Consider the following 127,862-nt stretch of genomic DNA (forward strand, 5'->3'; position numbering starts at 1 on the left):
GGTTTCACACATGAGAGAAAGCAAGCACTATTTGTCTCAATTATTTTAATTAACATAATGACTTTCAGTTTCTTCTATTTTTCTACAAATGCCATCATTTTTTTAGTGTGGCTGCATATAACTATACTGTATATATGTGCCATATTTTCTTTATCCATTCATTTCTTGTTAGACATTGAGGATTCTCATATCTTCAGTTTTGTTTGTTGTTTGTTTGTTTTTGTTTTTGTTTTTCTGAGACAGGGTTTCTCTGTGTATCCCTGACTGTCCTTGAACTCATCTTTAGACCAGGCTGGCCTCGAAACCAGAGATCTGCCTACCTCTGCTTCCCAAGTGCAGTGATTAAAGGCATGTGCCACCACTGCCCAGCTACATGTCTTCAGTTTTACAAGGCACTTCCACACTGATTTCCATGTTTACCTACCTAGCTGCAGTGAATGAGGGCCCCCTTTCCCCTCGCTCTCTCTTTTCTTTTTAAAGAATTATTTATTATATGTAAGTACACTGTAGCTGTATTCAGACATACCAGAAGAGGGCGTCAGATCTCATTTAGGATAGTTGTGAGCCACCATGTGGTTGTTGGGATTTGAACTCAGAACCTTCGAAAGAGCAGTCAGTGCTCTTAAGCGGTGAGCCATTTCTCCAGCCCTCCTCTCCCATCCTCATTAGAGCTTCTTTTCATTTTAAATTATGTTATGTGTATATGCACTTTCTTGCAGCTGTGTTTGTGCACCACGTGTGTGCCCGATGGTCATAAAGGCCAGGAGAGGGTGTTACAGATGGTTGTGAGCCACCATGCAGGTGCTGGAAATCAAACCATGGTCCTTGGAAAAAGAAGACTTAGCTACTCAGACATCCCACTGGGCCCCTTATTTCTTCTTGTTTGTTTGCGTTATGGGGGTATGATTATAGCTACTTTGACCTGAGGAGAGATGGCATTAATAGGCATTGTCTTTATATTTTATTTATTTAGTTAGTTATTTTTTATTAGATTTTTTAAATTTACATTTCAAATGCTATCCTGAAAGTTCCCTATACCCTCCCCCTGCCCTGCTTCCCTACCCACCCACTCCCACCTCTTGGCCCTGGCATTCTCCTATACTGGGGCATATACAGTTTACAAGACCAAGGGGCCTCTCTTCCCAATGATGGCCGGCTAGGTCATCTTCTGCTACATATGCAGCTAGAGACATGAGCTCTGGAGGGTACTGGTTAGTTCACATTGTTGTTCCACCTATAGGGTTGCAGACCCCCTTCCCTTGGGTGCTTTCTCTAGCTCCTCCATTGGGGGCCCTGTGTTCCATCTTATAGATGATGGTGAGCATCCACTTCTGTATTTACCAGGGACTGGCATAGCCTCATACGAGACAGCTATAACAGGGTTCCTTCAGCAAAATCTTTCTGGCATATGCAATAGTGTCTGGGTTTGGTGGCTGATTATGGGATGGATCCCTGGGTGGGGTAATCTCTGGATAGTCCATTCTTTTGTCTTAGCTTCAAACTTTGTCTCTGTAACTCCTTTCATGGGTATTTTATTCCCTATTCTAAGGAGGAATGAAGTATCCACATTTTGGTCTTCCTTCTTCTTGATTTTCTTGTGTTTTGCAAATTGTATCTTGGGTATTCTAAATTTGTGGGCTAATACCCACCTATCAGTGAGTGCATATCAAGTGACTTCTTGTGTGATTGGGTTACCTCACTAAGGATGATATCCTCCAGATACATCCATTTGCCCAAGAATTTCATAAACCCATTGTTTTTAATTGCTGAGTAGTACTCCATTGTGTAAATGTACCACATTTTCTGTATCCATTCCTCTGTTGAAGGACATCTGGGTTCTTTCCACCTTCTGGCTATTATAAATAAGGCTGCTATGAACGTAGAGGAGCATGTGTTCTTATTACCAGTTGGAACTTCTTCTGGGTATATGCCCAGGAAAGGTATGGATCCTCCGGTAGTACTATGTCCAATTTTCTGAGGAACCACCAGACTGACTTCCAGAGTGGTTGTACAAGCTTGCAATCCCACCAGCAGTGGAGGAGTGTTCCTCTTTCTCCACATCTTCACCAGCATCTGCTGTCACCTGACTCCAGAAAATCAAATAACCCCATTAAAAAATGGGGCTCAGAGCTAAACAAAGAATTCTCACCTGAGGAATACCAAATGGCAGAGAAGCACCTGAAAAAATGTTCAACATCCTTAATCATCAGGGAAATGCAAATCAAAACAACCCTGAGATTCTACCTCACACCAGTCAGAATGGCTAAGATAAAAAATTCAGGTGACAGCAGATGCTGGCGAGGATGTGGAGAAAGAGGAACACTCCTCCATTGTTGGTGGGATTGCAAGCTTGTACAACCACTCTGGAAATCAGTCTGGCGGTTCCTCAGAAAATTGGACATAGTACTACCGGAGGATCCAGCAATACCTCTCCTGGGCATATATCCAGAAGATGTCCCAACCGGTAAAAAGGACACATGCTCCACTATGTTCATAGCAGCCTTATTTATAATAGCCAGAAGCTGGAAAGAACCAAGATGCCCCTTAGCTGCATATGAATCAGAAGATGGCCTAGTCGGCCATCAGTGGAAAGAGAGGCCCAGTGGTCATGCAAACTTTATATGCCTCAGTACAGGGGAACGCCAGGGCCAAGAAGTGGGAGTGGGTGGGTAGGGGAGTGGGTGGGGGAGCGGGTGGGAGACTTTTGGGATAGTATTGGAAATGTAAATGAAATAAATACCCAATAAAAAATATGGAAAAAAGATTTAATCTTCCTGACATTTAAATGTCTATTTACTAAAACTACAAATTTCCATATTTTATTCTGTATCCAATCACTTCAATATGATGCCTTCAACAATAGGTTTTTGTGTTGATGAACAACTAACAAACAATGGGGTGGATGTTGTCTGCATATTTAATTCTCATGTCAGTTCTGTATAGTCGATGTCATCATGTCAGATCTATGGGTGAAGAAACTTGGGTCCATAGCAAAACTTCTTAATTGCTTTAGGAAATTAGCCTTTTTAACTAAAATTTTAAAAATTTCTGTTTATCCATATTTATACTGGTGTTCTCAGTTTTAATTTTTGACTAAAATTTAGAAAGCAATGTTGAGTAATAGAAAAATAAATGCATTCTCCGAGTTTCTGATTTTAATAGAAATGTGATTTTTTTTTTCCTAAATCTTCAGGGCCTGTCTTTCTAGGAATGGACAAGTACAAAGATAACCAGTCTCAAGAAGAGACCTGGAAGCAGGAGAGTTAGATTTGGATGTTCCATTCAGGAGTGACAGGGGAGGCAGCCAAGAAGAATGTCTGAAGTAATAGAGGCTTCATAGATCCAAGTAAGAAGCAGGTACTCACTGGGGCTGATGGAGTCTAAAGACAACAGTAATCAAAATATCTGATTAAGAGTGTGTGAGAGGGAGGTAGAGTGAACCTTTGAGATTAATGCATTTGTTGGGGTTGTTGTCTTGGATGTGATACTAGGGTATTTCTTTTAAGTGAGTACTATGTATGTTCTGTAAACTAAGAAAAATGCTCAAATCAACATCCTTCAGAGCAATAGCTCATAGGTGTCTAGGAGACTTTCCTTGTTTCTCTGGTGGAAATTTAGTTTGAAATACGTCCTATTATCTGATGAGCATTTCCTGGCCTATGAGACAAAACAGAAACTTATTTAAGGACTTATATGTTGGAATTTGCAAAGGAATTCTAAAGGAGAACTTTATATCTTTTAATTAAACCAAATATCTGGGACTTTCTGAAATACAATTTTTATTAACTACCTTTCCTGAGGTTCTGGTATTGTATATTTTAAGAAGTAAAATGCATGTCTTGGTTACTACTAAGAATATTTGAATGGAATAAGGCATGCCCTAGCAAGACCATACACTTAGGCCTTTATATACATGTAGAGTCATTCTTGATTTCTATCTTGGGTAGCCAGCCACATGGTAGGATCATCCCAGTGTTTTCACCTTTAAGAGAGTTCTTGTCAAATAATGGCCCAGTAGTCTCTAACAATATGACAGGGAGAGCGTTGATGACCAAGACATGTAGCACTGAGGTGACTGACATTAAGCACATATGCTATTTTTTTCTCTTTGTTCTTTATTAGGGACATTCTGGCTAAAAAGTTAAAAATTAGCAGTAGCTCAGTAAGCTTTCTTGCTTAAGATAGTTATCAGTGCCTTCTTGTAGTCATGAATTTCTATTTTTCTGAACTCAGCAACTCCCAAATAGTCAAGAGGCTCACAAGAAGGTAATTCCCACTACATCATACCACTTCTCCAGGGAATTCATCTTTCTTTGTGGGTAGAATATTCTAAAGGGCCATGTTTGGTTAAATACTATTTGGGGGATACTGTAGGAGCCCTGAGCATCACTGGACAGAGACATTAGAGTGTGTGGTGGAATTGCTTCCAACACTGGAGGCAAAGTCATCTCTAATAGTGAGATCACAGATTGAGTCAGTATCCTTTTTGAAAAATATTTTTTATTAGATATTTTCTTTATTTACATTTCAAATATTATCCCCTTTATTAGTTTCCCCTCTGAAAGCCCCCTACCTCCTTCTCACCAACCCATCCACTCCTGCTTCCTGGCCCTGGCATTCCCCTATACTGGGGCATAGAACCTTCACAGAACCAAGGGCCTCTCCTCCTATTGATGACCGACTAGGCCATCCTCTGCTACATATGCAGTTAAGGCCATGAGTCCCACCATGTTTTCTTTGGTTGCTGGTTTAATCCCAGGGAGCTCTGGAGATACTGGTTAGTTCATATTGTAGTTCCTCCTATGGGGCTGCCAAACCCCTTCAGCTCCTTGGGTACTTTCTCTAGCTCCTTCATTGGGGATCTTGTGCTCCATCCAATGGATGGCTGAGAGCATCCACCTCTGCATTTGTCAGGCACTGGCATAGCCTCTCAGGAGACAGCTATATCAGGCTCTGAGTCAGTATTCTTTGAGGCAATGGTTTTACAAGCAGTGAAATTTGAGTTCAGCTCAATGTTATTTCCAACAACCAAAGCACAATGGGAAACCAAGTATGGAGGGTCACTAGCTCAGATATTTGTCAGTCCTTATTTCTATGAAGCCTAGGAAGTGGTCTACTACTTGTTCTTTTGGATGGCAATGAGCAAGAGGATGTGAATTTTCTTGTACCAGAATCCAGAAGGTTGCTAATAACCAACATTAAGACTGCAGAAAGCACAGGAAATGGTTGTCAAAGATTTTATCAAATAAAAAGTCTTCAATTGTCTTAATTTTTAAGGTACTGACAAGCAGTATACTGTGTGCCTTCAGAGACAGAGGCAAACCATACTGGAGAAGCTGCTGAGATAGGCTTTTGAACAGTGTGTTAGCCAAATCTATGAGAAGAAAACATGGGCCAGCTGTTTGATAGAATCATTACCCTCGCTAGTACCCCCATCAGTACCTCCCCACCTCACCCCTTGGTATGGAGGTTTTAACACAGGCCTTTACACACCCCTGGCAAGTGCTGTCACCAAACTAGGGGTTTTTGTTTTGTTTTGTTTGTTTGTTTTTGCTTTTTTGTTTTGTTTTGTCTTGTTTACTTTTTATTTTGAGATAGCATGTCACTAAAGTTGCCCAACCTGACTTCAAACTTGAGATTCTCTCACCTCAGCCTCCAAAGTGGTCAAGATTACAGGCTTGCCTCACAAGGCCTGTTAATACTATTTGGTATAGCACTCTCAATGGGTGGATACAGGGTAAGGCCCATAGTCATCTATGGTGACACACTATTTCCCAGAACTAGTAACATCAAACTGGGCTGTTAAATGGAAAGAAAGTGTGGATAGTAACCTTTTATTGATTAGGCTTTCTATAATAGGTTTTCGTCTCTAAAGGTTCCATTATAACTTATTAGACTTTTTTAACTACTTTCACTGAGAGTTCATAGGGTCCCATTGTATCAAGCCAGCGTGTAAGGGTTTCAAAGAGTCCCTTCATGTTAACCTACTCATTATCCCGCCAGAGTATTTGTACCCAGGATAAAATCTCTGACAGCAATGGGCATGATGAAGGGATGTTATAGGCAAGGTTATGGTGAACGTGAGGCTTCCTAGTTTCTTTAGCTCACAGTGACTTGCCTCTTCAAGATCATAGGGATATAGGATTCAGATTTATTTGGGTCATGCTGTAACTATAGTTTGAGCCCAAATCCTGATATGGTTATGGATTCCACAATAGTGTATTTTAGCAAATGTTACACTGAAGTTAGAGTCCATGCTACAAAGACACAAAGGCTCATCAGTGCCCTTTAAAACAACTTTTTATTACATAACCTCTTTAGAACAAAGTCATGACCACACCAACTCATACAAGAAAGCATTTAATTGGGGCTGACTTATAGTTTCAGATATTTAGTTTATTGTCATCATGGTGGAGAGCATGGTTTAGAGTTCTACATCCAGACATGAAGGCAGCAGAAATAAAAAGAGACTCTAGGCTTGGTGTGGGCTTCTGAAACTCAAAGGCCATCCCCAGTGACACACTTCCTCCAACAAGGACACTCCTTCTAATCCTTTCCAATAACGCTACTCCTTGGTGATGAAATATTCAAGTCCATGAGCCTATGACAGCCATTCTCATTTAACCCACCAGAGTACTTAAAGTTCAAAGTTACCTCCTGCACCTCTGACTTGGCACCTAAGACAGCGACTTCTCTTTTTCTTGTCTTTCTTATTTAAGGGGGAGGGGAAGGAGGAAGCCTCTCTCACTAAGCAATACCTTCTTCCTGTGATTGCCTTGACTAAGAGACAGCCACCTCTTTATTTCCTTCCCCTCACCTTTTGGGGTCAAATCTTTAGAATAGCTTGCATTTCTTAATGGTTAAAAATGTCCTGTCCTATCCCTTTGTCTATTTACCAGACAACCTCCTAGAGTTATAGAGTGGCCCCTGTTTTCAGCAGGGACCTCATACTGTGGTTCTTGGTAACGCTCTTTGTAGGCAGTCACCTTGTTCTCTATCACTTTCTAATAGACCTCATAGGTAGAAACATAGGCAAACGAAGAGTAGAACAGCAGATCCCACAGCACAGGTGCCCTCTGAGTACCAGTCAGAAAGGTAGCAGCCTCCAGGGATTATGCCTTAGCCATTCAGCCATAGCTAGAGGACAAAGGCTTCCTTTCAACCTACTGAGACTCTTCTAGAGCATTGTTTGCTCCAGCTTCAGTGGCACCACTTGACAGCCTCTGAAACTGCTTATCTTTCTGCCTCTTCCTAACAAGCCAGCATGCCTAGGGATGTATCTGCCCTTTGGAATATAGCACATGGAAGCAAGCTCCTTTCTAATCTCAAATGGTCTTACTATAGATAGCAATGTGACATTTATGTAGCAGTTTATATTTTGAAATTATATCCATTGATGTTATCTCCTTAGATAATAATAATGATCTCTGAAGGTCGATATTCTTCCCCTTGAAAGCTTAGAAAGCACAGATCCCTAAATGACAATGTGATTTACTTAAGGGTCATATGCCTAGGGAGGTGTTGAGACAAAAGACTATGGCTCTGATTTCTACCTCCAGGCTGTCTTCTTCAGTATAATATTTTTAGGTAGCATTTTGTGGTTTCTAATACTCTTTGTTTGTTGAGATTCAAAACAAAAATAATGACCCCAAAAGATGTGCCACCATCCCACAAGGACTCACGCTCCACTATGTTCATAGCAGTTTTATTCATAATAGTCAGAAACTGGAAACGATCTAGGTGTCCCTCAAGACACCTAGATTGGATAAATTGAAGAATGGATAAAGAAAATGTGGTTCACTTACACAATGGAATACTACTCAGCTATTAAAAGCAAGCACATCATGAATTTTGCAGGCAAATGAATGAAGCTAGAAAATATCATCCTGAGTGAGGTAACCCAGACCCAAAAGGACATGAAGGTATGTACTCACCTCATAAATGGATATTAGCCATAAAGTACAGGAGGATAACCATACTACAATCCATAGACCCAAAGAAGCCCAAAACCAAGGAGGGGCCAAAGGAGGATGGTTAAATCTTTATTAGAAGGGGAAATAAAATAGATATTGGAGGTGGCTGGAGGGAGGGACTTCAGTGGGAGAGGTCAGGATGAGGAGGGGAACAGGAAGGGAGGGATCAGGTGTAGCGAGAGCAGGGGGAGAAAGATTGGGAATCGGTAGGGGGCAGGCATTTCTATGTTGGGATGGGGGCATGTAGGGTGTCTATAGGGGTGATTTTAGCTGAGACTTCTAGTAGTGGGTGGAATGGATCCTCAGGTGATCACTTTATGTAGCCAGGCAGGAGTCCCAGAGGAGGGATAAAGATAGCAACCCGTGCACAAAACCTTTGACCCAAAATGTGTCCTGCCTACAAGATGTGCAGAGGTAAAGACAGAGCAGAGAGGGAGGAAATGGCCAACCAATGACTGGCCCAAATTGAGACCTATCCCATGAGCAAAAACCAAGCCATGACACTACTAATGATATTGTGTTATGTTTGCAGATAGGAGCCTAGCATAACTGTTCTCTGAGAGGCTCCACCCACCAGCTGACTGAAACAGATGCAGAAGCCCACAGTTAAATAATAGATGGAACTCAAGGAGTCTTATGGAAGAGTTGGGGGAGGACTGAGGGACCAGAAAAGAATAAGGGACTACACAGAAAGACCAACAAAGTCAACTAACCTGAACCCCTGTGGGCTCCTAGAAACTGAATCACCAGCCAAAGAGTGATCATGGGTTGGACCTAGGCACCTCTTATGCATATATATAGCAGATATGCAGCCTGGTCTTCATGCAGGTCCCCCAAACAACTGCAGCAGGGGCTGTCCCTACATCTGTTATCTGCCTGTAGACCCCATTCCTCTATCTGGGCTGTACTGTCTGGCCTCAGTGGAGAGAATGTCTCCAGTCCTACAGGAACTTGATGCGTATGTCTGTGGGGGGGGAGGGTAATACCTGGAGGACATCCCTCTTTTCTGAGAAGGGGTAGGGGAATAATGAAGGGGAAAGCTGGATTGGGGGAGAACTGGGAGGAGAAGGGGTGCAAATATTGGGATATAAAGTAAATAAATGAATAAATAAATAAATAAATAACTACAATACAATACAATAGAAAAATAAAGAGAAAACATCCCATAGGCAGACAGTTTTACTGCAGAGTGGGATGGTCTACTTCATATTTTCAGGAGTAAAAAAGTTGTCTTGATGATGGGCAATGAGCTAGGGATAAATAAAGCTCTAAAGAAGTTTAAGTAACAAGGAGCAATTGTATGTGGACTTCTCCCCACACCACAGCTTGTAGATTCCACTCAAAGGCTCTGCATTGCGGAGGCAATAGATGACCTGAACGACAGACACAGGAGCTGTGATATGGATGTATCTATTGGGCCTGGGTTCCCTATGATCTGTTGATCTTTGGAATTTGTCTAGTGGAGGTTTGTTGTTGTTGTTGTTATTGTTGTTGTTGTGTTGTCGTGTGTGTGTGTGTGTGTGTGTGTGTGTGAGTGTATGTGTGACTCTCAGAATACCAGAAAAATCTCTCCTAAACATGGCTACAAAGGCAAGTCTAGGACAATGGCAATATCAATGGATGTGTTAATGTGGAAGGGAAAATGTTCAAGGGTCCCTCCCCCAAAGAAAGAACTTCTGGGAGAAGGTGGATTAGTCTCTCCCAGGGTTGGACACCTTTATGCATTGTCCAATGCTAAGTGGTCAGCTTTGAAACCAAATATGCATACATGCATACATGAATACATACATACATACATTTGTGCATACATACATACATACATACACACATATGTACAATCAAAAAGGGGGCTATTGCTTTAAGAATTGGAGGGCATGGGAAGGGCTCAAGGGAGGGTAGTTGGGAAAAGCTGGGGGGAGGAAACAGAGGTAAAAGTGAAGTTAATTCTATTTCAGTTAAAAACAAAAGATGATGATGGTGATGGCGATGATGATAATGATGATAGTAAAAATGATGAATCAACAGCAGCAGATAAAAAATTAGTAAAGCAGAGAGGAGTGGTGTTTGGTATGCTGATGCACCCCAATAGTGGAGGGAGCAAACACAGCATCACCTAGCATGATCTCACACCCATTCACATGGACATCTCCCTTGGATGAGAAGTAAGAAGGCTACCATAAAATCCATCTCATATGTGAATGGGCCTCAGGGTTTGTAATTTGTTTATCCATCTGTCTATCCATCCATCCATCCACTCATTAATTATAGAATTGTTTATGGGTTTGTGGGTGCTGGGATATATCAGCAAACACAAAAAAGTCTTTTCCCTTGCAGTGTGGAGTACAGTAAACAAGTGAGCTGAGGTTTATGTCCACGATCTTAAGGTGAAGATAGCTGCTGTGAAGGGAACTAAGGCCAAGTGAGGCTTCAGGGAGCAACCATAGTGACAGATATAATCTTGTAGGCAATTTAGACAGAGATCCTTAAGGGATGCAATTTGGAGAAGGAGGTAATTAGGTTTGGTCAAGTGTGTGAAATAGGGGTTCTGTGATGGCACTAGTGTTAGAAGGAAAGGAATGGAACAAGCTATTTCTCTCCTCCTCCTAGGAAGACACAGCAAGGTGGTGGGCACAGCTCTGTAAACCAGGTGGCACCTAACAGAAAGGACATACACCAGGACTTTCATCTTTGGACTTTTCAGTCTTTGAAACTGCCATTTAGGCCACCACAGTCTCTGACACTTTTGTCACATCATCCGGAACTGACTAGTCTATTTGGTTTCTGTCAGAAGCTCTTCTTCCTGTCTTTTATAGGTCTCTAAAGAGGAGACATTTGTGTGGTGGCTTGAATGAAATCAACCCATGTGGGTTAGGAGGCAGAGAAATGGCTGTATCCATGTCACAGGAATGAAAGGCAGCTGCCACTGTTAGGGATGAGGTGGAGAGAGAGAAGAGAGGAAACCCAGCTCTGACTACTGGGAAAGGCATACAGCCTACATTCTTGTATCTTTTCTATGTATGATTTCTCCTTCCTGTTTGATCAGTCCTCTTCCTAATGAAAGGCAGGAAAAGGGGTCCTCTGTCTACTGCATTTGCCTAGAGTTTCAAGGAAATAACACAGTTGTATCAAAGTGTCTAATAGAATCAAATGCGCACTTCTGGTTTCCATCTGCACCTGGAGCTGACCCTATGCCACAGCTCTCCATACCCAGGTACCTCCAACAGTGAGCAGGTCTCCCAAGAGTGCTGACATACCTGAGAGCACAGGTGAGACCATCACTTCTGCTCAAAAACCTGGCCTAAGAGGGACCACCCAGAGCCCCCAGGACATAGGAACTGAGGAGCAGCCTAGAACAGGATTCTTCCGGTTTCCATCTGTGCATGAAGTGGACTCTGTGCCACAGCTCTCTATTGCCAAACTCCTCCCAGAGAGAACTGGTCTCCTAGGAGTGCTGACACACAGGCTTACAGGAGGAACAAGCCACAGTCAGAGACAGCAAGAGCAGCTAACACCAGAGATAACCAGATGGCAAGAGGCAAGAGCAAGAACATAAGCAACACAAACCAAGGCTACTTTGCATCATTAGAACCCAGTTCTCCCATCACAGTGAGCCCTGGATAACCCAAGAAACCAGAAAAGCAACACTCTGATTTAAAATCATATCTCATGAAGTTAATAGAGAACTTTAAGAAGGACATAAATAACTCCCTTAAGGAAATACAGGAGAACACAAGTAAACAGGTAGAAGCCCATAAAGAGGAAACACAAAAGTCCCTTAAAGAATTACAGGAAAACACATCTAAACAGGCGAAGGAATTTTAAAAACCCACCGAGGTTCTAAAAATGGAAATAAAAACAATAAAGAAATCACAGAGACAACCCTGGAGTTATAAAATCTAGGAAAGAGATCAGGAGTTATAGATGCAAGCATCACCAACAGAATACAAGAGATAGAAGAGAGAATCTCAGGGGCAGAAGATACCATAGAAAACATTGACACAACAGTCAAAGAAAATGCAAAATGCAAAAAGCTCCTAACCCAAAACATCCAGGAAATCCAGGACACAATGGAGAAGAACAAACCTAAGGATATAGTTATAGAAGACAGCGAAGATCCCCAACTTAAAGGGCCAGTAAATATTTTATTCTATAATTTCAACAAAATTATAGAAGAAAACTTCCCTAACCTAAAAAAAGAGATGCCCATGGACAAACAAGAAGCCTTCAGAGGGCTGGCGAGATGGCTCAGTGGGTAAGAGCACCCGACTGCTCTTCCGAAGGTCCAGAGTTCAAATCCCAGCAACCACATGGTGGCTCACAACCATCCGTAACGAGATCTGGCGCCCTCTTCTGTAGTGTCTGAAGACAGCTACAGTGTACTTACATATAATTAATAAATACATAAATAAATAAATAAATAAATAAATAAATATTCTCTTAAAAAAAAAAAAAGAAGCCTACAGAACTCCAAATAGACTGGACCAGAAAAGAAATTCCTCCTGTCACCTAACAGTCAAAATATCAAGGGCACTAAACAAGGAAAGAATATTAAAAGCAGCAAGGGGAAAAGGTCAAATAACATATAAAGGCAGACCTATCAGAATTACACCAGACTCCTCACCAGAGACTAGGAAACTAGGAGATCCTGGGCAGATGTCATTCAGACCCTAAGAGAACACAAATGCCAGCCCAGCCTACTATACCCAGCAAAACTCTCAATTACCATAGATGATAGAAACCAAGATATTCCATGAAAAATCAAATTTACACAATATCTTTCCACAAATTCAGCCCTACAAGGGACAATGAAAGGAAAACTCCAACACAAGGAGGGAAACTATACCCTAGAAAAAGCAAGAAATTAATCTTCTTTCAACAAAATCAAAAGAAGATAGCCATACAAACATAAGTTCACCTCTAACCACAAAAATAACAGGAAGCAACAATCTCTATGCCTTAATATTTCCTATGGCCAAGAAGCACCTAAAGAAATGTTCAATATCCTTAGTCATCAGGGAACTGCAAATCAAAACAACCCTGTCATTCTACCTCACACCAGTCAGAATGGCTAAAATCAAAAACTCAAGTAACAGCAGATGCTGGCAAGGATGTGGAGAAAGAGGAATACTCCTCCATTGCTGGTGGGATTGCAAGCTGGTACAGCCTACTCTGGAAATCAGTCTGTCAGTTCCTCAGAAAATTGGACATAGTACTATCTGAGAACCCAGCTATAATACTCCTGGGCATTCACCCAGAAGATACTCCAACATGTAATAAGGACACAAGTTCCACTGTGTTCATAGCAGCCATATTTATAATAGCCAGAAGCTAGAAACAACCCAGATGTCCCTCAACAGAGGAATGGATACAGAAAATGTGGTACATTTACACAATGGAATACTATTCAGCTATTCAAAACAATGACTTCATGAAATTCACAGGCAAATGAGTAGTTCTAGAAAATATCTTCCTGAGTAAGGTAACTCAGTCACAAAAGAACACACCTGGTGTGTACTCACTGATAAGTGGATATTAGGCAAAGAGCATGGAATACCCATGGTACAACTCACGGACCACATGAAGCTCAAGAGGAAGGAAGACCATAGAGTGGATTCTTCAGTCCTACTTAGAAGGGGAAACAAAATAATCAAGGGAAGTAGAGGGTGGGAGCGACTTAGGAGGAAGAGAAGAGGGGGAGGGGAAAAGAGAGGAAGAATCAGGTATGGGAGGAGATGGGGGAGATGTACAGAGGGTCAACAAACTGAACAGAGGTGTGTAGCAATGGGGGATGGGGAACTGGGGGTAGCAACCCGAAAGTCCCAGATGCCAGAAAAGCCTCCCAGGACCCCATGGGGATGGCATTGGCCGATATACCCCACAAAGGGGTTGGGAGAGCCTGTGGAGACCATATCCAGAGGTCAGGCATGGCCCCCTCAATGAGGAATGAGGGCACCCATCCATCTCCAAAATTTTAACTCAGAATTGCTCCTGTCTAAAGGAAATACAGGGACAAAGAGTGGAGCAGAGACTGAAGGAAAGGCTATTCAGAGACTGCCCCACCTGGAGATCCATCCTACAAGCAGATGCCAAACCCAGACACTACTGCAGATGCCAAGAAGTGCTTGCTGACAGGAGCCTGATACAGTTGTCTCCTGAGGGGTTCTGCCAGAGCCTGACCAATATAGATCTAGATGCTTGCAGACAACCATCAGACTGAGCACGGGAATCCCAATGGAGGAGTAAGGGGAAGGGCTGAAGGAGCTGAAGGGGTCTTATCTGGCATCAATGGGGGGCGGGGAGGCTATTGGTCCTGTGAAGGCTTGATGCCCAAGTGTAGAGGAATGCTAGTGAGGTGAGGCAGGAGTAGGTGGGTGGGTGAAGAAGCACCCTCACAGAAGCAAGGTAAGGGATAATAGGATAGGGTTTGCAGAGGGGAAACCAGGAAAGGGGATATCATATGAAATGTAAATAAATAAAATTCCAATTTAAAAAAGTAAAAATAAAGATAAACTTTAAAAAATATCACATGAACATAGTTTTTGAGGTACTCTTGAGCACTCTTCTGACACTTCCCAAGCCAGGTCTCTTCATTCTTATCTTCCATTCTCCTTCGGAATAGCTCACTGAGCTCTTAGGCCTCAATCACTCAATTTTGAACCATACACATGGTTAGTTCTGTTGTAACGATGCCCAGTGATCTATTAACAATCTCTCCCTTAGTTGTGGATTCTATTGTGATTTTAAAAAACTACGACAAAAGCATCTTGGGAAAGAAATGGTTTATTTTAAAACTTCCAGGTCACACTTCATCACTGAGGGAAGTTGAGCAAAAACTGAAGGTGTAGCCTTGCTTATTGGTCCTTTTTGGCTTGCTTAGCTTGTCTATATTACCCAGAATTGACTGCACATGTATGGTGCATCCCACCCTATTGGCTGTTTCATCAATCATTAATCAAGAAAAGGCACAATTGTTGGTAGTGAATGTTTTGCTTGTATATATGTATGTGCATTACATGCACACAACACCCACAGAGGGCAGAAGAAGGCATCTTGTCCCATGGGCCTGTAGTTACAGAGAGTTGTGAGCCATGATGTGAGTGCTGGGAATTGAACCAAACCCAGGTCCTCTGGGAAAATAACCAAAGCTTTTAACCACTGTGTCATCTCCCTAGTGCCACAGAATAGATTTTCAAAGCTTTTTGTGGGTTGTGAATTCCTTGCACCAGTTCCTGCACTTTCTTATCTCTCCAATGTGTACACTTCCTTTCTACTGGTCCAGATATGGTGCGAATCCTTTCAGTACTTGAGGAGTTGTATTAATATTCCATAGCCTGAACACTGTAGTGGTGAATGGTTCCTTGAACTTCAATGTAATGCAGACTGAACATCCATAGTAAGTAAAAATTTAGAACTCTACATAATAAGAGTGTGTGGCTTGCTTTATTCTATCTTAGGATGTCAAAGAGACAACCAAAAAAATCCTTGGGCCTAACCTGAATTTCACACATGCCATTTACCTGGAGAATATTTGATATTATCAGTTGTCTCCTTTGTTGTGTGATCAAGGAATGTGTTGTGGGTCTATACTGAGAAAAGTGGTAAGGTATGTTGGGGCTCAGTGGCAGGATACTAGCAGCTATGATATACACTAGTATATCATACCAGAATAAGAGCCTGACTTACAGCACAAATACCCTGGCTCACAGAATTGCCCTCTATAAAGTGGACGGCTCCCGCCTTCACTACTCCCTGCTCTTCTCTGATCATGTGTTGCTGGCTTTCAACCACATATGCAATAGCAATGCTTGTTGTTGTTACACACTCCTCTGCAAGTACAGTTCCTAGCATTGCACAACCTAAAGACAACTGTAGAGGCTAGTGTGTGAATTCAGCACCTAAAACACCCCAGCATTGTGGTAGCTTCTGGCATCAATTTTGGTGGCGTATATTCCATCTCAGAATGATGGGTGTAACCACTGGGTATTTGGGGAAAAAATAAACCTAAGAGTTTCCCCATTGTCATATAGCAAAGTTCAATACAACTACTGACATTCCAGCTATCTATGGTATGAAGGTTTCTTGCAGCGGGCATAATGCTATTGTGTACTGTGTAATTCAAATGCTGATTTCTGTGACCCCCATAACTGGTTGCAATCCATATTCTGAGAATCTCATACCTCAGTCTCCGTGTTTTGTAAACATTGCTCCCCTATTCTTCCCCAATTGGTCAAAAAAGAAACCCCTCAGTCAGTGACTGAGCAGGAGAGATCAGGGCTAGACTTCTTCCCAGCCAGAGAAGTCAGGAAAGGAGACAGAGGAAGTGAGGATTAGCCATGGGGAGAGTCCAGGAGACACCATGTGAAAACAGCTCAAGCAGAGAAAGCCATCAAATGCAAGGGTCTCAGGGATTTTGGCTGGGAGGCAGGCAGATTAGTTTAGAAGATTTAGATAGTGTAACACTGCTCAGTTCCTGTATACTTAAAGCTTGTTAAATAAATATAGTAATCTAGTCTCAATTATTTGGGAGATAGCAAGGTTAAGAGAAAAACAAACACAAAAAAGGCATTAAACTGCTTTCCTCGCACATCCATATATTTTAGAAATCTCTCTCTCTCTCTTTCTCTCTCTCTCTCTCTCTCTCTCTCTCTCTCTCTCTCTCTCTCTCTCTCTCTCTCTCTCTCTCTCTCTCTCTCTCTCTCTGGCTTTTAGAGACAGGGTTTCTCTGTTTAGCCCTGGATGTCCTGGAACTCACTCTGTAGACCAGGCTGGCCTCGAACTCAGAAATCCACCTGCCTCTGCCTCCCAAGTGCTGGGATTAAAGGCATGTGCCACCACTGCCCAGCTAGAAATGTCTTTTTGATTCTTATTTTACATTAGCAATAAAATAGATGATGATCTAATACAATTGAGAACAGACCATGACAATGGTAAGAATAGCATAGACTAAGGCAGCCCAAAGTTGATATAGAAGCTTCTAGAAAACTATAAAAATGAACCTCACAAATATGTACTTTCTTTTCTTGAAAAAATCTGAGAGGCAGATTTTCCCTGTAGAAATCTAAAGAATGTGACAAAACATTTGGGCACAGTAGAGTAGAAAGCAGGGCACTCACTCGGCTTGGGTAAGACCCTGGGTTCTTGGCTATGCTGCTTAGCACCATAAACCAGGAAGAGAAAAAAATTTTCAATCAAAACAAACTTAAAAAGTGGTAAATTATATGGCATTAAGAGGCTAGAGAGATGACACAGCAGTTAAGAGCGCTTGCTGCTCTTGCAGAGACCCTGAGTCTGGTCTCCAGCACACAAGCTGGGCGATCCACAACTACCTATAACTCCAGCTCTCTCGGATCCAACTCTGGCCTCCACAAGAAACTGAACTCACAGTTCTACACAGAGAATTAATGAGAGAGGGGAAATGAGAAAGATAGACAATATGAAATAATTATAAGAAATTTAAATATAGAAACACAATGCTAATTCCCCATGATTTTATTTCAAGATGAAATGCTCAGATTTGTGAATGATAACATGACTGATGGGAGACAATGGAGAGTTTCTTGTGGTCAATGACATGGATTTTGTCCATTGTGTGGCTCCAATTAGTTTAGGATGAAGTCAATTAACTTTTATGCTTAGCGTCGTTGGGGCACTTCTGGACGTAATACTGCTTTTGCAAGTGCACCAAAAATAATCAAAGCCACGATAAGAAAAATGCGAGCACCTAAAATAATTAATAGCTTGTTGATACTCACATGGATTTTGGCTCGATATCTCCTCAGAGGGTTAGTTATAGGGCCACTGTTTATACTACCACCTTTTCCTCTTTGTAAACAATTTGGTGGTTGCCAACCTTGAACACAGTGACAGTTGCCTTTGTTGTTGCACACCCCTCTGAAGTTACAGGAACTAACGTTGCAATTAAACTTCAAAGTTTGATGAAAAACACATCTTTGAGATTTACAGTATTTTCCAGGGCCACAAGTTGCACCATCCATTACAAGCCCTATTTCTGGACGTTCTAAACCATGGTGTATATCATACCCAAAGCACTGTACTTCTTTAACATCTTGAACCTTTAGGTGATAAAAGGTCATGTGCTCACCTCCACCAGGAATACGCTTGACACCATCACAGTGGATCATTCCACAAAAAACATCCTCCTTTTGACATGGGACAGTTTGGCTTCCTCCTCGTATGATTCTTACACCACAGTTTCCAAATCGGTCACCTTTGACATTTAATTCATTATAGCATGCTGGTGAACTATCTTTTACTTGGTATCCAAAAAGAGCTTGACACTGCAATTGACGGTCACTACAGTTTCCTGCTATGCAGACTGCCAGTGGAGAACAAGGAGTTCCATCCATGATGTAAAAATTTCCTGGGCAATGCTCTGAGACTCCACTACAGTACTCTGGAAGATCACAAATACCATTTTTGTCTCTGCATATTGTTCCAGTGGGTGCATACTTACAAGATAGACAGCAATCTCCTGTATTACAATAGCTGCCCGGAGTCAACTCACAATCGACTCCACAACACTCATCAGCGGTACAGTCTTTCAAAGAACCACAGTCACATGTCTCACTGGCCTCCACTATCTTATTTCCACAACGAGGAACGCGATAATGTTGTTGTCTATATGTACGGCGCACTTCACTCATGCAAGGGTCCCAACCATGGATCCTCAAATGTAGCATATCATGGGTACAATTGCTAATCATATCCTGAAGAGTAGGAAATTCATTCATGAGACAACTGCTCCTTCTGAAACAAACACAGCCCGATGAATCATGCCTTACATTCAGAAGGTGACCCACTGCATGTGCCAGGAAAGATCCAGCCAGAAATAAATGGTTTGTTCCTACATATGTATATAATACTCCCCAGTTGGGGTTACATATTCCATCCTGAAAGCCTGCATAATCTGTATTTCCAAGCTTTTTTCCAAGGAGAAGAGCTGTAGTGGCATGCTCAAATTCCCAAAAGTAACCAGCTTTCCAATAGCCAAATAATTCCATCATTCTCCAAACATTGTTATAATGTGAGGAAATTGAGTAGTGGTCCCTGTCATTCCAAATACACACAGTACGCACGTACACAAACATTCCACTCATTTTATAAATGCTATGTGAAATGCTGGTCATAACCAATATTAACTCAAGTGAGGCAGTTGAATTGCTCCCAGTTTGTTTGTATAATTCATGAGTCACCGTGAATTGTATTCCTACATTTTTCAAATGGTAACGCCACAGATATACAGGGGCTGCTCTGGGACTTCCAGCGAGCTTAGTCTCTTGAGGGAGGTCACCTGCCTTTGCCATAATCTCATCATTTCTACACTTTTTCGACTCACGTGACCTTTCGTCCACCACAAGCAGAGAAATTACATGCTCAAATTTGGAAGACGATGCCAACGGTTTGATTTCATAAGTGAAGTCATCCACCTGTATCATGCCTTTCAGACCTCCAGTGCAGGTATCTAGTGTAGCTTGGGACCCAGGGACTCCTTCCAGGTAGCTGTAGAAGTAACAATCCCGAGGAACAAATGGGTAATCCTTCTGCTGGGCTCCTTGGTCATTAGAGGTATATACAGGAAAATTTTGAGGAATCATGTTTTTCTTGAGTTTCATGTGGACCACATGTCTTTGTCCCCTAAAGCGCATGCTATAGGTGATGTGCCCTGACATATCACTTTTGCCCATTCTCTGGGGAACCTTCCTGGGGATGACAATTTCAGAGGTAGAGAAGCGCCATTTGGGTGGGCTACGGGAACAGCAGGCAGGAGACAACAGTGCCCAGAGCACAGAGAGCCAGAGAGCACCTCTCAGGAGGGCCAAAGTCCAGGTAGATGGTCTGAGGAAGGGAGCCATGGACCAAACCAAATCTGGTCCACTGGGTGACAGACAAGACTAAGACATCAGAGCATGAGGAGAGCAGAGTGAGGCAAGAGGCTTACCACCTCTGCTAAGTAAAGGGAGAGAGGCTGTTACATAACAATGCTCTGCTCATCCAAGCATTGTGTGCTCAGTGATCTGGAGACCCTATGGCAGAAGCCCCAGGGAAGAGCAAAAAGTGGGAGGCACTTGGAGAAACAAGTATATATTTGAGTTAATACAGCTCATATCTGACTGTGAAAATATAAGTGGGGAAAAGAAATTTGGTGTTTTAGGACAATTATATTTTATATTCATAGATACACACACATATAAACAATATCATAAAACATAATGTAGCATATAATAGATAACATGTACATAATATATGGTATATATAGTATAGTATATACTTTATGAGGAAAGAATTGACCATTTAACTATATCCAAAAACAAATATTAGTAAAACATTGGATGCTTCTCTATCAGAGATCATGTGGGAAGAAATATTGTATATAGAAATAATTTGAGCATTTTTCATCTTCATTTTTAATTTTAAGACAATATATGTGTGTTTACATATATCATACACCATAATATATAATATAAAATGTATATCTTATAACCTATATATCACATGTAGAATATATATCATATGATATATGAATATATATCATATAACATATATGATATATATATATATCAGTATAAATCATATATTATAAAAGAAAGGATTAGCCATTTAATTATGTCCAGAAACAAACATTAGTGAGACAGTAGATGCTCCTCTATCAGGGATCTTGTGGAGAGAATTATTGTTTATAGAAATATATTTGGGCATTTTTTTTTAATCTTACTGGTCTTTTGCTAATATATTTTTCTGAATTTGTGGTTTATTCTGCATGTGTACACATGTTTCCTTGTGGATTTTCCTTTGTGATTTTAAATTCTGGTTTATTTGTTTGCCTATTTGTTTTTCTTTTTTTCTTTTTCTTTTTTTTCAAGTTAGAAAGGGCACGGAGCTAGGTGTGTGGGGAAGTATGGAGGATCAGTGCTGAGGTCCAGCTTAGCATTCAGGTACTGAGGAAGACAGCAAGGCCAGCATCAGCAGGAGCCAACTGCTTTTGACTTCTGGCAAATTAATTCTCTCCTGCTATTCTGAAGCCAGAAGATGATGACTTCTAGCGATTTAAATGTCTCTTGCCATTCTGGGGCCAAAAGACGATGGCTTCTAGAAATTAACTCCTGGTGATAACAGCAGGGGAATTAAGAAAACTTAGTTTCTTAGATTCTTTTCTAAGAAAAGAATCGTTTGATTCAAGGGCCTCTCCCTAGCCCAGTGAGAAATTCAGAGTTCATTAATTCATGAGCCAGAAAGAATAGAACAGAAAGTCAGGTTCATACACACAGAGACATATGCACACTGGATGAAGCAGAAAAGGTCTACACTACCACTTTCTTAGGTTTCATACCTTTTCCAGAAATAGATCACATGGTTTTCTAAGCACTTACATTCCATAAGTTTATAGTAAGTTTAAATAGTTCATGGCATAGACTATTAAAAGTTTAAAGAGCTACAGAAAAATTGTTTACATGTCTGTCCATTAAGACTAATACCTAACTAAAGATCCACGATCCATTTTCTGGCTTCACAAGTTCATTAGAAGCTTAAAGCAATAGCTTTTATATCACAAGTTAGACCAGTTTTGTCAAGAGATGAATCTGCTGCCTCGTGTCTTTTTTTGTTTTGTTTTGTTTTATTTTATATAGATGAACTAATTCATCATTTACTTTCTATTCTTGTACCTACAATAAATTGTCCATTCCCAGTTTATGACTTTTGGTTACCAGATAGTGGCCTCATTATTAACCTAGAAGAAATGTTTTCCTAGATTATAAATTTATTCCAAGCATTTTTCCCCCTAGTGAAATTAGCTCATGACACATGAAGGCTTACAGAACTCTATTTGTAGCTTTTATTCTGGGGGGGGGGGGGGTTGCAATAAGATTACTTGTATCAATTTAGGGAGTTCTAAAAAATCATGGTCAGGGATTATGAAAACATGAATTCATCTATACAGCACTACTACATGAAACTACATCCTTATACTGAATCTATAGTAGATATGCCCAAGAGAATAGATAAATATGCAGAAAAAATGCATTAATCTCTGTAATAGGGGCAGAAAAGCTTTTCTGCAGTGAGAAGCAATGAATTCTCTGAAAACCTGGCATCTCAGAGCACACCCATCACTGCCATGAAAAACAGTGGGTGATCTGTACAAAATGCGCTTGCTTGTCATAGCCCTTTCTAGATGGCTTCTGAAGATGTTAAAGGAAATGGAGAATAATAAATCATGAAAGAAATAGGTTGTATGGAATTTTTTCAGTAAAAATACAAAGTAAACCAACTAGAGGTCATTGACAGAATCTTAAAATTACATAGGTGTCACGAAAAGAAAATCAACAGGTTATAAAACATAGTTTCTTATTAAAATAAGTGAGTGATAACCAGTCCTTAAAACCCCATAAACATAGTCTTACCTATGACGATTCATAGCATTATTATTTCTAAGTTTATTCCAAATACTTAAAATAAAATGCCACTCCTAAGTCATAACACCTAAAGTTTAGAGACAGATAAACTGATTTTAATTGAATGATCCTCTACATTAACATCAGTGAATTTCTGACATTCAAAGTGGCATGAGTGAATACCCAAGAGGTAGTGACTAGGAGAAGGAACTAGACCAAAGGTTATTCTCTGTACATGCTTTCACTGAAGGGAGCCGTAGAACATTGCAGACTGATGAATGGGATTACTGAGACAATCAGCAAATGCCTGATATATGGAGTGATGAGGCATAGAAGAACATTTCTGGAGTGATGGAAAATGAGAATCAAGTCTTCTCACATGATGGTGTCCAAGTAAAACTCGCCTGCTGCATTTTAAGTGTTTGTATCTTATTGTATGCTAGGTACACTTCAAAGGAGCATGTCTAACAAAGTGTCTAGGTTTAGCTTGTTTTACACCTCTTTCATCATTCATCCATCATTAACATCTAAGAGCACACCTGCCTACCCATTAAAATACCGTTTTAACACTGTATTACATGTATATAATTTCAATTCACTATGGAAATTGACTGACTTAGCTTATCACCTACCTTCATTTGACTTTTACTCTATTTGGTTGGTATCAGTCTTAGTTAGGTTTCCTATTGCTGTGATTAAACATCATAAAGGACATCAAGTTAGAGAGAAATTGGTTTGTTTCCACTTACAACTCTCAAGTTACACTCTGTGGTGGAGGGAAGTTGGAGCAGAAACTCAAAGCAGAACAGGAAACTGGAGGCAGGAACTTAGGCAGAGACCATGGAAGAGTACTGCTTACTGGCTTGCACTCTACTGGCTCAGCCTTCTTTCTTACAGTACCCAGAACCAATCTCCCAGGAGTAGTATCACCCATTGAGCTTGGGTGCTCCATTCCAGGATTGCTTGATAATGATGCCTTCTTATGTTTTTCATTTCTATATTCCTCATGTATCTGGTATGGTATGATTGGTCATGGGAAGTCCCTCACTGCCTATAGCCTGGTGTGATTACTTCCTGTGTCATAGCCTACTCTATTGGGAAATTTTCCTGCAGATCAACATGAAGATGAGCTTTCATCAAACAATATAGTTTAGGTGAATCAATGATTTTATGGAATTCCCGATTTGATTTAAATAGTTTTAGGGGATTATAGTAGTTGATAGAAAGTTTAAGGAGATGGTTTAAAATGTTTGCCAGAAAGATATAATCAAGTTAGACTTAAGAGCAGAAGTATGCCTCTTTCCTTATAGAAGAATAGCAAGGACTGGATGGGTTAGAAAAGGAGCAAAGTGAGTTTTAATGCATGGCAAACACATATTTGTACTTGGAATAGAAAATACTTTAATTTTCCAGGGAGTGCTGGGTCCAAAATTATCAAGCTTTATTCCCTCAGAAAAAAATCTTCTAAGTGATCAGTCTAGTCACTGGCTGCCATCAGCAACCTCCTCCATCATTGGGTGCTCTCAGAACAGACCCTCTTCAGCACTACTTGTGTTGGGCCCAGAGGGCCTTGACAGATGTTTTACAAACTCTAAGAGAACACATATGCTAGCTCAGACCCCCAATTTCCAGAAAATTTATCAATCACAATAGACAGAGAAAGTAAAATATTCCACAGTAAAATGAAATTTAAGAAGTATTTATTTAAAAAGCAAGCTCTACAGAAAGGAGTTGAAGGAAAATTTCAATCTGAAGGGGTTAACCACACTCAACAACAACAATAATACTAGGCAAAGGAATAAATGATGTCATACCAGTAAATCAAAGGAGGAGGAAAACCCACATCATCACAACAAAATAACAGGAATCAGTAAACATTGCACAATGATAATTCTTGTACTAATGGGCTCAATTCCTCAATAAAAAAACCCCACAGATTAATAGATTGGATTAAAAGAGAGGATCCATCTTTCTGGTGCATCCAAGAAACACACTTTACCTAATCAAAGCTAGACATCACCTCAAAATAAATGAATGGGAAGATATTCCAAGCAAAGGTACCAAAGAAGAAAGCCATGTGGCCATCTTAACATTTGACAAAATAGAACTCAAAGCAAAACTAATCAGAAGAGATAGGGAAGGATACCAAATCAAAGAAAAAATCCACCAAGAAGATACTGAAATTCTAAACATGTATGCAGGAAACATAGGGCACCCAAGTTCATAAAAGAAATACTTCTAGAGCTAAAACCAATTAACCTCCATACACTGTGAGTGGGTTACTTTAATACTCCACTTTCAACAGACAGGTCACACAGACCAAAAGTAAACTGAAAAATACTGGACTTACATGACATCATAAATCAGATGGATCTAGGAAAACAAAATAAAACAAAACAACAAAACAACATTGGCAGGCCATTTCATCCAAACACAAAAGATTATACCTTCTTCTCAGCACCTCCTGTAACTTTCTCCAAAATTGGCCACATACTCATACACAAAGTTAGTCTCAACAGATAAAAGAAAACTGAAATGACATCTTACATTTTACCTGACCTCAATGGATGAAGGATGGATATCCACACCAGCAGAAAGTACATAAACTCGTGAAAACTGATCCAACCATTTGAGAGAGTCAAACCCTGAGACTCTCTATGATACTCTGCTATGCCTGCAGATAGGAACCTAGCATAAATGTCTCCTGTGAAGTTTCATCCAACAGTAGATGGAGGCAGTTGCAGAGACTCACAGCCAAACACATCAGGCAGAGCTTAGAGAGTCTTGTAGAAGACTGGGAGATAGAAGTGACCAAGCCAGAGGGGACAAGAACAACACAACAAGACTTATAGAATCAAGTAACCTGGGACCATGGGAACTCATAGAGCCTGGGCTGCCAACCAGGGAGCATGCAGAGGCTAGACCTAGACCCCCCTACACATTTGTAGCAAATGTAGCTTGATCTTCATGTGAGTTCCCTAACAAGGTAAGTGGGGGTATGGAAAGTAGAGAGATGGGCTGTCTCAGTCTCTGTTCCCTGCCATTGGGCCTCCTTAACTCCTACCTGTACCACCTGGTTGGGCTTCAGTGGGAGAGGAGGTGCCTAGTCCTGCTGGGACCAGATATCATCCCAGGATGTAGTGGTACCCAAGGGTGGCTCCTCTTCTCTTCAGAGAAGGGGAGTGGGCAATGGGGAGAGGGACTTGTAAGGGTGGGACTGGGAGAAGAGGGGGAATGGAGTAAAATCTGGATGTAAAGTGAATTTAAAAGTTAATTATTGGAAAAAATGGGACAAGAGAGAAATCAAGAATGCATTTTAAAACATTTATTATTTAATGAAAATGAAAATATAGCATACCTAAACTGTGGGACACAATAAAGGCAGTTCCAAAAGGCAAGTTCATAGTCAGAAGTGCCTACATTAAGAAAAAAAAAACAAAAAACAAAAGGAGAAGTCTCATATTAGTCACTTCATGGCACACCTGAAAACTCTAGAACTAAAAAACTAAAAGAACTAACACCCCAAAGGATGAAAAAATTAATCTGAGAACTGAAATCAATAAAATAGAAACCAAAAAAACCAACAATACAAAGAATCAATTAAAAAAAAGAGTTGGTTCTTTGAGAAAAATCAGTAAGATTAATAAGCCCTTAGTCAAATAAACAAAAAATAAATGGAAAGGAAAGATCCATATTAATAAAATTAGAGACAAAAGGGAAACATCACAACAGACAGTGAGGAAGTGCAGAGAATCATATGGGCACACTTCAAAAATCTGCACCATATAGTCATGTTATAATGTTGTTGAATTGTCTTTTTCTTTTCAATCCTCACTCCCTCACTTGAGACCCTGTTGTCTGACTGAGCTGGACTGGTCATCAAGCAAACTGATAAGCATAATAAACCACATAAACAAACTGAGAGACAAAAGCCACATGATGATCTCATTAGATGCAGAAAAGGCCTTTGACAAAATCCAGCATCCCTTCATGATCAGAGTCATGACATATTAGACAGATTAGGCATACACGTAACATACCTCAGCATAATAAAGGTAGCATCCAGCAAGCTCATAGCCAATACCAACCTAAACAGAGAAAAACACAAAAGAGAGTGCAAAAATGTGCATTTTCTCCATACTATTCACAACAGTACTTGAAGTATTAGCTAGAGTAGTAAGACATGAGAAGAGGATCAAATAGGAAAAAAACAAATCAAAGTATTCTTATTTGCAGATGATAGGATTGTATCCACAAGAGATCCTAAATACGCTACTGGGAAATTTTACACTTGAAAGGTGTTTTTAGGAAAGAAGAGTGATACAGAATTAACACCTAAAAATCAGTAGCCCTTGTGTACACAAGTTACAAAGGCCTTGAGAGAAAAATATCAGAGAAACAGCACTCTTCACAATAACCACAAAACCAAGGACAACAAGAAACAGAATATCTTGGGATAGCTCTAGCCCAGAAAGTGAAAGACTTCGAAGAAGATATCAAACAATGTAAAGATTTTCTAGGCTCATGGATTGTTAGGATTATATAGTGAAAATGGCCATCAAAGCAAAAGCAATCAAAAGTTTTATGCAATCTACATCAAAACTGCAACACAATCCTTCACAGAAATTGAAAGACCAATTTTCACCTTCATATGTAAATACAAACACACACACACACACACACACACACACACACACACACACACACAAATAGCTAAAACAAGCCTGAATGATAGGAGAACAGCTGGAGGCATTGCCATGTTCTATCTCAAGTTGTACTACACAGAGTTATAGCAAAAAATTTTAAAAAGCATGGTATTGACTCAAAACCAAATATGTTGATCAATAGAACTGAACTAAGAACTCAGACTTAAGTCCACTAACTACAGATACCTAATTTCTGATGAAAATTCAAAAACAAAACAATATTACACACTGTGGGGGAGCTTCTGTTTCCAGTCCCTTTATTGAAAACAGATTTTTTTTTATCACCACAAAATGTGTCCTGATTATGGTTTCCCTTCTTTCTACTCCTCTCAGTTCCTCCCCAAGTTCCCTCCCAGCCAGATCCACTATCCCTTTTCTGTCTCTCATTACAAAATTCCAGGCATTGTGTTTCAGGAATACATGTACAATGCTAAATAGAGCTGCTTTGCATGTACATCACTAAGTATTCCATGGTGTTATTACTCCATAATGTTAATTTTCCAGTTATTTTACTGTAGAGGCATTTTAGCTTTGTACTGTTTAAAATAAAGCTCATTAAAAAGCCAAACATTTTGATGTGTCCTAATGCATGACTACATCAATTGTCATATCTCCAATTCTTGAAGGGTTTCAGCTCTCTGTACTAATTTTCAATTAAAAAAAAAAAAAAAAAAAAAAAAACCTTTGTCCTATAAAGAAGAAAAAGAAAAGACTGGGTAGTGGTTGCACCTGCCCTTAATCCCAGCACTTGGGAGGCAGAGGCAGGCAGATTTCTGAGTTCGAGGCCAGCCTGGTCTACAGAGCGAGTTCCAGGACAGCCAGGGCTACACAGAGAAACCCTGTCTCAAAAATAGAAAGAAAGAAAGGAAGAAAGGAAGAAAGGAAGAAAGAGAGAGAGAGAGAGAGAGAGAGAGAGAGAGAGAGAGAGAGAGAGAGAGAGGAAGAAAGGAAGGAAGGAAGGAAGGAAGGAAGGAAGGAAGGAAGGAAGGAAGGAAGGAAGAGGATGAGAGAAAGAGAGAAAGAAAGGGAGGAAGGAAGGAGGGAAGGAAGGAAAGACGGGAAGGAAGGAAAGAAGAGAAGAGAGAAAAGAAAAGGAAACAAAAGAACAGAACAGAAAAGAAAAGAACAAAAAAGAAAAGAAAGGAAAGGAAAAGAAAAGAACAGGCTTCTAAATGATAATAATAATATATAACAAAATAAAATATACTAAGACAAAACAAAAACTATCACATTGGATTTGAACAAGACATACAAGGAAAAGAGCCAAAAGGAAGGCATAAAGAATCAGAAGCACACTCATTCATATACATTCAGAAAATCCTACACAAACACTAAACTTGAAGTTATAATAGATATAAAAAGGCCTGATGCAGAACTGTGCAGGCCCTGTTCAAGCTGCCTCAGTCTCTGAGAGGTCATATGGACTTTCATCTTGTTGACTTAGAGGACTTATTTCCTCCACGCCTTCTGGCTCATACACCCTCTCTTCCTCCTCCTCTTTGGGGTTCTCTGAGTCCTGGGGGGAAGGATTTGATGAAGACTCCAATTTAGGGCCAAATGTTTCAAGGTCTCTTACTTTATGCATGTCTGGCTGGAGGCCTCAGTATTTGTTCCCATCTGCCATAGAAGGAAGCTTCTGTAATGATGATCTATGAGTATAGCAAACTGCCACTAGAAGCCATTTTATCATTACAAGTTCAGTTTGGGTCAGTTTGATTTGGTGTTGTCTGTTTGTTGATTTTTTTTAGACCAGTATTATTTGGTTTTACCTTGGGTCCTAGACTATCGAATGTCTGGTTCTTGTTCCACCTTGTGGAATGGGCCTTAAATCAAGGCAGATATTAGTTGGATATGTCCACAAGGTTTGTGCTACCATTGTGGCAACAATTTGTGCTCGAAAACTACCTATAGAAGAATGAAATTAAGATTCATAGCTTTCACCTTGTATAAAACTCATTCATAATGGATCAACGAGGATAATTTAGAATGCAAATCACTAGAACTTGTAGATGACAACATCAAGAATACTCCTTAGGACTTTTTGGCAGACAAGATAGTTCTATATAGAACAGCATTAACATAGGAACTAGCCCCAGGTATCAGCAAGATGAGACTCCTGAGAATGAAAAGGGGTTGCACACTAATAAAATAAAGTTTCAAGAGATAAGACAGAACATTAGAAAGTCTTCACCAGCTGTACTTTAGACAAGGGGCCAATATCTGTAATTTACAAAGAACTGCAAATTGAAAATACTAAGACAAGGAAACTACTAATCAACAATTTGGTCAACTAATTCAATGAACAGTTAAAAAAAACAAAAAGGAAGGAAAACCACAAACAACCAATGACTGTTTTTGGAAACATTTAATACCCCTGGCCATTAGAGAAATGAAAATCAAAGTATTTTTGATGAGATACCACCTCCTCCCAGTCAAAATGTCTATCATGAATAAGACGGACAATGCGAGAGAATGGGAGAGTGAAAGCAAGAGAGAGCTAGAATGAGAGGAAGTGAGAGAGAGAGAGAGATACAAAGAAGGGGGGGGAAGAAGAGAGGAGGCATTGAGGGAGAAAGGGACAGACTTTTGTTCACTAGTTGAAGTACAAATTAATACAACCAATATGAAAATAAGTGGGGTGATTTCTCAAAATTTATAGCTAGAACTACTGCATGGCCCCACTATTTCACTCCTAGGCACATACCCAGGGAATTTGATAATCTGACACAGGGATATTTGCACCTCTCATGTCTACTGATGCTTATTCACTATAACAAGGAAATGAAACAAACCTTGTCGTCTATCAACTGATGAATGGAAAATGAAAAAATCTGGCATGTATATAAAATGGACCATTATTTAGCTCTAAAGAAAAATAAAATCATATTTGAAGGAAAATGAATACACTGAGCATATACATTATCACACACAGTCATTTAATCTCAGAAAGAAAACAACACATGTTCTTCCGCATACACAAACTCTAGCTTAACATGTATGTATAAGTGTGTGTAGGTGTGTGTGTGTGTGTTTCTTCTAGTACATACTAGAAATTGCCTTTGGGTAAAATATAGCATGCAGAAAAGAGAAAAGGAGTAGAGACTGGGTGATGAAGGACTGAATACAGGTAATAAACACTTGAGTCATGAAAGAGGTTATAGAACTAAGAATGCTTTCCGTTTCAATTCTGTTTGGGGTTTTCCAGGTTTTTGTGGTGGATAAATTCCTAAATGTGTACTAGATAATGAAAGGGTAAAATCTAATGTGAAGCTCCAAATCTTCAAAGTGGGTGTTCCAACTGTTTAGAAGTTCACTGAAATGTATAGACTTTGGGTCTGGCTAATTTCATTGTGTGATGTTTTTTATTTGTAAGTTCCCTTTAATAAATTTTGAATTATTTAAAAACAAATAGTTGGGTCACAAGTCCCTTCTGGTCCACGCCAACACCAGGGTACCTTCGGTGAGGAGTCTGCAGACACCCGCAAGGTCCTCACAGGACCCTCAAAGGGATCTTAAGGCCTCTGATGAGTGGAACACAGCCTCTGCTCCAATCCAATCGCACGGGACCTGAGACTGCATTAATTAGGGAAGCAGAAAACCCGGCCTGATCAGGGTCACAAGTCCCTTCCAGAACACGCCAGCACCAGGGTACCTTGGGCGTGGAGTCTGAGGACACCCTCAAGGTCCTCACAGGACCCATCCACGGGATCTTAAGACCTCTGGTGAGTGGAACACAACTTCTGCCAGGAGGCAGGTTCGAACGCCAGATATCTGGGCACCTTCCCTGCAAGAGGAGAGCTTGCCTGCAGAGAGTACTCTGACCACTGAAACTCAGGAGAGAGCTTGTCTCCCAGGTCTGCTGATAGAGGCTAACATAATCACCCGAGGAACAAGCTCTAACCAGAGACAACTATAACAACTAACTCCAGAGATTACCAGATGGAGAAAGGCAAACGTAAGAATCTTACTAACAGAAACCAAGACCACTCACCATCATCAGAACGCAGCACTCCCACCCCACCCAGTCCTGGGCACCCCAACACACCCGAAAAGCTAGACCCGGATTTAAAAGCATATCTGATGATGATGGTAGAGGACATCAAGAAGGACTTTAATAACTCACTTAAAGAAATACAGGAGAACACTGCTAAACAGGTAGAAGACCTTAAAGAGGAAGCACAACAATCCCTTAAAGAATTGCAGGAAAACATGACCAAACAGGTGATGGAATTGAATAAAACCATCCAAGACCTAAAAAGGGAAGTAGACACAATAAAGAAAACCCATAGTGAGGCAACGCTGGAGATAGAAACACTAGGAAAGAAATCTGGAATCATAGATCGAGCATCAGCAACAGAATACAAGAGATGGAAGAGAGAATCTCAGGTGCAGAAGATTCCATAGAGAACATCGGCACAACAATCAAAGAAAATGCAAAATGCAAAAAGATCCTAACTCAAAACATCCAGGAAATCCAGGACACAATGAGAAGACCAAACCTACGGATAATAGGAGTAGATGAAGCCGGGCGTGGTGGCGCACGCCTTTAATCCCAGCACTCGGGAGGCAGAGGCAGGTGGATTTCTGAGTTCGAGGCCAGCCTGGTCTACAGAGTGAGTTCCAGGACAGCCAGGGCTACACAGAGAAACCCTGTCTCGAAAAACCAAAAAAAAAAAAAAAAAAAAAGAAGTACTCTCTGAGCCGGGCGTGGTGGCGCACGCCTTTAATCCCAGCACTCGGGAGGCAGAGGCAGGCGGATTTCTGAGTTCGAGGCCAGCCTGGGCTACAGAGTGAGTTCCAGGACAGCCACGACTACACAGAGAAACCCTGTCTCAAAAAACCAAAAGAAAAAAAAAATAGGAGTAGATGAGAATGAAGATTTTCAACTTAAAGAGCCAGCAAATATCTTCAACAAAATTATTAAAGAATACTTCCCAAACCTAAAGAAAGACATGCCCATGAACATACAAGAAGCCTACAGAACTCCAAATAGACTGGACCAGAAAAGAAATTCCTCCCGACACATAATAATCAGAACAACAAATGCAGTAAATAAAGATAGAATATTAAAAGCAGTAAGGGAAAAAGGTCAAGTAATGTGGGACGCCTGACTCGCCAGCAAGAAAGACGCCACAGCAGGATCCTTCTGCAACACGTTTATTGGGAGAGCATTGACTGTGTAAGCGAAAGACCCCGACCCCAAAATGGGGCTGCTTATATAGGCCTAGGAGTGACGTGTCCATACAAGATTGGTTATGCTACCAATACCTCATTAATATGCTTCGGGCCAGGCAGTGACTCGGCAAAAAACTCTACTGCACATGCGCACATTGGTTGTTTACCCATAATCATGGGTGGTGGCCAGTGGTAGCCAGCGCCATCTTGTAATGGCGTTTGCAGCTTTCCACATCTCCCCCTTTTTATTTTAATAAAATGATGCTGGACTAGGCCTGTGCAATTATGTCCATCAGCCATGGCTCCTGTTTTAGTTCTTTCCTCTGTGTCACAGCCTTACCCGTTATAGGGTAACCCTATCGCCACCAGGCCCCGTGTCTTAGGTTGATCTGTGCATGAGGAAAGTTGCCCGTCTTTGGATACCATGATGCTGTGTGACAGTAATTGCTAAACGACCTAGGGCAAACTCTACAAAAGAGGCCAGCCAAGTTTTTAAGGAATGAATTAGTCGAGAATCATGATCACCCTCTCGCGTGCAATTAAGAAACGTCAGCGATGTGCAAGGGCTGATCAATGATCATCGAGTCTCTCTCATCCCAGTGCAATGGATCCATAAAATCATGGGGTGCAAGAGCAGAGGACTCAGATGCCGACTAATTCTTGAGCATAGATAACCAAACTTCAGGGGAGGCACCGTTTTCAATGGCTAAAAGTGCCTGAGTTATAATCACCTTGTCACGTTTTTGTTGGGTTCTGAATTTGCAAACCAACCAAAGCATGAACACCAGTCTACAGCATATGGCAGCACCAAACAAAATCCCTCCCACTCATTCCTTAAAGTAAGAAAATGCATAGGTAAGCCAAGAGGTGAAGTCTCCAAGGGTCACTGGTTCCACTCTGGTTCCATTAAGGTTCAGGGACTGTATCTGCAGCTTCGTCTGCAACCTTTCCAGCTCCTGTGACCAGTTCTCCTTCATATAATTCGATAAATCTGTACTTTTAATGAAAGAATTGTTAATACACCTAACGGGAGTAATGCACACATGCGGAGTTGATGCCACACAACTCATTTGTATGACATCCATCATCTGTTCCATGTTATGTTGTAAAATATCTACGCTTTGATTCACTAGCATTAATCCTGAGGTGATACGAGAATCCACCCTTTGCAGGGTAAGCAATGCCTCAGACGTTTTTTCTGCTATCTGACTTATGGTGTCAGCAGTATTGACTTGATAGGCCATAGCAATTCCTGCGGTAACCGCTGACGCAGCGGACACCACAATGGCAGTAGCAATGGTGGCTGTGATTCCAAAATCTCTCTTCTGCCGAACAAGACTCATGATTGGGAACTTTACTGGATCTGCCTCAATAGGCACAGGGACAAAGGTTGGTAAATGTACCACTAAGAAATTAGTTTTATTCTAGCACTGTGTCAAAAAACAAGTGACATTTGTACAATCTAACCATTCTGTATTATTTTGAAATTCAGCCAATATAAAGAAAAATGGAGGATTGACACAGACTTCTACTGGAGAAGTAGTCATATTTCTGATAACTCTATTAGATGTCACATTATCTAAATGAGCAGAGATATTGGAAAGTGTGGCAGAAACATTCAATATCTCATGAAAGGTTCCAGTCAGCAATGCAAAGGCTGATAAGCTGGTACTAGCACCTGCCTCATTACTTAAGATCCATTGATAATATGGCCAAATATTGTCTTTTTCTGTAGCATCTCCTTTATCATTCATTACAGCAAAATCCAATGGTGGTGACAAAACAAAACCCTTTGCTATTTCTTTCCGAGGAAAAACATTTGATTGACAAGGTGAAAAAACTATAGGAAATGCAAGGTCCGGATGGCACCAAGGCATGCTGCCTATAGCAGTAGCATTGCCAACAGGCCATCGTGATCTTTTGGGAATAGTCACATTTCCCGTTATCATAATAGTGGTGATATTTATAGGTGAAATTACATTATTTCCAACATCACTTGAGCCTGATTGCGCTCCTTGAACAACTTGCGTTAAAGCATTAAATAACACTCCAGAGCTCACTTTATTTTGGCTAATGGGATCTGCCCAATTAGAGATAATCTTTTTCTTTAAAAATATACAAGGTGTAAAAGGTTTATCCACATTATGCACAAAGCATAGTGTATAATTTAAATGAAAACTCGTACTATTATACACTCGTGGCTCTTGAGGAGTTTGTTGTGCACAAGGTGCATCCAAAAAACATTCCATTGCAAAAAACAAAGGCAAGGTAGAAGAATTGGAATGTACCGGTAAAGGTACTGGCCATGATCTTACTATGGCCCACAAAGGTATACTTATCCCTGGCTCAATCCTCAGGAGTAAGAATAACAGGATCATTTTGGGATTCATCTCGATCTTTCACAGTCCTTGTCAGTCGCTTCGGAACCCAAAGTGGATTTTCTTCACCCTGCAGAAAAACACAAATAGCTCTCCTGGAGCTGATTAATATGGGATCTGGGCCATACCATTTATTATCAAGGACATTTTGCCATTTGACCATTTCATTGGGCGATTGAGGCCATTGTCCATGCCTTTAAGCTGGTGATCTTCCAGCATCATCCAATTTTTAAAAATTAAGAGTAAATATTGCAAGGGATAGAGCCATCTTTGGCATCATAGCCTCTATTCCCACTCTTTGTTTTTGCAAGTATTGTTTCAAAGTATAATGGGTTCTTTCAATAATGCCTTGGCCCTGTGGATTATAGGGCAATCCAGTAATATGTTTCACTTGCATTTGTTTGCAAAATTGACTAAATTTAGAAGAAGTATATGCAGGACCATTGTCTGTCTTCAGCACTAGGGGCTTGCCCCATGCAGCCCAAGCCTCTAAGCAGTGAGATATGACATGAACTGCTTTTTCCCCTGTCAATGGAGAGGCATGTAGGACACCAGAACTGGTATCTATGGACACATGTACATATTGTAATTTACCAAAAGTTGGGAAATGTGTGACGCCCATTTGCCAAACATCTAGGGGTCGCAATCTGCGAGGATTAACGCCCACGGAAGGTGCATTAATAACTTCTACACATTTACCACACTGTAGGACAGTATCTCGAGCTTCTGTTTGTGTGAGCTTAAACTTCTGTCGCAGTGTAGAAGCAGGGACATGATAAAGTTGATGAAAATTCTTAGCACCTTCTATAGAACTTTGTGATAGGAAAACCATATCTCTGGTGGCTGAATCAGCAATTGCATTTCCCTTAACCATAGGTACAGGTAATCAACTCAGAACGAAAAGCCAGTAGTTATCAACAAGGTAGAGGTGCCACTGCTAACCCTGTGGCCACAGCACCCTTACCGCGCAGCTCTCAAGTGAGATTGAACGCCTCATGAGTCAGGGCTATTCCTACCAGGACATCCAGAAAGCTTTGGTCATTGCCCACAACAACATTGAGATGGCTAAAAACATCCTCCGGGAATTTGTTTCTATTTCTTCTCCTGCCCACGTAGCCACCTAGCACATCTCTCCCTGCCATGGCTTCAGAGGACCCATGAGCCAGGCTCTTACTCAAGGACCACTTAGGAAAGCAGTGGCTTCTTTTGGACTGAAACCAAGCAGCTTATAGGATGGTCTTTCTAATGTGTGATGGTGTTGGTTTGTTTGGTAGACTAAGTGGGAAGGAAAGTACTGTTCTATGGTTAATTGATGCTAGCACCTAACACTGGTCACTCCAAAGTCCTTTTCTATAGGAATGTTGAATTTGTTTTTGTTTTTTAAAGAAGTTTTAACTCTCCTAGTTACCTAATGACCAGTTTGAGATAGAGGCCTTCATATACATTCTGTGTCCTCCCCAGGACATAGCCTGTGGGAGTCAGTTGCCTTGATGCCAGGTGTAGGTCATGAATGTCCAGGGTGGCTTTCCAGCCCAAAACCATAGAGCTCTTAGGAAGGGTCAGTCATATATACTATTTAGATTTACAAAATAAACAGCTAGGACTTATCTGTTTAGTCTTTCTTGCCAGTGGCTAACTTCAGTTTAGGAATTTCTCCCTTGAATAGGAGCCAGGTAATGATGTATGTGCTCTAATATGCTGAATATAAAAGGGATGCTCACACATCAAAATACAATCTTGTATTTTCATCAAAATTTTAGATACTGGACGGTTAGTCAGTTTTAATATAACATGGACAGTGACTAATTACACTTTCAATTGTTTCTCTTGAAGAGAGATTGTGACTAAAATGCTTGAAAAGATATTATAGTCACATGTGTATAATTTATTTATTTATTAATCAGAAATAAGAGAAAGTCTTTAAGTTGTCTCTGTAAGTAAAAACAGCTTGAGTAGTAAGTCTAAAGCCCAAATAAATATAAGGATCCTGAGTTTTAGGATCCTTTTAGGAGCTATCTGTAATCTTTATCAGTTAAAGCTTTATGTAAACCTCTATAACACAAAAGCAAATCCTGGGGGTCTTTAACAGGCAACCCGGGACAATTTCTTAACTGCCCAAAAACAATCTTCTTAAAGGAACAGTATTTTTTCTTATAAGTTGCATAAGCAATTGCAAGCATTGAGATATAATATTGACTATTAATATACCACTTAAAGTTTGATCGTTCAACATTTTTAAACACCATTGTCAGCACACAATTTAATTATCTGTGTTGAAACAGGAGGAAACTCAAAAGAATAAGCATGTGATTCAATTCACATATACTTTTCTCCCATATAAAGGCTATTTTTTAAACCCAGTAAATGGGATGCATGCATGCATGAATTTACAAGCATGCATAAAAATAATTTTTTAACTATCTTAGGTTAATGATTATCAATTTTACTTAATACGATGGTATGCAATAGATCAAACATCAATATTCTGCAATAACCAAACTAATGGCTGTATGGAACAAGCAAAAGACACTTATATATATAAGCAAGCTCTGTACACTATAACTTTATATAAAGTAGACATCGCAATGTCTTGATAAATTTCACAGCCTGATTGACCTTTTATAAACGTTGAATTTAAATTTTATTTAGAACAACATCTGGCTAGGTCTGTAACAAGGCTCATTCAGCTAAAAGAAAGGGAGGGAGAGATGATGAAGTTCCAGATTTCCCTAGTCCCGGTTTGCAAAACAAAAGAAGTGCCACACAAGCCGCCCTGAGGCTGCTCCCCTCTGAGCTCAGTCTCAACCCAAATGCAAATTTTTCTCAATCTGAACATTCTGCCAGAGTCCTGGCCCAAAGTTATCCCTATTTTGAAGTATCCTTAAAGACCTGTTTTCTTGTGTTTGTTCATGATGTTTAGAATGACTTCAACCCTGAGTTCCCAATATTAAGCTAACTTTCTGTTACAAGCAAAAGGCTGCCTGCCCCCTTAAGAGATGAACAGCCAGCAGATAAAGTTTTAACCAATTATATTTTTCAACATGAAACACAGAACAATCATTCAAACAACAAAACAAAAACAAACATGAATTGACAGACATATGGACAATTTGGTGCACCAAAACCAGATAATAGACAGGCAGGGAATAGAACTTGGTGTCTCAAAGGGACCCAGATATCCTAACCAGAGCTAAGAATATCTCCATAGGAGCCAGAGAGGAAGCAGGACGTCTCCCGTTTTCCTTCTGTCCCTAGGAGAGCTCTGAAATAGCTTATTTTCATTTTTTCTCTTTTTATATTTCTTATGTTACTTTTTTTTTCTGCACACGCCTTCTTTTTCATTTCTCTCTGTTTCTGATATGCTTCCCTGGTGCTCCTGCAAAAGTCACTACCCTTCCTTAACAGCTGGCTCACATATCTTGTCCTGGATAGACTGGCCTTAATCAGCTTCCATACTTGTTCCTGCTTTCACTTTTCCTTCTGCCTCCTCTCTCGCTATATCTCTCCCCAATTTTTCCCAACTCGGTAGCGTCAGCGACCCAGTGGGGGCAAACCAAGGAGTGAGGCTGTCTATTTCTTTTAAGAACCCTCTCACTGTGCTTTCAGAAATCTTTAAACCTCGTTCTTTGAGCAAGGCTTGCACCGGCCCCACTAATGGCATAGACTGGCCAGTACCCATACTCATCCTGGACTGAAGCGTCCTTGAGATACTCACTTATCTACGTGAGGTTCTTAGCCCCAAGGTCGATCCACGAGTTTATCTACACTCGCTTTATGATCTATGTGACTGCCAAGCTACTCCCAGCAGATACACTCGTGTCCAGGGCGATGAAAATTAAGGCAATAGCATAATATCAAGGCAAGAAAGAGAGCATGCAACACAACCCCAGCGACAATTACCGGACCTACTGTGTAGGAAAGCCTACCTCTCAGAGACTTACATTAATTTCTTTTTACTTACCGGTACCCCTGTTCCCCAGCTGAAGAGTTCTGAATCCACGCAGTTGAATCCTTCTCAACAGACTGCTTTATGGGAACACTTCATTAACCGCTCAATCCCCATGATGCAGTTCTGAATCCTCCCTGTAACAGGGGGTCTTCGCTTGTGCCTGAAGATGTTTCTTTTCCCGGGTCTCTGCACCATTTGTGGGACACCTGACTCGCCAGCAAGAAAGACGCCATAGCAGAATCCTTCTGCAACACATTTATTGGGAGAGCATTGACTGCGTAGGCGAAAGACCCTGAGTCCCAGAAATGGCGCTGCTTCTATAGGCCTAGGAGTGACGTGTCCATACTTAATTGGTTATGCCACCAATACCTCATTAATATGCCTCGGGCCAAGCAGTGACTCGGTAAAAGACTCTACTGCACATGCGCACATTGGTTGTTTACCCATAATCATGGGTTGTGGCCAGTGGTAGCCAGCGCCATCTTGTAATGGTGTTTGCAGCTTCCCACAAAGTAACATATAAAGGCAGGCCTATCAGAATTACACCAGACTTTTCACCAGAGACTATGAAAGCCAGAAGATCCTGGACAGATGTCATACAGACACTAAGAGAACACAAATGCCAGCCCAGGCTACTATACCCAGCCAAACTCTCAATTACCATAGATGGAGAAACCAAAGTATTTCACGACAAAACCAAATTCCCACATTATCTTTCCACGAATCCAGCCCTTCAAAGTATAATAACAGAAAAAAAAAACAATACAAGGATGGAAACCATGCCCTAGATAAACCAAGAAAGTAATCCCTCAACAAACTAAAAAGAAGACAGCCACAAGAACAGAATGCCAACTCTAACAACAAAAATAATAGGAAGCAACAATTACTTTTCCTTAATATCTGTTAATATCAATGGACTCAATTCCCCAACAAAAAGACATAGACTAACAGACTGGCTACACAAACAGGACCCATTATTTTGCTGCTTATGGGAAACCCATCCCAGGGAAAAAGACAGACACTACCTCAGAGTGAAAGGCTGGAAAACAATTTTCCACGCAAGTGGTCTGAAGAAACAAGCTGGAGTAGCAATTCTAATATCGAATAATATTGACTTCCAACCCAAAGCTATCAAAAAAGACAAGGAGGGACGCTTCATACTCATCAAAGGTAAAATCATCCAAGAGGAACTCTCAAGTCTGAATATCTATGCTGAAGCGGTATCCACATCTGCCTCTTCTCCAGTAACCTGCTTGTTATTGCCAATGTCCAGCCGATGGTAATGAACTGAAACAAATGTGCTTGAAAGAGATGAATCAATTTGAGATTTAACAAATCGGGTCAATTCCTGAAATGCCCAAGGACCAAAGGACATCAATAATAGGAGTACCAATAGGGGCCCCAAAAGGGAGGGCCACAAGGTTGAAAGCCAGGGGGAGGTTGAAAACCAGTTTTGGTAGTCCACCTTCCCCCTAGGCCGTTGTAAATATGTGTGTATGGGTGTAACTCAGCTATCTATAGTTCTAAGTATCTACTCTGGTTCCTCTTTAGGTCTCAAACTTCCTTTCTCTAAATGATGGTAAATTCCTGTATAGGGCAGTGACCTAGATTTTATTCAAAGTGATAGTGTAATACCAGAGGCAATTCTGAATGTCACTGAATAGGCAACATTCTTACTGAATTCCAAGCCCATGGTCTGCTCAAGGACTTTCTAGGACGTTGGAACACTGGTGAAGGCTTAGCTATGTCAGAATTCAATTTTAAAAGGCACTTATAATAAGATAATACTAAAAGAGAGCACGTGGATCCATACACCAGACTAACTCGGGAATGGAATATGAATGTATGGGTTAGCCGAAGTTCCAGGATGCCCCGCCTCATCGTAGCTACAGACCTTAGGAGCACTCTAAAGATGAGTGGAAACACAACGATTACTAATAAAACAATGCCAATAATGATAACAAGTAGGATTATATATTGAACCCAATCCAGGGGGTTCAATGCACTTAGGTTGTTTTTCAAATCTCTAGCCAATTCATCAATGTTCCAAGTGTCCAAATGACTTTTACTAATATCTGAAATTTCTGCCTTCCTAGCCTTAATATTATGCTATATCCTCTCCTATGCTAAGACTACTACTTCTAAGACATCCTTTGCCTCCAAATTTTTATCTATATAATATGTTGCTCTGACAAAGCTATGGAAATATTCCTATGCTTATCATTAATAAAATGCGCAGTATGCAGCTGCTGAACTAAGGCTGTGGTAGATACCTTTTCAAAGTTTGCATCCCCAGATTTTTAAACCAAGGATTGTTTCCTAACTCTAACATAACAGCGAAACATAAGCAGGTCTCTAACAAAAACATAACAGCAGATTCCTTATCTAAATTAGGATCTACACAATTAGTTAATTGACAAGAATTACAATGAATATGAAAAGACTTGCCAAGATTGATGATCTTGACTCTTAAAATTATTTAAAAATAAGCATATAGGTAAGGTATACAAACTTTTATAGCTCTAAGGAGCTGGCCTGAATGGCCAAAAACAGTGTCTCTGACAAAAGCATCTTGTACATTCTCTGTACCAGTCTTTTTGTCTCACGAGTCAGCTTTTTTAGTTGTTTTTATTTTAAGTTGGCACCAGGATGGCACTCTTTGTTGTAGCCCATGGCAGAGATATGAAGTTTCTTCATCTGTTTGTAAGTGGCTGCTCTCTGATTTCCTCCTCCTCCTCACAGGTCACAGGTCAGCCTGTCACATTGGAAGCTAGCATGCTCTTGTAGCATTCTGTGGAAAAAACAGTAACATTGCCCCCTTTCCCCCATATTAAGTATCTGAACAGGATCATGGCATGTTCCAATAAGTGGATCCTTATCATCTGACATAGACATGATTATGTCTAGTTTTTTAAAAATAAAAATGTGATTTAAATAATGTGCATGGGGATATAATTCCCCCCCTCTTTGTTTTTAAAGAAGGTATAGTTTTTAAAGTTTTACAATACCTTGTCTTTGGGAATTATAAAATATCTCAGTAACATGTGTAACATTAAATTGTTGACAAAACATCTCTTGGAGGTTTTGAAAATAAAAATTTTTGAAGCAAGTAAATTTCTCTTTCTTAGATTTTCTGTAACTAAAATCCTAAATATTAAAAATATATTGCCTCTGAATCTTATGGAGCAACAACCATTCCCCAGAACTTTAAACTTCCCTTTAGAGGCATTAGCTAATAAAATACTTTCCATTTAGGAAACAATATATACTGAAAGATTTAAACTCTTTGCTTCTTGTATCAAAGCAGACAATAAAAATTTCTTACATATTGTAAAGCTATGTTAGCCATACCTACAGGCAAAATTATCTAGTGATCACCAGTTCATTAAAAGCAAAACTCTTTGAATTCAAGCATTATTTTAAACATTTGAATTGATCTGCAACAAAGCTAAAAAGAAATTCTCTTGAACACAGGGAAAAACTTTCTTAGGCACTGTTTGCAAACTAAAGGAAGGCCACAAGCTTCCGTGGGGCTGTCTTGAGCCCTGCATTAACTCAAACGTAAAATATTTTTTAATCTGAGCATCTTGGCCCTCCTGCAATAAGGACTGATTTTAGAGGAACAATTTAACTGTTTATGCCTCTAATTTTTGATACTCTTTCTTAAGATGACGTACAGTTAAAACGTTCTTCACAACTATAGTGCTATGAAAAAATTGCCTGTATTGCAGTTTCCTGCCAGGCAGCAACTATAGCCAAACTGATTGTCTGTGGGTCTAATCTATGTACAAAGACAAACATAGCTAGATAACTCTGTCTCAGTTTTGTATGAAGTGAGCTGTATTAGCGCTGTCATAAGATGATTACTCTTAAAATTATCTTAATTACAATATACAGGTGAATTAAAGATCTTAAATTTGTAATCAAACTGCAAGGTGTAGTCAATGGAACATTGGCAATTTTAACCATAATTTTTAAGTTTCCAGTGCAATATTAGAATATATCTATAACTTTTGGAAAGCAAGACCCAATTTTAAACAATTTATTCTCCTTAAAATCAATACTAGAAACATCACTATCACGTTACGAAGTTTGCCTGCCAATTTATGAATACATGACAGTGCAAATTTTAATGTTCCATTAAAGAGACATTGTTTTAAAATCTTATCTCTATAAGTCTACTTTCTAGGATAAGAATTACATAAAATATTATTTCAATTTAGAAGTATCTTTAGAGGACTAGTTTTCTGGGCTGGTTTATGCCAGGTGTTTTTGTTTGAAAATGACTCTAGCCCTGAGTTACTACTTTTAAGCTAACTTTGTAACCAGTGTTACACCTTTTTAGTCATACCCAAATAACTTATAAGCCAATTCTCTATGACAAAGATATGCAGATCATATTTATACCTTTAAGGCCAATCAAAAACCAAATGAAGTGGCTACACGAATCTTATAAATTTAGATCAATCAAAGAATTTTACTTTTTATAGCTATACTTAAAAGATAAAAGCACACTTTGTCATTTGCTAAACACATTAATCAGAAAATTGCAGAGAATTTTTTAGGAGAAAAACAACTATCAGCTTATTTGCCTTAGAACAAAGAGGTTGCAGATTCCTTTTCTTTAAAAACAGTTTTTCAGCAGGACCTCTCCTGCTGTGCTTGATTTATGGCTAAAGTGAGGGGCCCCTCTCAGCCTCCCTTGTGCAAACTGAAGGTGAATCAGCAGGTAAAGTTTTTTTTTGGTTTTTGTTTGTTTGTTTGTTTGTTTGTTTGTTTGTTTTTTTCGAGACAGGGTTTCTCTGTATAGCCCTGGCTGTCCTGGAACTCACTCTGTAGACCAGGCTGGCCTCGAACTCAGAAATCCGCCTGCCTCTGCCTCCCGAGTGCTGGGATTAAAGGCGTGCGCCACCACGCCCGGCTAACAGGTAAAGTTTTAACCATTTTTTTTTCTTTTCTTTTCAACATAAAACAGTCAGTCATTCAGACAATGAAACAATCATTCAGACTACGAAGCAGAAAACATACATGAGTTGACACGTGATTGGTGCACCAAACATAGACAATATAAAGAGGGTAGAGAACTTCTCCTGTAGGGGCCAGAGAGGATAAAACAGGGCGTCCCCCGATTTCTCTCTGTCCCTGGGAAAGTTCTAAAATCCATTTTCCTCTATCCCTTCCTTTCCTTTCCTGCTTGTAAGAGGCAGCTTGTCAAACCAAGATTAAAATCCAAAATTTTCTAACAGCTTCTGGCAAGCATCCAAAACTTCTAATTTATTTAATCTGAGGGCAAATTTTTGAGAAAACACACAATCTCTATACACTAAATGTCTCAAATAGCCTAAAAGTTTACCATGCTGAATCTTTTTTGAAGCCATCATCAGTCCACACTTAGTCAAATATTTTATAGCCATCTGCAAAAACACTCTCTATTTTCTGCAACCAACAAAAACACCATCGACAAAATGAATTATATATGTTTTAGGAAATGATTTCTTAACTTCCAATAAAACCTAATCTATGAATTTTTTGACACAATGTAGGATTGGGGAATTGTAAATAAGGTAACAGTAAGAATTGAGCTATATTTTGACCTTTATGAAGTCTCTTTTTACACTTTAACCATAACTTTTAATTTTACCTAAAGTATCAGAATCCACAACTTGAAGTTTTTCTTATAACTGGGGCTGTGTCCTATAATGAGCTCCACCTAAGATCCACTTAATCTTAGAAGCCAGGGTCAAGGGCTTCGTGCCCTTGCCATAGTTCCTATTTTAGTCTATTGTATACCATGACTCTTGTTGTTCTCTCTCTCTTTTTCTTTTTTCTAAGCTGGCAGTAACCTTGGCAATGCTATCTTTAACTAATCCAGTTTTATCAACATATACACAGCATTCTTCCTCAAGTGCAGCACATAAGCCTCCTTGTTGTAGAAAGAGCAAATCTAATCCCCTTCTATTTTGAAGGGCAACTTCTGAAAGGGAGACCAAGGAATCAGTAAGATCATCTAGGCCCCCTTTTATATTCTCTATATCTTGGCTAATAGCCTCATTGAGCAGATGGTAATTGCACGCATTCTGTTGAGATGACACAAGGGCTGCGATTCTGGTCCCGGTCTCAGCAGCACCCAGGCCAAGAAGGACCACAAGAGTCACCGCAGAGATAGGCTCTCTTTTGTGGTGGGATGGCAAGGAGGCACCTCTGTCCCAAAACTTTAATAAGTCATCTGACTTATGAATACTAAAATTTGGAAAAAGCTGAACCAAGACACAATAATCTTTATTATTTATAAAATCTTGTATAATAATGTACCGTGTAAGGCCTGTGGAACATGCCAAAAAGGTATCATTTGGGGAAAGAAGATAAGAAAACCCATTTTTATTTACTCTAAACGTGTTATTGCAAATCTCTAGCAAGGGCCGCGGCGGAAGCATGCCTGGGCCCAACACACAACTGCCTACCCCAGAGAGTTCTGTCAAGGTAAGCTGAACTGACTCGAAGGGAAGCTGCCTAGTATCTGAACGCAGGGTAAAATTTCCAAATAAGGCTATGCCCTCATAAAAGGGCAGGGAAGCAGAAAAGCACATCCAATAATCTTTAAATTCTGACGCATTATCTCTTTGTGTCTTACCCAACAAGGCTAAAGTAGAATCATTCAATATAGACCACAGTATATCAGTGGAAGAGGGGAGCCCCCCCCCACTCACCTTCATCCAGGCCCACAGAGGCCTCAGTTCATCCAGGTCTGCATCCTTGGCCAAGCACCAGGCGGGGCTCCTGACCCCTGGTGGTGGCAGAGTATTCTGGCTCAGACCCACCACCTCAGGCCACAGAAGCCCCGAAGGCCCAGCCTTGGCCTTCAGGCCTAGTCAATGGCTGCCTCGAGGGCTAGGGCTCCTGGCGTCCACAGGGTAGGGACAGAGGCTGCTCCCGGGTCCCTCGGGCTTACCCAGCTAGGGCCGAGGCTGTGAGGAGCCCGGGGCTAAGAAGGCCACACTCCCGAGCTTGCTGTGCTCTCTGCCAGAACCCTGCACAATCTCCCGTGGGAGCTAGGGGGTTGTCTGCAGTTGTCATCAGGGGAGATGGGTCCTGCAGGGGTGCCCTCTGGCCTTTCTCTGCACCACAGTTACTAGGGCGCTCTGTCTTTGTGTAGGGCATTCTCTAGCAAAATGTCCAGCTTGGTTGCATCTATAGCAAGTTTTGTCTCCTTTATTTAGTTGTAGAGCAGCCTCAATGGCCAGGTTAATAGACTTAGAAACTTGTTGAGAAAACACATCTGCCTCATTACAAAGCTTGATCATACCATTTATATCTAAACTCTTGGTTTTACCTCTCAGGGCAGCCCTACATGTCGAATTGGCATTTTCAAGAGCAAGATGTCAGACTAACAGACCCTCACTTTCCTCAGGTCCCAAAATTCTCTCAGCTGCTTCCTGCAATCTGGCAACAAACTGTGCATAGGACTCTTGGGGCCCTTGTATAATCTTGGTTAGGGGTGTAGTCAGTGCCCCTGCATCAGGGACAGTGCGCCAAGCTCCCAGGGCCGTCCGTGCCTTCTGGGCAAGGATACCAGGGGAGAGCCCTAATTGCTTTATGTCTGCAGCGAAATTGTCTTTACTACAGATTTTATCAGCAGTCCACGAGGCTGTCTTACTAGTAGGATTCTTTCTATTATTTGCAGCCAAATTTTCTCCTCTGTCCACAAACTCTGACTTCCAAGTTAAATACTGGCCTCTAGTGAGGACAGACTGAACAACTTTATTCCATTCATTTGGTATCAAATAGCCTTCCCCTGCTAAACCTTCTAATATAGATACTGTGGGTGGGGCATCAATAATCGATGATGGCCGAGATTGACATTTGCTGGAGGCTCAGTTTCACTTTTGAGAGATGGCGATGGCAATCGGGAGTTTTCTAAAAAATCTTTGGTAAAGGCTAAGAGGCGAGCACCTTCTCCGCCCTTCTCTGCCTGCTCAAGGAGGTCTCTGATGATTCCCCAATAACTATAAAAGGACTCAGGGACATTTTCTCCTTGTTTTATCAAAGCATTGATATCTTTGCCCACTTTATTCCAAGTTAAAGGGTGTATTTCAGGACCATTCAATACCAGCCATGGACATCTCTCGTCCACAAAACAAATAAAATTTATTAAATCCTTTTTTTTTTTTAGCTCTAATCCCTCACTCCTAAAGAGACCCCTTTATCTCTTGAAGAAAACGGTCTCTTTGGACAGAACATTCCCCATGGTTAATGGGACAACAACTGAACGCCCAGGCTTACCTCTCAACATCCGCGACACTCGAGCGAAGTGGCCGGGAACTGTCTCACTGTCTACGCAGTACCTCTCAAATCCATTGTCTGGAGGGTGGTCATACCTCGTGCCCCACGTCTGGCGCCACTTGACCCGTCCAGCAGGTCCAGTTATCCGAGGGTCTAGAGGGCACCTTCTCCTAAGAACGAAATGGGGGGAGTAGAGAGAGAACCTTGTGTAAAGATCGGCACACGGAAGCAGTCTGAGTAACATCAAGGTTCAAATGTATTGAGCAAGGCCCAAGGCTTAAATGCACAAGCAAAAGAGGAAGTGCCTTTCAGCAGGAGGGGTGGGGCAGTAGAATTGCACAAGCAAAGGGGGAAGTACAGGTACTTATCAGCGGGAGGGGTGGGGCAATAGCAATTTTTCTTTTGGCAGCTACACAGGGAAGCAGGAACTTGGTGGTATCAGGGTGTGGTCAGGACATCTGGCGCTGACTTAGGGCTGGAACATCCTGTGGTTGTTCTTGGAACGGTGTGTCGGTGGCCCGCTTTTGACCCCCTTTTCTTCTTGGGGGGAGAGGCCCAATTCAGAGATCAGGACAATTGTATTGTCTTAATGGCTCCCAACATCTTGTGAGACTATGCCGTGGCCTAGCAAACACATAAGTGGATGCTTACAGTCAGCTATTGGATGGATCACAGGGCCCCCAATGGAGGAGCTAGAGAAAGTACCCAAGGAGCTAAAGGGATCTGCAACCCTATAGGTGGAACAACATTATGAACTAGCCAGTACCCTGGAGCTCTTGACTCTAGCTGCATATGTATCAAAAGATGGCCTAGTCAGCCATCACTGGAAAGAGAGGCCCATTGGACATGCAAACTTTATATGCCCCAGTACAGCACAATCTGGCCTTCAATTCACCATGAAACTGAAGCTGGCCTTAAGCTTGTAAGCACCCTCCAGCCTCTAACCCTTCACTGCTGGATAATAGGTATGTGTCACCATGGCACATTTAATTTATTTTTATTAACATGATTTTTCCATGATTTAATGGAAGAAAATGTGGCCGTTATCATTAACCATTTACTTAGGGTCATTCCTAAAACAACTAAGAAATAATACGAAGAAATGTAAAAACATAATCCACTCCAACTATCAAACACATTAGATACAATACAGGGGCTTGATCACAAGCCATGGAGACTATTTCAAAGAAGGGCAGTTAATTCTCCACCCATGTGAGAGTTCCTGACTCATTTTCCAGAAGCTAGCAATGGTTGCTTTGTTTCATGATAGTGAAGTACTGGATTCAGCTTCCTGTGTCAAAGGATTCCCAATCTCTCTGACCCTGATACTTCCACAGGCTTTTCACAGGACCCTGTGTACAGCGGAGAATGGAAAGAGCCAAGCAGTCATGAGGAGGCAGAAGAAAAGGATACACCAAAAGAAAGAAAGGTGCTCTTCAAAAACAGAATTATATGAGTTCTATGGTCAATGCTTTCTCATCCTAGGAGTAACAGGATCCAAACTAGGGACTAACAATTCAGAAAACATTCTAAATCAAGGCTGCCACTGGAAAACCAAAATTGGAAAGAGGATACACATGTGAATAAAAGAGTCAACCCATTAGAGCCTAAGTAATTAACAGAGAAATGAGCAAAGTGCAGATAACATAAACCATAATACAACAAAATATTATGTAGTAAAAATCTAAATATTAATAAATATATGAATAAACAATAAAATACAAATATAAAACAAATGTAATAATAAAATAATGTATATAGTATATATTGGAAAATAATGCATACTTCTTGAATTATTTAGCTAGAATTTCTACCTACTGTAAGTTTTTTGAAAGAAATAATCATAGTTTTGATAAAGATGAACTCTAAGTAAATCAGAATTATTGAAGGCTGGAAACCTCTCAACACTCTAAATTCAGTGTTTTGATTAGATATAGTATGAGATTAGACATAGAATAGGGTGGGGTAGGATCTTCTACTCCAACAGGAAATTCACCCAGTGGTTACAACATTATGTGCTGAACTGAAGGTGTTGCTCAGTGGTGAATGAAAGTCTGGCCATCATGAAGACTTGAGATCTAACTCTTAAGGACAAATTGCTGAAGTTGTGTCCAAACCTGGGATATGGTTTGAAAGTCAGCCTCTTCAGTTCCCTTCTGTTGCTTCCTACTGCCCCCATGTGGTAGCATTAGAAACTGTGCTAAGACCTGCCTGCATACATGTGCTACCAGGCATGTCAACCTAATCTTCCTGCAGGACCTGACACCTACAAAGTCTGGCCTCAAGAACCACGTGTGTTGTTGAGGTGGTGATTGCTATTGTTCTTGGTGTTTTATTTTATTGTGTTTTGGTTTGGTTTTTTCAAGACAGGATTTCTCTGTGTAGCATTTTGTCTGTCCAGTAGCCCACTTTGTAGACCAGGGTGCCTTCAAACTCAAGAGATCCATATGCCTCTGTCCCCAGAGTGCTGGGATTAAAGGCACGTGTCACAACCACCCAGCATGAACACATTTTTAAAATCTAAAATAAGAGAAAAGAATGAAAAAAAAGAAATCCTCACTTCATAATGTTTTAAGTAAGTTCACAAGGTTGTGTTGATCTGCATTCATGGCTCACACTGATCACATGGCCCATTGGTCTGCAGGCTGAACATGTCTCTAGAGGCCTTTTGTGGAAAGCCAGGAAGTACAGAGGGTCTACTGGAAAGGAACTATGTTTGGGAAAGGTAAAAATGACCCAGTTCACAAAGAAGAGTTGGTATTGCTGTCCTTCAGATATCTGGGACTAGGCTTAAAGCACAATGACAGATTCCACCATGTTGTGGAAGGCGGACTGAGACATCAGATGTACTGCTTTAACCTTCCCTCTTGCCCTCTAGGAACAAAGTTTACCACACACCTGCCTGGAGCTGGGCTGGTGATCAGAATCTCCAGGGATCATCCTGTGTCTTTCCTCCCACAGCATGAGTGTCACAAACACACCTAGGCATGCCCAGATGTTTATCAGGCTATTGAGAATCCAAACTCAGGTTCATGTACTCTACTCATCCAGCTCTCTCTTCAGTCCCCAAACTGTTTCTTTAAAGGTATAAAAAGGGGTGGGGGAGAACTTGCATGGCATGTGAAAGAGCTGGGGTTTGATCTTCGAAACTTCAAAGAAAGCATGTTTTTTTTTATTAGATATTTTCTTTATTTATACATTTCAAATGCTATCCTTAAAGTTGCCTATACCCTCCCCCCCCCCGCCCTGCTCCCCTACCCACCCACTTCTGCTTCTTGGCCCTGGCATTCCCCTATACTGGGGCATATACAGTTTGCAAGACCAAGGGGCCTCTCTTCCCAATGATAGCCGACTAGGCCATCTTCTGCTACATATGCAGCTAGAGACATGAGCTCTGGGGGTATTGGTTAGTTCATATGGGTGTTCCACCTATAGGGTTGCAAACACCTTCATCTCCTTGGATACTTTCTCTAGCTTAGAAAGCATGTTCTTAAGGATACTGTAATATACTATCAAATGACTGGACAAGCTTTAGGTTTTTTTTTTTCCTTAAAGAGAAACAATATAATTTGAAAAAGTTGGAGTACATACAATATATGAAAATGTAATATGTTTTGAAACACAAAGCCAAAGGAATAATGGCACTTTGTACACAACTAAAGACAAGTTAATGGGCTGAGAAAAGGGCTTTAAAAACAAAGCATAATAGTACTAAATAACCAAAGAGTTCCTGGAAGTTCTGAGTAAGCTCTCCTTTGTTACACAGGGAAGCACAGGACTTTAGGGTAGAATCAACAGGAGTAATATTTTGGAAGATGAAGGCTGAATTTCTCAAATAGATGAAAGACAAGATAAGATGAAGTTTCCAAACCCTAAGCAAGATAATTAAAGAGCTTTTACACCCTAGGACACATTACAGGACATTACAGAAGAGCAAAGAAAGAAGACAGGAAAAGAACCCAGGAGAAAGGATAGGCAAGTCAGAAGACAGGGCAAGTTTTATAGTTGTATTCTTTAAACCATGCGACTGTCAAGACAGTAGAATCATACTTTCAAGATGTGAAAGAAAAGCCCAGAAGAGGGCTGGGAATGGATGGCTCAGTGGGAAAGAACTTGCCATGCCATCAGGGAGACCTGAGATGCTGGGTGATTGCTTGTAATCCCAGTGCTGGGGAGGTGGAGACAGGAGGACCCCCAAGATTTGTTGGCTGCCATGGCTTGCCCAATTGGTCATCTCCAGGCACAGTGTGCCCTTGGCTCAAAACGGGTGAATAGTATCCCTAAGGATGCACCAGGAGGTTGTGCTTTGATCTTACATACATGCTACATGTGCACTCACACATGCACTCACACACACTTGAATGTGCACACATACACATGCAGTCACACACTGAATATGCAGGGGCTGATGAGAGATAGCTCAATGGATACAGTGCATGGTGTGCAGCCTGTGGACTTGCATTCAGATCCCCACCATCCATGTAAAAGTAGAGTGTGGCGGTGCAAGCCAGTAATCTAGACCTGGAGTAGGCAGAGACAGTAAAGTGTGGCAGTGCAAGCCTGTAATCCAGACCTAGAGTAGGCAGAGACAGTAAAGTATGGTGGTGCAAGCCAGTAATCCAGACCTGGAGTAGGCAGAGACAGGCACATCCCAATGGCTTGTGACCAATGGATCTGCCTAAAACAACAAGCTGTAGGGACACTGAGAGACCCTGTCTCATTAAATAAATGAATGAATGAATCTCACCTTGAATCTATTAACTCTCACCATCATACATTTAATCTTCTTACTAAAACTTTATTGAAACTAAAATAAATTGCAATAAATAAAGGCATTCCTTGTCCCAGTACAGGGGAACATCAGGGCCAGGAAGCAGGAGTGGGTGGGTTGGGGAGCAAGGCAGGGGAGGGTATGGGGGCTTTGGGGATAGCATCTGAAATGTAAATGAAGAAAATATCTAATTAAAAAAAAGGAAAAAAAGATATTCCTAGTTGAGTTCTGGACTCCATGTGTATGTATGGGCCCAAACACCCACATACCATGTGCAAACATAGGTATCAACACACATGCATACACTCTCTCTCTCTCTCTCTCTCTCTCTCTCTCTCTCTCTCTCTCTCTCTCTCTCTCTCTCTCTCTCAGTCTCATACACACACACATTCCCCCAACCGCTTTTTTTGGTAGTCTTATTTCTACTCTCCTTCTTTTCTTTTTCATCTTTCTTTTTATATTATGTAGCTAGTGTTTCACTTTGTAGCCCAGGCTGGCTCAAACTTTCAATCCTCCTGTCTTGACCTCTGAAGCACTGATTTTAGACATGTGTCACCATCTCTAGAAAAATATCCTTCTTTGTTCCAAGAATTCCTAAATGCATTGGTCCAGTTTATGTGGCTGTAGTAAACACATGAGATATCCTTGCAGAATAGGCCCTAAGTGAAATGGAGCTGTTTCAAACAGGTCTCAATCTTAGGCTGACTTCTCATTCTTGGCCAGCTTTCCTGCTCCTGTCTTACTTGCAGCATTTATACTCTGGGCCCCCAGGGGAAAAAACACTAAATGGGGAAGGGCACACGGAAATGGGGCAGACTTTCAAAGCATTTAAATTCCATTTTCAATTGTGAAGGATCAAATGGACTCCTTTCAATTAAAGTGACTATCCATATGTGCAAACGTTTGATATGAACTGTTACACATATATCCATATGTGCAAATGTTTGATATGAACTGTTACACACATATCCATATGTGCAAACGTTTGATATAAACTGTTACACACATATCCATATGTGCAAACATTTGATATGAACTGTTACACACATATCCATATGTGCAAACGTTTGATATGAACTGTTACACACACAAATCCATATGTGCAAACATTTGATATGAACTGTTACACACACATATCCATATGTGCAAACGTTTGATATGAACTGTCACACACACATATCCATATGTGCAAACGTTTGATATGAACTGTTACACACACAAATCCATATGTGCAAACATTTGATATGAACTGTTACACACATATCCATATGTGCAAACGTTTGATATGAACTGTTACACACATATCCATATGTGCAAACGTTTGATATGAACTGTTACACACACATATCCATATGTGCAAACATTTGATATGAACTGTTACACACACATATCCATATGTGCAAACGTTTGATATGAACTGTCACACACACATATCCATATGTGCAAACATTTGATATGAACTGTTACACACACAAATCCATATGTGCAAACATTTGATATGAACGGTTACACACATATCCATATGTGCAAACGTTTGATATGAACTGTTACACACACATATCCCTTACCTGGACTAGATCTGAGACATCAGGTCTCATTCTAAATGTTTTACATATATTTGTTAATTTCTTCCTCATCCCACAAGGAGATGAGACCCAGAGTGATGTAGTTAGCAAAGAGAGTGCCAAATTAGAGGAGACATTGCTAGCAAAACTTTAAGTGCATTGAATGATGGGCATATATACAGCAATGCCAGCTACATTATTGGTTTCATGTCAAACTCAAAGGCCTTATGAAGTAACTTTGTTGTAATGTGTACCTAGACTTAGAATAAATTCAGACTCCCCAACACCAGGAGTAAGTGGGACAAGCGGGACCCAGGAACACATGATCTCTGCCCAACCCAGTGGCACAGGTTTATTCCAATCTGGGCCAATGCCCTGATCAGACCTTGGGTGCAGCCAGCCCCACAGCACCCAGAGGAAGCCCCACTCCCAGGCATTTTAACATGCCCAGGATCACAGGATCACAGGAACACAGGAACACAGGAGCTTGGTCACACCAGGATCTCCAGGTTCCAGAGGCAGCTTGACTCCTAGGAGCTTGATCACACCCAGGATATCAGGATCCCAGGATCCCAGAATCACAGGATCACTAAGACAGCTTGACTCTGAAGAGTTCTGATACAACCAGGATCACAAGAAGGGCAGGCTCCAGTCAGATATAGTGAGGACAGGTAGCACTAGAGATAACCAGATGGCAGGAGGCAACATAAGAACAAAAGCAACAAAAATCAAGGTTACTTGGCATCATCAGAACCCAATACTACCACCATAGCAAGTCCTGGATACACGACCACACAGGAAAAGCAACAGTGTATTCTAAAATCACTTCTCATGATGATAATAGAAGACCTTAAGAAGGTCATAGATAACTCCTTTAAAGAAATACAGGGGAACACAGGTAAACAGGTAGAAGCCCTGAAAGAGGAAACAGAAAAATCTCTTAAAGAATTACAGGAATCACAATCAAATAGGTGAAGGAAATAAACAAAACCATCCAAGATCTAAAAACGCAAGTAGAAACAATAAAGAAATTACAAAGAGAGACAACCCCAGTGTTAGAAAACCTAGGAAAGAGATGAGGAGTCATAGATGTAAGCAGCACCAACAGAATTCAAGAGGTAGAAGAGAGAATCTCAGGGGCAGAAGATACCATAGAAAACATTGACACAACAGTCAAAGAAAATGCAAAATGCAAAAAGCTCCTAACCCAAAACATCCAGGAAATCCAGGACACAATGGAGAAGAACAAACCTAAGGATAATAGTTATAGAAGACAGCGAAGATTCCCAACTTAAAGGGCCAGTAAATATCTTCAACAAAATTCTAGAAGAAAACTTCCCTAACCTAAAGAAAGAGATGCCCATGGACAAACAAGAAGCCTACAGAACTCCAAATAGACTGGACCAGGAAAGAAATTCCTCCTGTCACCTAACAGACAAAAAATCAAGGGCACTAAACAAAGAAAGAATATTAAAAGCAGCAAGGGGAAAAGGTCACATAACATATAAAGGCAGACCTATCAGAATTACACCAGACTCCTCACCAGAGACTAGGAAACTAGGAGATCCTGGGCAGATGTCATTCAGACCCTAAGAGAACACAAATGCCAGCCCAGCCTACTATACCCAGCAAAACTCTCAATTACCATAGACAGAGAAAACAAGATATTCCATGAAAAATCAAATTTACACAATATCTTTCCACAAATCCAGCCCTACGAAGGATAATAGATGGGAATTACCAACAAGGAGGGATACCCCAGAAAAAGCAAGAAAGTATTCTTTCAACAAACCCAAAAGAAGATAGCCACACAAATATAACAACAAACAATAATAACAACAAAAATAACAGGAAGTAACAATCACTTTTCCTTAATATCTCTCAATATGAAAATTAATATTACCAACATATCCTAATGGATTGAAATTCAAAAATATGAGGAATTAGAAATGTGTAGGCTGTCACCCAGTGGTCTAATTTGGTAATTTGAGAAATAGGTCCAATATTGTACAATCCATATACACTTCCTGCTTGTTTGTACATGATAGTACCTTACTCTGTATCACATAATGGTCTTGAAATCATGCTTCCCCTATCTCACCCTCTCTAGTAGTAGGATTGTTTATTTGATGTTTTTACATTATAATATGGTTTTCAGAACAGCTTACATATTTCAAAATTATCTATATAGCCAAAAGAAACGTAGACAATTAGTTAGGGAGGTGGCTTGTAAGAGAACAAGAGTGAGACAGAATGTTTTGCTTGATATTTATAATTATTCTATCAACTTTGAAGATGACCTTGTAAGCTACTCTTTTCCAGAGATGACTGCTTTTCAAAATAATCACAGCCAATGAACTAGAAACTTACCCTCACCTAACGTCTCTGCCTCCCTCCAAGAAGAACCATTGTTCATTGAAACACTTGATGAATGACTTCATAGATAGACCATCTTAATACACACACCATTTCTTATATGAATGCAACCTGTTCCCTGTGGGCTGAGAATGATGACAATCACTCAAGTCAAATAGTTTTGACCATAGCAGGAAATCTGTATCCAAATAATTGTGCCTACATTTCATTCCTTGGTGCAGTAGCAGTCAAATCTTAGTTACTAAGGAGGTAAAATCCTTTGTTGATGTGTACAGCCTTATTACAATGAACTCCAATATCTAAAACTTGTTCTTATTTTGGGGTTGTACCACAGTAAAAGCCAAGATTTTAATGTTTACTAAAAACAAAACAAACAAAAGAAACAAAAAAACTTTATCTTTTTATGTTCATTTAATAACATGCCCATCATTTTTATGACTGGTAGAAAAATATGTATCATGTTAAATATAATAATAAAAATAATAATACAAAAAAGAAGTGGAAAAACAACAACAAAAAATATATTCAGACTCAAGTAATGGTTTGAGTAGCCAAGCTACAGAGCAAGAAATCTGGATCCACAAAAAAATAAGGCAGCGAGACACGCCTTGTTGGGGTTAACAGGAATGTCTAAATAGCAACAGAACTTTGCCAAATACCATGTGAATCCACCCTTGAACATGCCAGTAGCCAGTAAACTCTACCACTCTTAAGTGTACACGCATCCAGGGGAAGATAATTTGGAAAGTAGTGCAGTGTTGCTCCTCCAGAGCCTAAGAAACTCAACTCTTCCAACAGCGTCAGTACAAAATGACTCACAGATGAGTAACCCTGAGTGGCAGTCATTGGGAGAGCAGATGCTTGGACCCTAGACTCTGTACCCCAGACTAGGCCTGAACTCATCACATAGCCCAGGCTGCTCTCAAACTTCTGACTATCATACCTCCTCAGCCATGCAGTGCCGAAGCAAATGCATGCCCCCAAACCTGGTTTATACTGATCCAAGTACTAGTGCTTACAAAGAATTGATCAGACTGCTGCTAATACTAGCAACTGCAGCTTCTTCCTGCTGAACATTTAAGGCCTGAGACTGCTCGCCTACAGAGCCCTCCTACCAAGACAAGTAACTACTGCCCCCATCTCCACCCTAAACCCATGCTCTACATAATAAAAAGGTACTGATGCATGCTGAGGTTCCAGGTTGTTCACGGGGGGGGGGGGGGGGGGGTGTCAGGGTAGCACTGACCACCTGACCCAGCTTATCTTTTTCTCCATTACCTTACTACCCAGTCAGAGCTCCAGACCCCAGCCAGGAAGGTCACAGCAATGTACAATAATGTGTAATTATATAGCTGTACTTTTATATGATTGGCAGAGCAGGTTTTCTCATACCAGCAAACTACAAGCATGTAAGTTGTGCATTACAGTATATTACAGCAACCATGATTTCATCAAGTGCAAAGAATTTTTTAGGTGTCCAGCACAGCAATCATACCTGTAGCATACCTTTGGCTGAAAGGTCATTATGAAGCACATGAGTGTACTTGAATAAGTGAGCTAGTCTCTGGACTACCAATTAAAAGCTAAGGGTATCCTTTTGATAGCCTTGGCTTTCAATCTTTTTCTACTCATGTATAACATTGCTGTTATGGCTTCTCCATATTCAGCAACTGACACACAGCTCTCAAAGCTGGGAACTCTTCCAGGGAAAAGTACACTACATTCCTCACTTAACTCCCCTGATGTCTGATTTTACTCTGTTCCCAAGTAGATAATGCCTTTATCTCATTGCAGCTTCATGCCTCCATATAAGTCTTTAAGATGGGCTTGGCATGGGCTTCTCTATTTTTTCCAGAGATTTCTTTAAATTATCTCATCTATTCCTGTTGATAACCGAAGTCTTGTAGTCATCTCTCAAGGTACCAGAATAATTCAACGCCACCTGGGAAGGACAAACTGCACTGTGGACATTTAGCACCTTTGGATCTCATTGTACAGTGAATGTTTTATAGACGTTTACACCTATTCCAGTTCTTGCTTTCAAGTATTGAACTGATCCTGGGTGGATTAGGTTGCTCACAGGGAGTGAGTCATGGTGACTGTGAAGCTGAGAGCAATCCAATTTCTAGAGATGGCCCAAGTGATCACATAGTAAGCAGAAATTCTTCAGCATGTAGCCCCAGTGTTACCAAAGTTAGATGCCACCACCCAAGTGTCCTTGGGCAAATGGTAACTGTTACTCAAAATAAGTATTAGGGAAAGGGATGGAAGCCAGGTAATAGAGGAAACCCAAGGAGGAAAAGCAGGTTGTCATAAAGTTTGGAGAAGGGTGATTCTATGGAGGAACTGATAATGGAACAACATCTATTCAAAACTCAGTAATCCTCAATGAATCTCTGTGTTTGTAAGGTGATAAAAATAAATCAACTTGTTCAGGAACCAATCTATGACCCTCTTCTTCTCTGGACTTAGCATTCCCTACTTAGGAAGAGCAGGACAGTCCAAGTGCCCAATGGGAAAATCCTATGACATTTTTCTGCTTTTAGTCACTGAACTTAATTCTATTACTTTCAAAGAGGGTTCCATAGTAGCTGCAAAGTGTCTTACTTTGCCAGTGACTTTCAAATACAACTAGAGAATTGCTGATAAAAATTCTATTTCCTGGGGCTGGAGAGTTGGCTCAGCAGTTAAGAGCACTGACTGCTCTTCCAGAGGTTCTGAGTTCAATTCCCAGCAACCACATGGTGGCTCACAACCATCTGTAATGGAATCCAATGTACTCTTCTGGTGTGTCTGAAGACAGCTACAGCGTACTCATATAAATTTTTTAAAAATTAATTAAAAAATTCTATTTCCCTCCTACTTTCACAGATGCAGTTTATTTTTAATTTATATTTTACACTCCATATTCCATTCCCCACCCCGCCCCATCCAGCCTCTGACTGCTCCACATCTCATACCTCCTCCCCATCCCTCCCCATCTCCACGTGGATGACTCCAACCTCCACCCCACCTGACCTCTGAATTCCTTTAGACTTCTAGTCTCTTGAGGGTTAGGTGCATCATCTCTGAATGAACACAAACCCAGAAGTCCTCTGTTGTACATGTGTTGAGGGCCTCATATCAGCTGGTGTATGCTGTCTCTTTGGTGGTGGAAAGATCTCTGGGGTCCAAATTAATTGAGACTCCTGGTCCTCCTACAGGATCACCCTTCTCCACCTCAGCTTCTATCAGCCTTCCCTGCTTCAACAATAGAGGTCAACTGCTTCTGTCTATTGGGTGGGTGCAAATATCTGCATCTGACTCTTTCAGCTGCTTGTTGGGTCTTTTAGAGGGAAGTCATGATAGATCCCTTTTTTGTAAGCTCTCCATAGCCTCAGTAATACTGTCAAGTCTTGGGACCTCCCCTTGAGCTGGATCCCACTTTGGAACTGTTGCTGGACCTTTTCCTCAGGCTCCTCTCCATTTCCATCCTTGTAATTCTTTCATACAGTAACAATTATTATAGGTCAGAGATGTGTCTGTGGGATGGCAACCCCATCCCTCACTTTCTCCCTACTGTCAGACATTACATGTGATGTCCCTCCCTTTGAGTCCTGAGAGTCTCTCACCTCCCAGGTCTCGGGTGCATTCTGGAGGGTCCCACCAACCTCCTATTTCCCAAGGTTGCCTGTTTCCATTCTTTCTGCTGGTCCTCAGGCTTCAGTCCTTTTCCCTCACACAATACCAGATCAGGTTCCCCTCCCCCTCTACTCCCCCCTCCACTCTGTCCACTTTCCCTCCCTGGTCCCTCCCTCCCCACTTGTGATAACAATAAGAATGTTCTTTGGGAAGCCTGAAATTCCTACATAGCTGTCATCTGTTCCTCAGCCATCCTGTCCACAAGTCCCACAATTACAAAACTACCAAGTAAATTTATAAGATGGTTTTTCTTTGCTCTTAATTCCTTACATTTGTTTTCAAAGCATTCTTAAAATTACATTTTTTATTTGTGTGTGTGTGTGTGTGTTTGCAAGCATGCATGTGTGTTGAGGCATTGTCTTTTACTGTATATTGTAATGCTAAGTGTGGGCCCTCAAGACCTGGAGTCTGCATGCAACCCTTGTGACCCTGCCTCCAGTTAATTGTGATTGGTAAATGAAGATGCCAACAGCCAATAGCAGGGTAGAAGAGAAATAGGCAGGGTTGAAGTTTCCCAGGCTTGGAGAGAGGGGACCATGAGGAGGGAAGAAAGAGGAAGAAGCTGCCTTGGACTAAAGGAAGAAACATGCAGGACTGGAAAAAGGAAAGTCTCCATGGGTTAGCTGAGTCATAAATCTTGGCCATGTGGGCTGGCCACTGGAGCTATGTTGCATCCCTGATGAAACATAGTAAGTGATAGGAAAGCAGATTCTAACAGCATGGAGGGTAGACAGCTGACCAGATATTGTGCTGCCTACGGCCATTTAAAAATATAAAGGCTGTGTGTCTTTTATCTGGGAACATAAACGGTCCAGGATGGGGAAGAAGCACCAGGCTGGGATTTTTAATAACTTTTTACAACACATGTGCACATGTGTTCTGGCACACAAGTGGAGATCAGAAGATAACCCTCAGAAGCTGGTTCCCTCCTTGCCATCCTAACACTCAGGAATGGCCATTATACTAGCCATTTATAACAAAAAAAGAAAAAAGACAGTCTTTACAATTTGGTGGACATGGACTGAAGGGAGAAGATATGTACCGCCCCTCTCCAAGATGTCCCACTTTCCACCTGTCCCTGCCTTCCCTCTCAGAGATGTCCTGTGCCTCCACCTGTCCCATCTGCTTCTTTCTCAGCCACTCCCTTATACTTTTTGTTCTTCTATTATACACTCAAAACCTTTGCCATAGTTCCAAAGAAATACTATGATTGCAATGCTCTGAGCCTGTCCTCTTGGCCAGTACTGCCACCACCCATATGTCCCCCCAACTCACACAAGGGGGGTGGGGAGAGACATGGAGGAGGACAAGGAGAGGGAGGGGGAGGGGGAGAGGAAGTTGTAGTAACCCATCCTCACAGGCTGCTGATGCCAGAGCTCTGGCAACGCACCAAAGCTTGTCTGAACTGCCCACTTTGTCTTTTCAGCTTACAAAATCACGGGGTCCCAAAATATCTCATATCTTACTCTGTGGTATACTTCCAAAACTCACTTCTGTTCCTCTTCTCTTCAGAAGAATTTCAGTTTTCTACATTTCTCTTCCTCCTTAGACTACACACAACTACAAAATTAAGACTAAAGTTAAACATACTGGATAGATGCTTCTCTAAGTTCAAGGCCATCCTGATCTACAGAGCAAGTTCTAAGACAGTCAAGCTTAAGCAGTGAAGGAAACCATTAAAACCAGAAAGCTGATAAACATGTAATTGAATGAGGGAGCCATGTTCCAACCCCTGCTGGCTTAACATAGAATATAGAATAGACCATATTTAGCACAATCCAGGAATGAGAATGAGAAGATAGAAACTCTAGAAGTCTATTCAGTCCCTAGAATGTTCCATCATTTTTGGATTCATTGTCTTCAGTTTTGAAATATACCTTGAAAATGTGGACAACGTATATTTCATCTAGGGATATTGACTATAATCCTCAAACACTGGTGCATAGTTGCATAGCAAGGCTCAGAGAGCCACTGTGAAATTCCAGATGCCTAAAACACAAAACCTTGTACTCTTCTACCGACATCGCTGGCATATGTCCATTAAAGTGCTTAACAGTTTCATGCTAAAAGTAAAAAGTAGGAGTAGAAAAATCAAATACGATCAGTTTTTAGCACCTTGACCATGTTTATATTGATGCATGCTAATATTTTTGAAATTCAATGCAGGCATGTCTGGAAACATGGAAGGCTAGCCTTTTAGAATGTGTGTACTTCCTCTTGTGATTTTGGAACCTCTGCCTCACATATAGGCATAAGCAAAGTATGTCCAGACATTGGAATGTGGCACAATATGGGACAACAGAAAGAAAACAGAACAACTTACAGAAATTATGAAGTTAAAACACAGAAGCACATTTTTTTAATTGCACCATGGATTGATTGCAAGATGAAAACCCCAAGCTCACTGGAAAATATGAAATTGTCAGAGGAATCATGGATGACTGCTTCCTCTACTTAACTATGATTTCCTTCAGAGTGTGGCTTATTAGGGTAAGTACAAAGAATTACTTTCAAATTCCCCTTTAAATCACTTTGCCCCCAAAGAGGGCACTTCTGCTTTAGAAAGGACACCAGGCAAACACTGAAATCATAAAAAGAACCAGGTGAGTGAGTACCAGAATAAGAGCCTGATTTACAGCACAAATACCTTGGCTCTCAGAATTGTCCTCTATAAAGTGGACGGCTCCCGCCTTTACTCCCTGCTCTTCTCTGATCATGTGTTGCTGACTTTCAACCACATATGCAATAGCAATACTTGTTATTGTTACACACTCCTCTGCAAGTACAGTTCCTGGCATTGCACAAACTAAAGACAACTGTAGAAGCTAGTGTGTGAATTCAGCACCTAAAACACCCCAGCATTGTGGTAGCTTCTGGCATCAATTTTGGTGGCATATATTCCATCTCAGAATGATGGGTGTAACCACTGGATATTTGGGAAAAAAAAAAAAAAACCTAAGAGTTTCCCCATTGTCACATAGCAAAGTTCAGCACAACTACTGACATTCCAGCTATCTATGGTATGAAGGTTTCTTGCAGCGGGCATAATGCTATTGTGTACTGTGTAATTCAAATGCTGATTTCTGTGACCCCCATAACTGGTTGCAATCCATATTCTGAGAATCTCATACCTCAGTCTCAGTGTTTTGTAAACATTGCTCCCCTATTCTTCCCCGATTGGTCAAAAAAGAAACCCCTCAGTCAGTGACTGAGCAGGAGAGATCAGGGCTAGACTTCTTCCCAGCCAGAGAAGTCAGGAAAGGAGACAGAGGAAGTGAGGATTAGCCATGGGGAGAGTCCAGGAGACACCATGAGAAAACAGCTCAAGCAGAGAAAGCCATCAAATGCAAGGGCCTCAGGGATTTTGGCTGGGAGGTAGGCAGATTAGTTTAGAAGATTTAGATAGAGTAACTGTATTAGTTAGGGTTTTACTGCTGTGAACAGACACTATGACCAAGACAAGTCTTATAAAAAAAACAATATTTAATTGGGGCTGGCTTACAGGTTCAGAGGTTCAGAGGTTCAGAGGTTCAGTCCATTATCTTCAAGGTGGGAGAATGGCAGTATCCAGGCAGGCATGGTACAGGAGGAGCTGAGAGTTCTATGTCTTCATCCAAAGGCTGCTAGTGGAAGACTGACTTCCAGGCAACTAGGGTGAGGATCTTATACCCACACCCACAGTGACACACCCATTCCAACCAGGTCACACCTATTCCAACAAGGCCACACCTTCAGATGGTGCCACTCCCTGGTCCAAGGATATACAAACCATCACATTCCACTCCCTGGTCCCCATAGACTTGTTCAAAAACATGAGTCTATGGGGGCCATACTTAAACATAGCATAATGCAAAATGCATTTAGTGCCACTTTCAAAGTCCTCATAGTCTATAGCAGTTGCAACAATGTTAAAAGTCCAAAGTTCAAGGTCTCTTCTGAGATTCATTCAACTTAATTAACTGTAATCCCCAAAGCAAGGCAGGAAACCAGCTGGGCAAACTCCAAACTCTGCATCTCCATGGCTGATGTCAAAGTGGTCTTCATATCTCCACTCCTTTTTCATCTTTTTTGACTGCAACAAACTGCTTCCTCCTGGGCTGGTTCCACTCCCTGTTAGCAGCTTTCCTCAGCATGTATCCCATGGCTCTGGCATCTTTAACATCTTTGAGTCTCCAAGGCAATTTCAATGTTACAGCTTCTTCTTTCAGTGTCTGGGATTCTACTTGATCTTTTGGACTCCTCCTAAGGACTGGCATCACTTCTCCATCTCTGTCCTCTGTAGCACTCTATGCTCAGGTTGATCCACTCCATTACGGCTGCTGTTCTTGGTGATCATCCCATGGTACTGACATCTCCAATACACTGGGGTGTTCCACTCCAACTAGGCTTCACCAATAGCCTCTCATAGGCTCTCTTCAGGGTGCCAAGCCTCAAATCCTTTGCATGACCCCTTCAATCCTGGGCCATCAACTACAGCTGAGGCTTCACCTTCTCCAATGGGCTTCCCTGGCCTCTCACAGTGCTAAGCCTCAGCTTCTCTCCATGATCCCTTCATTCCTTCACAAGCAGTACCACCTGAGTGACTCTTACACATTACCAAGTCCAGCCGCAGCATGAGGTACAACCTTGGGTATCTCTGGAACACAGCTTCTTTGTGCTCCCAGAAAACAGTTTCCAGAAGATTTCACCTCAACAATGTGGTCTCTTCTTAATCACCGCTAATTCCTTAGCTCCAGCTAACCAGCATCAATTTTCCCAGTAGTTCCTTCCATTCTTAACTCTAGAGCCAGAGCCACATGGCTGAAGCTGCCGAGTTCTGCTGCTTACAGGAACTAGAACATGATCCCCTTGTATTATTACATTATCACTAGCTTTATGTTTTCTAAATCCTTCACTGCCTAAGCTTGGCTATCCTGGTTCTTGCTCTGTACATTGACCTTGAATGTAGAGATCAGCATGCTTGTCTCATGGGATTAAAGGTGTGTACCAGCATGCTTGTCTCATGGGATTAAAGGTGTGTACCACCATGCCTGGATCTAATTTAGCTGGGTAGGATCTTGCCCCAAGGTCCCACTCCCTTAATCTTTATCTCCTAGAACACAAGATTTTGCTCCATTTCACTTCCTGGTACTCCTTTAATACTCAAACCATATATTTTATATTTTTCCTTTCTAAGCTTGCTATGCTTGTTCAAACTTTTCTTCATAAGACTTAACCAGAGAACAAAGTCTCTGCTGGGCTTTTTTGAAACTTCTTTTGTCAATGCAATTAATCCAAGTCTCTTCACCTTAGCCTCAGGCAAACTTTTCAGACAAGGGCAAAAAGTAGCCACATTCTTCACCAAAATACCACAAAACCAGTCTTTATGCCACATTCTGAAAGTCTTCTCCTTTGAAATCTCTTGGGCCAGGTCAACACAGTTCAAATTACTCCCAGCAACAAAGTCTTCCATATTCCTACTAGGATGACCCATTAAGCCCCATTTAAAGCATTCCACTGCTTTCCAAATCCAAAGTCCCAAAATCCACATTCTTTCAAATAAAAGCATGGTCAGGCCTATCACAGCAATACCCCACTCCTGGTACCAACTTCTGTATTAGTTAGGGTTTTACTGCTGTGAACAGACACTATGACCAAGACAAGTCTTATAAAAAAAACAATATTTAATTGGGGCTGGCTTACAGGTTCAGAGGTTCAGAGGTTCAGAGGTTCAGAGGTTCAGAGGTTCAGTCCATTATCTTCAAGGTGGGAGAATGGCAGTATCCAGGCAGGCATGGTACAGGAGGAGCTGAGAGTTCTATGTCTTCATCCAAAGGCTGCTAGTGGAAGACTGACTTCCAGGCAACTAGGGTGAGGATCTTATACCCACACCCACAGTGACACACCCATTCCAACCAGGTCACACCTATTCCAACAAGGCCACACCTTCAGATGGTGCCACTCCCTGGTCCAAGGATATACAAACCATCACAGTAACACTGCTCAGTTCTTGTATACTTAAAGCTTGTTAAATAAATATAGTAGTCTGGTCTCAATTATTTGGGAGATAGCGAGGTAAAGAGAAAAACAAACATTAAAAAAGGCATTAAACTGCTTTCCTCGCACACCCATATATTTTAGAAATGTCTTTTTGATTCATATTTTACATTAACAATAAAATAGATGATGATCTAATACAATTGAGAACAGACCATGACAATGGTAAGAATAGCATAGACTAAGGCAACCCAAAGTTCTAGAAGCTTCTAGAAAACTATAAAAATGAACTTCACAAATACGTATTTTCTTTTCTTGAAAAAATCTGAGCAGCAGATTTTACCTGTAGAAGTCTAAAGAATGTGACAAAACGTTTGGGCACAGTAGAGTAGAAAGCAGGGCATTCACTTGGCTTGGGTAAGACCCTGGGTTCTTGGCTGTGCTGCTTAGCACCATAAACCAGGAAGAGAAAAAAAATTTCACTCAAAACAAACTTAAGAAGTGGTAAATTGTATGGCATTAAGAGGCTAGAGAGCTGACACAGCAGTTAAGAGTGCTTGCTGCTCTTGCAGAGACCCTGAGTCTGGTCCCCAGCACACAAGCTGGGTGATCCACAACTACCTATAACTCCAGCTCTCTCGGATCTGACTCTGGCCTCCACAAGAAACTATATTCACACTTACACAAAGAGTAATAATGAGAGAGGTAGGGAGAGAGTGTGAGAGAGAGAGAGAAAGAGGGGGGTTAGGAGTTCTCTGGTAAAATTTTGGGGGTCACTTATGTATATTATCATATCATCTGCAAATAGTGATATTTTGACTTCTTCCTTTCCAATTTGTATCTCTTTGACCTCCTTTTGTTGTCTAATTACTGTGGATAGGACTTCTAGTACTATATTGAATATGTACAGAGAAAGTGGGCAGCCTTATCTAGTCCCTGATTTTAGTAGGATTGCTTCAAGTTTCTCTCCATTTAGTTTGATATTGGCTACTGGTTTCCTGTATATTGCTTTTACTATGTTTAAGTGTGGACCTTGAGTTCCTGATCTTTCCAAGACTTTTACCATGAAAGGGTATTGAATTTTCATAAGTGGATAGCAGCCCAAAAGCTAGGAATACCCAAGATACAATTCACAGACCACATGAAATTCAAGAAGAAGGAAGACCAAAGTGTGGTCCTTCTTAGAATGGGGAACAAAATACTTATGGGAGCAAATACAGAGACAAAGTGTGGAACAGAGACTGAAGGAAAGGCCTTCCAGAGACAACCCCACCAGGGGGATCCATCCCATATATACTCACCAAACCCAGACACTTATTGTGGATGCCAAGAAATGCATGTTGACAGGAGCTTGATAAAGCTGTCTCGAGAGGTTCTACCAGAGCCTGACATATACAGAGGTGGATGCTCGAAGCCAACCATTGAACTGATCACAGGGTCCCCAATGGAGGAGTTAGAGAAAAGACTGAAGGAGCTGAAGGGGTTTGAAACCCCATAGGAAGAACAATATCAACCAACGAGAGCTCGCAGGGTCTGACCTATCAACCAAGGAGTACACATGGAGGAACCCACGGCTCCTGCCATATATGTAGCAGAGATGGCCTTGTCCTGTAAAGGCTTGATGCCCCAGTGTATGGGAATTCGAGGGCAGAGAGGTGTGAGTGGGTAGGTGAATGAGAGCACATCCTCATAGAAGCAGGAAGACTGGGGGTGGGAGAGGGAGTTTCTACGGTGAAATTGGGAAAGGGGATAACATTTGTAATGTAAATAAATAAAATATCCAATAAAAAAGAAAACCAAACCAAACAAACAAACAAAAAACATAGAAACAATGCTAATTCCTCAGTGATTTTATTTCAAGATGAAATTCTTCAATTTACCAATGGTTACACATCATCAACAATTTCTTGTGGTAATTGACATAGATTTTGTCCATTGTGTGGCGTCAAATAGTTTGGTATGAAGTCAACTGTCTGTTAACAGCAGAATGTTACTCCTCTTCTTTAGTTTCTGAAACAAATATTGCTTTAAAAACTGCCCCCAAAAGAATCGAAGCCAAGATAAGAATCATGCGAATACTTAAAATGACTATTAGCCTGTTGGCACTCACATGTATTTCAGCTTTATGTTTTTTCTGAATGATAGGTGGAGGGCCACTATTTGTACTACCACCTTTTCCTATTTCTAAACAATGTGGTGGCTGCCATCCTCGAACACAGTGACAGTTGCCTTTGTTGTTGCACACCCCTCTGAAGTTACATGAACTAATGTTGCAATTAAAATTCAAAGTTGGATGAGCAACACATCTTTGAGCTTTACAGTATTTGCCAGGGCCACAGGTTGCACCATCCACTACAAGCCCCATTTCTGGAAGTTCTGTCCCATGGTGTGCATCATACCCAAAGCACTGTACTTCTTTAACATCTTGAACCTTTAGGTGATAAAAGGTCGTGTGCTCACCTCCACCAGGAATATACTTGACACCATCGCAGTGGATCATTCCACAAAAAACATCCTCCTTTTGACATGGGACAGGTTGGCTTCCTCCTCGTATGATTCTAACGCCACAGTTTCCAAATCGGTCGCCTTTGACATTTAATTCATTATAGCATGCTGGTGAACCATCCTTTACTTGGTATCCAAAAAGAGCTTGACACTGCAAATGACGGTCACTACAGTTTCCTGCTATGCAGACTGCCAGTGGAGAACAAGGAGTTCCGTCCATGATGTAAAAATTTCCTGGGCAATGCTCTGAGACTCCACTACAGTACTCTGGAAGATCACAAATACCATTTTTGTCTCTGCATATTGTTCCAGTGGGTGCAAACTTACAAGATCGACAGCAACCTCCTACAGCACAAGAGCTGCCCTGAGTAAAGTCGCAATTGACTTCACAACACTTATCAGTGGTACAGTCTTTCACAGAACCACAGTCACATTTCTCACTGGCCTCTACTTTCTTATTTCCACAACGAGGAACTGCATGGATCTTTACTTCTTCAGCTGTATGACGCTCTAAACTCAAGCAAGGGTCCCATTCATGGATCCGCCTATGTATCACATTATGGGAACAATTGCTAATCATATCCTGAAGAGTAGGAAATTCATCCATGAGACAACTGCTCCTTCTGAAACAAACACAGCCTGGTGTATCATGGCTTACTTCCAGAAGGTGACCCATTGCATGTGCCAGGAAAGATCCAGCCAGAAATAAATGGTTTTTTCCTACATATGTATATAATACTCCCCAGTTGGGGTTACATAATCCACCCTGAAAGCCTGCATAATCTGAATCTTTTGGTTTTGAGGCAAGCAGAAGAGCTGTAGTGGCATAAGTATCTTTTGCTATTTTAGCTTTCCATACGCCAAAACTTGCCATAGTATTCCAAGCATTGTTGTCATATTGATCGGGTATTTTTTGTAGGTTCTTCGTATTCCAAATCCATACACTACGTGCATACACAATCAATCCACTTATTTTATAAATGCTATCTGAAATGCTGTTCATAATCAGTATTAACTCAACTGAGGTGGAGCAATTGCTCCCAGTTTGTTGGAATAATTCATGAGTCACCGTGTACTGTATTCCTACACCTTTCAAATGGTAACGCCACAGATATACAGGGGCTGCTCTGGGACTTCCAGCGAGCTTAGTCTCTTGAGGGAGGTCACCTGCCTTTGCCATAATCTCATCATTTCTACACTTTTTCGACTCACGTGACCTTTCGTCCACCACAAGCAGAGAAATTACATGCTCAAATTTGGAAGACGATGCCAACGGTTTGATTTCATAAGTGAAGTCATCCACCTGTATCATGCCTTTCAGACCTCCAGTGCAGGTATCTAGTGTAGCTTGGGACCCAGGGACTCCTTCCAGGTAGCTGTAGAAGTAACAATCCCGAGGAACAAATGGGTAATCCTTCTGCTGGGCTCCTTGGTCATTAGAGGTATATACAGGAAAATTTTGAGGAATCATGTTTTTCTTGAGTTTCATGTGGACCACATGTCTTTGTCCCCTAAAGCGCATGCTATAGGTGATGTGCCCTGACATATCACTTTTGCCCATTCTCTGGGGAACCTTCCTGGGGATGACAATTTCAGAGGTAGAGAAGCGCCATTTGGGTGGGCTACGGGAACAGCAGGCAGGAGACAACAGTGCCCAGAGCACAGAGAGCCAGAGAGCACCTCTCAGGAGGGCCAAAGTCCAGGTAGATGGTCTGAGGAAAGGAGCCATGGACCAAACCAAATCTGGTCCACTGGGTGACAGACAAGACTAAGACATCAGAGCATGAGGAGAGCAGAGTGAGGCAAGAGGCTTACCACCTCTGCTAAGTAAAGGGAGAGAGGCTGTTACATAACAATGCTCTGCTCATCCAAGCATTGTGTGCTCAGTGATCTGGAGACCCTATGGCAGAAGCCCCAGGGAAGAGCAAAAGTGGGAGGCACTTGGAGAAACAAGTATATATTTGAGTTAATACAGCTCACATCTGACTGTGAAAATTTAAGTGGGAAAAAGAAATTTTTGAACTTTAGAATAAAATATGTGTATGTGTGATTACATATATCATACACTATAACATATAATATATATCTTATAACACATCACATAAAATTTTTACATATAATATATTTAATATATATATATATATATATCATAGTATCTTATATAATGAAAGCATTGACCATTTAATTACATCAAAAAACAAACATTAGTAAGACATAGATGCTCCTCTATCAGGGATCTTGTGAAGATTATAGTCTATAGAAGTAACTGGGATTTTTTTTTGAAGAATTATTTTATGTATTTGAGTACACTGTAGCTGTCTTCAGACACACCAGAGGAGGATATCAGATCCCATTACAGATGGTTGTGAGCCACCGTGTGATTGCTGGGAATTGAACTCAGAACTTCTAGAAGAACAGTCAATGCCTTCAAAAGCTGAGCCATCTCTCCAGCCCGGACTTTGGGCAGTTTTTATTTATTATTATTTTACTGGACTTTTGCTAGTACATTTTTCTGAATTTGTGGTTTATCCTACATGTATACACATGTTTCCTTGTGGATTTTCATTGTGTTTTTAAATTTTGGTTTATTTGTTTGCCTGTTTGTTTGTTTGTTCTCAAGAAAGGAAAGGCACAGAGCTGGGTTGGTGGGAAGGTATGGATGATCAGTGCTGAGGTCCAGCTCAGCATTCAGTTACTGAGTAAGGCAGCAAGGCTGGCATTAGCAGGAGCCAAAAGCTTTTGACTTCTGGCAATTTACTTCTCTCCTACTAGTCTGAACCAGAAGATGATGACTTCTAGCGATTTAACTGTCTCTTGCCATTCTGGGGCCAAAAGACAATGGTTTCTAGAAATTAACTCCTGCTGATAGCAGCAGGGAAATTAAGAAAACTTAGTTTCTCAGATTCTTTTCTCTTTGACTCAAGGGCCTTTCACTAGCCTGGTGAGAAACCCAGAGTTCATTAATTCATGAGCCAGAGAAAATAGAAAACAAATTCAGGTACATACACACAGAGACATATGTACACTGGATGAAGCAGAAAAGGTCTACACTACCATTTTCTTGTCTTTCTTAGGTTTTATACCTTCTCCAGAAATAGATCACATTGTTTTCTAAGCATGTTTACATTCCATAAGTTCATAGTAAGTCTAAACTTATAGTCCATGTCATAGATCAATAAGGTTTAAAGAGCTACAGAAGAACTGTTTACATATCTGCCCATTAAGAATAGTACCTAACTGAACATCCACTATCTATTTTCTGGCTTCACAAGTTCATTATAAGTTTAAAACAATAGATTTTTTAAATTAGATATTTTCTTTATTTGCATTTCAAATGTTATCCCCTTTCCTAGTTTTGAAAGGAAATAAAAACTTGAGACCTGTGATTCATGTAATTTATGTCAAATAGCCCAAAGAGTTGTTTGTGAGCTTTGTAACCTAGGGCCGAGAACATAGCAGAGCAGGCCAGGACATGCCCTGGCAGGCCCGTCATTAAGACACTCCTGAGGCTGCTAGACCATAAAGATAAAGAGAGATAAAGAGAATGACATGCTGGACTGGCCTAGTGCCTCCCTATCTCCTGCCCTTCTGACCTAAGTTAAATGTTATCTGTATATACAGTCTGCTGATGTTTAAATGAACCAATCATGTGAAACCGTGCCAATGCACCAATTCTTCCCTGCTGATGTTTAAATGAACCAATCATGTGATGAAACCGTGCCAATTCCTCCCTCAGCCCCACTCCTTTTCTTTTTTCTTTTTTATATTTTTTATTAGGTATTTTCCTCAATTACATTTCCAATGATATCCCAAAAGTCCCCCATTCCCTCCCCCCATCCACCCCTTTTCTTTAAAAACCCCTAGCTTCCAAGCCTTGTGGTCGAGTCCACTGTCTCCTGCGTGAGATATGTTTTGATCCGGAGTTCCACCATTAAACTCCCTCGTGTTTTTACATCAAGATGGTCGTCTGTTCGTGATTCTTGGGTGCACGCCCAATTGGGAGTTGAGTGGGGATTTCTCCACTAGGTTCTTTCATTTGGAGGCCCCAGCGAGATCTGCATGACACCCAGGAACCCCGAAAGACCCCTTGGGGGTACGTTTGTTTGTGTGCGTCTTACATGTTGTCTGTTGCCTAAGTGTGGCACAGCTGAATTTGTGCCTTGGTTTTTCAGTTCTGAGATTCTGAATTTGTGTCTTAGTTTTTCAATTCTGAGATTCTGAATTTGTGTCTTGGTTTTTCTGTTCTGAGATTGTGGATTTGTGTCTTGGTTTTTCAGTTGTGAGATTGTGGGTTCGAGTCCCACCTCGTATCTTGGTTTTACAGTTCTGAGATCGTGGGTTCAAGTCCCACCTCGTTCCTTGGTTTTACGGTTCTGAGATTGTGGGTTCGAGTCCCACCTCGTGCCTTGGTTTTACGTCTGGCAGAGTGAAGAATGAGTGTGCTTAGATACTGGTGTCTTTTATTCTCTGTTGCTGTCTTGTTTTTGTGTTGCTGTCCTGTTTTGTTTGTGGTTTTCGTTATGGGACAGACTGTATCTACCCCTTTATCTTTGACTAAGGACCATTGGACTGACGTTAGGGTAAGAGGACAGAATCTATCAGTGATAGTTAAAAAGAAACATTGGTTAACTTTCTGTTGCTTGGAATGGCCTGCCTTTGGAGTAGGCTGGCCGGCCAAGGGGACCTTCCTACCATTAGGGCCATAAAGGCCATTGTCTTTCAGGAAGGACCAGGATCGCACCTGGACCAGCAACCATACATCACGGTGTGGGAGGATTTGGCGCGGTATCTGCCTCCGTGGGTTCTGCCGTTTCTCCCACCCTTACCCCCCCGGGCACTAGGATCCTGGCTGTCTGAAAGAGTGCTGTGAACAGGACGCAGAAGTCACAGCCTAAAGAAGACGGCAAGTGCTGCACTCCACCAGCACTAAACCCTAAGATCTACCCAGAGATAGAGGAACCTCCTGAGTGGCCCTATTCCCAGCCTCCACCCTACCTTCGAGTTCCCCAACTGCCAGCTCCCTCAGCCCCGCTCCAGGCCCCAGCCTCAGGGACTGGGGGAGGAGGTCCCTCAGCAGGAACAAGGAGCCAGCGGGGAGCCACCCCTGAGGGGCCAGCCGATTCAACCGTAGTGCTTCCCCTCAGGGCTGTTGGGGCTCTGAACAGTCTATAACATCTGCAGTATTGGCCCTTTTCCTCCTCTGATCTATATAACTGGAAAGTCAATCACCCCCCCCTTTCTCAGAAAATCCTGCAGGGCTCACAGGGCTGATAGAGTCTCTGATGTACTCCCACCAGCCTACCTGGGACGATTGCCAGCAGCTCCTGCAGATACTGTTTACCACTGAGGAGAGGGAGAGGATTCTCCTCGAGGCTCAGAAGAACATCCGAGATGAGACCAGACCCCGGTCGAGATAGATGAAGGATTCCCCCTGACCCGCCCCCAGTGGGATTATAACACAGCACAAGGTAGGGAACAGCTGTCCAATTATCATAGGGCTCTAGTGGCAGGTCTCAGGGGCACCACTCGCAGGCCCACCAATTTGGCTAAGGTAAGGGAAATTATGCAGGGGGCAACTGAGTCTCCCTCAGTCTTTTTAGAAAGACTCATGGAAGCTTATAGGAGATACATCCCGTTTGACCTATGTCTGAAGGGCAGCGGGCCTCAGTGATTATGGCCTTCATCGGCCAATCAGCTCCTGATATTAGGAAAAAGTTACAGCAGATTGAGGGGTTGCAGGATTACACTGTAAGGGATGTAGTTAGAGAGGTTGAGAAAGTGTATCACAAGAGACGGAAGATGAAAAGCAAGAAAGGGAAAAGAGAGAGAGGAGAGAAGATGAGGATAGGAGAGACAAAAGGCAGGAGCAAGTTTTGACTCATATTTTGGCCACCACAGCAGACAAAGGAAGAAGTAGGGTTAGACAGTCAGGGTACCTAAGAGACGAAAAATGGCAGGGGCCAAGGAGACCCGGAAGAGATAAACCACACCTAGTAAAAGACCAATGTGCGTACTGCAAGGATACAGGCCATTGGGTTCGTGAATGCCCTAAGAAGAAATAGGGAACACAGGTACTGTCCCTTGGAGAAGGCGAAGACTAGGGGAGACAGGGCTCGGCCCCCCTCCCCGAGCCTAGGGTAACATTAGAAGTGGAGGGGACCACTGTCAATTTCCTGGTTGACACAGGTGCAGAATTTTCAGTGCTTAAGACACCACTAGGTTGAGTAAGAAAAAATGAAAAAACATTAGTCATTGGGGCCACAGGACAGAAATCATACCCGTGGACCACGTTCCGGACAGTGGACCCAGGACGGAACCAAGTGATTCATTCATTCCTGGTCATTCTGGAGTGTCCCATGCCCCTATTGGGAAGAGACTTATTAACCAAATTAAAAGTACAAATAACCTTCGCCTCTCCCAGACCAAAGGTATCTTGGGGAGTAGAGACACCTCAGACCTTAGCACTGTCTTTACAATTAGGAGAGGAATATCGGATCTATCAGGGCAAATTAAACCCCCCTGAGGGACTACAGGACTGGCTTACTCGATTTCCTCAAGCATGGGCCAAAACAGGGGGTATGGGAATGGCGAGGCAAGTCCCCCCGGTGGTGATGGAGCTCAAGTCCAAGGCTATACCCATTGGGGTTCGACAATACCCCATGGGAAGAGATGCTCAGGAGGGTATACACCCCCACATCACCAGACTGCTCCAACAAGGAATCCTAGTCCCCTGCAAGTCTCCTTGGAATACCCCCCTCCACTCCCAGTAAAGAAAACCGGGATGAACAACTACAGTCCTGTACAGGACCTCAGAGAGGTAAACAAAAGAGTCCAGGACATCCACCCCACAGTGCCCAATCCTTATAACCTGCTCAGCACACTACCGCCTGAACGAACCTGGTACACGGTTCTAGATCTTAAAGATGCCTTCTGTCTGAGGTTACACCCCAATAGTCAACGGCTGTTCGCCTTTGAATGGCGAGATCCAGAAAGTGGAAAGACTGGACAGCTCACCAGCTCACATGGACAAGGCTACCCCAGGGATTCAAAAATTCACCCACTTTGTTTGATGAGGCCTTGCACCGAGACTTTGCCTCTTTTTGAGCCAACAATCCCCAGGTGACCCTTGTACAGTACATTTATGACCTTCTGATAGCTGCACGAACACGTGAAGAGTACAAACTTGGGACCCAGAACATCCTGGTTGAATTGGGTGAGTTGGAATATCGAGTCTCTGCTAAAAAGGTGCAGTTATGCCAAACAGAGTTGACCTACTTGGGATACATTCTGAGGAATGGACAACGATGGCTCACCGACGCCAGAAAACAGACAGTGACGTGAATCCCGACCCTGGCCACCCCTCACCAGGTAAGAGAATTCCTGGGGACAGCAGGATTCTGTAGACTATGGATCCCAGGGTTTGCCACCCTGGCAGCCCCACTGTACTCCCTAACAAAGGAAAGAGGGGAATGCATTTGGACCCAAGAACATCAGTCAGCTTTTGAGACTCTGAAAAAGGCCTTGCCCTAGCACTGCTGGATGTAAATAAGCCGTTCACTTTGTATATCGATGAGACAAATGGGGTAGCCCGCAGAGTCCTCACTCAAACCCTAGGGCCCTGGAAGCGCCCAGTAGCTTATCTATCAAAGAAACTGGACCCTGTGGCTAGCGGATGGCCTTCATGCCTATGAGCGACAGCAGCCACCGCGGTGCTGGTAAAAGATGCTGATAAGCTGACTATGGGCCAGAATGTTACTGTGGTGGCCCCACACTCTCTCGAGAGCATTATCAGGCAACCGCCAGATCCCTGGATGACCAACGCTCGAATGACTCACTATCAAAGTTTGCTGCTGACTGAGCGAGTGACTTTTGCTCCCCCTGCTGTCCTCAATCCCGCTACCTTACTAGCCAAAACTAATGAAACCCTTGTGCACAACTTGGGGGAGATATTAGCAGAAGAAACTGGAACTCTTCCGGACCTCTCTGACCAGCTGTGGCCAGGAGCAGCAACTTGGTTCACCAACAGAAGCAGCTTTGTGGTAGAAGGTAAGCAAAGGGCCGGGGCAGTGGTAGTAGATGGAAATTTTGTCGTATGGTCTAGCAGTCTACCTGAAGGAACCTCAGCTCAAAAAGCAGAGCTCATCACTCTAACTCAGGCTTTGAGGCTGGCAGAGGGTAAGGCTATCAATATTTACACTGACAGCCGATATGCTTTCGCTATGGCTCATGTCCATGGAGCGATCTATAGGCAGCGTGGCTTATTGACCTCCACTGGAAAAAGATGTTAAGAACAAAGAAGAGATCCTTGGTCTGTTGGAGGCTGTTCATCTGCCTCTCAAGGTAGCGATCATCCACTGCCCAGGGCATCAAAAAGGAACCGGACCAGTAGAAAAGGGAAATCAAACGGCAGACCAAGTGGCTAAAGAAGCGGCCCAGGGGCCAATAACTCTGGTAGTTAAAACTATGCCCCAACCAGCTGAAGAGGAGACAGAAAGAAAGGTTCTCACAGAAGAAGAGGGGCTAAAGTACCTAGCTGACATACACCGTCTCACTCATTTAGGATCTAAAAAGATGATAAAATTAGTCAGTAGGTCCCCCTATCACATTTCTGGGCTACAAAAGGCGGCAGAACACCTGGTGAGAAACTGCCAAACTTGCGCGCTCACCAATGCTGGATCCAGCAGGCTCCCTGGAGGAAGGCGTCTGCGGGGAGACAGACCTGGGACCTACTGGGAAATTGACTTTACTGAGGTAAAACCAGTCCAGTTAGGAAATAAATATCTGTTAGTCTTTATAGATACCTTCTCTGGGTGGGTTGAAGCGTTCCCCACCAAGAAGGAGACAGCCACCATAGTAGCCAAGAAGATACTTGAAGAAATTCTCCCTTGTTTCGGGGTACTCAAGGTAATCGGGTCAGACAATGGGCCTGCATTTCTCTCTCAGGTAAATCAGGGTTTTGCCAGACAACTGGGGACAAATTGGAAGTTACATTGTGTTTACAGATCCCAGAGTTCAGAACAGGTAGAAAGAATGAATAGAACTCTAAAAAGAGACCTTGACTAAATTGACCTTAGAGACCGGTGGGAACAATTGGACAGCCCTTCTCCCTTATGCTTTATTCAGGGCCCAGAATACCCACGGAACCTCTGGTCTAACACCCTTTGAATTAATGTATGGGGCGCCTCCGCCCATCTATGTGACAGTAGAGAGTAGAACTTGCCCAGATGTATCCTTCATCCCCTCCTCTAACCTTTTAGCCCGACTCAAGGCTCTTGAAATTGTGAGAAAGGAGATCTGGAAACAGTTAAAAGAAACCTATGTTGCTGGTGACATACAGATGCCGCATCAGTTTGAAGTAGGAGATGCTGTCCTGGTGAGGAGACATCGAGTGGGGAACCTTGAGCCACTGTGGAAAGGACCCTACTTGGTACTGCTAACGACACCCACCGCAGTTAAAGTGGAAGGAATCCCAACCTGGGTTCACACGTCTCACGTCAAGAAGGCACCCCCTGAGGCTGATCAAAATGAGTGGATCCTGGAAAAGACTGCTAATCCTCTTAAGTTGTGCCTATGTCGTTGGCGCCATCCTGAAGAAGAGTGACAACCCACACCAGCCTATGAATCTCACTTGGCAAGTGTTATCCCAATCGGGGGAAATACTATTTACCACCGCAAAATTAGAACCTCCGGGGGCATGTATTTTTGCCTTCACCAAATCATTCCTGCAGCCAGGAGTACTCCCCCTAATGAGGTCCGAAGCTATGGGTTTTATAGCTGCCCCAAGCATATTAAGAGTTCCTGGTGTGGGGGGGCCTAAGTGGTACTATTGCAGACAATGGAGTTGTGTTACCTCAAATGATGGAGATTGGAAATGGGCCGTTGAGCCCTCTGGGGATGGATTGGAGTTTGCTTTTCAAAATAAGGGGCCAGGCAAACATGCAGAAATGGGGCTATACAAAGATCAGGAATGCAAGTCTACAGACTTAGATCATGTGAAACTGCAGTTCACAGAAATGGGAAAAAATTATACCCTTGCCCAGTGGATTGGAGGCATGACCTGGGGAATCGTGTTCTACAATTATGGTAGCAAACCTGGATCGTTGCTCCATGTCTGTCTAAACATTGAAAGTCCTCCAGCCCTACCAGTAGGCCCTAATAAGGTGCTCCCTGAGCCGAACCAACCCCTTCCCCCCACCCAAAAGACTCCCCAAGAGCCCTCAACCATCACCCCCACATACCCCCCGATGGAACAGAAACTGTTTGATTTGGTGTGAGGGGCTTACTTTGCCCTCAATGAAACAGATCCCAATGTAACTACCGACTGTTGGTTATGTCTATCCACAGGCCCACCATACTATGAGGGAATCACTTTTGATGGAAACTTTAACAAAACCAGTAACCATGCTTCCTGCTCATGGGGAACAGGGCAAAAATTAACCCTGACTGAGGTATCTGGAAGAAGCCCTGATCTCTGTATAGGGACACCCCCTCCTTCCCACCGGCACCTATGTGGCCGAACTAGTTCCGTGTCTAGGAAGGATACCAATTATTACCTTGTGCCATCTCCAGCTGGCTGGTGGGCTTGTAGTACAGGACTCACCCCATGCATATCAACTAGTGTTTTTGACCCCTCTCGTGATTTTTGTGTCATGGTTCAGTTATTGCCTCGAGTGTATTATCATCCTGCTTCCAGCCTAGAGGATGAATATACACAGGGGAGATTTAAAAGAGAGCCAGTCTCCCTTACCCTAGCTATGTTAATGGGGGTAGGACTTACAGCAGGAGTAGGAACAGGGGCAGCAGCCTTAATTGAGGGAAGACAAGGAATCCAGTCTTTAAGAGATGTTGTCAATGAAGACCTAAGGATGTTAGAAAAATCTATGGACACCTTAGAAAAATCTTTACTCTCTCTGTCAGAAGTAGTTTTACAAAACAGAAGAAGTCTAGATTTACTGTTTTTAAAAGAAGGAGGACTTTGTGCAGCTTTAAAAGAAGAATGCTGTTTTTATGCAGACCACACAGGAATAGTCAGAGATTCTATGCAGAAACTGAGAGAAAGGTTGGATCAGAGAAGGCGAGATCGAGAAGCTCAACTGGGATGATTCCAGTCTTGGTATTCTCGGTCTCCGTGGATGACCACTCTATTTTCTGCCCTTGCTGGACCGATTCTTATTATATGCTTAATTTTAATTTTTGGCCCCTGCATAATAAATAAGGGGATTGCTTTTATTCAGAGTAGAGTAGATGCAGTCAAGCTCATGGTTTTATAGTACCAGCCAATAATTCAGATAGAAGAAGAATTAGGAGAAACAGGCTTTTGAAATTCTAAGATTAAAATTACTTAGTAGAGGAAGAGGGGAATGAAAGAAAATAAAAACTTGAGACCCGTGATTCATGTAATTTATATCAAATAGCCCAAAGAGTTGTTTGTGAGCTTTGAAACCTGGGACCGAGAACATAGCAGAACAGGCTAGGACATGCCCTGGCAGGCCCATCATTAAGACATTCCTGAGGCTGCTTAGCCATAAAGATAAAGAGAGATAAAGAGAATGACAAGCCGAACTGGCCCAGTGCACTCCCTATCTAGAACCCTTCTGACCTAATTTAAATGTTATTTGCATATACAGTCTGATGATGTTTAAATGAACCAATCATGTGAAACCATGCCAATTCCTCCCTCAGCCCCACTCCTTTTCTTTAAAAACCCCTAGCTTCCAAGCCTCATGGTCGGATCCACTGTCTCCTGCATGCGATATGTTTAGACCCAGAGCTCCACCATTAAACTACCTCGTGTTTTTACATCAAGATGGTCGTCTGTTCATGATTCTTGGCTGCACGCAGAATCGGGAGTTGAGTGGGGGTTTCCCCACTAGGTTCTTTCATTTTCCCCTCTGAAAATCCCCTATCCCCTCCCCCTCCCCCCAACCCCCTCCCCCTGCTTACCAACCCACCCACTCCCAATTCCTGGCCTTGGCATTCACCTGTGCTGGGGCATAGAACCTTCACAGGACCAAGGGCCTCTCCTCCCATTGATAACTGACTAGGTCATTCTCTACTACATATGCAGCTAGAGCCATAAGTCCCCCGATGTGTTTTCTTTGATTGGTGGTCTAGACCCAGGGATCTCAGGGGGGTACTGGTTAGTTCATTATTGTTGTTCCTCCTAGGGGGGTGCAAACCCCTTCAGCTCCTTGGGTACTTTCTCTAGCTCCTTCATTGTGGACCCTGTGATTATTCCAATGAATGGCTGGGAGCATCCACTTCTGTATTTGCTAGGCACAGGTAGAGCCTCTCAGGAGACAGCTTTATCGAGCTCTTACCAGCTATCTCTTGTTGGCATCCAAAATAGTGTCTGGGTTTGGTGGTTGTTTATGGGATGGATCTCTGGGAGGGGTAGTCTCTGGATGGTCGTTCCTTCAGTCTCTGCTCTGAACTTTGTCTCTGTAACTCCCTCCATGGGTATTTTGTTCCCCCTTCTAAGAAGAATTGAAGTATCCACACTTTGGTCTTCCTCCTCCTTGAGTTCCATGTGATTTGCAAATTGTATCTTGAATATTCTGAGCCTCTGGGCTAATATTCATTTATCAATGAGTATATACCATGTGTGTTCTTTTGTGATTAGGTTAGCACACTCAGGATGATATTTTCTAGTTCCATCTATTTGCCTAAGTATTTCATGAATTCATTGTTTTTAATAGCTGTGTAGTACTCCGTTGTGTAAATGTACCACATTTTCTGTATCCATTCCTCTGTTGAGGGACATCTGGACTCTTTCCACCTTCTGACTATTATAAATAAGGCTTCTATTAACATAGTGGAGCATGTGTTCTTATTACATGTTGGACCATCTTCTGGGTAAAAGACAATAGTTTTTATGTCACAAGTTACAACAGATTTGTCAAGAGAAAACTCAGCTGCCTTGTGTCTTTTTATTTTTATTTTTTTTTATATATATTTTTATTACATATTTTCCTCAATTACATTTCCAATACTATCCCAAAAGTCCCCCATAGCGCCCCCCACTTCCCTACCCACCCATTCCCATTCTTTTGGCCCTGGCATTCCCCTATATTGGGGCATATAAAGTTTGCAAGTCCAATGGGCCTCTCTTTCCATTGATGGCCGACTAGGCCATCTTTCGATACATATGCAGCTAGAGACAAGAGCTCCAGGGTTCTGGTTAGTACATCATGTTGTTCCAACAATAGGGTTGCAGATCCCTTTAGCTCCTTGGGTACTTTCTCTAGCTTCTCCATTGGGAGCCCTGTGATACATCCAATAGCTGACTGTGAACATCCACTCCTGTGTTTGCTAGGCCCCGGCATCGTCTCACAAGAGACAGCTATATTTGGGTCCTTTCAGCAAAATCTTGCTAGTGTATGCAATGGTGTCAGCGTTTAGAAGCTGATTATGGGACGGATCCCTGGATACAGCAGTCTCTAAATGGTCCATCCTTTCATCACAGCTACGAACTTTGTCTCTGTAACTCCTTCCCTGGGTGTTTTGTTCCCAATTCTAAGAAGGTGCACAGTGTCCACACTTTGGTCTTCATTCTTCTTGAGTTTCAAGCGTTTATCAAATTGTATCTTATATCTTGGGTATCCTAAGTTTTGGGCTAATATCCACTTATCAATGAATACATATTGTGTGAGTTCTTTTGTGATTGTGTTACTTCACTCAAGATGATGCCCTCCAGGTCCATCCATTTGGCTAGGAATTTCATAAATTCATTCTTTTTAATAGCTGAGTAGTACTCCATTGTGTAAATGTACCATAATTTCTGTATCCATTCCTCTGTTGAGGGACATCTGGGTTCTTTCCAGCTTCTGGCTATTATAAATAGGGCTACTATGAACATAGTGGAGCATGTGTCCTTTTTACCGGTTGGGACATCTTCTGGATATATGCCCAGGAGAGGTATTGCTGGATCCTCCGGTACTACTATGTCCAATTTTCTGAGGAACCGCCAGACTGATTTCCAGAGTGGTTGTACAAGCTTGCAATCCCACCAACAATGGAGGAGTGTTCCTCTTTCTCCACATCCTCGCCAGCATCTGCTGTCACCTGAATTTTTGATCTTAGCCATTCTGACTGGTGTGAGGTGGAATCTCAGGGTTGTTTTGATTTGCATTTCCCTGATGATTAAGGATGTTGAACATTTTTTCAGGTGCTTCTCTGCCATTCGGTATTCCTCAGGTGAGAATTCTTTGTTCAGTTCTGAGCCCCATTTTTTAATGGGGTTATTTGACTTTCTGGAGTCCACCTTCTTGAGTTCTTTATATATATTGGATATTAGTCCCTTATCTGATTTAGGATAGGTGAAGATCCTTTCCCAATCTGTTGGTGGTTTTTTTGTCTTATTGATGGTGTCTTTAGCCTTGCAGAAGCTTTGTAGTTTCATGAGGTCCCACTTGTCAATTCTCGATCTTACAGCACAAGCCATTACTGTTCTATTCAGGAATTTTTCCCCTGTGCCCATATCTTCAAGGCTTTTCCCCACTTTCTCCTCTATAAGTTTCAGTGTCTCTGGTTTTATGTAAAGTTCCTTGATCCACTTAGACTTGACCTTAGTACAAGGAGATAGGAATGGATTGATTCGCATTCTTCTACATGTTAACAACCAGTTGTGCCAGCACCATTTGTTGAAAATGCTGTCTTTCTTCCACTGGATGTTTTTAGCTCCCTTGTCGAAGATCAAGTGACCGTAGGTGTGTGGGTTCATTTCTGGGTCTTCAATTCTATTCCATTGGTCTATTTGTCTGTCACTATACCAGTACCATGCAGTTTTTATCACAATTGCTCTGTAGTAGAGCTTTAGGTCCGGCATGGTGATTCCACCAGAGGTTCTTTTATCCTTGAGAAGAGTTTTTGCTATCCTAGGTTTTTTGTTATTCCAGATGAATTTGCAGATTGCACTTTCTAATTCGTTGAAGAATTGATTTGGAATTTTGATGGGGATTGCATTGAATCTGTAGATTGCTTTTGGCAAGATAGCCATTTTTACAATGTTGATCCTGCCAATCCATGAACATGGGAGATCTTTCCATCTTCTGAGATCTTCTATAATTTCTTTCTTCAGAGACTTGAAGTTTTTATTATACAGATCTTTCACTTCCTTAGTTAGAGTCACGCCAAGATATTTTATATTATTTGTGACTATTGAGAAGGGTGTTGTTTCCCTAATTTCTTTCTCAGCCTGTTTATTCTTTGTGTAGAGAAAGGCCATTGATTTGTTTGAGTTAATTTTATATCCAGCTACTTCACCGAAGCTGTTTATCAGGCTTAGGAGTTCTCTGGTGGAATTTTTAGGGTCACTTATATATACTATCATATCATCTGCAAAAAGTGATATTTTGACTTCATCTTTTCCAATTTGTATCCCTTTGATCTCCTTTTGTTGTCGAATTGCTCTGGCTAGGACTTCAAGTACAATGTTGAATAGGTATGGAGAAAGTGGACAGCCTTGTCTAGTCCCTGATTTTAGAGGGATTGCTTCAAGCTTCTCACCATTTACTTTGATGTTGGCTACTGGTTTGCTGTAGATTGCTTTTATCATGTTTAGGTATGGGCCTTGAATTCCTGATCTTTCCAAGACTTTTATCATGAATGGGTGTTGGATCTTGTCAAATGCTTTTTCCGCATCTAAGGAGATGACCATGTGGTTTTTGTCTTTGAGTTTGTTTATATACTGGATTACGTTGATGGATTTCCGTATATTGAACCATCCCTGCATCCCTGGGATGAAACCTACTTGGTCAGGATGGATGATTGTTTTGATGTGTTCTTGGATTCGGTTAGCAAGAACTTTATTGAGGATTTTTGCATCAATATTCATAAGGGATATTGGTCTGAAGTTTTCTATCTTTGTTGGGTCTTTTTGTGGTTTAGGTATCAGAGTAATTGTGGCTTCATAGAATGAGTTGGGTAGTGTACCTTCTGTTTCTATTTTGTGGAATAGTTTGTGAAGAACTGGGATTAGATCTTCTTTGAAGGTCTGATAGAACTCTGCACTAAACCCATCTGGTCCTGGGCTTTTTTTAGTTGGGAGACTATTAATGACTGCTTCTATTTCTTTGGGGGATATAGGGCTGTTTAGATCATTAACCTGATCTTGATTCAACTTTGGTACCTGGTATCTGTCTAGGAACTTCTCCATTTCATCCAGGTTCTCCAGTTTTGTTGAGTATAGCCTTTGGTAGAAGGATCTGATGGTGTTTTGGATGTCTTCAGGATCTGTTGTTATGTCTCCTTTTCATTTCTGATTTTGTTAATTAGGATGCTTTCCCTGTGCCCTCTAGTGAGTCTGGCTAAGGGTTTATCTATCTTGTTGATTTTCTCAAAGAACCAGCTCCTTGATTGGTTGATTCTTTGAATAGTTTTTCTTGTTTCCACTTGGTTGATTTCACCCCTGAGTTTGATTATTTCCTGCCGTCTACTCCTCTTGGGTGAATTTGCTTCCTTTTGTTCTAGTGCTTTTAGGTGTGTTGTCAAGCTGCTAATGTGTGCTCTCTCTAGTTTCCTTTTGGAGGCACTCAGAGCTATGAGTTTTCCTCTTAGAAATGCTTTCATTGTGTCCCATAAGTTTGGGTATGTTGTGGCTTCATTTTCATTGAACTCTAAAAAGTCCTTAATTTCTTTCTTTATTCCTTCCTTGACCAAGGTATCATTGAGAAGAGTGTTGTTCAGTTTCCACGTGAAGGTTGGCTTTCTATTATTTATTTTGTTATTGAAGATCAGCCTTAGGCCATGGTGATCTGATAGGATGCATGGGACAATTTCAATATTTTTATATCTGTTGAGGCCTGCTTTGTGACCAATTATGTGGTCAATTTTGGAGAAGGTACCATGAGGTGCTGAGAAGAAGGTATATCCTTTTGTTTTAGGATAGAATGTTCTGTAGATATCTGCCAGATCCATTTGATTCATAATTTCTCTTAGTTTCACTGTGTCCCTGTTTAGTTTCTGTTTCCATGATCTGTCCATTGGTGAAAGTGGTGTGTTGAAGTCTCCCACTATTATTGTATGAGGTGCAATGTGTGCTTTGAGCTTTACTAAAGTTTCTTTAATGAATGTGGCTGCCTTTGTATTTGGAGCATAGATATTCAGGATTGATAGTTCCTCTTGGAGGATTTTACCTTTGATGAGTATGAAGTGTCCCTCCCTGTCTTTTTTAATGACTTTGGGTTGGAAGTCAATCTTATCAGATATTAGAATGGCTACTCCAGCTTGTTTCTTCATGCCATTTGCTTGGAAAATTGTTTTCCAGCCTTTCATTCTGAGGTAGTGTCTATCCTTTTCTCTGAGATGAGTTTCCTGTAAGCAGCAAAATGTTGGGTCTTGTTTGTGTAGCCAGTTTGTTAGTCTATGTCTTTTTATCGGGGAGTTGAGTCCATTGATATTAAGAGATATTAAGGAAAAGTAATTGTTGTTTCCTGTTATTTTTGTTGTTAAAGTTGGCATTTTGTTCTTGTGGCTGTCTTCTTTTAGGTTTGTTGAGGGATTACCTTCTTGTTGTTCCTAGGGCGTGGTTCCTGTCCTTGTATTGGTTTTTTTCTGTTATTATCCTTTGAAGGGCTGGATTCGTGGAGAGATAATGTGTGAATTTGGTTTTGTCGTGGAATACTTTGGTTTCTCCATCTATGTTAATTGAGAGTTTGGCTGGGTATAGTAGCCTGGGCTGGAATTTGTGTTCTTTTAGTGTCTGTATAACATCCGTCCAGGATCTTCTGGCTTTCATAGTCTCTGGTGAAAAATCTGGTGTAATTCTGATAGGCTTGCCTTTATATGTTACTTGGCCTTTTTCTCTTACTGCTTTTAGTATTCTATCTTTATTTAGAGCATTTGTTGCTCTGATTATTATGTGTCGGGAGGTATTTCTTTTCTGGTCCAGTCTATTTGGAGTTCTGTAGGCTTCTTGTATGTTCATGGGCATCTCTTTCTTTAGATTTGGGAAGTTTTCTTCTATAATTTTGTTGAAGATGTTTGCTGGTCCTTTGAGTTGAAAATCTTCATTCTCATCCACTCCTATTATCCGTAGGTTTGGTCTTCTCATTGCGTCCTGTATTTCTTGGATGTTTTGAGTTAGGATCTTTTTGCATTTTACATTTTCCTTGATTGTTGTGCCGATGTTCTCTATGGAATCTTCTGCACCTGAGATTCTCTCTTCCATCTCTTGTATTCTGTTGCTGATGCTCGTATCTATGGTTCCAGATTTCTTTCCTAGGGTTTCTATCTCCAGTGTTGCCTCATTTTGGGTTTTCTTTATTGTGTCTACTTCCCTTTTTAGGTCTAGTATGGTTTTGTTCATTTCCATCATCTGTTTGGATGTGTTTTCCTGTTTTTCTGTAAGGACTTCTACCTGTTTGATTATGTTATCGTGTTTTTCTTTAAGGATTTGTAACTCTTTAGCAGTGTTCTCCTGCAATTCTTTAAGGGATTTTTGTGCTTTCTCTTTATTGTCTTCTGCCTGTTTAGCAGTGTTCTCCTGCATTTCTTTAAGTGTGTTATTAAAGTCCTTCTTGAAGTTCTCTATCATCATCAGGAGATATGCTTTTAAATCCGTGTCTAGCTTTTCCGGTGTGTTGGGGTGCCCTGGACTGGGCGAAGTGGGGGTGCTGGGTTCTGATGATGGTGAGTGGTCTTGGTTTCTGTTAGTAAGATTATTACGTTTACCTTTCGCCATCTGGTAATCTCTGGGGTTAGTTGTTATCGTTGTCACTGTTTAAAGATTGGAGCAGAAGCTGTGTTCCACTCACCAGCAGTCTCTAAATCCTGCGGCGGGGGTCGTGGGTAGCTGACGGTACCCCGGTGCTGGTCCAGCCGGAAGAGGCCTGTGGTCCTACACAGGCCGTTTTTCTGCTTCCCTAACTAATGCAGTCTCTGGTCCCGCGTGCAATTGGATTGGAGCAGAAGCTGTGTTCCACTCTCCAGAAGTCTTAAGATCCTGTGGTGGGTGTTGTGGGTAGCTGGTGAGTGTCAGCCGACCCTGCGCCCCAGCTGCTCCGGTGCTTTTCTGACCGGAAGAGGGTTGTGGCCCTATGTAGGCCGGATTTCTCTCTCCCCAACCAGAGCAGTCTCAGGTCCCGCGTGATTGGACTGGAACAGAAGCTGTGTTCCACTCACCAGCAGTCCCAAAATCCTGCGGTGGGGGTCGTGGGTAGCTGGTGGGTGTCAGGCAACCCTGCGCTCCTGCTACCCCGGCGCTGATCCGGCCGGATGAGGCCTCTGGCCCTACTCAGGCCGGTTTCTCCTTCCCTAACTAATGCAGTCTCAGGTCCCGCACAATTGGATTGGAGCAGAAGCTGTGTTCCACTCACCAGCAGTCCCAAAATCCTGCGGCGGGGGTCGTGGGTAGCTGGCGGGTGTCAGGCAACCCTGCGCTCCCGCTACCCCGGTGCTGATCCGGCCGGATGAGGCCTGTGGCCCTACTCAGGCCGGTTTCTGCTTCCCTAACTAATGCAGTCTCAGGTCCCGCACAATTGGATTGGAGCAGAAGCTGTGTTCCACTCACCAGCAGTCCCAAAATCCTGCGGCGGGGGTCGTGGGTAGTTGGCGGGTGTCAGGCAACCCTGCGCTCCCGCTACCCCGGCGCTGATCCGGCCGGATGTGTGTGTCTTTTTATTTTTAACTTTGTACAGATAAACTACTCCATCATTTATTTTCTGTTCTTGTACCTACAATAAATTGTTCATTCCCAGTTTATAACATTTAGTTACCAGATAGTGGTCTCATTCCTAACCTAAAAGGAATGTATTCCTAGATTGTGAATTTATTCCAAGCCTCTCTAGTGCAATTAGCCCATGATACATGATGGTTCACAGGACTCTATTTGTACCTTTTATTCTATACTGGGCTTGAGATTACTTGTATCCATTTAGGGAGTTCTATAAAATCATGATAAGGAATTATGAAATCATCAATTCATCTAAACAGCATTACTACATGAAACTACATCTTCCTATAGACTCTGCAGGAGGTTTTCCAAAGAGAGTAGGTAAATGCAGGGGGTCTGCCCTGGTGGGGGGTCTTCTTTCTTGTTGGTTCTTCTTGATGCAGTGGAGCTGGAAAAGTGTGGGATAAGGGTAAGAACTGTCATACGAGTTATTTAGGGTTTCCAGTATAATAATGAAAAGTTTACTTATCTAAGACTAAGTTACCTTGCTACTGTAGCTAACCTGCCTTCTGTGATCCTCTGAGGCCAGAAACTGCAGTTTCTGGCACTTAGCACATCCTTCTCAAACAGTAATGGATTAAGTAAATAGCCTTTGTACTATCTCAGCAGGAACTGCTCAGCTCTAACTTTCAACCTGCTAGTCAGATATTCACAAGAAGAAAAAGAGACATTTAGAAAAGTGATTACAGCATGTATTACTAACATGTAAAAAGTTTCCTATGAATGCTATCTAAGGACAAAAGGGGAAAGATCCTAAGTGGGAAAGGGAAAAATTCTCCTAAGTGGGAAAAGGGAAAAATTTCTTCTCTAATTGAGGAAAGGCAAAAAATTCTCCTAAGGGAAAAAACTTTTCTCTGTTATCATTGTCCTCAGTACTTATACATATTTTAAAATATATGATCACATGCTAAAAAGTTCATCACAAGTTCACACACAAAAACATCAAATCATAAATTGAAATAGAAGTTTACAACAGTGAATGTTTCCACACTTATCCATTAGGAGTAATTATCTGGCTAAACATCCATCACCTGTCACAGCTCCATAGGATCACTGAAGGTTTAAAACCATAACTAAGTTATTAGTGAAGTTTTGTATAGATAAACCCAGTCAATATTTTATCTTCTGTCCTAGCTCCTATAATACATTATTAGTTCTGTTTTTATGACCTTTGGTTAACTGTTTACAACCTCTTAGAATGTGCTCTGAGTAGGGGAAAGTCTAGTTGCTACATCCACTCTAGTAGTGACCCACCTGAGAGGCCGAAAAGCCTGTCCTCAGTCCCAAGGCAAAAATTTCACGGAAACTTAGTCTCCTGGAACTGTGGCATCCTGTATAACGAATGCTCCAGTGTCCTTGCTTTAGTTGGTAAACAGATCTGTGGGCTTTCCCTTAATATTGCTTTATTATAAGCGCTTCTATGGATTGAATTTTTGACATATAGCTAAGTTAGATTCTTCACCAGTCCTAGGCAGGCAGTCCTTGAGCCAACCCTGGGCATGGATAGCTAAGTCACTGAACTACACAGGAATTTACTATTATCTAGGAAGAAGGAAGGTTGTGGTCTAGGGAGGAACCAGAGTAGATACTTAGAATTATTAGATAGCTGAGTTACACCCCTCCACAGGAATTTACAATAGCCTAGGGGAAAGGTGGACTATACAATAGACTAGAATAGGAACTATGGCAAGGGTATGAAGCCCTTGCCCCTGGCTTCTAAGATTAAGCTGACCTTAGGTGGGGCTGCTTTTGATCCCAGTTGTTAACATTGAATTTTACCCCAGCTGGTAACCTCATTGTACCTGACTGGTGTGTCACCTAACTTCCCTATTTTCTTCTGTATAAAAAGTCTGATGCTCAAATTGACAAATTACATTCAGATCCACACTCTCTCATGCCTGCATCTCTCCGTCAATTCTCTCTGACTCTATGCCCATCTGTCCAAGACCCTGATTCCCACCGATTAAGGGGGGCCTACTGGGCCTAGTCCGTGGCATCTGATTACTAAGAGCAATTAACTGGTGACACATGGGAGAATGGCAGAGTTCTCATTGCAGTTCTTACTATCAGAAAAGAACCTAATAGCAGTTCCACTATAAAAGAGTTTAATAATCACTGATATAATTTTAGGAATTCTGATAAGATTGTCATTAAGAATTAAGAAGTCATCTATTTGTCTAATTAGACTTACTACAAGACAGTTTTTGTGGATCAGCAGAGATCTGCTCTAAAGGGGTGGGCTAATACCTACTTATTGTTATATATGTTTAATAACAGTGAAAGCATATTAATAGCAGGAATCTTCCCTAAAATTAAGTCTCTTAAGGCCTTGCCTGATTAGAGTGAATCTGTCACAGGTCATATTATAACCAGAAGTAGACAATTTCAGGAAGATCATCTGCTAGTTATTAGCTTTCCCCATTATGGCTCCTGACAGGTAAATACCCAGAAAATCATTAAGTTGGCAGGAAAGGCATATCAGCAAATGAGAAGCAATGAATTCTCTGAAGACCCTGCATCTCAGAACATACCCATCACAGCCATGCAAAATAGTGAACCATCTCTAGAAAACATACTTGCTGTCATAGCCTTTTCTAGATGGCTTCTGAAAGACCTGAAAGGAATTGGAGAATGGGAAATCATGATAGGGATATGTCATATGGATTTTGTTCAATAAAAATCCAAAAGAAGTAAACCAATTGGAGGTGATTGATGAAATGTTAAGACTACAGAGATGTCATGAAAAGAAAAAAATCAAGTTGTAAAACAGGTTTTTTTGGTTTTTGTTTTTGTTTTTTTATCAAATTCAAGCAAGTGATAACCAGTCCTCAAAAAACTATATACTGCTTCCTTTTCCCATTTGCACCTGGGAGTTTACCCTGGGCCACAAGCCCCCACACACCAATCCCACCCAGGAAGACTTTGTCCTCCAGGACTGTTGACACACTCAGACTCACACGTGAGACAAGCAGTAGTACCACCCCAATACCTGACCCAGGTGGGTCATGCCTGAAACCCAGTGGACCCAGGAACTATAGTGCAGCTGGGAACAGGATCCCTAGGGTTTCCATCCATGCCTGGGAGCTGAGACTAGGCCACAAACCTCTACACCCCAATACAGCCCAGAGAAAACATGTCACAGGCTCACAGTAAGGACAAGCTACAGTCAGAGAGACTGCAAGGCCAGCTAACACCAAAGATGACCTGATGATGAGAGGCAAGTACAAGAACAAAAGCAACAGAAACCAATGCTACCTGGCATCATCAGAACTCAGATCTCACAACACAGCAACCCTGGATACTGCAACACACCTGAAAATCAAGGTTCTAATCTAAAATCATGAAAGATCCTAACAGAATGTAAAAGGTCACAGAATCCCTGAATTTAGTAAGATAGATTTCATTGTTAGCAGAACTACCTTCACTGATTTAGAAAAATAGAGGTGCACAATGTTCTGACCGCTCCTTCAACCCAGGTGTGTGCCCACTGCTGCACCTCACTGCCAGTTGTTTGTGATATTGGTTACTGGGATAGAGTCGTAAATCTCACCAGCAGCCACAGCCCGTCCAATCCCAATGTGCTACACCTGCACCAGACTCTTTCCTTGTAGCCCTCCCATACCCATTTCTAGAGAATAGACATTGTTTAGATCTTGAAAACCCCTACTCCCCTCTTCTCCTTTCCCCCCTGAGGGCCTATAAAAACTGGGACCTCTTTCCCCTAGGGGTCGACTCCTCTACCCCTGGGTGGGATATGAGTCCTCCCCAGAGCTCTGACTTTCCCCTAATAAAGCCTCATGTGGTTTGCATCAAGCTTGGTCTCTTATGAGTTCTTGTAGTCCATTATTGAGATAGAAAACCTAGAAAAGAGAACAGGAGTAACAGATGCAAGGATCACCAACAAAATACAAGAGATCAAGAGAATCTCAGGAGCAGGAAATACCATAGAAAATATTCACATAACAGTCAAAGAAAATGCAAAATGCAAAAAGCTCCTAAGCCAAAACATCCAAAAAATCTAGGACACAAACAAAAGACCAAATCTAAGAACAGTAGGTATAGAAGAGACTAAAGATTCTCAAATTAAAGGGCAAGCAAACATCTACAGCAAAATTATAAAAGAAAACTTCCCTACCCTAAGGAAAGAGGTGCACATGAACTTACAAGAAGCCTGTAGAACTCCAAATAGATTGGACCAGAAAAGAAATTCCTCCTGTCACATAATAGTCAAAACATCAAATGCACAAAACAAAGAAAATGAACATTAAAAGTGGTAAAGGGGAAAGGTCAAGTTACATATGAAGGCAGACCTATCAGAATTACACCAGACTTCTCAACAGAGACTCCAAAAGCAAGAACATCTTGAACAGATGTCATACAGACCCTACGAGAACACAAATTCCAGCCCAGGCTGCTATACCCAACAATTACCATAGATGGAGAAACCAAAATATTCAATGACAAAAACAAATTTAAACAATATCTTTCCATAAATCTGGCCCTACAAAGGATACTACTCCAACACAAGGAGGGAAACTATACCCACTAAATCACAAATAATTAGTCGTGTAACAACCGAAAAAGAAGATAGTCACACAAACATAATTTCATATCTAACAACAAAAATAACAAGAAATAACAATCAATTCACTTAATATCTCTTAATATCAATGCACTCAATTCTCCAATAAAAAGACAGAGACTAACAGTCTGGATACTTAAACAGGACCCAACTTTTTGCTGCATACAGGAAACACATCTTAGTGACAGACACTTCCTCAGAGTAAAAGGCTGGCAAAAAATTTTCCAAGCAAATGGTCCGAAGAAAGAAGCTGGAGTAGCCATTCTAATATTGAGTAAAAATTGACTTTCAACCAAAAGTTATCAAAAAAAAAAAAAAAAGGTGAGGAAGGACACTTCATACTCATCAAAGGAAAAATCTACTAAGATAAACTCTCAAATGTGAACATCTATGCCTCAAACGCAAGGGCACCCATATTTGTAAAAGAAACATTACTAAAGCTCAAAGCACGAATTAAACCTCACAGAATAATAGTGGGAGAATTCAACACCCCACTCTCACCAATGGACAGATCATGGAAACAGAAACTAAACAGAGGCACAGTGAAACTAACAGAAGTTATGAACGAAATAGGTTTAACAGATATATATAGAACATTTCATCCTAAAACAAAAGAATATACCTTCTTCTCAGCACCTCCTGGTACTTCTCCAAAAATTGATCATATAATAGGATACAAATCAAGCCTCAACCAATACAATAAGATTGAAATAATCCCATGTATCCTATCAGATCACCATTCACTTAAGCTGATCTTCAATAACAACAAAAACAACAGAAATCCCACATACTCATGGAAACTGAACAACTTTGTACTCAATGATAACTTAGTCAGGGAAGAAATAAAGAAAGAAGTTAAAGACTTTTTAGAACTTAATGAAAACGTAGGTACAACATACCCAAACATATGGGACACAGCAAAAGCAGTGCTAAGAGGAAAATGTATAGCTCTGAGTACCTCCATAAAGAACTGGAGAGAGCATACACTATCAGCTTGACAGGACACCTGAAAGCTCTAGAACAAAAAGAAGCAAATAAACCCAAGAGGAGTAGATGGCAGGAAATAAGCAAACACTAGGCTGAAATCAACCAAGTAGAAACAAAGAGAACTACACAAAGAATCAACAACACCAGAAGCAGGTTCTTTGAGAAAATCAACAAGATAGATAAACCCTTAGTCTGACTAACCAGAGGGCACAGACACAGTATTCCAATTAACAAAATCAGAAATGAAAAGAGAGACATAACAACAAAATTTGGAGAAACTAGAAAAAATAAATAAATAAAATTAAAAAAAAAAACCTAAAAAACATCAGGTCCTACTACAACAACCTATGCTCAACAAAACTAGAAAATGCAGATGAAATATATGATTTCCTAGACAGATACCAGGTTCCAAAGCTAACTCAGGATTAGATAAACCACCACCAGTCCAATCACCCCTAAAGAAATAGAAGCAGTCATTAAAGGTCTCCCTACAAACAAAACAAAACAAAACAAAACAAAACAAAACAAAACAAAACAAAACAAAACCCAGGACCAAATGGTTTTAGTGCAAAATTCTATCAGACCTTCAAAGAAGACCTAATATCAAAACTCTTCAAACTAATCCGCAAATTAGAAACAGAAGGAACACTACCCAATTCATTCTATAAAGTCACAGTTACATTGATACCTAAACCACACAAAGACCCAACAAAGAAAGAGAACTTCAGACCAGTTTCTCTTATGAATATTGGTGCAAAAATAATAAGGGTATCCCTCTTCCCAGAGATGATCTTGTACCACAGCATCTGTAGCTGATCCTGTGCCACAGCACTCCATACCCAAATACTGCCAGGAGAGAGCTAGCCTCCTGGGAGTGCAGAGAAGCCTGTGACTGTGACTGCAGGTAAGACTACCACTGCTACTAAGAGGGACCCACCAGGAACCCTCAGGACACAGCAACTGAGGAGCAGCTGACACAGGAGCCTTCTGGTTTCCCTCTCTGCCCAGAGCTGATCCTATGCCATAGCACTACATATGCAAATACTGCCAGGAGAGGTCTCCCTGGAATGCCAACATCCCAATGAGCACAGGTATGACCACCACTTCTATTCAAATTCCTGGCCCAAGAGGGACCCTCTCAGAGCCATCAGGATACAGGAACCAAGGATCAGCAGGGGACAGTATCCTTCTGGTTTCTGTCTACACCCTGGAGCTAACCCTGTACCACAGCTCTCCATACCCAAATTCCTCCAGGAGAGAACTGGTCTGCCAGTATTACTGATACACAGGCTTGGAGGAGGGAAAAGCCACAGTCAGAGACAGCAAGACCAGCTAACACCAGAGATAACCAAATGGTGAGAGGCAAAGGAAAGAACATAAGCAATAGACGCCAATGCTACTTGGCATCATCAGAACCCAGTTTTCCCAACACAGCAAGCCCTAGATACACACCAAAAAATCAAGACACTGATCTAAAATCACATCTTATGATGATGATTCAAGACTTTTAAAAGGACATAAATAACTCCCTTAAAGAAATACAGGAGAACACAGGTAAATTGCTTAAAGCCCTTAAAGAGGAAACAGAAAAATCCCTTAAAGAAATACAGAAAAACCCCAACAAAACAGGTGAAGGAATTGAACAAAACCATGTAGGATCTAAAAATGGAAATAGAAAAAAAAAACAAATAAATCACAAAGGGAGACAACTCTGGAGATAGAAAACCTAGGAAAGAGATCAGGAGTCAGAGATGCAAGCATCAACCAACAGAATGCAAGGGATTGACGAGAGAATCTCAGGGGCAGAAGAAACCATACAAAACATTGACAAAATAGTCAAAGAAAATGTGAAATGCAAAAAGCTCCTAACCAAAAACATCCAGGAATTCTAGGACATAATAAGAAGACCAAACCTAAGAATAATAGGTATACAAAAGAATGAAGATTCCCAAATTAAAGGTCAAGTAAATATCTTCAACAAAATAATAGAAGAATACTTCCCTAATCTAAAGAAAGAGATGCACATAAAGATACAAGAAGCCTACAGAACTCAAAATAGACTGGACCAGAAAAGAAATTCCTCCTGTCATATAATAGTCAAAAAATCAAATTCACAAAACAAAGAAAAAATACTAAAAGCAGTAAAGGGAAAAGGTCAAATAACATATAAAGGTCGACCTATAAAAATTACACCAGATTTTTCAACAGAAACTATGAAAGCTAGAAGATCCTGGGAAGATCTCATAGACACCCCAAGAGAACACAAATTCCAGCCCAGACTACTATACCCAGAAAAACTCGCAACTACCATGGATGTAGAAACCAAGACATTCCATGGGGAAAAAAAAAAAAAAAACAAACCAAATTTATACCAGTTGGGTATGGGTATTCCTGGAATGAGGGTCCTCAAAACTAAGTGGGTAAGGATTCTGCAGTGACAAACAGAAACAAACACAGAGGCAGTTTGGATCTGAGTGTATTTTGCATCTCTCAAGAAGGGGGTTTTATACATTAAAACAAACAAACAAACAAACAAACATTACATCTCTTAGAAACTATATCCAGTTAAACAATCACAAATACGAACAAAAAATCATTTGACACAGTAAAGCACAAAAATGATCCAAACATTACAACTCTGAAACTATGTATTCAGTGAATCACAAACAGAACAGGTATCATTATAAATCATCAAAATATAACAATTCTAAAAGGATGTATTCAGTGGGGGCAGTCGATTAAGGCTAGTGATATATTTCCCAGAGCAAGTTAATAAATCTTTATGGGCAGTACTCTTAACCGCTAAGCTAACTCTGCAGCCCCATGGTCAATTATTATTTAACATCTAGTGCCTGATTATTTTATAAATCTTCAATGTATAAATTTAAGCTATTTTAATTCTTTTTAATTAAGGCTTTCTTTACTATATACCAAAACCCACCTCCAATGATATGAAATTTTATTGTTGGGAAAGTTTTTAATCTATCATGATAGTCTTATAAATGATTTCAAAAGTAAAGCATTGGTTTCCCCGGGGATAAGGTCATGTTAGTGACCCCCATCTCAAGGAATGGTTTCTTACCCATTATTCTCATTTAAGATCTTGGTCTAAGCTACCAAGAACATGTAAATAAAAAAAGGAATAAGATAAAACAAAACAGATAGATTGCCATGTGAACTACGACTCAATATTTTCCCCCCTCTGGCAAATAGTTCCACAACCGGTTCCAGGAGGCCTCCCCCTTTTGAAGTCAACCCCTCAATCTGTGGAACTTGTCACACAGATTCTACTGGAGATGGTGTGGCAAATTTACACAATATCTTTCCACAAATCCAGCCCTACAAAGGATAATAAATGGAAAATGACAACACAAGATGGGAAACTACATTCTATCAGATCAATATGGATTACGGCAGATCTTTAATAGTAACAAAAACAACAGAAATCCCACATACACATGGAAGCTGAACAACACTCCTTTCAATGATAATTTGGGCAAGGAAGAAAGAAAGAAAGAAAGAAAGAAAGAAAGAAAGAAAGAAAGAAAGAAAGAAAGAAAGAAAGAAAGAAAGAAAGAAATTAAAGACTTTTTAGAACTTAATGAAAATAAAGGTACAACATATCCAAATTTATGGGATACAATGAAAGCAGTCCTAAGAGGAAAACTCATAGCTCTGAATGCCTCCAAAAAGAAACTGGAGAGAGCATACACTACCAGCTTAACAGCACACCTGAAAGCTCTAGAACAAAAAGAAGCAAGTACACCAAAGAGGAGTAGATGGCAGGAAATAATCAAACCCAGGGCTGAAATCAACCAAGTAGAAACAAACAAACAAACAAACAAAAACTATACAAAGAATCAACCAAACCAGGAGCTGGTTCTTTAAGAAAATCAACAAGACAGATAAACCCTTAGTCTGACTAACGAGAGGACACAGAGACAGTATTCAAATTAACAAAATCAGAAATGAAAGGGAAATATAATAACAGAAACTGAGGAAATTCAAAACATCATCAGATCCTACTACAAAAGCCTATACTCAACAAAACTGGAAAATCTGGATGAAATGGACAGTTTTCTAGACAGATACCAAAGACCAAAGTTAAATCAAGATCAGATAAACCATCTAAAAAGTCCCATAACCCTTAAAGAATTAGAAGCAGTCATTAAAAGTCTGCCAACCAAAACAAAAAACAAACAAACAAAAACCCAAAAACCAAAAAACCAAAAGCAGCAAGTTCCTGGACTTGTGCTGGCAACTCTCTGCCCTGGTAGCCTGATGGGCAATGGCCGACCTGTTTTTATTTCATGGACACTCTGACTAAGAACTCCAAAATCTCTCCACCCAGCTCGCTAGGTTCCCACTGGCTGGTCGTTATCACACCAGCCCTATGCTTCAAATCCTCCACTGCCTTTGTTGTGCACATCAGGCAAACCCATGCTTTGCTGCCATACCTTTCTCTCTTGAACCCAGACGAGCCGCAGCATGAAGGAAAACACAACACAAACTTAGTTCAGAAATGACAGTAACGCAGTCCTAAAATCCCAATCTTGTAAGCTTTATTGAATCTAAATCCTCTAATGTCGAATCCTCATGGATCTGCCATAAAAACTGGGAGACACTCATAGTTACATCTTTTCCTCATGCTATCCCTGTCCAAAAGACCTAATCGCTCCTGCTTCCTATCTTCCTCTGTCAAACCCAGAAGTCCCTCCTACTACCCCAGTGACTTGTTCCTTTATTCATTAGGGGACTGGTTCACAACCAGTTCAGCACTAGGCCCATCCACAACAAGGACTAGATGGGTGTAGTGCAGAATCCTATCAGACCTTCAAATAAGACCTAATACCAATACTCTTTAAACTATTCCACCAAATAGAAACAGAAGAAACACTATCCAATTCATTCTATGAAAACCACAGTTACGCTGATACCAAAACCTCACAAAGACCCAACAAACAAAGAGAACTTCAGACCAATTTCTCTTATGAATATTGATGCAAAAATACTCAATCAAATTCTCCCAGACCAAATCCAAGAACATATCAAAATAAGCATTCACCATGATCAAATAGGTTTCATCCCAGGGATGCAGGGATGGTTCAATATACAGAAATCTATTAATGTAATTCACTATGTGAACAAACTCAAAGGGGGAAAAAATGATCATTTCATTAGATGCTGAAAAAGCATTTGACAAAATTCAACACCCCTTTATGTTAAAACTCTTGGAAATGGGGCTGGAGAGATGGCTCAGTGGTTAAGAGCACTGTCTGTTCTACCAAAGGATGGAGGTTCAATTCCCAGCACCCACATGGCAATTCACAACTGTCTGACAGCCTCAAACCACTGGACATTAAAAATTAAAAACATTAAAAACAAAGGAAACCAAAAGGTCATTTAAAAAACTGTATTAAAAAAAAAAAGTCAGCCGGGCGTTGGTGGTGCACGCCTTTAATCCCAGCACTCGGGAGGCAGAGGCAGGTGGATTTCTGAGTTCGAGGCCAGCCTGGTCTACAGAGTGAGTGCCAGGACAGCCAGGGCTACATAGAGAAACCCTGTCTCAAAAAACCAAAAAAAAAAAAAAAAAAAGTCTTGGAAAGACAAGGAATTCAAGGCCCATACCTAAATATAGTAAAAGCAATACACAGCAAACCAGTAGCCAACATCAAACTGAATGGAGAGAAACTTGAAGCAATCCCACTAAAATCAGAGATTAGACAAGGCTGCCCACTTTCTCCCTATCTATTCAATAAAGTGCTTTTAACTCTACGTAGAAAATAAAAGGAGGTCAAAGGGATACAAATTGCAAAGGGAGAAGTCAAAATATCACTATTTGCAGACGATATGCTAGTATACTTAAGTGACCCCAAAAGTTTCACCAGAGAACTCCTACAGCAAATAAACAACTTCGACAAAGTAGCTGGATATAAAATTAACTCAAACAAATCAGTAGCCTTTCTATACTCAAAGGACAAACAGGCTGAGAAAGAAATTAGGGAAACAACACCCTTTACAATACTCACAAACAATATGAAATATCTTGGTGAAAGATCTGTATGACAAGAACTTCAAGTCTCTGAAGAAAGAAAATGAAGAAGACCTCAGAAGATGGAAAGATTTCCCATGCTTGTGGATTGTCAGGATTAATACAGTAAAAATGGCCTTCTTGCTGAAAGCAATCTACAGATTCAATGCAATCCCTATCAAAATTCCAACTCAATTCTTCATCAAGTTAGGAAGAGCAATTTTCAAATTCATTTGGAATAACAAAAAACCCAGGATAGTGAAAACTATTCTCAACAATAAAAGAACTTCTGGGCAATTCACTATCCCTGACCTTAAGCTGTATTACAGTCCAACAGTGATAAAAACTGCCTGGTATTGGTACAGAGACAGGCAGAAGATTAATGGAATAGAATTGAAGATCCAAAAAATGAACCCACAGACCTCTGGTCACTTGATCTTTGACAAAGGATCTAAAATCATCCAGTAGGGGAAAAAAAGACAGCATTTTCAACAAATGGTGCTCATTCACCTGTCAGCCATCATGTAGAAGAATGCAAATTGATCTATTCTTATTTCCCTGTACAAAGCTCAGGTCCAAGTGGATCAAGAACCTCCACATAAAACCAGATACACTGACTCTAATAGAAAAGAGAGTGGGGAAAAGCCTCAAACACATGGTCACAGGGGAAGATCCTAAACAAAACACCAATGGCTTATGCTCTAAGATCAAGAATCAACAAATGGGAACTCATAAAATTGCAAAGCTTCTGTAAGGCAAAGGACACTGTCAAAAGGACAAAACAGCAACCAACAGATTAGGAAAAGATTTTTACCAATCTCACATTCAATAGAGGGCAAATATCCAATATATACAAAGAACTCAAGAAGTTAGACTCCCGAGAACCATATAACCCTATTTAAAAATGGGGAACAGAGCTAAACAGAGAATTCTCAACTGAGGAAACTCAAATGACTGAGAAGCACCTAAAGAAATCTTCAACATCCTTGGTCATCAAGGAAATGCAAATCAAACCAACTCTGAGATTCCACCTTACACCAGTCAGAATGGCTAAAATAAAAAACTCAAGTGATAGCAGATGCTGGCAAGGATGTAGAGAAAAAGGAACACTCCTCCATTGCTGGTGGGATTGCAAGCTGGTACAACCAGTCTGCAAATCAGTTTGGCAGTTCCTCAGAAAATTGGACATAGTACTACCTGAGGACCCAGCTACACCACTCCTGGACATATACTCAGAAGATGGTCCAATGTGTAAGAAGGATACATGCTCTACTATGTTCATAGCAGCCATATTTATAATAACCCAAAGCTAGAAACAACCCAGATGTCCCTCAACAAAGGAATGTATATGGAAAATGTGGTACATTTATACAATGGAATACTACTCAACTATTAAAAACAATGACTTCATAAAATTCGCAGGCTAATGGATGAAACTTGAATATAACATCCTGAGTGAGGTAACTCAGTCACAAAAGAGCACACATGGTATATACTCACTGATAAGTGGATATTAGTCCAAAAGTTCAGAATATCCATCTTCTAGGATGGAATATGGAATGAAAAGTGGCAAAACCAACCAACAAGCCACCCACCACAACAAAACATCACCAGACAGAAGTCTTGTAACAAATAGTTTTAAAGCTTGCTATGAAAATTGTAGAGAGACTGGCATTGCTCAGTGGTTAAGAGCGCCAACTGCTCTTCCAAAGGTCCGAAGTTCAAATCCCAGCAACTGAATGGTGGCTCACAACCATCCATAATGAAATCTGATGCCCTCTTCTGGAGTATCTGAGGACAGCTACAGTGTACTTACATATAATAAATAAATAAATCTTAAAAAAAAAAAGAATGAAAACTGTAGAGATAGTGAAGGCAAAGCCAAGAGAATCTTTTCATTGCTTATAAACCTGTCTTCCAGTGCTGTGTGAGATTAATTTAAGATCATGCCCTCTCCTGTTTGCCTTTATACCCTCTTTCCCCTGACATAGATGTTAGCCTAAGCTTAAGGCGATATTGAAAGACCCCCAAGGGAGCCCCTCACTCAAGTCTCAGGATAATAGTGTACCCCCAAGAAATCACAAAAGACTGAACTTGATGCAAACCACACGAGGCTTTATTCGGGGAAAGCCAGAGCTCTGGGGACGACTCGTATCCCATGCAGGGGTAGAGGAGTCGACCCCGTGGGGAAAGGGGTCCCAGTTTTTATAGGTACTCAAGGGGGAAAAGAGAATGAGGGAGTAGGGAATTTTTCTGAATAACATCTAAACAATGTCTATTATAAAATGATTGATTTCTCAAGAAATGGGTATGGGAGGGAAACAAGGAAAGAGTCTAATGCAGGTGCAGGCCAGCATCCTGATTGGCCTTCTTCATATAGGGGCCTAAAGCAGCTTGACAAGTGGAATTAGCATTTTTTATACACCAGTTGCTTCACAAAAGGTATGTCATTATTAAGATCCCCTCCAAACAATCTTTCTGTTGTTTTCAAAAGATGATCAACAAAGTCTGGGAAAGGCTTGTCAGGTCGTTGCCTAATATTTGAAATACTCTGTGCTAAATCTCCTTTTTGTGGTGAACTTGCCCAAGCTCTTTTTTGTTGCAAGAGCTACTTGTTCATAGACTAATGAATGATATATTATCTGCTGATCTACTGACTCATAAAGGACCTTCTCCTCCTAAGATATTAACATCCCATTTTGGATTTCCTGCCTGAGCATTCATTTCTGCAGTTAGGATTTTACTGCTGTGAACAGACACCATGACCAAGGCAAGTCTTATAAAAACAACATTTAATTGTGGATGGCTTACAGGTTCAGAGGTTAAGTCCATTATCATCAAGGTGGGAGCGTGGCAGTATCCATTCAGGCATGGCACAGAGATGACAGTTCTACATCTTCATCCAAAGGCTGCTAGTGGAAGACTGACTTCCAGGCAACTAGGGTGAGGATCTTAAGCCCATGACGACAGTGACACACCTATTCCAACAAGGCCACACCTCCAAATGGTGCTGCTCACTGGCCCAAGAATATACAAACTATCACACCCCAGCTGTGGTTACTGGGGAAATTTTCCAACTCTATCCCAGCAACCAATATCACAAACACCTGGCAGTGAGGTGCAGTAGTGGGCACACACCGGTCAGGACATTGGCAGACACACGGGTTCAAGGAGCAGCCAGAGCATTGTCCACCTCTAATTTTTCTAAATCAGTGAAGCTACTTCTACTAACAATGAAATCTATTTTGCCAATTTCAGGGCTTCTGTGACCTTTTACATTCTGTCAGAATCTTTCAATATGTAGCTCTTCCTGTGGAGACAACTTGTGAGGCTACTCCTGAAGCATTTCAGTGGCATCAGAGAGGCAGAGGCAGAGGCAAAGGTTTTCTCTGTCCTTTCCTGGAAAAGAGAAGGCAGGTGCTTTGTTCACCCAAGCTATCATAGTTTCTAGTGTGTGTCCCTATTAGATGGCCTGTTTCTTCTTTTTTGTTTCTGTGGTCCATGACTCATCCAGAGGCATACAAACAAGTTGTAGTTTTATAGCCAATGAAAAACAGGTGTTCATTCATTAAGTATAGGACTTCATGAAATTCTCGGGTAAATGGATGGAACTAGAAAATATCATCTTGAGTGAGGTGACCCAATCACAAAGGAAGACACATGGTAGGTACTCACTGATAAGTGGATATTAAGAAAAAAGCTCGGAATACCTATGATACAACTTATAGACCATATGAAGTTCAAGAAGAAGGATAACCAAAGTTGTGGATGCTTCAGTCCTACTTAGAAGGGGGTACAAAATAATTGAGGGAGGTAGAGAGAGTGAGGGAACTGAGAGGGAGAGCAAGGGGGAGGAGAAAAGGGAGACAGGATGAGGTGTGGGAGAAGACAGGGGAGATGTACAGAGTCAGAGTCAGGGAATAGAACAGAAGTGTGTTGTAATGGGAGATGAAGAACTGGGAATAGCCAACAGAAAGTCCAGATGCCAGGAAAGCAAGAGTCTCCCAGACCCAGTGGGGATGGCATCACCAAGTCAAGACAGGAAAACAGGTGGGCAAACTCCAAACTCTGCATCTCCATGTCTGATGGCAAAGCAGTCTTCAGATCTTCAACTCCTTTTTCATCCTTGTTGACTGCAACAAAGTTCTTTCTTCTAGGCTGGATCCACTCCTTGTTAGCAGCTTCCCTTGGCAGGCATCTTATGACTCTGGAATCTTTAACATTTTGGGGTCCCCAAGTCAACTTCAGTTTCACAGCCTCTTGTTCCAATGTCTGTGATCCATACATGATCTTCTGTGTTCCTCCAAAGGGCTGGTGTCACTTATCCAGCTCTGTCCTCTGTAGCATTCTAAGTTCAGGTTGATCCACTCAACTGCAGCAGCTGTTCTTGATGATCATCCCATGGTACTGGCATATCCATTACACTGGGGTCTGCTGCAAATAGGCTTCACCAATAGCCTCTCATAGGCTCTCCTTATGGTGCCAAGCCTCAACTCCTTTGCATGACTCCTTCAGTCCTGAGATGTCAACTGCAACTGGGCTGCACCTTCACCAATGGCCTTTCATGGCCCCTTATAGTGCCGAGCCTCAGCTGTTGCTCATGATGGCTTCATGACTTTACAACCAGTACCACAGGGTGGATCTTACACATTACCAAATACAAATGCAGCATGAAGTACGACCTTGGCTATATCTGGAAAACAGCTTCTTTGAAATTTCACCTCAGTGATGGTGGTCTCTTTTTATTCACCACTAATGTCTTAGCTCCAGCTAACCAGCATCAATTGTTCCAGTAGTCTCCTTCTCCTCTTGAATATAAAGCCAGAGACACATGGCTGAAGCTGTTAAATTCTGCTGTTTACAGGAGCTGAAACGCAGCCCTCTTGTTCTATTATACTATCATTAGCTTCCTTTTTTTCCAACTCCTTCATTGCCTAAGCTTGGCTATCCTTTGTCTTGCTCCAGACTTTCAGAAGCCTTTTCTATATAGGTCTTTAATTTTTTTTGACTCCATGTCCTGAAAATATCTATTTGAAGACACCTTTCTCACTACATAAGAATTCTTGCAGGAGAATGACTAGAAGGCTATATAATTATTTACAGGCCTCTTTTAGAACATTACCATCTATATGTGCATCATGTAGTTTCTCTTTTAATACAGCCAATTCCTCTTCAGCCTCAGCTGATAATTTTTTTGGACTATTTAGTTCTTCATCATTTTACAAGGTTGGAAATGAATTTCTTAGCTCTTGAGTAGTGAGTCCAATCATTAACTTTACCCAGTTAATGTCTCTCAACAATTTTTGAAAATCATTAATACTTCTTAATCAGTCTCTCCCGATTTGTACCTTCTGTGGTCTAATTTCCTGCAAATTACCTTATATCATAGACAATTAATAGAGTCTCCTCTTTGTATCTTTTCCGTAGCAATTTGTAATCCCCAACAAGGTAAGATTCTCTCTATTCATTAAACATTTTTTCTAAGATGTTTGTAAGGTAATAACTCTAGAAGTTCTTTTGGGGCCCGGCATGGTGGTGCATGCCTTTAATCCCAGCACTCAGGAGGCAGAGGCAGGCGGATTTCTGAGTTCGAAGCCAGCCTGGTCTACAGAGTTCCAGGACAGCCAGGACTATAGAGAGAAACCCTGTCTCAAAAAAAAAAAAAAAAAAAAAAAAAAGAAAAAGAAAAAGAAAAACAAAACAACAACAACAAAAACCAAAACAAACCGTCTATTGTTGTACAGGATAAATTAGCTTTGCTGGGATTTTTTTTTTCCATATGAAGTTGAAAATTGTCCTTGAAGGTTTATAAGTAATTGTTTTGGAATTTTGATGGGAATTGAATTTAATTTGTATATTGCTTTTGGTAAGATGGCCATTTACAGTATGCTAATTCTACCAATACATGAGCATTGCAGATCTTTTCATCTTCTGACATCTTCTAAAATTTATTTCTTCAGAGACTTGAAGTTCTTGTCATACAGATCTCTCCCTTGTTTGGTTAGAGTTACACCCATATATTTTATATTATTTGTGGCTATTATAAAGGGTATTGTTTCCCTGATATCTTTCTCAGCCTGTTTATCATTTGTACAAAAGAGGGTTACTGATCTTTTTTTAGTTAATTTTGCATCCAACCATTTTGCTGAAGGTGTTTATCAGCAGTAGGAGTTCTTTGGTAAAGTTTTTGTGGTCACTTATGTATACTATCATATCATCTGCAAATAGTGATACCTTGAAATCTTCCGTTCCCATTTAAACCACCTTGATTTCATTTAGTGTCTTATTGCTCTAGCTAGAACTTGAAGTACTATACTGAAGAGATATGGAGTGACAGCCTTATGTTCTTCTTGACATTGATGGAATTGTGTTAAACTTCTTCCCATTTAATTTGATGTTGGCTATTGGCTTGCTGTATATTGTAGGCTTCTTTTTTCTTTTTTTTTTTTCTTTCTTTTTTGTTTTTCTTTTTCTTTTTGTTTTTCGAGACAGGGTTTCTCTGTATAGCTCTGGCTGTCCTAGAACTCACTTTGTAGACCAGGCTGGCCTCGTACTCAGAAATTCGCCTGCCTCTGCCTCCTGAGTGCAGGGATTAAAGGCATGCACCACCACCCACAGCTATATTTTTCAAAACCTACTTTAATAAGTGTTTAAATGCTTTAACCTCTCTTTTAGCCCACAGCCCACCAGAGGTAAGGGAAAGGAAAGGTTAATAGGGTAAAGGAGAATGTGGACCTGTTTAGAAATACTTCTTTGGGGTGAATCCAATCCTCATTATCAGGATATCAGCAGTTCAGTTCGCACAAATCAGCAGTGGTAGCTTGATCCACTCACAAACATCATTCATGAATTTGCAATGGAAGTTCAATCCAGAAGAAACCACAAGAGTTTTCCAATCAGCCTGAGTTCATGGAAGCAGAAAGAAGCCACTGTAACACCAGAAGTTCTTTAGTGTGTTTCTCTCTAAGTCATACCAAATGATAATGATAGAAGAAAGCAAGGTGTGATGGTTTGTATATGCTCAGCCCAGGGACTGGCACTATTAGAAGGTCTGGCCTTGTTGGAGTAGGTGTGTCACTGTGGGTGTGGGCTTAAGATCCTTACCCTAGCTACCTGAAACTCAGTCTTCCACTAGCAGCCTTCAGATGAAGATATAGAACTCTCAACTCCTCCTGTGCCATGCCAGCCTGGATGCTGCCATGTTCCCACCTTGATGATACTGGACTAAACCTCTGAACCTGTAAGCCAGCCCCAGTTAAATGTTGTCCTTTATAAGACTTGCCTTGTCATGGTGTCTGTTCATAGCAGTAAAATCCTAACTAAAACACAAGGCAAACTTATGAAGACCAGCATCAGTAAAACCCAATTAAGACCAGCAAAGAGTGACAAGGGAAACAATTATCACACAATGTCATTCATTGTTCACTGGGTTATATTTATATCTTTTCCAAACATCACATGTTCTCTCAAGCATCCACTCTAGCAAAACATCTCATGCCCTTTCTCTAGACAGCTTCCAAAAAACCACCACATGTCTGTTTTCAACAAAACACCCTGCCACATATCTGCTTGAGCAAAACCATCATCTCATAAGATATTTTACAGAAAAAATATCATGTGACACAACTCACTCACCAAAGAATCCAGAAATTTCCACTTCAATCTAGGATATAGGAGAAGTCTGAAAAAAATTCAACCACAGAAAATACTAATCAGAAGATGCCAACTGAGAACTCTTCATGGTTTTCAAAAATTGTTGGGAGAGATTAATTGGTTAAAGATCACAATTAGAATTAACTCATCAAGAGCTAAGTAATTTATTTCAAACCTTACAAAGTGGTAAAGACTTAAATGTTCCTAAAAAATTATCACCTGAGGCTGAGTGAGAATTGAATCTGGTAGGAAAGAAATTACAGGGTCCACATGTGGACCATTTAGATCTAAAACTGGACTCTGTGTTAATTATTTTGGCTTACACTCATTCTCTCACAAGAATTCTTATGCTGAGAGAGTATATCTTAGAAAGGATATGTTTAGCACACAGAGGAAAAGATTTCAAAACTATGTAGAAAAGTTTCTGAATTGATTCTAAAAGGAAAAAAAAATGAGACTTTGTCAATTAACAGGAATAGACCCAACAGAAACTGTGGTACCATTTTAAAGTGAAATTTGTTGGTTTCTTTGGAGACTGAGTTGTGCCATGTGATTGTTTTTTGAGGGGGCAGGGGAAGGAGAACTATCTTATGAGTTAATGTTTTTGGTGAAGCAGACACATGGGAAGATGTTTTGCTGAGAACACACACATGGTATTTTTCTGGAAACTGCCTGAAAAGAAACCATGTAATGTTTTGCTAGAGCAGACACTTGAGAAAATATGTGATATTTGAAAAGGGTATAAATATAACCCAACAGACAGTGGATGACACTGTGTGGTATTGGTTCACCTTGCCGCTCTTTGCTGGTCTTTGTTGGGCTTTACTGATGCTGGTCTTTTGTTGACGTGCTGAATGGCTTTGCCACTCTTTGCTGACCATTGTTTGTCATGACTTCATAGAGAGAAATGCCTCAAAGAAATTTGGTAGTGTTCCAATAGCTGCTTGCTGCTTCAACAGACTCTGGCTGATGGGCAGAGCCTAGTGGTTTCTTCTGGATCAAAGTGCCACTGCTGACTCATGAATGGTGTTTGCAAGTGGATTGAGCTACTGCTGCTAATTTGTGTGAACTGAACTACTGATATCCTGACAATACAGATTGGATTCACCTCAAAGAATTATTTTTAAACAGGTCCACATCCTCCTTTTCTCTATTAGTCTTTTCTTTACTTCTGGTGGGTGGTGGGCTAGAAGGAAGGTTAGAGCATTTAAATATATCTATTAAATTAGGTTTTGGAAAATATAAAACTACGGGTGGTGTCCAACGTGGCTTAGGAATTATAGGTAATTCTGCTACTAAAATACTAGAAAAATGGCAGGTTTTTATGGGTTAGCAATGTTGTTTAAGGAGTGTCTTAGTCAGGGTTTCAATTCCTGCACAAACATCATGACCAAGAAGCAAGTTGGGGAGGAAAGGGTTTATTCAGCTTACACTTCCATACTGCTGTTCATCAGGAAGTCAGTACTGGAACTCAAGCAGGTCAGGAAGCAGGAGCTGATGCAGAGGCCATGCAGGGATGTTCATTACTGGCTTGCTTCTCCTGGCTTGCTCAGCCTGCTCTCTTATAGAACCCAAGACTGCCAGCCCAGAGATGGTCCCACCCACAAGGGGCCTTTTCCCCTTGGTCACTAATTGAGAAAATACCCCACAGCTGGAAAGCATGGAGGCATTTCCCCAACTGAAGCTCCTTTCTCTGTGATAGCCCCAGCCTGTGTCAAGTTGACACAAAACCGGCCAGTACAAGGAGGTTAGCAAAATAGAAGCTGCTGCCACTAGGCTGTCTCCTACCTTGTTCTCAGAGAGTTTTTTTTTATTTTGCTTCACAGTTTTCATGTATTTTATTTTGAAAAAGTTAAGGAGGAAGCTGACAATTCTCTTCTGTTACAGGAGACTGAAGAGTTGGCTATGCACTTACAGAGTTTGCAGATACAGGTGGAAGTGCTTGGAAAACAAAAAGAGCCAATGGGAGGAAAACAACAGGATTTAAGACTGATGCTTGAGACATGAAATTTACTGCATGATAAAAGTAGGAAGAAAGCCAAGCTGGAAAGTAAACTGGTGACATCCCACTCTGCTCCATGCACTTTCACTGCTAGGCATCCAAAGCACCTCTGTGTGTGAGACAAGAACTAGGAAGAGCAGGAGCTAGTACAGACTCAATGGGTTCTCCCAAGTGTACCACCAGAGTATTTGCCTGAGGCTACACGGGCACATTCACCTTTCCAGCATATTTGGCCATGCTTATAATTAACTGATCTTGTATACAACAGAAATGTTAGTGTGAGAAGCGGGTGTGGTAGCAGTCCCAAGATGGCGCCCGGGACTGCAGCTAAGTCTTATGATTTGCACCTGACTTCCTGTATGGTATTGGTACACAGACATGTTGATCAATGGAAATGATGACCCAGAAATAAAACCACATACATAGGGACACTTGATTTTTTTATTAAAGAAAAAAAAAAAGCCATACAATGGAAAAAAGAAAGTATCTTCAATAAATGCTGGTTTGATTGGTCTTACATGTAGAAGAATACAAATAGATTCATATTTATCACCCTGCATAAAACTCAAGTTCTCAACATAAAACTGGATACACTAAATCTCATAGAAGAGAAAGTGGGAAATACCCTTGAACACACTGGTACAGAAGACAATTTACTGAAGAGAACACCAATGGCTCAGGCTTTAAGATCAACAATTGAAAAGAGGGACCTCATAAAACTACAGTTTCTTTAATGCAAAGGACACTGTCAATAGAACAAAATGGCAACCTACAGACTGGAAAAGGATCTTCACCAACTCTACATCTGACTAAGGGCTAATATCCAAAATTTACAAAGAACTCAGGAAGTTAGATACCACCAACCCAAATGACCCAATTAAAAAAAAAGGGGGGGGGGCACAGAGCTAAAAAGAGAATTCTCAACAGAAGAAACCTGAATGGCCAAAAAAACACTTAAAGAAATGTTCAAATTCATTAGGCACCAGAGAAATACAAATCAAAACAAATCAGAGATTCCACCTTACACACATCGGAATAGCTATGATCAAAAACTCAAGAGATAGCACATACTGGTGAGGATGTGGAGTAAGGGGAACACTCCTCCATTGCTGGTGGGAATACAAACTTACACAACCTCTTTGGAAATCAACTTGGCAGTTTCTCAGAAAACAGGATAGTTGTACCTCAAGACTCAACACTCCATTCCTGGGCATATACCCAAAAGATGCTCCAATATCCTACAAAGACACTTGCTCAACTATGTTCATAGCAGTTTTATTAGTGGGCCTGAGTCCCAGAGGCTTTCTTTCCACGGAGATCTCTGGCCAGGCCTGGGGCTAGGGTTCCAGTGAAGGGAAGTGAGTGCGGGCAGGGAGGGGAAGTTGCTTCCTCACTTCTGCTGCAGCGGTTGGCTCCACCTCCACCTCTACCTTGCCTTCCATCTGTGCCACACTGCACTGAGTTGGGTCAGGCTGGGCCAACGAGAGGTCAACTAGTCAGTGAAGAGTGTGGCAGAACCTCAGGAGGCGCTTCAGGAGAGCAGACCTCTTCCCAAGTGTTACAGCTCTTAGGACAAAATGCTTGGACGACAGAGTAGGTCTCACACCCCTTCATCCTTCCTGATGGGATTCTTATATACAGTTTTGGGGTGGGTAAGTGTCTGACAACAGGTACTTCTAATTGGTTTGGTCTGAGAGCTTTGGAGAAACCTTATTTGCATGTGGGGGGGGGGCTTGGCGCAGCAACTATGTGATTGATGCTGCATACCTCTCTGCAGGAGCTCTATGGGAGGCTGTAGCTTTGTGAGAGGAACCAGGTGCCCAGGAGGCATGGCCGAATTCCTTCTGTCCCATGGAAGTGGAAATCACCATCCACCAGGGTTCCAGAGTTCCAGAACTTTGCTCTGAAGAGGGAATAGGCTGTCTGTGCAAAGGCCACCACCCAACAATAGAAACTAGAAACCATCTAGATGTCCCTCAACTGAAAAATGGATAAAGAAAATTTGGTACATCTACACAATGGAATACTATTCAGCTATTCAAAACAAAGAGCATGAATTTTGCAAGCAAATGGATGGAACTTGAAAATATCATCTGAGTGAGGTAACCCAGTGCCAAAAGGACATGCATGGTATGTACTAACTTGTAAGTGGGTATTAGCCATAAAATACAGGATACCCATGATACACTCCACAGACCCAAAGAAGCTAAACAAGAAGGAAAGCACAAACAAAGATGCTTGAATCTCACTTAGAGGGGGAATAAATAAAATAGTCGTAAGAGGCAGATGGAAAGAGAGGGGATGAGAGGGAGAGGGAATAGGAGGGGAATGAGGGGGGTTAGGATCAGGTGTGGAGGGGCAGAAAAGATGGCCAGATGGCCATGAGAATCAAAGGAGATCTGCAACTCCATAACAGAGATAGTGTTGGGGAAGTGGAGGGGTGGGGGTGGGCAGGGTGCATCTTGTGGACATGCCAGAGGCCTGGAATAAGAGAGACACCCAAGAATCAATGAGGATGACCTCAGCTGTGACTCTTTTGGGGATATAGAACCTGAAAAGGCCACTTTCTGTAGCCAGGCAGAAACACTAACTCACTCAAAAAACTTTCAACCCAAAATTTATCTTGTATACAAGATACACAGGCATGGAGATGGAGTAGAGACCAAGAGAATGGCCAACCAAAAACTGGCCCAACCTGAGATCCATCCCATGGGCAAGTACCAATCTTGACATTATTAATGATACTCTGTTATGCTTGCAGACAGAAATCTAGCATGGCTGTCTTCTGAGGGTCTCCATCCACAAGTTAACTCAGAGAAATGCAGACAGACACCCACAGCCAAACAGTGGATGCAGTTAGGGGACTCTTATGGAAGAATAGGAGAAAGCCCCCCCCACACACACACACACACCAAACTCCACAGAAAAAACAACAGAGTCAACTAACATGGACCCTTAGGGCTCTCAGAGACTGAACCATCAACCAATGAGGATACACGGACTGGAACTAACACCACTCCCACCCCCCACCCCCTGCCAGCACATATGTAGTAGATATGCAGCTTGGTCTTCATCTGGGTTCTGAACAACTGGAGCAGGCACTATCCCAAAAACTGTTGCCTGTGTGTGAAATGTGTTCTTTTAGCTGGGCTGCCTTGTCTGGCCTCAGTGGAAGAGGAAGCCCTAGGATCCCAGAAACTTGAAGTGCCAGGGTGGGAGGATATCCAAGGGGCCCCAAACCACTCAGAGGAAAATAGGAGGAGGTATGGGGGGAAGGATTGTGGAAGGTGGTGAGCGGGTTGGGGGGCAGGGAGAAGTAAGTGGGATATAAAGTGAGTAAGTAAAAAATAAAATAATTAAAAATTAAAAAGTAACACTGAAACTTATTAAATAACATTCACAAGTATAATCATTCTCAATAATAGTATAAGAATATAAATGGGTCAGCTGTATCTATCTATGGAATAGTAACTTTTTGTAAGAGGGAACAGAAAAAAATAAAAGAGCTTGTGGATAGGAAAAAGAACTATAAGATTCTGAATTCTGGACATGACATAACTGCTGCACAATTCACCTCACAGGATCTGTAATTTCTTGTATAAGATCTGCACAAGATAAAGCCAGTGACAATTCCATCATTGAAGAGGGATGGCCTTGAGGGCCTTCCTCTCTGGGATAAGTGGTCAGAGGCTGATGGTGTTGAAGGAGGGTTATTCTACTTCGACCATTAGTAGATTGCTCATGCCCCAGCTGATAGTCATATACATATGGTCAGAACTAACTAGACTTTGGATCATTATTAATAATGAAAAGACTATAGGATTTTGGAATTATAAGTTTACAATTATATACTAATATGAAAGTTGTGCAACAATAAAAGATTAACTTTTTACTGAAAAAAAAAAACACAAAAATTCTCCCATGCTGGGGGTTATAGATTGCTCAAAAAAAAAAAAAAATACAAAGGGGAGATTCTCTTAGCTGTTTGGGTTGTAAAATCAATCAACAAAAAAATTAGACCACAAAAAGTACACAGTCATAGGGATAAACTGCAAACTCTTAATGATTTTCAAAAATTAGTGGGAGATATTAAGTGGCTGAAGTCTACAATCAGATTAAATATACATGAGTTAAATAATTTTTTTCAAACATTAAAAGGATTTTCAAATTAAAACAATCCAAGATGTTTAATAGCTAAAGCAAAAAAAAAAAAAAAAAAAAGATTAACTTCAATAAAAGAAAAACTGCAAGAGGCATATGTAGATAAAATTAATCCTAAATTTAATTATATTCTGGGAATTTTACCTTCAACTCATTCTCCTACTGGGTTCATTATACAAAGAAAAGATAGTACAATAAATTTTCTTAGCTCATAAATAAAATAAAAAATTAAAGACATATATGAAAAAGATTAATTGTAAAAGTAAAATAACCAATCCTAAATCAGATAGGGGACTAATATCCAATATATATATAAAGAACTCAAGGAGGTGCACTCCAGAAAATCAAATAACCCCATTAAAAAATGGGGCTCAGAGCTAAACAAAGAATTCTCACCTGAGGAATACCGAATGGCTGAGAAGCATCTGAAAAAACGTTCAGCATCCTTAATCATCAGGGAAATGCAAATCAAAACAACCCTGAGATTCCATCTCACACCAGTCAGAATGGCTAAGATTAAAAATTCAGGTGACAGCAGATGCTGGCAAGGATGTGGAGAAAGAGGAACACTCCTCCATTGTTGGTGGGATTGCAAACTTGTACAACCACTCTGGAAATCAGTCTGGCAGTTCCTCAGAAAATTGGACATAGTACTACCGGAGGATCCTGCAATAACTCTCCTGGGCATATATCCAGAAGATGTTCCAACTGGTAAAAAGGACACATGCTCCACTATGTTCATAGCAGCCCTATTTATAATAGCCAGAAGCTGGAAAGAACCCAGATGTCCCTCAACAGAGGAATGGATACAGAAATTATGGTACATTTACATAATGGAGTACTATCCTGCTATTAAAAAGAATGAATTTATGAAATTCCTAGGTAAATGGATGGACCTGGAGGTTATCATCCTGAGTGAGGTAACCCAATCACAAAAGAACTCACACAATATGTACTCACTGATAAGTGGATATTAGCCCAGGAACTTAGAATACCCAAGATACAAGATACAATTTGCAAAACACATGAAACTCAAGAAGAACGAAGACCAAAGACCACTTTGCCCCTTCTTAGAATTGGGAACAAAACACCCATGGGAGGAGTTATAGAGACAAAGTTTGCAGCTAAGACGAAAGGATAGACCATCTAGAGACTGACATACCCAGGGATCCATCCCATAATCATCCTCCAAACACTGACACCATTGTATACACCAGCAAGATTTTGCTGAAAAGACCCTGATATAGCTATCTCTTGTGAGGTATGCCGGGGCCTGGCAAACACAGAAGTGGATGCTCACAGTCAGCTATTGGATGGAACACAGGCCCCCAATGGAGGAGCTAGAGAAAGTAACCAAGGAGCTAAAGTGGTCGGCAACCCTATAGGTAGAACAACAATATGAACTAACCAGTACCCCCTGAGCTCGTGTCTCTAGCTGCATATGAATCAGAAGTTGGCATCATTGGAAAAAGAGGCCCCTTGGTCTAGCAAACTTTATATGCCTCAGTACAGGGGAACGCCAGGGCCAAGAAGTGGGAGTGGGTAGGCAGGGGAGGGGGGGGGGCGTCTGGGGGACTTTTGGGATAGCATTTGAAATGTAAATGAAGAAAATACCTAATTAAAAAAATAAGTTAAAAAATAAAAGTAGAATAAAATTAGAACAATGGGGGCTGGTGAGATGGCTCAGTGGGTAAGAGCACCCGACTGCTCTTCCGAAGGTCAGGAGTTCAAATCCCAACAACCACATTGTGGCTCACAACCATCCGTTATGAGATCTGACCCCCTCTTCTGGTGTGTCTGAAGACAGCTACAGTGTACTTACATATAATAAATAGATAAATAAATAAATCTTTAAAAGAGAGAGAGAGAGAGGAAAAGAGATTTATTTAAAAAAAAATTAGAAAATTGTCAGAAACAAATCCAACCAAAATTTTAGTTCCTCTTACAAATGATAAGATTATGTCATTATGGGTGATCAATAAAAATTGACAAAGAGCTTGTAGCAACTACTTGGGTAAAATTACTAACAAATATTCAAAAAGCAAATGTATACAGTGTATTTAAAAACAAATTAAATTCTTCTACATATTGTAAAAAAAAAAAACACCAACATTTTATAGTGATACAAACAAAATGGGGATGACAGGTTGTAAGTCAAATAAAATAAGCAAGGTGATCAAAAGTCCATAAACATCAGTTGAAAAATCAAAATTGTATGCATTCCTTAAAGTATTATTAATTTATCTTGAATCTCTTAACTTTATATGCCTCAGTACAGGGGAACACCTGAATCTCTTAATATAATTACTAGTCATTTATATGCAAAAAGAGTTGTTCCTCATGTTGAAAGACCCACAACATGAGGACTCCCCCATGTTCTGACTGACTCAGGAGAAGTGACACCCCAAATCACTCACGAGAAACAGTCTTGCTGCAAACTGCAAGAGGACTTTTAATTCAAGAGTGCTCTTGGGCCCATGGACATACACCATGCAGGGGTAGAGGACCGTGGCTAGAGAAAGAATCTTTAAATACCCCCTTACCCGAGTAGCTGGGTAAGGGGGTATTTAAAGAAAGAAACCACAATTCAAGGAAGTGGGGAGGGCGCTGTTGGAAAATACCAAAGATACCAGTTAAGAGTCACAAAGAAGTGCAAAGTCACAAGAGTCACAAAGAATACCTGGTAATTATTTGGGTTATCTCTCAAGACAGTTTCTAAGAGCCCCTAACAATAGCACATTTGCATAGTGGGTTCCAGCAATGGTCTGGGTGGGTCAGGGTGACTTTCTTTGAATGAACACTCTTTGAACCCAGGAAGTGGGTGGGTGGAGGAATGTTGCTATCTGTTTTATGATTAGCATACCTTGGAGCATTGAGTCACAGAGGTCACATTCCCAAGCCTGGGCCTAAAGGCCTAGAATTTTGCTTTTATATTTTTTCAATATAGAGATTACTAAATTTGTACCTGATAACTCAAAAATAATTTTGTTATTTATACAATTACAACAAGCCATCAGAAGTAAAAACTATCTATTATACATTACTTATATTTGGTCTCATACAGGTTTGCCCAGTACATTAGCTTAAAAAAAAATGACCAATTACTAATTTAAAAAAAGTTATAAGCCTCCAATTTTCGTGAAAAACATTAATTTAAAAAAAGTTTTTCTTAAAAAAATGGTTTAAAACATTTCCACCACTTGGCAACAAGCTGAAAAAATAATAAAAATTCCCTACATGTTCTCTATATAATCAAACTCTATTACCTGCTGATAAAACCCTAGGGGATACCAAAAGAATGGCATTGGGTAGATGGATGTTTTCCATTTTCCATACTTCAGGTTTCAATGGGCAAGTGCTCTAAGTTCTGAAAGAAGGCTGACTGTGTAATTACACATTTACTGGAAATTGTAACTTCCTCCAGTCTAAAGCAGGCTGGTTCAGACCTTATGGCACTGAGGCAGGGCCACCTGCAGTGCAGCTCTTCAGTTGGTTTCCTTTGATGTGACACTGCCTACCACCTGCTGAACAGGTCCTCCTAGATTTTCCTGAGTTAACTGCAACCTGTGAAATTGGCGACTTACTGCTAAAAGGCTGTGCTGACAACTTGGCATCACAACATCAAGAAACTTGGCGTGGCAGGGGATGGGTTTACCCCCTTTATAAGCGCAGATTTTTATTAAACATTTGAGCCTTGATCAGGAACCTTGTCTTGGCTTCCATTTTTCTCTCGACTGTCTAGTTTCTGTCTTTTCAGCCCCAGTTTGCCTCCCAGGAGTAACCCCAGTCCATGTGAGTCGCGGGACAGCTCCCAACAGGAAATAATGGCAATTATGGGTATACCTGTATGAATTAAACCTGGCAATGCTCCTGCATACGTATCCAATAAGATGAAGTAATTCTTTGCATACTACAATATAAACCAGATTACTGGAATATCACATAATACCACAGGACAAGCAGTTATAGAAAGAACCAATCTTACCTTAAAAGAGATGCTTATTAAACAAAAAGGGAAGGAAAAACCCACAGGGACAGACAAATAATGCTTTGTTAACTAAATTTTCTTAATGTTGGTGAAAAAGGAGCAACAGCAGCTGAGAAAGACTGGGTTATCAAAAACAAAACAAAACAACAACAACAAAACTGAGGAACTAAGCCAGACAATATACTTATTTATATATCTTTATATAAATATAAAGATGTGCTGACATTAGAGTGGAAACCTGCAAGTTTTAAGATGGGGACATGGTTATGTTTGTGTATCTACAAGGAATGAGAAAATATGGTTACCAACAAAACTTTTAAAATTTAGATCTGACCAGGTAAAACCTCTTATCAGCTGAGACATGAACGTCTTCACAAAGCAAACAGCCCAGGTGAATCCCTCTCACACACTGTCTCAATTACTAATTTCTCCAAAATATGCATGCAAATAAACTTCAAAAGGGCTAGCCCAAATGATCGATCACAGAGATTTGACAGACTAATAACGCAGAAACTAGGCAATAAATGCTACAGCTAGCTTTTTAAAAACTAACCATTCCCACCCCCTCTGGCTCCAAACAAAAACTCATCACTCCAATTTAGCAAAAAGAAATTATATAGAAAAGAACCATTGTCCTGATCCCTTACATTGGGGTGGATGGTTTTGGTCATTTAATGTGTTATGGTTATTATTATCTAGGATAGTAGGTTATTTTGTTTAATTGTTGTATATTGACAAAAATTTAAGGTTGCTTAACTGGATTACTGTATAGCGATAAAAGTTTAAGGTTGTTTTGCTTAATTATTGTATATTGATAGAAATTTAAGGTTGTTTTGTTAGATTATTACTTGACTATAATACATAAGCTGTTTAAGGTGTTATGTAAAGTTCTAGTTTTATGGTTCTTATAATTGTTTCTATTGTGTATAGATTAATATTGTTTTAAAAAGGCAACTTTTTAAACAGAAAGGGGGATATGAAGTAAAATTTTCTGGTTTCTTTGGAGATTCAGTTGTGTCATGTGATTTTTGGGGGGGCCGGTGGGGAAACAATCTTTTGAAAATGTTTTTTGGTGAAGCAGACATGTGGGAAGATGTTTTGCTGAGAACACACACATTATATTTTTCTGGAAGCTGCCTGAAAAGGAGCCATGTAAGTTTTGCTAGAGCAGACACTTGAGAAAACATGTGATGTTTGAAAAGGGTATAAATATAACCATCAGACCGTGAATGACACTGTGTGGTATTGGTTCACCTTGTCACACTTTGCTGGTCTTTGCTGACACTGATCTTTGCTGACGATGCTGTATGGTATTGGTTTGCCGTGCCACTCTTTGCCAAACATTGTTTGTCTTGACTTCATAGAGAGAAATGCACCAAAGAACTTTTGGTGGTGGTGTTCCAGCAGCTTCTTGCTGCTTTCAGGGCCTCAGGACAATTGGCAGAGCCTCATGGTTTCTTCTGGATCAAACTCCCATTGCTGATTCGTAAATAGTGTTTATGAATCGGTCGAGCTACTGCTGCTGATTTGTGTTAACTGATTTGGGGCTGATACTCTAATAATGAAGATTGGATTCACTACAAAGAACTATTTCGAAACAGTACCAAATCCTCCTTTGCCCTATTAGGTGGATGGTGGGCTAGAAGAAAGGTTATAACATTTAAGTACACTAATTTGATCTTGAGAAATATAAGCCTACACTTTTTACTAATGCTTTATTTTTTAATACATTTTTATTAGATATTTACTTCATTTACATTTCAAATGTTTTCCCCAAAGTCCCCTATACCCTCACCCCGCCCTCCTCCCCAACCCACCCATTCCCGCTTCCTGGCCCTGGCATTCCCCTGTACTGGGACATATGATCTTGGCAAGACCTAGGGCCTCTCCTCCCATTGATGGCCGACTAGGCCATCCTCGGCTACATATGTAAACAGAGACAGAGTTCTGGGGGGTACTGGTTAGTTCATATTGTTGATCCTCCTATAGGGTTGCTGACCCCTTTAGCTCCTTGGTAACTTACTCTAGCTCCTTCTTTAGGGGCCCTGTGTTCCATCCAATGGATGATTGTGAGCATCCACTTCTGTATTTGCCAGACACTGGCATAGCCTCACAAGAGAGAGCTATATCAGTGTCCTGTCACCAAAATCTTGCTGACATATGAAGTAGTGTCTGGGTTTGGTGGTTGTATATTGGATGGATGCCCAGATGGGGCAGTCTCTGAATGGTCCTTTCTACTCTCTCAGCTCTGAACTTTGTTTCTGTAACTCCTTCCATGGGTACTTTGTTCCTCATTCTTTTTTTTTTTTTTTTAAGATTTATTTATTTATTATATGTAAGTACACTGTAGCTGTCTTCAGACACACTTTATTTATTATATGTAAGTACACTGTAGCTGTCTTCAGACACACCAGAAGAGGGAGTCAGATCTCATTACAGATGGTTGTGAGCCACCATGTGGTTGCTGGGATTTGAACTCTGGACCTTCGGAAGAGCAGTCGGGTGCTCTTACCCACTGAGCCATCTCACCAGCCCCTTGTTCCTCATTCTAAGAAGGAACGAAGTATATACATTTTGGTCTTTCTTCTTCTTGACTTTCATGTGTTTTGCAAATTGTATCTTGGGTAATCTAAGTTTCTGGGCTACTATCCACTTATCAGTGAGTGCATATCATGTGTGTTCTTTTGTGATTGGATTACCTCACTCAGGATGATATCCTCCAGATACATCCATTTGCCTAAGAGTTTCATAAATTCATTGTTTTTCATTGCTGAGTAGTACTCCATTGTGTAAATGTACCACATTTTCTATATCCATTCCTCTTTTGAAGGAAATGTGGGTTCTTTCCAGCTTCTAGCTATTATAAATAAGGCTGCTATGAACATACTGGAGCATGTGTCCTTATTACCAGCTGGAACATCTTCTGCCCAAGAGAGGTACTGCTGGATCTTCTGGTAGTACTATGTCCAATTTTTTGAGGAACTGCCAGACTGATTTCTAGAGTGGTTGTACAACCTTGCAATCCCACCAGAAATGGAAGAGTGTTCTTTTTGCTCCACATCTTCGCCAGCATCTGCTGTCACCTGAATTTTTTATCTTAGCCATTCTGACTGGTGTGAGGTAGAATCTCAGGGTTGTTTTGATTTGCATTTCCCTGATGATTAAAGATGTTGAACATTTTTTCAGGTGCTTCTCAACCATTCAGTATTCCTCAGTTGAGAATTCTGTTTAGCTCTGTACTCCATTTTTAATAGGGTTATTTGATTTTCTAAAGTCCATCTTCTTGGGTTCCTTATATATATTGGATATTAGTCCCCTATCTGATTTAGGATTGGTAAAGATCCATTCCCAATCTGTTGGTGGCCTTTTTGTCTTATTGACGGTGTCTTTTGCCGTACAGAAGCTTTGCAATTTTATGAGGTCTCATTTGTCAATTCTCGATCTTAAAGCACAAGCAATTGCTGTGCTGTTCAAAAATTTCCCCTGTGCCCATATCTTTGAGGCTTTTTCCCACTTTCTCCTCTATAAGTTGCAGAGTCTCTGGTTTATGGGGAGTTCCTTGATCCACTTAGACTTGAGCTTTGTACAAGGAAATAAGAATGGATCAATTCAGCCGGGCGTGGTGGCGCACACCTTTAACCCCAGCACTCGGGAGGCAGAGGCAGGCGGATTTCTGAGTTCGAGGCCAGCCTGGTCTACAAAGTGAGTGCCAGGACAGCCAGGGCTATACAGAGAAACCCTGTCTCGAAAAACCTAAAAAAAAAAAAAAAAAAAAGAATGGATCAATTCGCAATCTTCTATATCCTAACCACCAATTGACCAGCACCATTTGTTGAAGGTGCTGTCTTCTTTCCACTGGATGGTTTTAGCTCCTTTGTCAAAGATCAAGTGACCATAGGTGTGTGGGTTCATTTCTGGGTCTTCAATTCTATTCCATTGATCTACCTGACTGTCACTGTACGAGGAGTACCATGCAGTTTTTTTTAATCACAATTGCTCTGTAGTATAGAGGTCAGACTTGGTGATTCCCCCAGAGGTTCTTTTATTGTTAAGAATAGTTTTTGCTATCTTAGGTTTTTTGTTGTTGTTGTTGCTATTCCAGATGAATTTGCAAATTGCTCTTTCTAACTCTGTGAAGGATTAATTTGGAATTTTGATGAGGATTACATTGAATCTATAGATTTCTTTCAGCAAGATAGCCATTTTGACTATGCTAATCCTGCCAATCCATGAGCATGGGAGATCTTTCCATCTTCTGAGATCTTCTTCAATTTCTTTCTTCAGAGACTTGAAGTTCTTATCATACAGATCTTTCACTTCCTTAGTTAGAGTTACACCAAGGCATTTTATATTGTGACTATTGTGAAGGGTGTTGTTTCCCTAATTTCTTTCTTGGCCTGTTTATCCTGTGTAGAGAAAGGTCACGGATTTGTTTGAGTTAATTTTATATCCAGCTACTTCACTGAAGGTTTTTATCAGGTTTAGGAGTTCCCTGTTGGAATTTTTCAGGTCATTTATATATGCTATCATATCATCTGCAAATAGTGATATTTTGACTTCTTCCTTTCCAGTTTGTATCCCTTTGATCTCCTTTTGTTGTCGAATTGCTCTAGCTAGGATTTCAAGTACTAAATTGAATATGTGGGGAGAAAGTGGGCAGCCTTGTCTAGTCCTTGATTTTAGTGGGATTGCTTTGAGTTTCTCTGCATTTAGTTTGATGTTGGCTACTGGTTTACTTTAGATTGCTATTATTATGTTTAGGTATGGGCCTTGAATTCCTGATCTTTCCAAGACTTTTATCATGAATGGGTGTTGGATTTTTCAAATGCTTTCTCAGCATGTAACGAGATGATCATGTTGTTTTTGTCTTTGAGTTTGTTTATATAGTGGATTACTTTGGTAGATTTCCATATATTAAACCATCCCTGCATCCCTAGAATGACGCCTACTTGATCATAATGGATGATCGTTTTGATGTGTTCTAGGATCCAGTTTGCAAGGATTTTATTGAGTATTTTTGCATCGATATTCATAAGGGAAATTGGTCTGAAGTTCTCTTTCTTTGTTGGATCTTTATGTGGTTTAGGTATCAGAGTAATTGTGGCTTCATAGAATGAATTGGGTAGAGTACCTTCTGTTTCTATTTTTTGGAACAGTTTGAAAAGAATGGAAATTGGGTCTTCTTTGAAGGTCTGATAGAACTCTGTACTGAACCCATCTGGTCCTGGGCTTTCTTTGGTTGGGAGACTATTGATGACTGCTTCTATTTCTTTAGGGGCTAGGGAATTGTTTACATCATTAATCTGATCCTGATTTAATTTTGGTACCTGGTATCTCTTTAGGAATTTGTCCATTTCATCCATGTTTTCTAGTTTGTTGAGTATAGCCCTTTGTAGTAGGATCTGATGATGTTTTGGATTTCCTCATGTTCTGTTGTTATGTCTCCTTTTTCATTTCTGATTTTGTTAATTAGGATACTGTCCCTGTGCCCTCTAATCAGTCTGGCTAAGGGTTTATCTATCTAGTTGACTTTCTCAAAGAACGAGCTCCTGGTTTGGGTGATTCTTTGAATAATTATATTTGTTTCCACTTGGTTGATTTCAGCCCTGAGTTTGATTCTTTCCTGCCATCTATTCCTATTTGGTGAATTTGCTTCCTTTTGTTCTAGAGCTCTTAGGTGTGCTCTCAAGCTGCTAGTGTATGCTCTCTCTAGTTTCGTTTTTGGAGGCACTCAGAGATATGAGTTTTTCTCTCAGGAATGCTTTCATTGTGTCCCACAAGTTTGGGTATGTTGTGGTTTCATTTTCATTAAACTCCAAAAAGTCTTTAATTTATTTCTTCCTTGACCAAGATATCATTGAGCAGAGTGTTGTTCGGCTTCCATGTGAATGTTGGCTTTGTATTATTTCTGTTGTTATTGAAGATCAGCCTTAGTCCATGGTGATCTGATAGGATGCATGGGATAGTTTCAATATTTGTATCTGGTCAGGCCTGTTTTGTGACTAATTACATGGTCAATTTTGGAGAAGGTACCATAAGGTGCTAAAAAGGTATATCCTTTTGTTTTAGGATAAAATGTTCTGAAGATGTCTGCTAAATCCATTTGTTTCATAACTTCTGTTAGTGTCCATGTGTCTCTGTTTAGTTTCTGTTTCCAGGATCTCTCCATTGATGAGAGTAGGGTGTTGAATTCTCCCACTATTATTGTATGCAGTGCAATGTGTGCTTTGAGCTTTACTAAAGTTTCTTTAATGAATGTGGCTGCCCTTGCATTTGTAGCATATTCAGGATTAAGAGTTCATCCTGGTAGATTTTATCTTTGATGAGTATGAAGTGCTTCTCCTTGTGTTTTTTTAATAACTTTGGGTTCAAGTCAATTTTATTCAATATTAGAATAGCTACTCTAGATCGTTTCTTCAGACCAAATTATTTTCCAGCCCTTCACTCTGAGGTAGTGTCTGTCTTTTTCCCTGAGGTAGGTTTCCTGTAAGCAGAAAACAGTTGGGTCTTGTTTGTGTAGCCAGTCTGTTAGTCTATGTCTTTTTATTGGGGAATTGAGTCCATTGATATTAAGAGGTATAAAGGAAAAGAAATTGTTGCTTCCTATTATTTTTGCTGTTAGAGCTGGGATTCTGTTCTTGTGTCTGTCTTCTTTTAGGTTTTTTGAAGGATTACTTTCTTGCTTTTTCTTGCCTTTTCTAGGGTGTAGGTTCCGATCTTGTGTTGGTGTTTTCCCTTTATTATCCTTTGAAAGGCCGGATTCATGGTAAGATATTGTATGAATTTGTTTTTGTCATGCAATACTTTGGTTTCTCCGTCTATGGTAATTAAGAGTTTTGCTGGGTATAGGAGCCTGGACTGGCATTTGTGTTCTCTTAGGGTCTGTATAACATCTGTCCAGGATGTTTTGGCTTTCATAGTCTCTGGTGAGAAGTCTGGTGTAATTCTAATAGGTCTGCCTTTATATGTTACTTGACCTTTTCCCCTTACTGCTTTTAATATTCTATCTTTATTTAGTGCACTTGATGTTTTGACTGTTGGGTGACAGGAGGAATTTCTTTTCTGGTCCAGTCTATTTGGAGTTCTGTAGGCTTCTTGTATGTTCATGATCATATCTTTCTTTAGGTTAGGGAAGTTTTCTTCTATAATTTTGTTGAAGATATTTACTGGTCCTTTAAGTTGGAAATATTCATTCTCATCTATACCTATTATTCTTAGGTTTTTTACCTATTATTTTTACCTATTATTCTTAGGTTGTATTTCCTGGATGTTTTGAGTTAGGATCTTTTTGCATTTTGCATTTTCTTTCACTGTTGTGTCCATGTTTTCTATGGAATCTTCTGTACCAGAGATTCTCTCTTCCATTTCTTGTATTCTGTTGCTGATGCTTGCATCTATGGTTCCTGATTTCTTTCCTAGGATTTCTATCTCTGTAGTTGTCTCCCTTTGTGTTTTCTTTATTGTTTCTACTTCCATTTTTAGATCCTGGATGGTTTTGTTCAATTCTTTCAGCTGTCTGGTAGTATTTCCCTATAACTCTCTAATGGATTTTTGTCTTTCCTTTTAAGGGCTTCTAGCTGTTTACCTGTTTTCCTGTATTTCCTTCTTAATTTCCTCCATCATCATCACGAGAAGTAATTTTAGACCCATGTCTTGCTTTTCTGGTGTGATGGTGAATCCAGGACTTGCCATGGTGGGAGAGTTTGGTTCTGATGATGCCAAGTAACCTTGGTTTCTTTTGCTTTTGTTCTTATGCTTGCCTTCTGCCATCTGATCATCTCAAGTGCTTGCTGTCCTCAATATATCTGATTGGAGCCTATCCTTCCTATAATCCCAGTTGATTCAGGATTCCTCAGAGTCCATCTTTCTCTGTGATCCTTTGATTGCAGGCTCCTGTGAACCTGAGATTCTGGGTGTGTCAGAATTCTTGGCAGTCAAGTTTTCTCTGAGACCCTGAAATACTGGTGTGACCAAGCTCCTGTTATCCTGGGATCCTGTTATCCTAAAATCCTGGGCTTATTGCAGTGTTTGGAAGTGGTGTCTCCTCTGAGGACTGTGGAGCTGTCTAGTCTGTTATAAACCAAGGTAAACCAGTACTGATCAGAAGGAACCCGAGGGCACCTGTGTCCTTGCTCCTGCTGTCACAGGCCCGTCACAACTGGTTTGGAACAGATGTTGTGTTCCACTGATCCTCTGGGGACCGTGGGGGTGTCCACCAACTTGCACCCAAGGAAACCCGGAGCTGGTGCTTACCGGAAGGGCTTTACTAATGCTTTAATTGTCTCATTATAAGCAGAAAATGAATATTGGCAAAAACTTGAAGTAATTTTGGAGGGAGAAATTAACAACAAATACCCCCCAAAACAAGCAATTATACTTTATGAAAAGAACTAAATTCTCCTCTACAATGTAAAAGGAGCAGCAATTTCTGTCACCCCTACATTCTATACTGATACAAAGAAATCAGGAAAGGCAGGTTATAAGTCAGAAAAAAATAAGTAGAGTGGTTCAGAAATCTTATGATTCAGTTCAAAAATCAAAGTTATATGGATATACATTTGAAACTTTTAGGTTCATGGTCCTGGTATTTGGGGGAGTCTTCAAACTAGGGGAAAAGGGAGAGATCCCAGGGAAATAAGGAGAGATCCCAGTCTCAGGAATAGATAGGTAGGGAAACTTAAGCTGTTGGTTGACCGTATTGATCCATGACCTATGCTGCATCTGAGGTTCATGAAGGTGCCTGTGGCCCATGCTTTGGCCAAGAGCTATATTAATATCTATGGTCTAAGCTGCTGTTGGAGAGCATGTTGAGGTCTGTTGTCCATGCTGCCAACAGAAGCTGTGTGGATGTCTGTGGTCCAAGGTTTCACCATATAGAAGTCCATATCCCACAGAAGAAAATGTTGATGTCTATCACCTGTCTTACCACTGAAGGCCATGTGGATGCTGGTGGTCTGTGCTCCTGTTTGAAACCCTGGTGATGTTAATGGACTGGATTGCTACCAAGGACATATTGGTTTATGATCTACGGCCCAGAGGCCACGTTGGTATCTGAGGCTTATGCTACCACCAAGGGCCATGAAAGTATCAATGGTCCATACTAGAACAGAGGCCCATGCTGATGTCTGGGGTCTGTACTGCCACCAGAGGCCATGTTGATATCCATGGTTCAAGCTGTTGCCAGAAACCAAATGGAAGTCCATAATCCATGTTCCAGCTAACTGTAAAATATAAGGAAGCTACTTTTGCAGTGGTATTAGTGACTGTAGACTCTCAGTTGAGAGAGCTATAGAAGACTTTTGTGACAACCCCTAACCCCATCACCACCACCACCATCCAAAAAAAGTAACTACCTAGAAAGAAAGCCACCAAAGAAAACTCTTTTAAACTTTAGGTAAGAATGCTGAAGTGTAGCTCTCCAAAAGTGATAGTTTCTGGCAGGAGTGAAGATAGGGAAGGACTTAGTTTTCTTTAAGGAGCTAGCTAGCTATTGGGGCGGGGGGGTGGGGGGAGGGTTGTTAACCATCCTCTGGTAAGTTTACAAACAAATTGGATCTGTAGTCTTTTTCTTCTCCTTTGGAGGGACTTGGGGGGAGGTCACAAGGGTTGGGGACAGACCTGGGAGGATTAGGAAGTATATGCTGAGTAGGGTGCATTATGTGAAATTTCCAAATAATCAATAAAAATATTATGTCGGGGAAAAATAGAAAATCAACTATATTGGGGCAAAATCTTCTGAAAAGTGTTCCCTCTCAGTCAGCACATAAAAGCCATGGTCCAGAAGGAGCTGAGGCTTCATCTCATGCTGGAAACTGGACTTGGTAGTGTAACAATCACCCAAGTAATACTAGTTTTAAAGGTTTGAAGGAATCATAGAACATAGAAGAGGCTTGGCATTGTTTAGCAGAGCTAGAGTCCCTCAAGGGAGACAGGAAGAGTCTGTTAGTGAAGGTGCAGATTCAGTTGCAGTAGAAGGCCCAGGATTGAAGAGGTCATGGAAAAAAATCAAGGCTTGGCGCTGTGTGGCAGGGTCAGGGTACTTGAAGATAGCCCAGAAGTAGTTGACAGAAGTACAATAGGAGACCATAGCATTTTAGAGATAGCAGTACCAAGAGAACAGCCAAGGACAGCAACTGTGGAATAGGCCTCAGCCTGAGATAAACTTTGTGTGCTTGCAGTTGGCAGTCCAAAGAAGTAAAGCTAAATGTCTCAACCTTTTGGAGCCTGGAGGATCATTAAAGGGTCCCAGATGTCAAGCATCAAACTTTGTACACTGTTGAATATGAATTTGGATTTTGATTTTATTTGATTGTGACTATGCATGCCCTAGTTCTTCCCTCCCAGGGTAAAAAAAGTCTTTAACTTCTTTGTCTTTAGTTTTGTTCTTGTTTTGTCTTACAGGAGCCCACAGTTAGAGACTTTTAGTATTTCAGATAAATTTTGGGACTTAAAGAGCCTTTGTAGTTTGAAAGAGATTAGGTACTATATAAAAAGAAAACTGGACACTTAAAAGTGTTGAAAAATTTAAAAACTATGGGACTTTTAAAAGTTGGAATGTTTCACACTGTCATATGATATTAGCATGACATCATGGACAAACAAGAAGGGTTGTGGCTTAGGAAATGCTGTGTCAAATTGACAATGGGTAGATTATTATGGTTGGTTTTCATATCAAATAGATACAAACTAGGGTCATCTGAGAAGAAGGAATCATAATCCAGAAAACATCTATATCATTTTGTAGGCAAGTCTACAGGTAATTTTCTTGAACAACGATTGATGTAGGAGAACTGCCCATTTTAGATGGTGCTATCCGGAGTGATCCTGGGTTGTATAAGAAAGGAAGTTGAGGAAGAAATGAGAAGTAAGCCAGGAAGCCATGTTCCTCCATGGCCTCTGCATCAGTCCCTGCCTTGAGTTCCTACCCTGACTGAGAGTGTAAGCAAAATAAACCCTTTATTTTCCAAGTTGCTTTTGGTCAGTGTTTTATCACAGCAACAGAAAAATAACTAAGCCACTAACTTTGAAGTCAGTTGGTAA

At 41.0% G+C, this 127,862-nt stretch overlaps 2 protein-coding genes and 1 pseudogene across 2 annotated transcripts; 1 reads left to right on the forward strand and 2 right to left on the reverse strand.

The window, feature by feature from the left end:
* Positions 1 to 17,457: 17,457 nt before the first annotated feature.
* Positions 17,458 to 105,914, reverse strand: LOC110306986 (disintegrin and metalloproteinase domain-containing protein 21-like). The gene is made up of 3 exons (XM_085830519.1): positions 105,754 to 105,914; positions 46,873 to 47,042; positions 17,458 to 20,104 (listed from the first exon to the last, which is right to left on the reverse strand). The coding sequence occupies exon 3, from the start codon at positions 19,844 to 19,846 to the stop codon at positions 17,606 to 17,608; it is 2,241 nt and encodes a 746-aa protein (XP_085686645.1). The 5' UTR covers positions 19,847 to 20,104; positions 46,873 to 47,042; positions 105,754 to 105,914; the 3' UTR covers positions 17,458 to 17,605.
* Positions 67,088 to 69,553, reverse strand: LOC110288677 (disintegrin and metalloproteinase domain-containing protein 29-like). The gene is made up of 2 exons (XM_021154962.3): positions 67,702 to 69,553; positions 67,088 to 67,251 (listed from the first exon to the last, which is right to left on the reverse strand). Exons 1-2 carry the CDS (start codon positions 69,473 to 69,475, stop codon positions 67,232 to 67,234), a joined length of 1,794 nt encoding a protein of 597 aa, XP_021010621.1. The 5' UTR covers positions 69,476 to 69,553; the 3' UTR covers positions 67,088 to 67,231.
* Positions 77,691 to 79,016, forward strand: LOC147001270 (endogenous murine leukemia virus Env polyprotein from Emv-2 locus pseudogene; annotated as a pseudogene).
* Positions 105,915 to 127,862: the final 21,948 nt, after the last annotated feature.

Source organism: Mus caroli, unplaced genomic scaffold, assembly GCF_978045245.1.
Source record: "Mus caroli unplaced genomic scaffold, Mus_caroli_1 scaffold_14, whole genome shotgun sequence".
Classification (NCBI taxonomy): domain Eukaryota; kingdom Metazoa; phylum Chordata; class Mammalia; order Rodentia; family Muridae; genus Mus; species Mus caroli.

Bases quoted from the DNA above. Each gene is read 5' to 3' on its own strand.
- LOC110306986 (XM_085830519.1), bottom strand. From the start codon at position 19,846: ATGGCTCCCTTCCTCAGACCATCTACCTGGACTTTGGCCCTCCTGAGA.
- LOC110288677 (XM_021154962.3), bottom strand. From the start codon at position 69,475: ATGGCTCCTTTCCTCAGACCATCTACCTGGACTTTGGCCCTCCTGAGA. The intron at 67,252-67,701 runs GTGAGCACACGA...TATTTGTTTCAG, and splicing joins CAAGTATATTCCTGGTGGAG to AAACTAAAGAAGAGGAGTAA.